General features: G+C 35.5%; 3 protein-coding genes across 4 annotated transcripts; 1 reads left to right on the top strand and 2 right to left on the bottom strand.

Moving 5' to 3' along the window:
- Window positions 1-7,376: 7,376 nt before the first annotated feature.
- Window positions 7,377-21,723, bottom strand: LOC140148552 (uncharacterized). Of its 2 annotated transcripts, none has more exons than XM_072170547.1 (16): window positions 21,588-21,723; window positions 18,698-18,850; window positions 17,502-17,670; window positions 16,846-16,913; window positions 16,022-16,108; window positions 15,699-15,734; window positions 15,167-15,206; window positions 14,767-14,903; window positions 13,349-13,486; window positions 12,956-13,096; window positions 12,155-12,250; window positions 10,760-10,836; window positions 10,161-10,226; window positions 9,626-9,742; window positions 8,553-8,736; window positions 7,377-7,737 (listed from the first exon to the last, which is right to left on the bottom strand). In XM_072170547.1, the coding sequence occupies exons 1-16, from the start codon at window positions 21,648-21,650 to the stop codon at window positions 7,657-7,659; spliced, it is 1,653 nt and encodes a 550-aa protein (XP_072026648.1). In that variant the 5' UTR covers window positions 21,651-21,723; the 3' UTR covers window positions 7,377-7,656. The 2 variants fall into 2 exon arrangements, with proteins under 2 accessions (XP_072026648.1, XP_072026649.1); XM_072170548.1 differs by having other exon boundaries at window positions 18,698-18,847.
- A 1,842-nt stretch (window positions 21,724-23,565) lies between these two features.
- On the top strand, window positions 23,566-89,599 carry LOC140148551 (uncharacterized). Its single transcript, XM_072170546.1, has 48 exons — window positions 23,566-23,731; window positions 26,338-26,920; window positions 27,349-27,437; window positions 34,078-34,250; window positions 34,872-35,165; window positions 36,516-36,756; window positions 37,302-37,485; window positions 37,724-37,932; window positions 38,396-38,519; window positions 38,972-39,129; window positions 40,059-40,230; window positions 40,461-40,596; window positions 41,083-41,332; window positions 42,350-42,474; window positions 42,921-43,124; window positions 44,388-44,581; window positions 46,646-46,771; window positions 47,543-47,699; window positions 48,289-48,432; window positions 48,992-49,268; window positions 49,893-50,034; window positions 50,549-50,723; window positions 50,911-51,101; window positions 51,694-51,888; window positions 52,318-52,555; window positions 53,177-53,295; window positions 54,361-54,542; window positions 54,991-55,234; window positions 56,326-56,487; window positions 58,275-58,442; window positions 59,192-59,374; window positions 60,397-60,559; window positions 72,038-72,231; window positions 72,600-72,820; window positions 73,324-73,562; window positions 74,259-74,398; window positions 75,149-75,341; window positions 76,004-76,149; window positions 76,810-77,035; window positions 78,717-78,731; window positions 81,181-81,263; window positions 81,808-81,993; window positions 82,701-82,919; window positions 83,260-83,406; window positions 83,878-83,982; window positions 84,574-84,706; window positions 85,634-85,731; window positions 89,202-89,599. Exons 2-48 carry the CDS (start codon window positions 26,342-26,344, stop codon window positions 89,451-89,453), a joined length of 8,595 nt encoding a protein of 2,864 aa, XP_072026647.1. The 5' UTR covers window positions 23,566-23,731; window positions 26,338-26,341; the 3' UTR covers window positions 89,454-89,599.
- Window positions 89,600-97,495: 7,896 nt separating this feature from the next.
- On the bottom strand, window positions 97,496-99,758 carry LOC140148550 (protein SPMIP1-like). The gene is given in 3 exon segments (XM_072170545.1): window positions 97,496-98,260; window positions 98,263-98,619; window positions 99,458-99,758. Coding segments are annotated over 3 exon segments (552 nt in total). The 5' UTR covers window positions 99,585-99,758; the 3' UTR covers window positions 97,496-98,192.
- Window positions 99,759-105,192: the final 5,434 nt, after the last annotated feature.

Raw genomic sequence — 105,192 nt, 5'->3', positions numbered from 1 at the left:
GATCAATAACCTGACAAACCCATATGTAATCCAATTCAATGCACAAGCTCATACACCTGTGGTTCTTTGATGATACTGCTTACAATAAAAACATTGATCAATAATGAACGTTGGTCAAAAGACGAGCTTACTGAAGTGAAAAATTATGTACATGCAGAATCATCATTTATGCATATTGCCTTGAAAATCATAAAAAGCGATTACTTGATCAACTCAAATGATTATATTAGCGTTATTTATAAACCATATTTCAATATTTCTAAATGTTTTATATGTCTTTTGACCCAGAAATGTATGAATTTGATGCGAAATCGTGATGAAAAATAATATTTTACCAGTCAGATTCAGAAAGAGAAAATCTCATTACACTCGTTAATTACATCACAATCCAAACATAGATGTTCAAGTGAATAGAAAATGTTACAAACTGTTGTATGTTTTGCTATGTTGTTTTCTCTGTAGGGAATGTGTTTTATCGTTAAAATCGGATATGAAAAACTATCATAAATACAGCACAAACGGGCATCACTATTTGTGTGCATAATACAAATTTATTTAATTATATAGAAGTGACATATGACACTTATAAAAGCTGTATCTTGAAAAGGAGATTACTCTGATGCTAGAATTTCGGCATGGAAACTCATGTGAAATGAAGAAAATATTTCTGGTTGATTTTATGTGTCTTTTGAGCTTTAAATGTTTCAAAATGTCAAAATTAACCAAATTCGAGTAATTATGATGTCATCAGCATGACATTAATATTCATGAGGAATAATTATTGCTCCCTCAATTAAGAAATGATTAAGAAATGATTGGATTTCATCGCACGACCTTCTAGCAACTGTATCTAGAAATTTATGAAAGTTACTTGTCAATTTTTGCCGGAAACAAGCTTTTTCTATGGTTACTGACCAGCTCATTAGCGCGTTCATCACACATTGGGACATTCTTTACCGTGGAATTACCGCCCTCTGTTGATGACAGGGCTTCGAACTCTTATCAAGACGATATAAGAGATGCAGGGCCGTGGGCAAGTCTGATTTTCACAATAAAGCTTGAAATTAGAGGAATCTTCAAGTTGCTGGTTCCTTCTATATATATTAGAAATAATAGAATTCTTGTCAACACGTAAATTTTCCGTCAATTTTTGACAAAATCAGTCATAACTAGCTGGGTATAATTGGGTAATTGAGTTTGAATTTCGCGCTGGGATCAATTCCATGCGCAAATGCTTGCTGCTGCCGTTCATGTCATGGACTCAATAAACATGATCGAATAACAAATTAAATACTTTCATGAAAGTTCATCTGTGTTGGTATAATCATGATTTTGATTTACACTTTTGATCAAACACAAGGAATTAATTCCTACCTCGAATTTTCAGATGGTACTCCATCTTTCATCAGCGAGTGATACAGTCACTCACTGCGCTGATGAAAGATGGAGTACCATCTGAATTCGAGGTAGGAATTAATTCCTTGTGTTTGGATCAAAAGTTTAAATCAAAATCAAAATTAAATACTTGTTTGTGACATTCCCTATTCTTGATTCATTTTAAAATATCTGATTAAAAAAAATATCGTCTTGTAGTAATCAAAAAATTAATAAAAAAAACGCCGATTTCATCAAATCCAGCCCATATAATTATAAACTTGGTTTTCATATTTAGCGCATTGCGGTAATACATTCTTTCCACACAATCACGATTGAAAGAAACAGATATTTTATTATAAAATAAATACAATTTGGGCTTGATAGACCATTATTTGATGGAATTCTGAAATCTGAATAAAATGAAAATATTGTCACTTGTGTCACGATTCTTTAATGATAGTACAATCAGTATACGGTACTGAAAAGTGAACCATTCATGTTTTATGGATTACCGCACATGATGCGTAAATTGCTGCTGAAGAAGGGACCCGACAGGTGGTTCCAGGTTTATGCACAAACACAGCGACTTCGCTTATGCGTGTGTTTCAGCAGATTTGATCAATCGTTATCTTATATTTGGAACATTTACATTTACATTTACAGGAATAAATTTTGCTGATGAAGTAGCAATAAGTTGGAAATATCAGAATGTGAATATAAAATCGGTCATTTTGTCTGCAGGTACAGTACAGTCGCGGATACTGAACACTCGGCGCCGGACTCGGCGACTGAGTCTCGGTCAGTCACGCACTGAGTTCATCCCGTATGTATCTCACGAGTCTATCATACATGACCGGTTGTAAAGCTAAGAAATAATTTAAAAATCCTGTACATGTACCTTATTCTATTCCTTCATTTTCTCATTGTGATAAGTTCATCTCAACTTGGTGTGACGATCTGAACTGGTAGCACTAGCAGTTACTTTTTGCAATCTGTTTTCATTCTGGTTCTTCGGCGAATCTTTGCTCTTCGTGCTTTACTGTAATATTCCCTATGCATATCAGTGATATCGTGGATGGCTTGGCCGGCCTATCCCAAATCACCCCGGCCAGCACTTTTCCCATTTTTAAATCCACACACTTTATTCAGGAACTTCATTCTTGATTTGATCATGATGTTTCCTTCATGTTATTCTTATTTTATTGAAGATATTTTTCATGTAAAGTAAATTGACAATGACTGAATTCGTGCATTGGCCCGTTGCATGCCACAGTAATGCATGGACATTGTGTTTACAATCAAACCCGAAGTAACTGTGTGTCCCGAGCTGACGTCATCAACGAAAAGCGCCCAATTTGAACGATTTCGCTTTTGTAATTTAGGGGGTGCCAATATCCAATCTTTGCATGGAGATTATGTCTAGCCTGGTACGTTAGGCAAATAAAAAATATTCTTTTCTGCTTCCTGACATCATAAGCTTTCCATTGATATATAACTTTATTTTCAATGAGGTTCACCTTTAAAACCCCGGTGTATGCATAACTTATTATATATATATATATGTTATTATATATATAGTCCGTAAAAGAAGTTAGTTTTTGAGCAAAATGTTTGAGAGACAAACCTTTTTATGTGTCTGACTTTAAAGAAAGGGTAATTTTTGCAATTATAATCCTTATGTTCCTCTAAATATGTAGTGGAATTATAACACAAATACAACTCTGTGATATGTAGAACATATGTTTGCTGCCTTTCATATTTGAAGAGGCTGAAAATTTTATCAAATACAAAGTTATTTTCATGCATTTTATCAAAATAAATGTAAATTTATGGAAGTGTCATTTTATATATAAAGCAATGCCAAATTCCAGCTGATAGTAAATATTTGGATTATGCAATTGTGTAACAAAGAAATCATGAGATGTCCATTCAGGAAATCTATTTTATAGCCCCGATTGGTACGAAAAAAAGAAACCATGTTTCAGCAACCTGGCCATACTAGTTGCAACCATTGAGTGGGTTTCTAGGAGGAATGTACCAAGGCTTTATTAAAATTCAACATGCCAGTGACCAATTACAATGCTTAGTTAAGATAAGAGGTGAATATGGTGAGCTATGTGGATGTCATGTACATGCAGAGTATAGTCTCTGTATTCAGTTCATACACAACCGAGTCAAAAGTCCACTCAATCTACTGCAACAGCTTGTGCATAGATGACAGCCACATAGAATTCCACATCCATCTCTTTATTATACATGTTATACCTTGTTTCACATCTCGTGCCTTTACACAGCTAGTTGTAATGCAAGCGAGCAGACAAAACACCCTTGTACACATATGTACATATGTTCTGTGGAATCACATTTGATACTACCATCAGTGAAATACTAGTATGCAGCTACGTCCCTACCAAAGTTGAGGTGAAACAAAGTATAATCTTCATAAATATTTGCCAAACTGGCATCTTAATGCTACTTCCAGTGCCTATGCAAAGATGCACACTGCAAGTTTTGACAAATGTTTCTGATATGTTGAGCTGAAGGGAGTAAGATGTCCCCCTTATTGATAATCTATGGTCTGGAGAGCTGGTATGGAAATCTAGTATGTGACCCATTCCCAAAACCCAGCTGTGAACATCAAACTGAGGTTCACAAAAAAAGGTCAACTGCTTTTTTCAAAAAAAATTTCTGGAGAGGAAACAACTTAATGGGATTGTATTCCATATTTTCCTATCATGCACATCACTGTTTTTAAAAGAACATAACTGGCTTGGTTTCGATATGCAAGGCTAGTTTTGATGTCAAATTAATACTGCATGCTACCAAAAACTTAATGTTCCTGGTTTTAAGGGAATAGATCGTAAAATATATTAAATTGTGCAATCAAAGTATTTGGTAACATTTTTTAACTCTAATAAAATTACAGCACGCATATGAAGAAAGTGTGACTAGTGTTTGAATTATTGTGTATCCAATGTATTGAATTCATTTGAACTCAAGAAAATGTTCTATTGGTATTTACAAGATATCTATTAACACAAAAATCACAAAAAATTTTAAATTTGAAAATAAGTATTTATTCATTTGTCGTAGAATTATTACAAAAATACAAGTCATTTTACAATTTGTTTTAGTTACAAATACTGGTAATGTAAATAGTAAGAACACAGAAACATACAATTCAAGTTGATGATAAAACAAAAAAGAATATTTGTGACGTGTCATGTCAAAAGGAGACGGTTTTGGGTAGGATCGTAAATGGAGAAATATTCAAAAATCTGCCAGGGGTGACTTTTCACAATTTGGGTTTGTTGCGAATTTGTGATGTTATTAATGTTTAAATTATTATCTGATAGTTGGCATCTTGTATTTTTTGAGACATTTTTCAAAATAATTCTTACTCTCAACATTGTCAATAATATTTTGAAAGGCCGATATCTCAATTTCTAATTTCATAATACCATAACTTACGAACTCAATATCTTCGCTTAGGAATGTCCGATTTCATTGAGGAAAACGGCGTTGTGGAGCAAAATATCTCTATATTCAAAATTCTCTCAAAATTGATAACCTGCCCAAAAGTGTCTCCTTTTGACATGACATGTCACATTTGTGCAATTTCCACTCCACACAATCACATACATACATACACTTGTAAGCAAGGTTTGTATGTAACAAGAACATGTAGAATTGGACAGACAAAGATGTAGAAACTGATATATTAATTTTTCTCAATTTTATATCTTGGCAAATGTAACTGGTCAAATATAAAGAAAATACATGCTAATGTTGATCATATTTTACAAAATTCACTTTGCAATTGTGAAAAGTAAGGTGTCAAAGCCAACATAATAAGGCACAAGTTGGTAGCCTGATTTCAAACAGTTTGAAAATGACATTTATTGTGTTTTGCATCTGAACTCTTTGCTTGTTAAATAAATCCAGACACCCCCTCTGGAAGGCCTGACCTTATCTTTCAAACAGGGGTGTGGATTTCAAACGGGGTTACCTAAATGGGCAACTCCATTGAAATCTATACCCCTGTCGGAGATTAAGGTTGTGTATGGATTTCAACTGGAATAGCCCCATACTCACAATCTTTATTTAAGATGCCAAGTGATGTGGCTGCACTATGCAGTTTACTTGTTGTATTCCCCACATTAACTAAAGGTTACAATATTGCATAGAAAAATAGCCTCAATTCTAGAACTTCAGTACTGGTAATTATTTTCAAGATGAAGAAACCAGCTTTAGATGGAAGAGGAAACTGGAATTTCAGGAAAAAACCTACAAGAGCAAGTATGGACTTGAAACCAAATGCACATAAAGTCATCTGGAATGTCCGGGGCTAGAATAAGGAATTACATTGGTGCAGAGGGAGGACTGAACTACTATGCTACAATAACCTGCCCCTCCCCCATGAAACTAACCTACAAGATATTAACTATGGTTACAGGTATTACATAACTTGTCTATAGATTCTAGTTATTTGATTGCAGCAGTTGTCCAAGTAATGACATACAAATCGTCGGCAGAGTGCAACACTATCGTAAGTGCAGTAGAATGTAATAGCTGCCTTTTGTAAAACACCTATTGCTTGCAGCACAATCCCCTCATCATGCTCATTGTAAAGTGTTGATGTGCTGTATACTTTCCTGATGGCCACTAAGCTAACCCCCAACCACCTTAACATGTAGTTGGGTGTTTTTTCTAGTGTTATTGGTTGAAAGTAAGTACATTTATTAAAATGTTGCAAATGGCAGCTATTGCATTCTACTGCACTTACCATAGTGTTGCACTCTGCCGACAAAATATAATCAATGATTATTTTGCTTATGACTTGTAGATGGAAATGGTCCGTCTTTTAATTTGAGATAATCTGGTAATATTTGTATGAGTCAGTTACAAGTATATTTAAGTCTTTTATAAACAATATATAGTATTTCAGCCTTTTAACACACAAACATAGAATAAACAAAATCACACATAAAAATGAATGAATAACATTTGTAGCCCTTAAGAAATGGCTAATACTGGTTAGATAATTTTTCAATAATTAAATTTCTTATATAAACAAAGTGATTATTGATGACACCATCATGGATACCAAATATCTGTACAAATTGGTACAATTTTTGAAAGTCATTTTCAATAACAAGACTAAAGATTCAGATATTGCAGTGACTTGGGAATCACACAGAAGTTCTGGCAGATAGACTTGACCACACTATGCAGAACAAGCTAACACCCAACTCTATGGTGGTGTACTTTTGGTTAAGGGATGGAACTCCTAGTGGGTTCTTGAATTTGAAATGGGTAATGGATGTGTGGCTGCGATTCCAAAACATACACCAAAATTACAAAAAAATTGACGAAAAAGATACCCTAAATTATACAAACTTTCATTTATTCATTTTCAAAATTACAGTAAATTTGCCCAATTCTGGAAAAGTTTCACAAATTTTCCTAAAAAAATGAAGGACTTTTCCTAGATTTTTTGGAGAAAATTTTGAAAAAGGTCCCATTTCTAAACCAGTTTTCTGAAAAATTGACCCAAAGGTATACCAAAAGCCTGAAAAAGAACCTCCCTGAGCGAGATTGGATTATGGTCATGATGGTTAATGATTCCGATAGGGATTGGGATATCCATGATGATGGTTTATTTAATGTATCATCCAGCCAGTGACAGTTTATTTGTTGGAAAATATATCAAGAAAAATTATGTGCAATTTAAAAACACACATTTATAATCTTATATTATATTAATTTGTAATTAATACTTATAGAATATTTTATATAAAATTTTGAAAATATACAAATAACAAGCTAATTAAACTACTAATTGCATTGAAATGACATGATATAGTATATCATATGTTGAATGATATTTTGAATGTTTCATAAGGAAACATTTTTCCTATCAGGAAAATAGAAGGCACACAATCTTTGGTTCATCTTGGCGGAAATATTTTGCACCATTTACAAGCAGTCAATATTTGTTATATAACATATGAAAAAATTTCAGACTCTTACAGTCTAAAAAGTAAGCAATCTGATCGCTGAGTATTAGTGTCAGACTTACCTACTGAAGTAACTTTTTATGGGAACTGTCAAAAGATAACAGGGAAAAAGTTGGAATATTTTATGGCATGGATTCAGTATCCATCAATCAAATGATGAATGCGTTATTTTCATTTTTTTCAGACAGATCAAAGCACTTAATACCTGCTATCTTTTACCTTAGGGCTAATATCTGACACGTCTCTTTGTATTGAAATGTCATGTCTCCGTTGCCATCAATAATGAAATGTATGGGGTCAGGTTTATCCACACCGACACATTCTTAGCCACTTCAATAATCTGTAAACAATAAAAAAGCACTGCGTGTGAGTGGAACTGATCACCTCTGTTAAAAGCAGACATCTTATAATTCAAAGCACAATTTTTAATATTTAAGAGTAATGTCTTATTTGTGAACTATTGCATGATATAGCTCTATGATTGAAAAACATAATGTGTAATTTTTATGAGTTTTATGAAAAACCAAACATTTGTTTTTAATTTGTGGGCATTTTTGTAAGGTGTTTATACCAGGCTTTACATACATGTACAAGTCTATGGCAAGAGTAGTCATTGAGGGCGCTATTACCTCAGTTTTCATTCAGTTTTAGCTGTTGGTTTTCATAAAATTTGCACAAAGTGCTTCATGCAGGGTTCTGTCATGCAATATAGTTCACAAAGATAATCTTGTCCTCGAGAAATAATGTCCTATAATACCTCAATATTTAAGAAACACAGATGTGATAATAACCAGAGTTTGATTCTAAATAATGTTACCATAATTGAAGAGCCTTGTTGCAAAACCACTTGAGCAATTTTAACACATCAAAAAATCATCAAAAAATAACTGATATAAGGGTTTGCAACAAAAGCAGTTTTGGGCAGGAGGCTCATCCTACCAAAGCATCCTTTACTGCTGCTAAAAAAAAAATTACCTGACTCAGCGTAGATCCCCATAGGCAACAAGCCAAAATTCCACGGTATGCACCACCACAACCATAAATCTAATCCTTGCCCCAATTTCTCAGCCATATCCCTAATCCTAACCTCATTTATAGCCCTAACCCTTAATCATCAAACCTGACCTCATCCTTATCAATACTAATATGTCTTACCTTTTGTTGCTGGAAGCCATTGACTGGAAGACCAAATTGAAAGGCATCAGGGCAAGAAGGCTTTGAGTTATATGCACTAGGTGTTTGACTTATTGTCCAATGTTCATTATTAGTTCTATTCACACAGGCTGAAAAAAGCTGTGTTGTACAATTACTGGATACTTTCCAACTATGTATGCTGATACTGAAATAGAAATATTAACGATAAGATACATTAAGTTTACAAAAAGATGATACTGTATAGGGTAAAAGTAGAAATTGTTGCACATTCAATTTTTTTGCACTTCCCTAATTCAAAGTGTTTCACTTGTTTTTAAATTACGCAATTCTAAGCTTGCAAAAAAAAATTGATCTACACACAAAAGGAATATGTTCACATGTTCTTATTTTCATGGTAACTGCTTGGAATGAGAAAAGAGCGGAAATAAATGCAGCACAAAAAAAGTATAGTACAAAAGTGAATGTAATAATGCCACCAGAGAGGTATCATTTTTGTTATTTTGTATATTTCCATTTTGCTTTTTTAAATCACTAAACCACCTGTCCACCCTCTGGCTGACACAAGACTTGAAATGCCGCAAAAGGCAGAGTTGTTGATTTAAAAAAAAAATTAATTGTATTTATTTTTATTAAAATCAGATTTTTTTGATTGAATGCTAGTCATATGTACGATCCTACCAGGTATTTACAAAAATATCAAAACATGTTTTTACATGTGCAAATTTCGAAGAAAAAATTTCGTAAAGTCATGGGAAAAAATCTGTTAAATTCTGCACCTTGAAAATGATTTTTTAGCAATAGATATGAAATGACATCATAGAGGTATTTTAATCGTATCCAAAAGTTGTAGAAACATTAGGAATGAAGTAAAACAGTCAATTTAAAGAAATTAACTTACATTTATCAAAAATGGTAAAAAAAGTTGATTTAAATCAGTGATTTAAAAAAAAATCAAGTGATTTAAATCAATAATTCAAATCGGTGCAATTTAAATCAAACAACCCTGGCAAAAAGTTATTCCCAATCAGAATTAGACTACTGAGTGATAAGTAATAACATTTGATAAGACTTACTCTAAAAAGACACATGATGTGTTAGCAAGTGGTGAGGCTGGTTGCCCTTCTGCCCATGTGAACACACCAGTTTTTAATAGTGATGGATTCACTTGGTCTGCTGCTGGATACTGGATCCTGGATAAATACAAGACATTGTCAGTACTACATGAACTCCCAAATACAGCACTATTTTTTGGATTCAAATTTTTGGCATATTTTCCATCAAATTGCAAAAAGATTAAAAGTTGACTAAATAATTAGGATTTAGCTATGTTCCATTTGGAACTACAAGATAATATTATTTAAATTTTAAAAAAATTAGTGCTGTACTTTTCTGGAACCTAGCGTAATTAATATGTGACATGGTTGGTAGGAGAAATTATTTTTAAGAGATATCAAGGCGTACATGTAAAGGGTGCAATAGTTAAATAATCCCAATATAAAATGTTAAATAGTTAAAGCAAAACAAATCTCAGGTGAAACTTTGGGAATGTGAGCAAGCTTGTCAACAAGCAAACAAAAATAAAAAACACAAGAGAATTAGAAATCTTACCTGCATTTGACAAATTCTGTGAAATTTAGAATAACACCAGTTTCTTTTGGTCCATCCCAAAAAGGCCTGTAAATATGACAAATTAATTGGAAATTTAATTTCTTATCCTTTTGTATACATTCATTTGAATGCAATTAATTACTACATTAACAAAGTAACATGAAAGCTATCACTGCAACAGCCAACTAATTTATGTGTTCCTTGCAGGTTATAATTCAATTTTAAACTATATTTCCATAATCAAAAAACATTATACATTACTACAAAGAAAGATAAAATGAAACAATTATGTAGAGAATGATTGAAAGGCCAGTTAAGGCCAGCATTGTCCACCAACTTTTACAATGTACAAGACAGAATAAAGAAAAACAAAAGACTATCATGGAAGACACATAAAACATGTTCTAAGAATAATCATAAGATGAGATAAGAATTTTACTTGATAACAGCAAAATGCTCATGTGTTAAGTCAAAGCTCTGTACTTACAGAATAGCTCAATTTCATCATACATTGTTTTGAATAAGTCTTCATTATTTTACATTTCATTACTGAGTGTGTTGATTTTATATATGTTCTTTTTATTTGGACCTTTCCTTACCCATAATTTGTGCTGTCACAATAGAATCTGAGAATGTTTGAACTAGTCTTCCCACCACATTTTGGATATGGAGTGAACTGAAAGAAATTACAGAAACAAACATTCTAAATCAGATTAATTTATTAACTTTCGTATATTACTTTAAAAAGACAAGGAATCCAATGATTTAAATCAAACCAAACTGGCGTACTTTTAAAAAGAGCATATTGGCCTTGGAGAACGGGGTCTGACTCATAATCAGGATGTTGCAGGTTCAAGCCCCGGCGACGCCATCGTGTTGTGTCCTTGAGTAAGGCACTTTATCTCAATTACGCCTCTCCACCAGGTGTATAAATGGGTACCGGCATTCTTAAATGCTGGGAAGGTAACAGACTCGCTGTGGAGGAGATGTGGTGATCCCCCTACAACAATATTTCACGATGGAGTCTGGCCTAATCGCTAACGAAAGAAAGATGGGCACTCCTTCCTGTAAAATACAGGTTCAACTCCTTTACCCTTTTGACTTTTTTTTAAACAAACACCATTCCACACTTATGTATTCCATATGACAATGAAAAAATAAATAAATAAACATATAAAACTAAAAGATTAGCATTCACCCTACCAAACTTTTTTCAATAAGATAATATAAAACATCCTCAACTTTTGATCAATATTAAAACAATACAATTCAAAAGAGGCAACCTAGCTACCATGTACTTTGATCATTTTCAAAGAGATGGGAATTGTTAAACTATGCTTGGAAAGTAGACTCAGTGTTTATTGTCCAGTAGCATGCTTTTCTTACTGAAATATTTGAGTACAAAAGAAGAAACTTATGCTCATGGCATTCATCCATTCAAGTGCAATATCACTTTTCTCAATTAATCAAGGCTTTGGTACTAATCTGCAAAATTATGAGGCTCACCTATTTGGGTCTGACCAACATATAATATTTTAGCACATTACATTGATCTGATAATATTGTCTTTCTTTACCGAGTAATTGGTGTAATTTATATCCAATAATGACACCATATGACATGGGGTGTGACTAAACATTGCATTTTACAGATTTGTAATACAATCACCCGCTTTTGAATAATGGTCATTATTTAAGGGGGGTTAGTTACTTTTTTGAGATGTTAATTTGGTTTACATGAAGTTTGGTAGCAACATCAATGCTTTTTTGTGGTTGTGCCGCAAGATCCAAGTGTGCTGCCTAACCGATTTGTATACTCTGATTGCGGTATCGAATGGGATGTGTAATGTTAATTGTACACACACACCCACATATGTGGGGGGGGGGGGGGTGTGTATGTGTACAATTAACATTACGCACCCCATTCGACACCGCAACAAGAGAAACACACACCTTTGTCCCTACCAAACTTGAGGGTAAACCAATTATTGTTACCTCATTGACTATGGTTTCATTCCAGTATCCATCATGTATGTATGCCCCTCCATGTGTGTAAGTACCGCTAGTGGAAATTATGACAGTTTTATTTAGCTATAGAAGGAAAATGCAAATATAATTAGTCAATGTTACAATATAGTGAAAAAGTGAATATAATATACACTACCAGATATGCATCATTTTTGTTATTTTGTATGTTTCCATTTTGCTTTTTAAAAATCACTCAACCACCGTGGCTGTACCATGTACATGAAAAATGACATTCAATTACTGCTATAAACCGAGGATGAAAATTCAACCAAAGAATGAACGATTACCTCATTGACTATGGTTTCATACCAGAATGGGAGAGCGTGGGGCAATGGTTAGGGTACTTGCCTTTAGTGCATGAGGTCCCGGGTTCAATTCCCGGCGGTGGCGATTTACTGGGATATTAAAAAAAAAAAAAAAAGTCAGGAATTAATTGGCAACTTCTGTAGATTAAATTCAGACTTCCGCTCTCACCATGGTTCATTTAGAATTGGGTAAATGAATCATGAAAGTACTCTGTCCTTAGGAGGGGACGTTAAGCCATCGGTCCCTGTACCTGTACATGTATTTCGCGGCCAGTTTAGAAAAGAGTAGGGTGTTAACCCCTGACTGTTCCCAACCTGTCCCGGTGTTCAAATGGACCCCAATGGAAAAAGCTTCAATAGAGGCTTTCTTGGGTTATCCAGGGTTGTCAAAACCTGAACAAATCAAAGTTTGCTAGTCCTATTTGTTACCCAAGTGATTATTTACATCACTGGGCATTCTCACCTTCCTAAGTTGTCTTATAGTTGGCCACTTTCCACCAAAAGTATCATTTTTATCAGATGGAGTGAATACTTTGTTTCTTAAATATTGCTGAATTGGTCCGTTGATAAGCTCATCATGACCCTGAGTGTGATCTTCACCATCCTTAAAACAAAACAAAATAACCAAAAAGTAGATAGATTTTTTTCTTTAATGCTAGAAAATTCATCAATTACACAATGATGTCAAGAGTATTTGTGATGAAGTGTAAGCATAATCACCTGTACCAGGTATGCAAGTTAAAATGAATTAAATTCTTGGTGACTAAGCTGGATTGTACTATTTTATGTAAAACCAAGAGCAAGGACAACAGAAATTCAGCAATAATTTTCATACCAATTAGTGCCCCTATCTTACCTCAAAATACAATCTGATAACTTTTCCTTGATTCTCTGGTTTATGCACCCATTGTCCTATCTCCATGATAGCATCCTCAAAATGTCTGTCAACAGGTGCACAGCCGAGGGCATGGTCTGTTGCATGGCTCAAACGAATCTAAATGAATCAAATATAGAAATACTACATGTTGGTGATTTATGGTCAATTCATCTTATTGTAGCAGTGTTCTTATAGTCTATATATTTACCTTGAGTCACCGGCACTAGCTTTGAAGTTCAGCGTGTGCTGCGTTGGCTTAGCATGGTTTCTTGCGTGTACATATGCGGCACGATGATCACGGGTGTAAAAGTATGTACATGCACCAAGTAAGGCTAAGCTAACGCAGAACACGTTGAACTTCAAAGCTAGTACCGGTAAATCAAGGTAGATAGTAGTCCATACCCTGAAATACACCAGACTATGAACATTATCTCCTACTTGACTTTACTACTAGTTTTCCCACACTTTCTAAGTTTTTGCATTGTCAATACAGCAGTTTTATGTTTCTAAAGAGAACTTTGAACTCTTTTCAATTCGGATTGAGAAAATTCAACATGGTGTGGCCTATGGGAACCTAAATATATAGAAATGCTCATAAAATGTAAACAGAATAACAGATATATATATATTTTGTGGTTCTCTATAGAACCAGGGTAAAAATGAAGATGTTTGGAACCCACATGTAAAAGGTCTCATTTACTCCATTGAAAGGGTTCAAAGACGTACAACCAAGTTCATCATATTTCTCATATGCATTTACACCATATATGAGGAGTGTCTAAAACTCTGAACCTCCTTAGTCTGCAAAATCACTGCAATTTTGAAGATAACATGTTCTTTTTTAAAGGTCTCTTGGGCATTACTGCATTAAATTTCAATGATAAGGTCAGCTCCCGCCATAGTTTGAGATCCGCCGACTCCCCTTCACTTATCCCTATCCCTAATAAATGCCAAACTGCCATTTTCAGACAATCCTTTTTCAATTGTAATGTTACAACATTTGGAATGTCCTCCCAGCTGATCTTAGAAGTATCCAGAACTTTCCTCAAATTAAATTGGGTCTAATTGATATTCTTTGTGCAATAAAGGTAATCAAATAAAATTAATAACAACTAATCTTTAAGTAAAACTCTTCAGCTACCGCTCAAATTCAAAATCTTGCAATTTATATGAGCACCCAAGTCTCAACAATGGCATCAGTCATGTACAAGTGATGAAACAAGATATCACACTATTGTTACACACATGTCAGTGGAAATTATGATGGTGTTTTATGTCTTTTTGTTATTTTAGTAAGCAACATGATTACCAAGATCTGCACCAGTATTAATCTACTGTTTTGTGACAAAATCATCACCAATTTGAGTGAGTTTCATCACATGCCTATCCTCCCTTACCTTATCAAAGCACCACCAAGGGTCAATTTCCAATGCATGATAACCCATGTTTAACATATCAGTAAAGCTGAATTCTTGATTAGCTAATGAAAAACATTCTGGATGATATGGTGGTGGCCATGGACAGTCATCTGCCTCTGATAAGGAATGATATCAAACATATTGGTTAATATGTGGTGGATTTATTAACATTGGAAAAGACATACTCAGTTACTCAAGTAGATTTACTTGCGACGCCATGAACTGACAAATGTATACTTGATCATAATCTGTGCCTATGCTGCAATAAACTTAATGACTTCTCTGAATATCTACCAGAAAGTTTAATCAATTCCATTCCCTAAAACTATTGAAAATTAGCATATCAAATTGTTCGAATTATACTAGAATGAATACATACCTCCATAACCATCTGCTCTATCATTAAATGCATTGTGAGCCTGTAAATGAGTAGACGGATTCAATACTAAAATAAGACTTCAAAGTTTATCCTGGAAAGGTAGCCCACATAATTATTTCCCAGTGGAAAAATTGATCCAGAGGACCACTTCTATTAGATAACATCACAAGAACTGTGCAATAACCAAAATAGTTGCTTCTAACAAATTTCAGTAAATATGAACAGACCTATTCCAAAACCTAACCATGCTAACTGTATTTGGTATTATCTGAAGGTTATAACCAGCATTGCACATAATTTGTTTTTCAAACCAATGAATTAATTTTTTGACAAGACAAGTACCCATAATTTAGCACATGCAATTTGCCCAAGTAGTCATTGATCAATCATGTTTTGCTTGTCTTATGGTGAATAGATACAGTGCTCATGTGTGTGATCATTATTTCATGTTTCATGCTTACTTATGTGATTTCCACATTTCTGATTGGTTGATAATATTGACAGAAATGCTGATTTATGGTAAGATACTTACTGCAAAGTACTGCACTTGAACAAAACTTTGGTCAATCTGAAAGATAAAACAAGTAATATAATTCATTTTTTATCCATATGCACAACACCAATTATAGATAGATCTTACCTACTGACTCAAGGAAGTTAAAATATGTTGAGAAAGTGAGTGAGAGAGAGCACATGAAAACTTAACGGTTAACATATCTTCCCAGTTTAGTATATTTTACAACTACCGTATTCTGAAACAGATACATTACCTGAAATTTACACAGGTTTTATATTTCATTTTATGTAATACATGATCTAAAGCACAACAAATGAACATCAACTGGCACTACTTACTTGTATTTCTCTCTGGGTCTTCATTGCAAATGCTAACCAAGGATCCAGTGGTACTTGTCCTTTTATACAGCGTCCAAGATCATCGCACTGCAAATTGAAAAACTAACCATTTATAAAACCAAGATAGCAGATAAACCAAGATAATGCTTTTATTACAAGGTAAGCTATAATTCTTGAAGTGATCAAAGGTACTGAAACATTAATATTCTTTCCTTTTGCTATACACACACACACCAACTCTTGTGGAGTTTGTGTGAATTTCCAAACATCGAGTTTCACACCCCCACATTCTAACCGTGGAGTTTTCCACACACACACCCCCTCTTGTAAATGCCGCCAAGTGTGGAGGTGTGTGTATATTCCAACTGGGGAGATTCACACACCCACATTCAAACTGGGGAGATTTTTTACACAATCTCACAGCAACCGCCATACTGTGGAGGTTGCTCTAATCAGAAAATGACAGGTGGTATACCCCCCTCTATGGCCCAAAAACCCCATTTTTGAGCTTATCTTCAACTGTGGAGCTCCACGGTTGTGAGCAGACTCCACAGTGTGAATGTGACAAGACACACACACCTCCACAGTTGGAGGCATTTACAAACGCACCCCCACACACATCTGTAAAGAGTTGACTTTCTACAGGGGTGTCCATATCACAAAATGGGAGGTGTTATACCCCTTTATGGCTCAAAGACAACCCCTCCATGGTAGCGATATGGCTCCACACACAATCACACGTGTACAATATGCACACCTCCACAGTTTGAATGCAGATGCAATAAGATATAACTATTATACTGAACATACTGGATAAAACGTACCTTGCTGCAATTGGCTTCTCTACTAATTTTATCACAAGTAGATTTCTTTGGTACTGCTAATGGAACAACTAGGGATCAAATAAGATAAAGATTTGTTAAAATGTTTTTTTCAAACATTGTAAAATAGCTTCTGATAAAAGAATGGAAATCATGTAATTTAAACATTCATAATTCCTGGGTTATGTATCTGTCTAACTGCATAGATAGTGGTTACATTGTGAAATGGGTGTGCCAGGGCCATAGTATCCCCTCAGTAAAGTTTTTGAAATCCATTGAAAATGACTGAAATGGTTGGTGTCTCCAATCTTATCAGTCAAAAATATTAATGCACCAACATGGGATAAATAAATAATACATAAACAAGGGATTTATAAAGTGCCATAATTACCAAAGGATGCAATAGAAGAATATCCTAAGACCAAGTTGTCTGAATTCCAAGTATGCAGCAAATTTGAGGCTAAAGAGACAATTTGTGATAAACAGCCTCATCCACCAACTTATACCAATCACTTTTTGCCCAGTGATGATTCAATTTTCATATTTTTAACAGCAAAATGTTTGTGGTAATTTATATTTAGCATTTAAGTCACAATTCAATCCCAATGCATGATCACATCAGTGACATCACATAATACTAAAATAAGTTGTTTACCTACCAGAAGATAACAAAGTTGTTGTTTGCTTTTCACCGTGTGAAGTCTGATGAACATGAAACAATCCATGAATGACCTCCCCACCACCTCTGGCTTGTACCCTCAAAGTGAAAGTCACAACTGATTTACTGATCTCTTTGTATGATACAATGCCTCGAAGACGATACACCACCTAGTGCGAGGAAAAGCCATATAAACATAACATTAGCATACAACAAAACTGTCACTCAGTAAATAACCTTCCTGTAACCACCTATTGGTATGAATCCATTTTGTTGGTTTACTGGTCCAAAGCTCTATTTAAGTTAGTAGTGAGTGGCTAAAGTATGCCTCAAATAAGTTGATTTTGCAGGGGAAGAGGCTGATTAGCTAAAATATGCCACCATGATTTTGCAGGGTAGGGGACTGATTGGTTAAAAACTTAAAATATGCTCCAAATAGACTGACTTTGCAGGGGTGGGCTCACTGGGCTGATTGGCTAAAATATGCCCAAATAGGTGGATTTTAGGAGAGGGGACTGAGTGGCTAAAATATGCCCCAAATAGGCTGATTTTACAGGGGAGGGGCTGAGTGGCCAAAATATGCCCAAATAGGCAGATTTTAAAAGAGGAACTGAGGGGTTCAAATATGTCCCAAATAGGCTGATTTTAGGAGAGGGGACTGATGGCCAAAATATGCCCCAAATAGGCTGATTTTACAGGGGAGGGGCTGAGTGGCTAAAATATGCCCCATATAGGCTGATTTTAAGAGAGGGGACAGAGGGGCTAAAATATGCCCCAAATAGGCTGATTTTAGGAGAGGCGACCCAAATACTAAAAAAAAATAGGCTGATTTTACAGGGGAGGGGCTGAGTGGCTAAAATATGCCCCAAATATGCTCATTTTAGGAAAGGGGATGGAATGGCCAAAATATGACCCAAGTAGGCTGATTTTACAGGGGAGGGGGCTGAGTGACTAAAATACATGTATGCCCCATGTTTAGTTATTATCAATTGCTAAAAATTAAAATACAGTAAATACAAACGTTAACCCTATGGCTTTTTTACTGTGGCAATCCGTAAAAAACGCTACCCTGGGAAAACCCAGTGACTGCTCCCACAACATGTGGAACAGTCACTTTTAAAGCGGACATTGAGTTTAGCAGTTCTCTGTGTATAGCTATTGATAATAGGACTATATTGCAATGTTGACTAATTTTACCTGATATTTGTTGTTATATTGCTCTACTGCATGTTCGGCTGTTTTTGCATAGGTATACACCTGTGTAGGATTGGAAGCTGCTAGTTCTTGGAAAGGTCCAGGCACTTGACTATAGTAATTCAAATAGTTCTTGATTTCCTGTTCCAAACACTTCTGAAAAAAAAAAGAATTACAGACTAAATGGTTGTTTTCATGCCCGAGTGGCCACCCCATTAATAATAATAATAAACCTGAATTTGATATAGAGCTTGATGCCCAGAGGCCCCTAAGTGCTGTACATTAAAAATATGACATAGCAAAACAAATAATAAACAAGAGCATAATTAATATCAGAATGATATGCAAGCGTAAAAAGTATAAAAAGATCATTAAAAACCAGATGAAACAAAGTTTATAATACACGGTCAAATTCAATGATAAAAATACAACATATAAAAACGGCTCAGATCAATAACAAGGTTAAAAAAGGGCATGTCCCGCAGTGTTCGAAATATGCCTCAAAAAGTTGCAGGCCAGCCGGGCTTGACCTTAAAAAGTTACCGGCCAGCCGGGCCGGCAACTAGATGCCAGTCAGAAAAGTTACCGGCCAGGTCAAAAAGTTACAGGCCAATGGCCGGCTGACCGGCCCTATATCGAACGCTGGGCATGTGATATAATACAATACACAATATAATGCACTATACAGTTGGATATTGAGTCTTCAATAAACGCTTGAACTCGGCAAGATCAGAGAGTTGGCATTCCTAATTTCAATCAAATGTGCTTCTTTTGTCCACTTTGCCATCAAAATTTCGAATAGAAGCAGTTCAGACCCAGAACAGGATCATGTCAGAAATTAATATTTTGTTCTGGGTCTGATTATTCGGACTACTGGGACATCAGCATTTAATAACATTGTTTATTCCCAGCTCTCATCCAATCATGCACATTGTTACATAGCGAGTATGTATGAAAGAAAGAATCAAGGTACTGTGAGGCGTGGAAATAACAATCGTGTACACGATACGCACAGCCCAGACCACAGAAGAAATAAAAAATTAAAGCCATATTGTAACATTTGCTGTTGAATGTGTTGATGGAGGATGCCCTGAATATTTTCACAAATTCTGTTTTTTAAACGATTAGGCTAAAAAAAATGAACCGACCGACCCAAAAAATTACAAATCTTGGTTCCGTTTTTTTTTTGTCGATCACTTTTTTAGAAGAAACCTTAAATTTGGACAGAATCAAGGACTTTTATATAATTTGTCATTCACTCATTTTATTTATTAAATGCATATTTGATTGAAAACAAGAACTATTTCCATTTAAATCCAGTCCCAAAACACACAATTTTTTTACCATTATAATGATCAAGTATTTGTCAATACTAGCCTTTTCAAAATGGAATGGAGTCCATGAAAAAAAAAGGATAGCCTTACCGACCCTCCAAATTTTTGTCTCGGAAGGGCAACCAAACAATTTTTTTTTTTTGCATTATGATGTACGTTATTAAACTAATAATATACCCAGCAAAAATCAAGACTACCGGTATATTGTCTTTACCTTCCCCGAATAATTGTAATGATGAGAAATATTAAAAGTATACATTTTCTGAAAGGAAATGATGCATGCAAGAAATCCAACTAGCATAAACAGATTCCTGCAAAAATTTACATTAACAGTTTTTGAGAAAATCTCAAAATATGATTTTACTTTACTGATTCGAGGATGGTATACAGACTATATCGGTGCTGTACTGTAGTCTAGTCTGAATCCTTGATTTTGAATGCTAGTATAGTACGTAATAACGCAGGTACCGTCGTTTAACACTGTTTAATTTAAGATGGAAATATTAGTTGAATACATACATTGTACGTACATGGTGTTTTTGGGACACATCACAGGACCGTGCCGGGGCGTAGCACGACCGCTTTAGTATAAAAAAACCCAAAAGAATCACATGCCATTGGCATCAATTGACGACATCCGTGCTGGTAGTAAATTCCAATTTTCTTTGCTTAATAGCTCAAAATTAAAAGGGGGCATGACAGTAAAAGCTAACATTTATGGAAAACAAATACTAATCTATTTTTTATGGAAATTACAACATGGCTTTAACTTCATAATTATATAGCCATGTTATAACATTTCCATAAAAAATAGATTAGTATTTCTATTTTCATAAAATGTTAGCTTTTACTGTCAGATATGACCCCTTATAATTTTGAGCCGGACAACTGAGGTAAAGCAAAAAAAACTGCTACCAACGTAGATCAGGGGTAGCGTTAACCCCCGATCAGGGGTGAATGACCCCCTGAATTAAAAAAAATATTAATTTTTCACCCTCCATATAATTGGGAAAATGCAAACTCGGGGGTGAACTCTGACCCTCTACTTTTGGACCTTACTCCTACCCCTGACTACACTGCAAAATATTTTTCACCCCGAGATTTAATTTTCACCCCATGTATTTGGATTTTCTGCAAGCTCGGGAGTGAAAAGCACGGGAAAACAACCCCCGACTTTTGGGCCTTAATGCTACCGTCGCCAATGTATGTCACTCCTTCGGTTGGGCTCCCTGCACGGGCCTTTGATGTGTGATTGTGTGCGTACCATCCAGCATGCCGTGTACGTACTGTGATATGAACATCGTGTACACATTCGACTAATATTTCCATCGTAATAATAAAACAACGGTTCCTGTGTTTTATTCAAAATCGCAAATTTTGACAAAACTACAGCACTAAAAGTCTTGATTTTTGCAGGGCATGTTAGTTTAATAAAGTATATTATAATCGTGTAAGAAAACAGAATTTTGAAAAATATTGTGGGCGTCTTCCTCAGCAAATGTTATAATATGGCTTTAATGAACTTTTCACTTTTTGAGTAAGCTTAAATTTATACAAACCTGAGATGAGACTTCCAGATTTACCGTCGAAAATAACAGAAACAGATATGTGATGTTCTTCATTTTCTCTGATTACAAAAGAGTTGAATCACATGATAAAATGGAAACTGAAACTGAAAACCTGGGAAAGAAACCACAAACCCAGCTGCACAAACCGGTGCCAAACACAAAGTTTTGTCAGGTGGTTTGTTGTTCTGTGATCACATGATCTGATAAATATCGATATATCGAATAATCGGATATCCGAGCTGTCAAATGTCATCGTGTGGGAATCATAGATACACAGAGGAGTAAGATAGATATTAAATAGACTTCAGTGGTGGGAATGCAAACTTTAAATAATTTTTCACAAACTCAAATATTTTTTTACAAACTCAAATAATTTTGTACAAACTCAAATAATTTTGTACAAACTCAAATAATTTTTTACAAACTCAAATAATTTTTTAAAACTTAAATTAATTTCTGCAAACTCAAATAATTTTTGCAAACTCTAATAATTTTTGAGAACTCAAATGATTTTTTACAAACTCAAATAATTTTTTACAGACTCAAATAATTTTTGCAAACTCTAATAATTTTTTACAAACTCAAATATTTTTTTTGCAAACTCAAATAACTTTTGCAAACTCTAATAATTTTTTACAAACTCAAATAATTTTGTCTTCAGTGAGAAGGTTAAAAAAAAGGGGGTCTTTCCGTGAGACTGGAGAATAAAAAAAAAAAAAAGGGGAAAAATTTAGAGACATTTAATATCCCCAGGAGATTATCATAATTTTCCCCAATTTGATACAAAAAGGGGGTCTTATTCTACGGCAAGAGGGAATGGGCATTTTGGAAAAAATATTGACAAACAATTTCGCGTTCCCCCTTGTTTTCACAATTTTCTCCTAAAATTTTTTGTGTTTCCCCCTAAATTTTCCCATTCCCCTGCCATAAATAACGATTGCTCCCCTAGAACAGAAGAAACAATTCACTAAAAACACCCGGGGGGGGGGGGTTCTTCCTGGTTGAAGGTATACAGGGATGTGCCACGGTTTTGGGGTACCTTTTCAGCAATTTTGGTATATCGATGGGTGGGTTTTCAGTGGAGACCAATGTGCCCAATTGGGCGCATTTTGGCAAAAGTGCCCTGAAAAGCGCCCAATTATGGCAAATTTGGGTGCTTTTTCTTGAAAATTGGTATACTGATGGGTAGCAAAAACAGCAAAAAGTAGGTATAGAGAAAGTCAGCATCCGAAAGTCTGCGTGGCACACCCCCGTACAAAAATTTTCGAAGAACCCCCCCGGGAAAAACACTTTTGATATGCCTAAACATTCACTCATTCATTCAACAATTCAATCATTCAACAATTCATTCTTTCTTTCTTTCATTCTTTCTTTCTTTCTTTCTTTCTTTCTTTCTTTCTTTCTTTCTTTCTTTCTTTCTTTCTTTCTTTCTTTCTTTCTTTCTTTCTTTCTTTCTTTCTTTCTTTCTTTCTTTCTTTCTTTCTTTCTTTCTTTCTTTCTTTCTTTCTTTCTTTCTTTCTTTCTTTCTTTCTTTCTTTCTTTCTTTCTTTCTTTCTTTCTTTCTTTCTTTCTTTTCTTTCTTTCTTTTTCTTTCTTTCTTTCTTTCTTTCTTTCTTTTAGTTTCTTTCCATGATTAGATGGGTAGATCCAGAGTGGTAGATCAAGTTCACCCTCCTTTCCTTTTTTGTGTGTTATTTTCCATTTCCTTGCCTCTCTCTCTCTCTCCCTCTCTCTTTCTCCTTTATTTTTAGGCATATTCAGTATTTTTGCTCTTTATTTATATAAATTGTTATCTTACTTTATTTTCTAATTTCCTAATTGTGAATCAACTTTCTGAACTTTGTATTTTATACCAGGCCCTGGATGATAAACGAAGTTCAGAAAGTTATACAGAAATTTAATATGCAAATGAGATCGTTGCCGGGTCCACGGTGACGTCATCATGAAGCTACATTGTAAATATGGCGACCTCCATGCACAAGTTAATTGATTGATTTTTGAGAAATTTATTATGTGCATGATGCTTTATATAATAAATTAAGTTAAATATCACAAAATATGTTGTGATTCAACATTAGGTGGAATGGTGGACTACAATTAAATTCACGACACACGACGTTGGAGGAAGTTTTGGAGTGAGTTGCAGTAAGCTTAAATTTAACTTACTTGATTTCATTTGTCATATAGGCTTATGTACAATGATGTATTAAAATCTAACAACATGAGTAAGCATAACTTACATAACCTCTTTATAAAGTTTATGACTGTATTTTAAATAATTCTTGGCCAAGATGCCCGGCTCGCACTCTGTGCATCCATGGGTATTCAATTTAGGTATCCCCAGGCAAACCGCAGTTAACACATTTGCTAGTCAGCGAAATTCGCCGAGACCGGGACCCAAACACAATGCATTTTTACATAGAAATTTGAATTTTTTTCGAGAATAGGTCGGTGAAGGAAACCTACATAAATATGTTTTCTATACTTCACTTGACCCAAATATATGATTTTTTATGGTGATAATCAAGTCGCATATGGAATTTTAGAGGATTTTGATAGCAGTTCCATTAAAAAAGCTGCTATCGCCATGAGACTAAGATCTAGAAACACATCTAAATGCCGTTTTGGGGAATTTTGCTATCTGAATCTTTTTGATGAAAGTCAATATTTGACAAGATGTAACTTTGTTACGGAAAGTGCTATGACAAAAATGTTTTCAGTTTTGGCTTTCTTTACTCAAGGGCTTTAATTTGATATGTAAAATGGTGCAGTTTGATGGCAAATTTGAATTCACCTAGCATACCTATATTCATGTTTGTCGGTGAACTTAAAAACATGAACACCTCCTTTTGCATCTCATCGCGAAGTTTTCAGAGGAAAAACACCCCTTTTTTAGCGATTTCACAAATTATTTGCCCTTCGACAATACCCCTATTTTCGCTATTAAAAGCGAACAATGTTTCTATTATACCCTTTTCTGGCAGAAACGCGTAGTGTTGTATCAAAGGCCCCATGGCTAAATGTATAAACTTGGCTGGGCGCACACCGGATGCACCAAAATGGACAATTGTGAAACTGCGATATTTTCGTAAAACCACATAAGAATATAAGATATAATAATATAAATTATAATAAAATATTTCCCCTCTGGTAAAAGCAAGAGAAGTAATATTTTGATGAAAATACCTTTTTTTTTCAATTTCGCGAACATGTGGTTTGAAAAAACACCCTTTTTTGTGTTTCGCAAATCGTGTTTCTTCATCTGAAAAACCCCTTATTTCGCAAAATTTTTGACGAGCATGAATACCTGTGGATGCACGGAGTGCGGGGGCACCAGGGCTGGGCCAAGATGGAACACTCCACGATAAACACACGGGTGTATATTAACCAAAGCAGTCCAGACTAGCTGGGATTATGCACTTTCAATTTCCCATGCGTTTGAATGGGAATTAGACTTTGCCCTTTCCCAATGTTTGGTGAGCATATTTTCTCCAATATTTTGACAAGTTGACATCAAATGTTCTATTCCATATTGTTTGGCAATAATGTCTTTTGTCAATAGTATGTATATACATAGGTACGGCGTATATAGGACTGGTAAGCGAGTCTAGTCCAGACATGCCAGATACTAGAAGATTTCATGCCATGGTGCATACAAGCATCTTTACTTCTTGCTCGAGAAACACTATACTAGGAATTTCAATTAAATGAACCCAGCTTTCAACAGCTGTATTTGATCCAACCGCGATCATATTTTGCAATATTTCAAATTACCGTACTGACGCGAGTATAGTCCCACCTTCGAGTAAAGTCCCACCCCAAATTTTTTTTTTAAAGTTATTTATTTTTTCGTTTGGAGTGTCCCAGGACTTAGATTTAATGCTAGGATCATTCATGGTTGACCTAAAAAAAAAAAAAATATGTAAAGATGTTTTTATTTTTAATATGAAAATTGATAATTTGTATTCATGTCATACTCTATTAATGATTTCAAAATGCATTCTAATTCAATGCATTTTGAAATCATTAATAGAGTATGACATGAAAACAAATTATCAATTTTCATATTAAAATACAAAACATCTTGAATTTTTTTTTTTTTTTTAGGTCAACCATGAATGACCCTAGCATTTAGGTCTAGATCCAGGGACACTACAAAACCGAAAAAATAAAAAACTTGGCCCAAATTTTCGCATTTTCATTTCTTTTTAGCCCTTTTTGAGCATTTTTGCCATGTTTTACGCGCTTTTCCTTTTTTTCCTTTTTTTTCAGAATTTTCCTTTTTTTTCATTGAAAATGTATTCTCATGCCTGCATGCAGTGTATGCAAAAATCGTCAAGCTATGTCAGGCTGTTGTTCATTCAATTGGAATTTCCACTATATAGCTACGAATTTGCTCATGAATGCCCTGGTCTCGCCTTAGTTTTGGGTTCAGAATATTTCGAACAACTTGAACTTATATATGTGATTATTTAAATGTTACTTGCTAGATTTAACTGATCACATTCATTGTCCTCTTTTAATTTCGAGCCAAACAAAAGAAATGCACAGATTTGCAGAGTAAACGATGAGAAAATCAGTGTTTCAGTAAAAGTGTCAAGCAAGTTGGTGTTGTTCTAAAATTGTTTTACATCCATTGATTCCATTTCAATATGATTTTTACTAACTTTGCTTTATTTCTTTTATGAATGTAGAACTACCAGGGTATTTAAAACTTCTTGAAATTCAAATGTCATTGCAGGAGTATGGCTTCAACAAAGAAAGCAGAGTATGAAAAAGACATGGAAGATGAATTCTCCGCCATATTTGATCTGCTAGACCCCAATTTTCGAGGTTATATTGACCATGACCAAATCCAAGAATTTCACAGAGCATTTTACTTTGCTCCAATAGCATGGGATCAAATTGAGGCTGCTGTAAATCTGACATGTGGGAAAGAAGCTAAGGGTAAATGCCCTCGTAAGCAATTTCTTCCTCTCCTTTTTGAGCTTGAACGAAGAAAGGCGGTTGAAGAAAGTGCTTGGTGGGATTTCAAAGCTCTGGATACAAGGGACTATGATAGGATCTCTGTCAAGGAAGCATTGCTTCTTTTCAAAGCAATACACCAGGAAAAATTCACTATGGTGACTTGGCAGAAGTTTATGGAGGCTAGGAATGAGTCCAACCAAGATGTGAATTTTGATGAAATCCGTATGTGGTTGTGTAATCTACCATTGCCTGGTGATGTCTGTGAGGATCAAGAAGTGGTGGATGTCTGTGAGAAACTGGAGAGAGAAAAGAGGAAAGCAGACTACCATGACCATAAAGAGTTTATTGTTCTCCAGGTATTATTAATTCCTATTCATATGATAATTTAATTAATCATTTGTGACTTGATCTTGAGTATAGTTAAAAATAAGTTGATTGTCAGATTTTGAATTTGCTGCAGAGGCCTATAGAGTATATAGCATGAGATTTGTTTTGTCTAAAGTGATCAAATTCAGACATAAAATGTAAGGATTTGAAAATATTGAAGTCAAGTAGAATACTGGTATCAAAAGTTGTTACCAGAAATTACTGAAATTACAGCAGATAGTATCATGTGTGTAATTGGGACACAAGTTTCAAAATGAGATTCTAAAATATTGCAGCTGTACAAAATGTTGAGTACTAAATACATAACTTTTCATACACCTGTCATAATGATGTCAAGTAAGAGATTAATTTTTCTTTCTTGAATTTTACATACTCTTTTTTACACACGCACTTGCAGAAGGATGAATTTATCCAAGCCATTGAAGCAAGAGAAAAGCAGCAGTACAGAGACAAGTTCCAGAGAGGAGCCAAGAGAAAACTCAACAGGTACAATGTACAAGAAGAACACAAATTTATCCTCTCGTTCTGTTTTCCTTCTGAATTCAGAATCTTTGCTGGTTCACATACAATATCAGTTCTTCAAATTTATAATTACCGTATTCATTTCATTGACCGCCAATGCCCCTATAAGCGTTCACCCAGCGACTTTACTACACACACGATCCCATCATTATGTGCAGGATCCATGCACACATGTATCAAAAACGTTCATTCAATTGGAATTCCTACTATAGTACACTATTGCAAAGACCTTTCACGCTGTCTGGTTCTGATTGGCTACTTGAATCACATCATCAAATCACCACATGTGGTCAATCTGCATAGCATCGCACGGCACAGGCGTTACCTATAGTTTTTCAGCAACTTTCAACAGTCTGCCGATTTGGTACTGTTTACATGGAAGTGGGGTTGATTCACTATATAGTTCTTTTTTACGCTCTTTAGCCGGCCAGTATGAAAGGTCTGTGCATAAATAGTGTATTCTATAGTTTCAGGGATCGGATATCAACATTATATTTTGTGGGACATGAGTGCATATCAGACATATCAAATTGTATTCTGAATACAAGGAATGTCCTTCTGATAAGGCCAAAAAAAGGTTTGTCTCAAAGCTTGCTGCTTGTAAAATCCACGATTTGACAAAAAACAAATCTGGAATTTTGTTTTTCCAGAAAAATCGGCGAAAATCAGACTTTTTCTCAAAATACCATGAAAAAAGTCGGGAATAAAAAATATAAAAAAATCGCATTTCGCATTTGTTTTTAAATTTTTAAAAATTTTTTGGGGGGGCCTAATAGTGATATCAAGTAATTATGATAATTTGAAATTGGCGATATAAAACACATTTTATGGCAAATTATTAAAAATTGATATTTTTTTATTTTTCATATTAAACAGTTGTTGAAATAACATTTATAAATCTACTGACATGTACTTATGTAGCTGGGAGGAAAAGCCGATGATCATTTTAAAATTTTGACCTTTCGAATTGAAGATACAAATTTTTTCCCCAAAAGACATAAATTTATGTTATTTTGCCCATTTGCAGTTTTGTTACAGATTGGAAGGGAGGGGGTCAGCTATGAATAAAAACTGATTACCATTTTAAATTTTATTTATTTTCATCTTTCTATACTCTACCACTGACAAACTTCATCAGTTTGTGTCTAAAGTGTTTATTGGTCATAGCATACAGCACTGGATTTACGACATTGTTGACGTGATATGTATTTACAATAATCAGTTGCCATGTTTGATTCAGATTGATGGCTTGAGAATAGTTGATGGAATAATTCCAAATAGCAAGTGCAAATGCTGGTATCCAGCAAAGTACAAACACCCCTGTTGACAGAACGAGCATCTTTGTAACATAGCCAATCGGATTGTTTATCTTAGGCATTTGATGCTGTGGTTGAACCTGTTGTGGTGCATTTGCATCAAAGTGGTTACCCTGTGCTCCAAAAGTGATATTTATAGCTCTTCTTTGTCTTCTAATTCTACACACAATTAATATATCTAATAGCGTTATCAGTATCAGTGATATTAAAAAGAGTAGCATGAAGATGTTGAATGAAAGTGTGCATCTTTCGCAGGTACACACAAGAGCCTGTGTTTTGGGTTCTCTGTGCAAACCAAACGCTTGAAGGTTAATTAGGGACAAAGCAATAGCCAGTACTAAGCCTACTGCAATAAGGCGAAGGGTATTCAGTGTATTCCTCACAGGTCCTCGCATTCTGCACGTTACACAGTACCTGTTAATAGCTATAACAGCATTCAGAAATACACTGGCAAATCGGTTAAATCCAGTGAACACACTGAATAATCTGCACAAGATGTCTTGTCCGACTGACTGTTCATCAGTAAACATTGTCGTATTTGGAGAGATATTGAGAACACCCACAAATACCGTGGCAAATCCAATGGTACAGGTATAGAGGTCCAGAACTGCCAGGGTAAGGATGCAAATGATACCACTGGTTTTGGAGAATCTTTTCTGCCCATACACACAGATGATGGCCACATTTCCAATGATACCGAAACATGCCAGTGTGATGAAAAAGGCTAGAAGTGAGATGTGACTCATTGTTCTTACTAATAATGCCTATTTTGATTCTATTGCCGAAGTCTGTAATGAATTGATAATTTCCAGTGCAACATTTCATTGAAATACATCAATGCATGCTTGACAACATAGATTTCCTGATGTTGACATTAGCATGCGATATAAATCCTTGTTTTATCCATCATGAGGCTAGAAGTGTCAGGACATGTTCACTTTGTAGCCAATGCTTGTTGTGGCTCTGTGTTTGAAGTCAGCAAACCAAATTATGTCAGACTACAGGGAATTGAACAGCTTTCATAAAACTATGCTATAAATGGAGCGTTATACAAGATAAGGCATGTAGACTAATGGAGCAAGCATGTATATCTTGTACTGGAAGTTGATTATTTAAAAAATTGTTTGTTGGTCTCACTGATGTAGAATTCAAAATCTTCAAAATCTAAAACAAATTTTCCAAAGTTTATCAATCTACTGGGAAATCTACACATTTGCTCTGTACATTGTATATCAGTTGGGATCTGCGTTAAGTCAGAAATTTATTCTGATATATTTTTACGAGGATTGCAAGGGTATTATGAGTATCCCTAGAAACCCACCTCCTCTGATTTCTTGGTGTCCCCTAATTTTCCCTTTACTGCTGCTTCTTACTGCCTTGCATCATTTGGTAATTATCTCAGTGCCTTGCATCATGTAACATTATTAGATATGGTAATGTGTTCAGGCAACCATGTAAAACCTCTATACTGGGGGTACATTGTTTATCTGGAATGGCCCAGTCTTAAAGGGACCATTGAAAGAAAATATTATTTGGTATCAAAATAAAGCCCATAAAATATAGAATCAATATCTGAAACAACTGAAGAACTAACTATTTTAGAAATAAAAATACAATGAAAACAACGTACTCGATTTACCCCCTTCCGACGCTACATCGCGTGTCAATATCAAAAATAGAAAATTGGGCGCTTTTCCGATGACGTCATTGTGGTTACGCGTTCGTGTTGTGCTGACATTTTTGCCGGGGCAAAAAATGACAACAGCGATCGATCGCGATAGGCCTATATATGCGATATCAGATGCAATAATACAACCACTTATTATTTTAAGGTCAACATGGTCAATTGCAAGTTGATTGTTCACATATTATTAAAAAGAGGAAGTAGAGGGCCGTTTTATTTATTAATTTTTTATCGAAAAAATCGATCATTTATGTAGGCCTACATTATTCCCGGATATCATTAGTTGTGTATGAGGCTCTTATTTGATGGTTGTCTGAGAGGATGATTAAAACAAAGCCTGTAAATTGACATGCTTATTGGACAGAAGCAAATCTAATCAATTGACAATATTATTAACTTCTGAAACATTTTTTTTAAAAGTTTTCCTGTAATAAAGAAAATAGCAAGAAAATTTCAGAATCCCTCAATGACAATGCCCTGCAAAAGGAGGCGGACGGGGACGATCAATTGTTATTTTTTTATATCATCATCAAGCATGGAGCTAAAATATTTTACTTATTTATAAATTCAACTCCCGGTCAACATGACCAAGATATGATTCCGATGACTTTATGTAGGCCCTGGCATGTATAAAACTAATTATGAGTATGATAGCGACGATGACTAGGGATATCGCCGAGATAATTAATAATAGCCGCAACACATATTAAAATTGCAGATGATGTGCCGGCGTGAGCACCTCTCGTGCCTAGTTGGGCCCAGGGGTATATAGGCCTATATATTTTATTTTGCCGTACTTTAATATTTAAGAGATGATTATTTTTCCCAAGAGCTGACATGTTTTTCAATTGATAAAAAAGCCTTTTTATTCCATAAGTTTTAACGTACCGTAACTCAACTTTCAAAAGTGCTTATTTTCATACCCAACATGCCAAAGTAGGCGTAGGCCTACCGATTTTGCACATTTATTCCCCTATGGGACACTTGCCGATATTATTGTTGGAACTAGGGCAGTGGCTCAAACGGCAGATGAAGAACACAACATGCAAGCTGTTCCTGAAAAGCTTCAAAAAGCCTATGCTACAAAAGTACAATAAAAACAAATAGGTAACATACAATTACTTTTAATGCGTGGATGGTTAACGGTTAGGCCCGGGGGTAGGCCTAGGCTTTGCGAAATTAATGTCAGACATTAATAAAAACGGGCGCGCTGTATTTTATAACACTAATACCCAATCAACATAAACTTTGGAACTCAGGCCTACCTTTGATAAAACGCTCGGCGGCTCAGACACTTGGCAAGTTTCAGTGGGAGTTGAGATTGGGATAGGCCTAAGCATTTCCTTGACGCGAACTAAAGGCTGGCAGTAGCCTAAATATTGTTCATTTGATTGTTTGGAGTGGCCTTTATCATGTTTATATGTTCTTCTTGTGGTTCTTTATATCTTCAAATTTGTTTCTCATTTCTCATATAGGCTTATAAAGATAAATAAAAAATAATAAATTTGGGCTTTTATATAGCTCCTTTTCCCTAATCTGGGAGGGTTCAAAGCGCTGTAATTTCGCTGCAGTGTGAATCATTAATCATCACAATCAGATCGCATCGGGGCTTGAAGTTGAACCCGGGACCTCAGTGATCGGCCTACAAGGCGAGGGAACAACCGCTGCGCATCTCGCCAGTCTGGCTTTAGTTTTGAACCTGGTTCCATAATTATTAAGGAAATGTGTCTCTACACGGATCGAGCGACCGTTTAAAGAAACAACAATCAAACTTAATCATTCCCTATTCAGCTTCCAAGCTTTGGAGTCATGCTCGGCTTGCGTTAGGCCTGGCGGTGGTAACCTAAGCCGCACGCCCGGGAGGTAGGCCTAAAGAAATGGGCTAACCCGAAACATCATGGCCTCTCTTTCCTATCATATATCAGAGGAAAATGAAGTAAAGAGTTGCTATACCTGAATGCCTCAAAACAAAAGATACTCTCTTGCAAAAGCCGAGCTGCTAGCACAGCTTTGACTTTGTCAACACGTAGGCCTAATACTTGTATTTCCCCGTTGTTGGCCAATTATTGTAGCTAGACTTATGTAGGCCTATCGATTCATAGTAGGCCTACCAGTATAGTGTCCGTCTCATGGTCGGCATCTTGCAACATTATGCCCGTCATTATAGATTTGTAATTTATATTATAATATCCTTTTTAATATACGTGTTAGGCCTAAAAGGCACAGAAAAGTTCATGCAGTAAACATGTTTATGCGTTGGTTTAGGACCGGGTCTGGCCTATGCAGTGTTGCCATGCAGCGGAAAGGATAACCACTTTGACGTCACAGGGGTTGCCACGTGTCTCTGAACATATGAATTGGGCGGAACAGACGCAATGTTGGGCGCTTTGTCTTTATTGGCTGATTTGGGGGGTAAAATGATGGAAAATTGCAAAATCATTTTAGAAATGGATTCTCTATGTTATTAGCTTTATTTTGATACCAAATATGTTTTTCTTTCAATGGTCCCTTTAAAGCATCATGGGTATTGGGAGGTTCATTGTGTCATGTATTCTTATTTCATATTCATATTTATTTCCATAAAAATCAAAAAATCAAAATCATTGCAACAAAAGACATTAAAAAATATACATATGCGAACATGATACATATGGAGGAAAAGGCCTGAAAGTTAGCCTTTCCCTAAAATCAAATGAAATTAAAAAAATAAAGCAACTTTACATGTACATATCATAACCAAAAGACAAGGGAAAGGGAAGTGCTTGCAGAATTGATTACAGAAATGTTTAACAGATTTTTAAACTTTCAGATTTTTATCTGAAGAATTCCAAAGAATGGTTTGATCATAAAATACTTTCTTATTTTTGGTTAAATTTTAGGTCATTTACATATCTTGCCTTGTAGTCATAGATGTTTTGTTGAACTTTATAATAATTTTTTTTGTTATAAACATAATTTTTTGTCTGTTTGGCCAAATAGCATAGAAAGTGATCTAATAGTGATATGACTGAGAGAAGAAAGTGGCAAAAACCTTGTGTAAAATGGCTAGTAGAGATTACAATCAGAAAGCTACAAGTAGCTTGTCAATATTGTTTTTACTCTAAGCTGAATCAATTAGCAATCCGTATCAGCATAGATAGTCATATTTTTGACAATCTAAAATATCAGAGTAATTTTAGATTTCTAAGCACTTACTGTTCAAGGCGTAAGTGCATCTAGGATAGTGATATTTATCTTCATTTTGATTAAAAGTTGACAATATATATACATACACAGATACTACTTTAGAGATCTTTACCATATCAGGTGATTGTGAGTTAAGGCATTTTGGCTCTCAAGCCTCGAAATAATGAATAAGATTGTGTAAAAGGACATTTGACCCAAAACCGTACCCTCATCATCAATCCTACTTTAATCAGAAATACATCACCATACATGTAGGCCTATATTCATGTTCTGGATGACTGATTGTAGACCTTACCATAGCCATAAAGCTAGAAAAAAACCATAGTGCATTGTGATACACCATTATAATTTGAATATGCATATATTTTGATCATTATGATAAAGTAATGCATTCATTGTGTTTCTTTTTATTCTTTAGATGGGTTAATCTTGGTGTTGAAACATTAATATTTGATGATGGTTTAGACTTAGATGACGTTGAACGCATGTGTCGAAATCGAGTTACTGTGCAGGATCTTCTAGAGGCTCTGGATGAAAAATATGATATACTAAGAGAAAAACTACTATGGGAAGCTGTCAAAACACATATTGGTAAGTTCAGTAATTTACCATTGGGTTATTGTGAAGTATTGTGTATAATGATACTTTGTGTTATACCGAGGATTGTAGGTTAAATGTGTTCAAAAAGGATAGACTGTTTTCATATTCTCTGAAATGCTTTGTAGAAAAGTATGTACAAGAATTGAAACTATGACATCACTGCAGAAATGACAGTGCTGGTGCTCACTGCTACTATACATGATTTAGTTTTGTATTATGTGCAATGGCATGGACCATGCACACTGGCATTTGATAAGATTTAGTTTCAATTTCTTCAGGTTTTGGGTTATTTACACTGACCTCTATAAACTTGCCTACAAAGGATCATGAAAACCCAGTACAAGTTGCCTAAACAGGATTAAACAAAATCAGTAAAATGCCCATTCTAAACTCCCATGACTTTTGAAACTAATACTAGCAAATAGGTCAGTAATTCAATGACTAAAGAGACCTGTATTGCTCAAACTGAGACATTCATGGGTTTAATTGAAATGCAAATAAGCAAGAAGCGACTTAGATTAGAAGCAAAGGCTAAGAATCAATTCGCTGAATTGCAAGAAGTGTAAAAATACTGCTAAAGCAAGTGTTTTTCTCTATTTTGATCAATTTCAGGTGAACCAATCTGGTCATCGCTAAGTGAAAGCGAACAAGAAGAACAGGTGCTACGAGTACAGATGAAAGAACAACAGTTCCGCAAACAAGACCTACTAGATCAAATCCCCCAAATGACTATATCATATCAGCAGTATGAGAGTCGCTTGGTCTCAATGATGGGATTCATCAGATTCCAGCATCTTGATAACCAAGAGGATATGCAAAGTAGAGCAACAATGTTACAAGCTGATGGTAAAAGTGAAGATGAGATATTTGAAATCTTTGCCAAAGAGTATGGTCAAAAGGTGCAAGGTAAGAAAGAATGAAGAAGACTTTTCATTGTAATGTGGTCCAGTGGCATAGCCAGCACTTTTTCAGAGGGGGGGGGGGGCAAGACAAATTCACTGGGGGCACCTTTTGTTACAAATGCAGTCCATGGGAAAAATTTTGCCATATTGAAGCTAAACTGGTGAAATATGGTACTGAAAGTGAATAAATTCGAGCGAAGCGCACAAAAATTGGCACTTTTGAGGTTAAAATGGCAAAATATAATGTAAATTTGGTCAGAAACACAAAAAAGTCTTAAATGTCAGAGCGGTCACCATCCCACAGGGGGGGGCAGCTGCTCCCCCCTTGGCTACGCCACTGATGTGGTCAGGTTCTTGTGGTAAAGGGATGGTGTCAGTGTTTAGGGTATGCACCTCTGGTTTGATGAAATACTATACATAGACTGCTGCCCTCAGTCGCCAACCGTCTGGATTGATGACTGAGAAAACCATGTGGAAAAAAAGTGATGGATTTTGCAACAGGATTCCTGTGGCATAGAGCATGCGCAGTTGTGTCCAAATTGACCTTTTGACCGAGTTTGTTGTTTTTAGAACTTCTGAGCGCGATCTTGTCACAGAGGCGTGGTACAGCTATACGGTACACGGGCACCGCTAGTCAGTCGCACTACGGCACACAACCAAAGAATATGTTTCAGAAGTCCGTCACGATATGGACTTAGAGAATAACGATAGGAATTTTTATTTTGCCTATCCTCTACATGTGATAGAGCGACAGGCAGGTCCAATATTTTGAGTAGTGGATGCCGGCGCAGCCGTATCCACTACGATAAAAATATTGGACCTGCCTGTCGCCTATCATAGGTAGAGGATAGGCAAAATAAAAATTCCTATCGCTTATTCTCATTCTTAGTCAGTTAAATATTATTTTAATAACTGTAAACAATTTTTAAAGCAAAAACTAAGTTACCGTCATAAAAACTCCCTCATTATAAAATGAACGAAACTTGTTTACAACTTCACGTATTCTGTTGCGCGTATTGCTAGCGCGTGCACGCCAGTATTCCGCACTAGTCTCACGCATCCAGCGCGATACATACGCCAAGACCTCTACACGCGTGTTACGATTATCAAGACGCATGATGACGTGGGGTCGCTCTACGGCCTGATAGACGGCACCAAATCATGCGATTGTCCAATCAGAAATGTGTCTACGAACTAGACTACTCCCACTGACTAAGAATGTAAGATAATCAGTCATCACTAAGAAGCATAAAAAAAGTACATGCGAAGTGTAGACGGCTGCGGCTGATTGGAATTAGTCTATCCTATACATTTAGCATCACCCAATGACCTTTCACATGACATCTTTCCACAGGTACCTCTACAACAGGTGAGCTTTTGGTAGACCTTCACAAGAGACACATGGCAGAAAGAGAATTCCTTTTGGCAGCACTCAAAGGAGCTGATGCTAAAGCATTGACATCAATAGAAATGATCACAGAGTATGTGCTAATAGCATCACAGCAGATCACTGTCAATATTGAAAAGTTGCAGTTTGAATATTGTGCTATGGCTACAGGACTTGCTGAAAGGCCTCAAGAATTCAAAAGTGAAAGGTAATCAATATGAACTAACACAACCACAACCATCTTATTTTGCCAAGTAGTGAAATGTATCACTGCTATTGTTTTAAACATATGTTTAAGTGCAGGGGTGTATCAGGGCCACCAAGCCGGGGGGCAATGTTTTTGAATTGTTCCGCTGATCCGCAACTATAATGATCTAACCTGGACAAAAGCGTGCATGGAGTGTGCGAAAATGTGAAAATTTGAAATTGTAACGCCAAAATGGGTCCAAATTAGGACAAGTGTGGCCTAAAACTGTGCCAAAAGGAGATGCACATTACAATTGTTGGTCAATTTTGTGCCGGGGGTAACTTACACCTCTACTCCCCAGGTCAGTACGTCTATGTCTAGTAAGCGCACAACTTTGGCACAGAGTATTTAAAATACAAGTGAAATATGGGTTGTCAGGGTTAAATGTTGTAATATACTTTATTGCATGTGTATACACACCATAAAACAGAAAATTTCTATCTATATTTTGTGTGTTTACATACATAAAATTCTGTACAAATAAATATTTTACTTTCCCCATTCAGGTTTGACAGTGATCGTGACTTACATGAACTTGTAGCTTTGGAGAGACTTTATCATCAGAAAGGCAAGAAACCAAGTAAAGATGAGGAGAAAGATCACATACCAATTAGGAAATCAACAGGTGTTGTGGACTGGCAGGTGGAAATTATTAGACAGGTGCTCAAGAAGCACTGCTATGAAAGACAGGTGCGGTTTATGTGTTGTGTTAATTTTTTAATATTTGGTTTGATGAAGGCATTTTGAAAGCTGCTAAATATACTGCACGCAAAAAGTATCTGTACACAGTATCTTAAAGACATTTTAAAAATCAGGTTTGAAAAAAATGAACCAATTTCATATTATAAGATTGTACATTATTTGTTCATTTGTTTGAAATAACCTGTCCTTTTTCCTTTCAAATAAAAATCCTTTAAATTGATTTCAGGTTCTTATCTACTTGCTACAAGGGAAAGAGAGTGGAAGTTGGCGTGCTAATGCCCGTTGCAAAACGTCAGATGCTCGTGATGAAAGACTTAGAGAACTACGCAGTCAATGTGCTAACTGGCGTCAAAGCTCTGTGGAATACAGGTCTTCAAAAAGGAATGTTTTCATCAAGATGCTACTGGAAGCTGTGGGAATATACCATGAGGACAGGTACATTAAAATAATCAAAGGATTTGATAAATTGATGTTGCAAAGTAGTGATATTTTGGGGTACAGAAGTGTTGAAACCTGTTATGCTTTTTGGGCCATAGCCCGGGAACCCTTGGGATTCCCTACCTGTTCAGAATTTATTGAAAAACTAATCATAGCCTTGTTAACAAAGATCATCAATCATTTTAAAAGGTTTGAGAAGGACCCACAATGTTTAATAAGCATTGATAGGAATTGGTACATATTTACAAGGTTCTTTGTATTCTCTAGATCGTTATGAAAGAAACTTTGTAAAAGTAAATGTTCCTTCAATACAACAGCTATACATTTAAAAAGGTAGCAATAATATAATTGCAGGCATTGTGTACTAGCAAAAGTGATATATCTTAAATTGTGTGGAAATTTATCAGGAATTTGCAAGTCATATTGTAAACAACACCATAATTATATATGTCTGTGATAGGCGACAAGAGATTAAAGGAGGACATAACCTTGATGACACTCAGATAGCTGCATGTGTCTTAGCTGATGTACAACAGAAACAAGCTCAAGAAGTGGAGTCTATACTTATGGAGATGCAGTATAAGGTATGAGACTTATCATTTGATTAGTATGTATAAAGAGTTGGAAATTATATAGTATTTTAGTTCATCTGCACATCAACCCTGCATGGGGAGGGGTATGTGTTCACCAACACGAGAGTGACATGCTACTTTCATGTTGCATGTAACTACGCCCATGTTAAAGTTTGATAACATTAATTCGCAATGGTATGAGATCCACGTATTACTTAATTGATCATGGTATACAATGTAAGTGGGGCAAAAACAATACAGAAACAAATATTGAGTGGTGACAATGAAGCTGAAACTATACTTTAGTTGTTAGTAATGAGCTAGATCACAAGTTGTACCTTACAGTTAATGATATACATATAAGAAGGTAACCATTATAAAGGCAACATTGTTTTGTTTTTTTGGTCAAAACAATAGCCTTTATTGTTTGTTTTAAAACATAATTACTTCTATTTTCTTTTAAGATTGCTGCTGATTTAGCTGATATATGGAGACGTGAACATCGAGCCAGGACAGAGGAGTGGCTGGATAATATCACCAAAGTATGCCTGGCAATGTTTCAACTATCCAAAGAAGAACATGAGATTGTGCAGGCATTGGAATTAAAATATGAGTGTCTCAGGTGGGTGTTACTCGGCTCTGATCATGATAATTTAACTTTCAATTGTCTTGAACTAATAGCTTAAACATCTGACTGATAAAGTACTGTTTTAGGGTTTAAATTTAGCACTTGATTGTTAGTAGTTGAGTGTTGTGATCATGTGTGCAAGTTTTAACACAATTAATATGTACATTTTGTACCTATCACTTGCCCAAGTATCTGTAGTCACCAGGAGATGAACCTGGAATGTTGCGTGTGATGTCACTCGTCTTAATTATTGACGTGAATGGCGTCAGTCGCAACATTCTGAGTTTATCTCTGTCAGCAACTATAGTTGTAAATTTGAACATCCTAATCACAAATTTCTCCTGGTGGCCTTGTTTAGGAAAAACAATATCCTGCATTTGTCAAATATGTTAAAAAATTTCAGGTCAGTTGGGAACTTAAGCAGCTGGTCCAACATGAGTCAATGGGCAAGGTGATAAAATGGTTGAGTTTGAGTTATATACTGCTTACAGGTTGAATTTAAATAATTCTGTAATCTGATTGGTCCTTGATTACATTGTGTGTAATGGGGTCTGAATCATTTCACAATGACACATTATACAATGTAGTCTATTTGGCTTCCTCATAGCAGTGTCGTCAGTGCAGTATTAAATTGTATGGGTCGACTCAAAATAACTGGTGTGTTTACATGCACCATTAAAGGTGGTGCATCTGTACACACACAAAGTACTGATGTCACTGCCTCAAAGAAGCCAAATGGACTATAGCATGATTAATGCTTGTGTCAAGCTCACACAATGGAAAGGAATAAAATTTAGCTGTATTTGACTGTGTGATCATGGTTTAAACATCTATCTAGTAGGTCTAAGTCACAGTTACAGTAAACTACAGTTTTAGTCTTTAAAAGCAAGGATTACTATAATTCTTGTTAATTTTGAACACAGGGATAAACTTCTTATGGAGGCATTGATTAGTGAATGTGGAATGAAAGAATGGTCAGACCTGAGTGAAGAGGAGAGGCAAAGAAGATTGATGCAGAAGAAACTACTAGAGAGACGGTGCAGACAGGAGGGGAGACTAGACCAGCTGGGACGTATTCTGGGACAGGCTTTCAAGGTATTGTGATAAATGTAAAATCACTTACACTTATTTTAGTTTGTGAAACAAAATAAAAATTTTGACTGGTTTTTTAAATGTGAAAAGCAGTCTGCTGCAATGATGTCGGATGATTCTGAGTTAGCTTGCTTGTTGAATGAAGAAATGATACTGCATTGAATCACACAATTTTGCTTACAATGGTTATTGTTTGGCAGGGTATGAGAATGTAATTCACTTTATCTTTTCAGGATCAGAAAAAATTGGAAGCCATAATGGGTAAAAGTAGAGAAGAGTATGAGAAATACATAGAAGAAAGACTGTTGCGTAGAGAAAGAAGAAAAGCACAGGGATTAGATTCTGGATCAGAATCAGAGAGTGACTCAGGTGAGTATCATAAACCGACTTCTAATAATATTCCAGGAAATATATATGTGAAGTTGGTGAACTTGGAAGTACAAATAAGGTGATAAATGATGTACTCCCCATTATTTATTCATCGGTAGCCCTCAGTTTTTATGCAGAAAAAGAAGCTTTTGGTTGTATGGTTTTAAAGAACCAGAAGCCTTTTTGCTGGACCACAAGCTATTTCCTAAATTTAAATTTTTTAATCAAATTCAAGTCAGGATTTAGGACTAACCTTTATTTCAAAATAATATTGTTATGTATAAACAGTCATATGATGTCCACAAGAATATGACTTTTTAACATGTATGCATTATACTTGTACATAATAAGTAAGTCATCTTACACAATTATTGTAGGATTAGATATCAACTTATCTCTACCTCTACAAACCCAGAGGTATAAATTAGTGCTCAACCAAGATTAATTTTTTAACAAAATCCTTATGTGTCAATTCTTTTTATATAGAAGTAACAGCAGAAACCAAGCCCGGCAGTAACATCTTGAAAGATCTTCAATATCGCTTTGATGATGAACTGGAAGCCATTATGGCTATGTTACAGAAGCAACGGGATAGGGAGTTGAGTGAGAGAGAACGACAAGAACTGCTGCTGAGACTCCGCTTAGAAAGAAGACGAGCAGAAAGGGAGAATAAATTTGATGAAGCAGCCTTGTTGATGGGACTGGCTGAAAGGAACAGACTAAGTCTGGAAGAAAGGTAAGTATCTTTGTTATAATATTGCTTATAAGTAGGTAAAGATAGAAATCAGACATCTCTTCTACGGTTTACGTAAAGTCTTGTATCTCAGCTAGCCACCTGCCATTTTGGACAGGGCGTTTTCTCCAGGGATAAATGCTTTTGACAGATGATAAGTCACATTTGTAGCTGTTGTAATTGTGTAGAAAAAGATGTCTGGTAGACATCGAAACATCCACAGTGAGTACTGTTTATTGGACTAGAAATAAGAAAATTCTACTATTAAGCTGTTGTAACAGTTATTCAACTTGGCAGTAACTCAAATTACAAATAGAAGGTCATAATTAAGCTGAATTTACACTAGATAACCGAGCGATTGTGATTAAACGCTTTTGGAAAGTGATGGGCAATTGCCGAATTTTGCGATGCATCGCTTGTTGCTTTTGCATTTATACTTATCACGGCAATAGCGATTGCAGACGACAATTAAAATATTCTAAATGCCACAAAATACATTTTAAAACATCAGTTGCTGTCAATAATTATTGCTTTGAATTAATTCATCACCAAAAGTTAATAATCGAGAAAGGTAAATTAATTAGCAAAATAATAGTTCCAGATGGTTGTATATGATTGGTTGGCGCATTCATGTGTCGAGCAATATCGCTGGGAAGTTGAGATTTCTTCTACTTGCAAAAGCGATGTAGTTTTTGCCTCAGCGATTTGAATCGATTGATCGCCTTGACGCTCTGGAAATGTAAGTAAACACTGAGCATGTGTGAGAATCGCTTTACTGCAAAAGCGATTGAGTATTAATTCAGCTTAACACATTTGAACTCACTAAATCCCTAGTAGACTGCTGAAGCCTGGTTACTGTTTTATAAGGGTCAAATTTGGTTGGGCAATTTTGGGCAAACCACAATTGCTAGCTTTCAAGGACTACCAATTCATAATTTGAACAATGAAACTAAACTATCAAAACCATCACAACTAATCTCTTTTCCTGATGTATTTGTATTGAACAATTTGTCACTTCAGATTGCGTGCAGACCGTGAAAGACAGATGCGATTAGCCAGAGAGCGTATAGCTAATCGTAAAAGACGTAAAGCAGAAGGATTAGAAGAACCCGTAGAACCAGAAGAACAGGCTCTACCTGAAACAGGTAACTACAAAATGAATTCATTATTCTTTAAAATGATACTGGCGTCCAGGATCTGATCTGATCTGGACTCTGTTTTAATGGTTGAACATGTTCCAATTACCCAGAAATAAGTCTGAATGTATGCAGTGAAAACTACACGAACATTAGTACTGACCCAGTAGCTGACATGAAGTAAATATTTGGAAACAGCACAAAATGTAGTATTCTTTTGGTTCACCTCAAGTTTGGTAGTGACATCAAGGCTTTTTTGCGGTTTTGCTGCAAGCATGCCAACAAACTGCCCTTGTATGCATGCTTGTATGCTCTGTACAATTAACTTTGCGCATGCGATTCGATACTGTGACCAGAGAATAATGCACCTCCTTCACTACTTGAGGCGAACCAATTCACGACTTAGTCAAATTAAGGAAACAAATTAAGCCTATCATTTATTTTTAAATTGACAGGTGATCTTATTGGTTGGAAGGATTCTGTGTTGAAAGAACTTGAACGCAAGCATGCAGCAGAGCGTGAGTTACAGCTGGTGATTCTTATGGATGAAGGAAGTGATGATTTAAGAGAAGCTGCTAAAGAAATGACACATGAGGCAAGACAACGAAGATTACAGGATTTGAAGGGCAGTGCAGAGAGTCTTAATCTGGATAAGAGAGGTAAGGAATGAAGCATCAGTTCTGCTACAATAGCAGAATAAAGTCAACTCCCAACTCTTAGTTTTGAGATGCCTTTGATATGCAGGACCATTTGAAACCTGTTCTCACAAAATGAACGGAAAGTCGCCAGGGAAGAAAATGCAAGAAAACAAAAGAATTCTTATATAGAATTGCAGATTCATACGTAGTGGTAATAAAATGAAAGTAAATTAAATTAAACTTCAACACTACTTGTTTATTTTCGCTTTCCGACTTCTGTGACGTCCTCGTCGTCACCCGATGTCGCATGATCAGGTTGGTCTCGAGCCGGTTCCAAGCAATACATCAGAGCCATCAACATCGGCTGACGATGAGGAAGTTCCTCGAAAGCGCTCCCGGTAAGCGAAAATAAACAAGTAGTGTTGAAGTTTAATTTAATTTACTTTCAAAAGAATTCTTCTTTGAATTCTTGACTTTTGAACACCAAGTGAGGGAACAATCCTGGCGAGTTATATATCATTTTAAAGCATATGATCCACAGATTATCAATCTGACATTAACTCAAGTATAAAGATTTGCAACTTTCCTCGTATTTTGTTGGAACAGGTCTCATTTGTTAAATATCCCCTCCAAGGGAGAGAGCACTCAAATGATACAAATGGATCAAGGATTTTGATTTTAATTTAGAGATGTTTAGTTCTACGGTGATAGATCCTTTGTAGTCACTGCAGCAACTCTGTGGAATCACCTGCCCACAGATGTCCGTCAAGCTACATCTCTGTCAATGTTCAAGTCAAGATTAAAGACACATCTTTTTCGCCAATGTTTTCATGCTTGATATGATTTGTTAAACTTATTTTGCTTTATTGCTTATGTCCTCACTTTGAACATTTCACTTAGTTGTTTCTTTGCTGCTTTTGCATGTATTTTTTCCGTGCAATCCCTTTTGTGCAATGTTCATCATGTGCCTATTTTATTATTTCTTAATGATGTATATATTCATATAATTCAATGGGCATTTTGTTATTTACGTACTTATGTTTTTAATTGTAAAGCGCCTTGTGGTCTTTGATGTAATGCGCTATATAAGAATAAATTATTATAATATTATTATTATTCTTTATTTGTTTGTGCATTTTTTTAATCAATATTGTGGGAATTGAGGAGGGAGGGACTATGCTCAAATGAAATACCCCACACTTACTACTATCCACTATGACATGCTTGACATATCTCACAATTTTCAACTTTATTAATCCTATATTTCTTTCCATTAATTTACAGATGCACAAGAAACCAACAGAGACATACTGGAAGAATCCGGTGCTATCAAGAGTGTCTTAAGAAAACTGATGCTGGAAGAAAGATTTGAAGGGCGAGATATCAGTGATGATGAGGTGTTGACTGCGTTGTTAGCTGATCTACAACAAGAACAAGACAAAGAGATTGAAGTTGTCTTGATGAGTCTAGCTAACATGGTAAGATAGAGGACTGAGCTAAAATTGCTTGTTTTCTTACATTTTCATGAGGATTTCATATGTTTCTTTTTGAATTCAAACTTTTAGCTTCAGAAATGGAGGAGATCTAGATTTTGAACTGCTAACTTAATTTTAGTATGTAAAAGTACTAGAGATGCACCGATCATGATCGGCAGTTCTGAATCGGTGCCGATATTTGCCTAACTGGTTCTGAATCGGGACCGGTAAAAAAGTAAACATTACCGATTATTGCTACCGATCACACCAGCAGCTGCACCAGCCTGCTTTTTAAGCTTTCAAGCTCACAAATCAACTTGCGTTGTACAGATGGATATAATTCCTTACTCCTGGTCCATAAAATTTAAGTTATTTAACAAAAACAAAGGTGAATTCCGGGGTGAATTACATGCTTATCACAATGCGCGAGCAGTTCTCACGCTTGTGTTGGTTTGTTGCTGTTTCGGGCGCTGGTTTGCTGACATGACCTTGGGCCCGGACCTAGGGAAACCCCAACCAACTTCGGCACTCCTGTCATAGTACTGTGTGTGGCGATCGCTCCAATTTAATTGAGAATGGCTTACAGCTCAAAAGACCCCGGAAACCAGCACGCCCATGTGGCCTTGACGTTTTGCCATGAATTGAAATTAGGGCTGTACCATTGGGAGGGTAGGGGTGTTTTGAAGAAAAAGATACAAAAGCAGTATTAAATATAATTATTTGAACAGAAATGTGAAAAATAAATAAATAAATGAGATTGAATTATGGGCACAAATGGTCTTCGCTGACGCCAGTATGAATTAATGTGTTCGTATCGACACAAGAACAATACTAAACCAGTCTACCGAAAGGCCGAAGTAACCAACACAGTAGCATGCATGCCTCCGAATTCGGTAGTCATGCACATAATTGTACTGATCTGGTTCTGGTTCTGAATTTAGGGGTTCATTCATATATTTTCATGACTAAACGGTTGTTTATGCCCGAGGGGCCGCTTGCCCCGTTCATACATACCAGAACATTTTTTGATTCTTATTTCATCAAAATAATAACAAAAAGTTACTAAAATGCACGATTTTCCTGCACTTTTCCTACCCGGCGATCTAACATCCGGGACACCGGGCATAAACGCTGTTTATGCCCGGCTCTCGACCAATCACGCGCGCTGTTACATAGCGTGTATGTATGAATGGCCGATCACTTAGCAACATAATCGGTAATCGGTAAAAAGCACAATTACAGACGTATTGTGAATGTGCAATGGTAAAAATTATGCGCTAATTTAAACAAGCAGAGGGGAAATGAAAGTGTACAGTAGGGTTAAGTGAGTCTTAGCCACGAAGATTAGCAAAGATGTAGTCATTTGTGAGTGGATGCGGTGAATCAGCCGTAAACTCGGCAAATTGTATTCTGAGTTAAAGTGTAAAATGTAGGTGAAGGTCGTATTCATAGGTGTATTAATTTGTTGCGACAAGTATCTTATCAAACGATGTTTAAATCAATCAATAATACTACTGCTGAAGAGGATAATAAGCTTCTACCTATTTCTATAGAGTAGTTCTTGTCTTTGTTTGCTTTGGCTAAATCCTGTTCAAGAGGTAGATAACAAAGCATTGTATTTTGTCCAGGTATGTATAATCAACAATGAACAATGAGAGGATATTTCTGAACCTCGTTGACTTGGGGATGATTTGAAATGACCGCCAATTATGACTGTTGGATATTTATTACCAGAAATGTAGAAAAAGAGACACATATAGAACCGATAAAAAATACAATTTTGTCGAAGGAACAGAGTTTAACAAATCATAACCCCGCTTTTGGATATCGTTTGAAGTCAAATGATATACCATTTTAAAGCTTATGGTATATATTTTCTAAACACGAAATAAAACAAAATTGACCGGGGCCGACGTTACGGCTGATTCGCCGCGTCCAGTCACATTTTCAACATTTGATAACATAAAAGTGCACTGTAAAAAATAATAATGGTTTTGTGTTGACTAATTGTGCCAACAATTTTAGAAAATTAATGTGTTATTTGTTAATGTTTTCCTCATGTTATAGAACGAAGAGCAACTGTCAACACTACGTAGACAACAGATTTGGGAACGACAAAAAGAGAAAGGCAGGAATATACTGATAGTGTTTACATTGTATGAAGGAGTTGGCGGTGAGGAAGAGTTACTCAAGGTGAGTCAGTCATATATTTTATGTATCTTAGTGTGCTGCCAGTTGTGACCATTATTAGTAGAATAATACAGTCTACTCTACTTACTTCACACATTTCTGTATCAGTGTCATAAGCTGTTGATGTATGGCATACACTACTTATTATAAGTTATATTGTACAGGTTCAAAAATTGTGCGCAATTTAAAACTTTTCATCCATTGTGCAGAAGACTCTCTCAGTAATGCGCCAATGTAGCCACTACACTTCCTCTGGTGATCCTCCGGAATAACTATAGAATACCCTGCTCAGGGTGCCTAACCCTAACCCTAACCCTGTGTGTTGGGAGGTGAGATGGGTATTCTATAGCTATGCCAATCCTCCTTGCAAGAATATTGCTGATAGACTTTGAACACAATTTTGAGTTTGAGGGCTGAGAGGACTTGGAAGCCTTTCAGAATGAAATCATTGATGCATCAAGCAGAATGGGCTGTTGTATTTTTGAAATTCACACCACCCTGTGGAAGATTTTGGAAATACTCTCTGAGAAAGATTCAACCTGAATCCTCCACAGAGGGAGGGTGAGTGTCAAATAGATTTGGTTTTAATGTGCTAATTCTATTTAAATTCAAATTCATATCCCCCTGTGAAAGATATTTCCAAAATCTTCCATGGGGGTATGTGGACTTTAATAGCCCAATACCTTACTGCTAATATGTTAGCACCAAATCAAATTTCATGCTAAATTATAATAAGTAATTCATTCATGATAAAATAAATGGATTGATTTTCAGGCTTTGGAGAAAAAGTATGACACATTGCGAGATAAATTGCTGATGGAATCACTGAAGAAGCAGCTTGGAGATTCAGAATGGGCTCTACTGAGTGAACAGGAAAGACAGAAAAGACTCCTGGCACTCAAAAGAGAAGAAAGGAGGTTACGAAAAGAAGGTAAGAGGCTGTAAATCACTTGTATATGTAATTGTCAAATTTAGCATGCAAATGAGGTAATTATCATGTTTAGGTCAGAATCTATAACATATTTCAATGCATTTTTTTATTTGATTATCACATGGAACAAACAAAAAGAAGGAAACTTACAAAATGTGTGATCTGAAGCAACTTTAGAATAGTGGATGTCATTCAATCCTAATCTTGACCTAAATTCTAACCCTAATCTTAACATCAAAATCACTCATTTCTGACCCCAATCCATATGCTAATGCTAACCTTAACCCTAATCCTTAAACTTATATGTGTTACTTATTGAAACATTTTTGGGTGAGACTAATCCAAGACTTGTCATTAATTTATAGCATGGGTGGCTAAGGTTTTTAGACCAGTGAGACACCATGTAAATTTGCAGCACAAGCTCCAGGTTTTGCCACTCCTGATTTGTAGTGATTTATGATAGACTATACAAAACCAACATGGCCTCATCTCACTTTACCAGTTTGATGTTATGTTATCTTAATATTCTTATGTCAGAATGCTGAAGAGCTCATTTTACAGAGCTATAACAATTTTAATTGTCTTGTAGGAAAACTTGATGAGCTGGCATTGTTGCTGGGAGATTTCATCAAGACAGATACACAACTCAAGAAATTAATGGGAGATAGCAAGAGTGATTATGAAGAAAAACTGAGAAGACGTCTTGAGGCTCGAAAGAAAAGAATGGCTGAAGGTAAAGTTTGGTAGAAAAAGCAGGGTGTGAAGGATACTTGTTTGGGCTGATGACCTTTATATGGGATCAATGCATCTTTCTGTTCATTGATCATTTAGAAATATCGCTGTTTGGAGTAGTCCCTTATTCAATTGAAAAAAAAAACCCAATGAATTCTAGGATTTCCCCAAGAAGTGGTACCTACAATGCTAGACAAAATAGGTTGGAATGAAAAATAGAATGTGCACCTTGTAATGGCCATATTTTCGTTATTTTTAGAGTGATGAAATGACGCTTTTTTTTAGTGTCAAGTCTAAACATTACCCTAAGCTCCAATACCTCCCCCTGCCCCACCAATCAATGTTGGGTACTACTGAGCGCACATGAACAAAATGTCAGGATTCAACATTGATTGGGGGGAACGGGGGTTCATTTGCAATACCATACTAATTTCATTCCAACCCTTTTGTCCATGGTTGTAGTTTCTTGATTTCTCAAATAAGCCCTGTTGCTTTCAATACAAGATACAAGATAAGACTGAAGTATAATATAACATAATAAATAATTTCCATGTTAATAGGACTTGACCCTGATGATGAAGGCATATCTGAGGATGAAGACACAGGCGAAGAACAGAATTCTTTTGCTGAACTCAACAAACGCTTTGAAGAAGAGCGTGACGCCCTCATGTCACGTCTTCGTAGCTCAGAGGATCAGTATTTGAGTGAGAAAGAGCGTCAAGCAGAACTAGCACGATTGAAGAGAGAGCAGCGTAAAGCAAAGATGGAAGATGATTTTATGGCTGCTGCACTTGTGCTTGGATTGGCAGAAAGGCACCAAGCTGCTGCAGAGGAAAGGTATAAGAATTGTAATCAAATATTTATATGTAATAATCAGAGAATAAGACAGGTGTCCTGTCAAGTTCTGACATTAAAATTTATTGATGCTAAGATTTCTGAAAATATCCACCAGCATCAGAGAAAGATCAAATGTGTTAGTTATTTGAATTACTAAAACTGGGAAGGTGATAAAGTCCCCGAATGAAATGTATTTAATTATGTTTGTACTCACTCAGGTAGCATTGTGTGCATGTGAATTTTACATCCGAAACTAAGTGCTATTCTTTTTTATGGGCATTTTAGTGTCTAAAATGGCCCAAAATGAGGGTTTTTCAATTGCCGTCCATTTCTAATCGTAAACTTTACGTGTAAAATAAAAAGTTTCATAAAAATTTAATAGCACCTAGTTCGGATGTAAAATTCACACAAAATGCTTTTTGAGTGATTACAAAGATAATTAAATACTTTTCATGCAGGAGCTATGTGGATTTTTTTAAAATGTATTCCTTGTACAATGAAATTTCACAATAAAATGTCCATTGGAAACAAAGGTGATTAGAACACATACACCTTTTAAAATTTGTAAAATATCTGTGTGAAAATTTGTTGAGTATAAACATGTCTGCCATTTTAATTTTGAAGGTTAAAGAATGACAGGAGTAGACAAGAACAACTAGCTAGACAAAGAATAGAAGCCATGAGGAATAAGAAGAAACAGAAGCTATCTACAATATCTGAAGAAGATGAACAAGTTGTTGACAATGGAGATAGAGCACAGATGCAGGTAAGCCTACTCCTTCATGTAATGAAAACTTGAAAAACTATACGAGTGTGGGTCATTTCAAGTGGCTATAGCATTTGAAAGGGGTAGACATTGAAAACAGATACTTATAGTTTGATCAGCTCATAATCGACGAGCCTTATAACATCCCGGATTAATATCAATATATTTAATTTCGAGAATTGTCTTGTGAAATCTCGCCGGAAGTATCACCAATTATTAATTCAAGACCTATACTTTGTCTACTTTATAAAGTATAGACCAGAAAGGTCAACTATATCACTCTTAATGAGGATCTACTTTTCAGAGTTGTGGTAATAGCCCACCAATTACGAGCTGATCAAACTATACCAACCATTTTGATATAGTTTGAATAATACAAAGTCACCATTAGTATGTAAAAGAATTTTCAAGTGCAGGAAACAACATTGTAAGTTTGATTAACTAGTAAAATTGTGACACCAATGACTAGACTTGACTAGTGATTTATCAATTTGTAATATATTTTGCAATTCAGGAAGCAGTTATTAAAGCTTTGGAGAAAAAACACCAACAAGAACGAGAAACCCTGCTTGAGCTGTTGCAGTATGAGCTGACAGGAGATGATGCATTGATTGTTGATAATATGACATCTGAGCAGCGACAGGAAAAACTGCTAGAGCTCTGGGGGAAAAGGAAAACACAGCAATTTAGTAAGTGTGTGTAATAATTACATTTTGTTCTCTTTCTTTCATTTGGTCTCATGATAAAATTATCTGATAACCACTAGCATTTCTATTTCTGTTAGAAATATTTCTGTTAGAAATTGGAGTGCTTATAACATCCTATCTTTAAACAGCACATTTGATCATTATATAGATAAATTTAATTTTGTCACAGAAACACAAGAAGAGCACATGGAGATTTTGCAAGAAGCTGCTTCAGTGAAAGCTCCCGGAAGACAAAAGAGACTGGAAAGAGAGACTAAGCAGTCTGCTACCAAAGAAGAAGTGGCAATCAGTATTATGGCTGATTTACAACAGCAACAAGACAAGGAAAGTGAGACTGTGGTACAACAACTCCCTGAAAAGGTATGTAATGTGAAATCACATAGATGCTGCAAATGCCCAAACCTGTTGTAGGTTCTCCAAAATGAAACCACTGTAAAACACAAATGCTGTATTTATTCACTACATTTTGGCAATATACATTAGATTGTTAAAAAATGCAGTAAATGAAAAAAATATATTATAAAGGTCTCATTGTTTAATATACAGGCTGTATCAAAATAATTGTTCTTCATTCATTTGTTGGTTTTTTGAAAAACATGGTTCTTCCAAACCCACCATTGGATCTACTTGAAATGACCATACTCTGTACTTTATACATTATATTTAAATGTAGATCCAATGGTGCATGTGGAAGATGCAGGCATTTCAAACACACCAAAAACAGATGGAGAACATATGAAGAACAATCATTTTGATACAGCCTGTACTCGTAATGTTATTCTATTGATAAGTATAATGTTTTTCATTTATTTTCCATTTCATTTTCAACTTCACTTTGTGGAACCATAAGAATAGTAAATGTAGATGAATTTGTATGACAGGATGTCCAAGAATTACTATATAATATGTATAATCATAACCCTATAAAACCATCTTAACATTTTTGTTACAGGATCTTACAGCACTTGCTAAGCTTCAACAACAAAATATCATGGAAAAGAAGTTTGGTAAGAATGAGAATGTAGCCATTATTGTGACCACGCCAGATGTGAGCACCAAGGCTGGTGATGAGGAACTTGTTGAGGCACTGGAGAATAAGTTTGATGCCCTCAGGGATAAACTGCTGGCAGAAGCTCTCATGAAACAGGTAAAAATCAAATTAATGATGTTGTTGTTGTTGTTTACCCATAAGATGAAGAGCAAAACTAGATGTAATGCGTCCTGTTTAATCTGCAAAGTTATGCACAATTAGCCAAAATTGGGTTACAAACATTCAGTTGCAACCTCTGTCATCTGATAATGCCATAATTTGTCTGTGAAGATACTGGATCTGCCTGTGAAGATAAGCATCATGTTGCCATGTACCACTTTATTCTGTTAAGTGGGTTAATTCAATTATGTAGCTGAAAGCATTTGTGTTGTTACTTTCAATATGATTTGCATTGTATTTGAAATATCTTGTCTCTCTTTGCCAGTCAGTAAAATTCAATAAAACAACACTTATGAGACTAAGATTGCATGGAACAGTACAGCATTAATCATTGACATTTGTTTCATACATGTATATCATTTATAGATGGGTGAAGGTGATTGGGCTAAACTCTCTGAGAAAGAACGTCAAGCAAAACTGATCAAACTAAAACTTCAAGAGAGGAGGCTGCGCCAAGAAGGCAAATACGATGAGGTTGCTCTTCTGCTTGGTGATGTGGCCAAGTCTCAGCAGGCATTGGAGATGTTGCTAGGGGATACCAAGAAAGCTCAAGAAGAAAAGATGAGAGAAAGACTGGCAAGGAGGAAAGAAAGACTTGCTCAAGGTAAGGAGGAAACTATAGTATTCAGCAAATTCCTTCAGCGGTGTCCATCTGCTCTTTCTGATTATCGCGTTAAAAGGACTAGAGTCATGTGGGGATTTGCCATTTGGTCTAATACCATTTTGTCTAATATCCATTTCGTCTATATCCATTTAATCTAAACCCATTAGGTCTACAATGTATATTCAGTACGTCCAATAATCATTTGGTCCTATAACCATTTGGTTTGATTACCATTTTGTCCGATAACCATTTGGCCTAATAACCAATAAGTCTAAAACCATTTAGTCTAACAATCATTTAGTCTAATACCCATTTGGTCTATATTTGGTCATTTTAAAATCTTTATGTAGAGTTAGTCTTGAATTTTAGTTAAAAACTGAACTCAAATGGAATTAGGTATATCATCATGGATCTTTTTCATTTGAAGCCATTTGCCTCTTTTAATACATAGTGATGGAACAAAAACATATGATGTCATACATGTATAGAATGCCAGGAAGTATATGGTATTTGAAAGAGATTAATTCAAACAGGATGTAGGTTGATCCTATGACATACATACAGAAATTTGTTTTGATTAGTATCTTTATAATTAGAGTTATGTTTTTGTACTTTCTTCAGGAATGACTGAGGAAGAAGCTCAAAAGCTTGAAGATGAAGAAATCCAACAGGAGGAAGAAGAACTAAAGAAGAAGAAACCTAAGAATATCTTGGAAGAATTAGATCACAGGCTTGATGAAGTAAGTCTCAGGATATAGGAAAATTGGACTGATGAAACTTATAGTAAGATATAATCATATGACAGTGTCTTCAAGCTCACATGCTTAACAAATAATTAAGAACATGGTAGGTGTTATTTTGCGCTGCAGTCAGATTCAAGACAAGGGGTGCTTTATGATCAAACATATAACATTTAATCTAAGGGAACTTACAACATAAACATAATTTTTCACCACGTTTCGCCGTCGCAAATAATAAAGGAGACAAGTAGAAAAAGTGATCCTGCCTGGGAATTGAACCCAGGACCTCAGGTTTACGAGACTTGCGCCTTAACCACTGGGCCACGGGAGCTTCATGATTAGGCTGGTAGAAATCCGAACCCATAAGCGGTCACTTAAACTTATCTCCTCCCCGCAAATAGCCCATAGTAGCTAGAGCTGTAAATGCGAGAAATAAATTGCCATCCTCCCTGTGAGGAAATATTACATGGAAAAACAGTGGCATGATTGACGGGAATTATATACTAAAACATGATTTTTCACCAGGTTCGCCGTCACAAATAATAAAGGAGTCAGGCGGGATCACTTCTACTTGTCTCCTTTATTATTTGCGACGCGAACTTGGTGAACAATTATGTTTATGTATATAATTCCCGTCGATCATGCCACTGTTTTTCCATGGAACTTACAACATTGCATATTATTAAGGGGCACCTGTTTTAGATGTCATAAATGTAAAGAAAATATCTGTAAAAGACCAAGTCATTAAACATTATGAAAATACAAGTTCACTTTTATTGGACTTCTGCATGGAACCTTTGTTAGAGAAATAAAAATCCAAATTGGTTCTTTTTTTTGAAATTGCAAGAACAAATTTACTTTTAGAATAAGAATGTCTGTATTTTAGTGAAATTTATATTTGTAACCAAACCTTTGTGTATAAGGTTTTCATAAATAATGTGTAATGCATGTAACCTATTTGTAGCCATTGTATAAACAAGACTTGGTGTTCTCTTATAAAATGGCAGAATGAGTATGATGAGCAGGTAAAATTAACAACATATTTTGTCTCATTTCAATTTCCAGGAAAAGGCAGCTTTGCTAGCTGGTCTCAAAGGACAAGAGGATCATTTGGCAAATGAAAAAGCCAGACAAGCAGAACTAGCTCGACTGAGACGGGAGCAACGTAAAGCAAGGAAAGAGGATAAGTTTGATGCGGCTGCACTTGCTATGGGTCTTGTTCAAGATGCACAAAGGACACAAGATGCGTAAGTAATATGACATGAACAATTGTCATTCTTCACCTGGATTTGAACCTGGAACCCCTGGGTCGCTAGACCATTACATTCTTGATGACATTTTCAATAGTTTTTTATGGAAATAAAATATGAAATGTCAGCCAAATAAAATATCCATTCTCACAAAAATAAAAATATTAAAATTGGCATTTTACAACTTCCTCATTATTTTGCTGACGTTATATAAATGTCTGTAGTGATAGTTTTCATCAAAATTTTTCATCAGAAATGGTGATAATAAGAAAAAAAATGGAAAACTGGAAACTCTTTTTATATCCATGATAATGTTTCACCCTGAAATTCAGTGGTTTAATCTGTTCTTGTGGACATCAATAATTTATTTAAAATAGTGTTGAAGTAAATTTAAACTGAGTATATAATGATAATATCAACTCACATGTTTGTCATTCCCATGTAGGCTTCAAAAAGACAGAAAGCGGCAGGAGCAATTAGCACGTGAGCGTCTTGAGCAGCGAAAGAAAGCAGCAAGAGCAAAAAAAGAGGCTAGACAACGAGGTGAACTAGGATCCATGATTGAGGCTCCAACTGTAATGAATGTGATTCCCATGCCAGAGAATGAGAATGATAAGAACGCTATGCAAGAAGTAGTGGTGAAAGAATTGGAAATGAAGCACTCTGAGGAAAGAGATCTTCTGATTGAGGTAGGTTGAGACCATCTGAAAACAGTTTTTGATTGTATGTAAGACCTATAGCCTGAATCATATATTTGTATGTGACTGTAACAAATTACATTTGACTGTCATGGGATCAATCTCCTTGTCTAAACAGCTGAGACATAGAATAGAATAGATACAAATATGAACTGTCTATGAGTGTAATGGTCGAAATATAATCACGAGGTGAAAGATGGATTGTTCCATTCCACGAGCCGGAACGGCGAGTGGAATGGAATTATATTTCGACCATTACACGAATTTAAAACAGTTAATATTTGTTTTATATCACTCATACATAAATTCTATTACTAAAATACTATTTAAGGTAGGAAATACATTTTTTCATCAACATAACACCATGTTTTGCATATACTTTACATTTTGGGATCCACCCCATAACTAAATCGGCGAGTCTAAGAGTCCGCGCACGGCTTGGCGCAGGCGCACAACGGCAGGCACTGTGATGGTAAAGACTATCACACGGAGAGGGTGATAGTAAAAATGATAAATGGTAATCAACCAATGAACTGTCTAGAATTTATGTATGAGTGATATAAAATAGAATAGAATAGAATAGAATATGGCAAGACAGGATAGGACAGGACAGGATAGCCAATCGGATGCCATAGTCAGCTGCCAACTAGTACTAATTCTCAGTATTTTGTACTGATTTTACTTAAGAATACTGAAAAAAGATACTTGAAAATGCTGAAAATGCTAAAGAATACTGCTATAAGTACTAATACTTTTATTCATGAATGTGTGAAAATACTGATTTTGTATAGAAAATACTGATTTTAAGTGTTGAGAATACTGAAAAGTGTTTTAGAAGGTTGGCAGATCTGCATAGTCTTTTACATGAGTAATTTGTTTGTATATGTTCCTTATTCTGTTTATGTTACCATTCCCCCTTCCGTTATTATTCATAGAAGCTCAGATTTATGGTTTGCACTGGAAATTTACTTGCTTTGGCCAGGCATGTTACCAGGGTTCAATATTCAATATTTCAAAACAGTGATATTTGTATTGCAGACCTACTAAAATATAGTAAAACTTGTAATATTTATTGATGACAGCTTATTGCTGAGGAAGAAGACAGCGAGAGACGTACCCAAGCCAAAGCCATGTCAGAAGAGAAACGTCAGAAACGCTTAGCTGAGTTGAAGGATACCAGGCAACAATGGAGGGATAGTGGCAAGACTATGGCTAATGAAGAAGAGCAGATTGAAATATTCCATGTAAGTATAATGAAGACTTGGATGACAGGTTGGTGCAGTGGTTCTTTGACCATCCTTGCCGGTTTACCCACGGGTACTTTGATTTTCCTCCTGCTTTCTACAACGGGATCTCTTTATTTGCATATATCCTGTATCATGCAGTTCCTCATGTTGTGTTATACATATAGCTGCCTTGTGGTGGATGATATGTAGTACATTATAAGTCCCTGTATTTATCATATTTTAAGATTTGTTACTTTTTCAGGTTAATGGTATAATCACAAAATTCTTTCTTGTGAGTCAAGTGAGAATAAATAGTGAGAAACAATAACCAACTTTTTTTCAGGAATTTGGAACCATCTGTTTGTGCCTCTTAATAATTATAATGATGGTTGTGTAACTGGTGGAAAATCTGAATTACAAAACAAAATTTAGACCAGGTCTTTGTCATGGATAGCATGCTTAATGTGAAAAGGTGACAGGATTCAAACACTTCAGACATTGCCATGCATTGCAAATCAAATTGCAGCTATATTTGAAATTTAGGATACCGTACCTAAAATGACCAGGCAACCAAAACACTGATTTACACCTGTCTGTTTGGCCATCTGACATCATAACTTCAACAGTGTACAGATGTAGTTGTCAGCATCTTAAGGCCAGAGTAATGGAAGACACATTCGTTCACGCCCGAATTTGAGATTTCTTGATATTTATCAACACTAAGATGTATTCTTTCACTTGAAACTGATAAAATACAACTTGCTAATATTTACTCGTATTTTTGCTTGATTTGTTTCACTCTTTTCAACTCTAAAAAGTCACATGGCTCAAGACAGCTTCGTAAATTGGCGGGAAATAATGAGTCAGAAATGCGCGAATGTGAAATATTTTGATTACGCGTGCGATTCGCTTAGCGTGATGCGGCGTATGTCCAACACAGTCTAGGCGCATTCGGTTTGTTGTTCACGCCAGCAAATGTGGTGTAAACAAACCAAAACTTTGCAGTCAAAATGCCACTTGGATTTTTTAATTATTTTGAATTTTGGCGCACTGAAAGCAGACATTATAGATTTATTGGTGCAAAAAGATGCATATTTAGACCATGCACCAGATACAGCTTTACAAGCGTGAAAGTCTTACCGTTTTAAAATATAAGGACGTTTTGTGCATAATTTTGACATTTTTTTACTGAAACGTCGATTTCTCAGAGTTCACTTTTGACAATATTGCACGATTTTTGTGACAAGATAACTCGAAAAATATGCAAGCAAAAGGTAAACTTTTTGCACTATCGTTTAGAGTACATCAAAGTCTAGGGAAGGTTTTCTCATTTTTTCAAAATATTTGTTTTAAACAAAAATATACACCATTCTGTGCAATTTTTAGCTTAATAGAGTGACAAAATTGCTTTTTTCACATATTTTTTTCAATATTTTGAAAAAAGAGATGAATTTCAAAAAAAAAAAACCTTCCCTAAGTTCATGTCTCTTCTTTATGAAAAGTTAACTGAATTTTTTTTTACACCGAACGGATTTTTTTCTAAGTTGTCAAAAAAAAACTGGGGTAAAAAAGATTTTTGAACAAATCTGATGTCACCATGGGATTCCTTGACTCATTTCCTTTCAAAAAATTTATAGTTTTATATACTTTTGACATACAATTCAGAAATAATGATGCTCGAAAAGGTCCATGTTCTCTCCCATTACACTGGCCTTAAAGTACACTGAGTAGGTGCATTGAGTTTTGACTAGGATTACAAATTGTTTTCAAATGGTGTCTTTGTGTCTGTTTCATTTGTAATTCAGAAAAGTGCACCACTCCAACTAGAGAGCAAGATTGTTGAACTGCAGACTTCCAAATCAGAAGGGGAGGAGGAGGTTAAAGAAGAAGAAGCACATGTATCTTTGTTGGCAGATCTTCAACAACAACAAGATCAAGAATCTGCTAACCTGTTGAAGGATCTGGATGCTAAGGTATAGTGACTTTGATGGGATGAATCTTACAGCATAAAAAAGGTTACAGGTTTAAGGTTACATAATCAAAATGGGTAGAATTTTAGAACAAATCTCATCTTTGTCAATGTATTAAAGTGCCTCATATAGATATGTGACCCCTCAGCACAACTGAGCCCTGAAGTCGCCAATCATCATTTTTGAGATATTCAACCAAAATATTCTGCTTGAAATTAGCTTTAAAATGATGTAAATCATGTCTATAGTACTTGACATTTAAGTAGTGAAAAATCAATAAAACAGTCAATAAATCCTTTGTTTCCTAATGTTTATTGTTAAGTTCGATGGAGCATATCTCAATAGTGGCACTGGCGACATCCGGGCTCAGTTGTGGAGGATGGTCACATATAGTAAACATGTACAGCCTTCTTGCACTAATATTTGGCGACCAAATTTTAACAGTAACCTGACACTTTCGTATGGCATGGTTGATAAACTTCTTGGAGTGATTGGTATCCCATTATCCTCTCTGTTGATGGTAACACAGCTCCATCTCGTGGTGGTATGGTATATGTGACTTCTGTAAGCTTACCAGAAATTCAAAATTGACTGAACAAAATGGAGAATTTGGTAAACTAAGAAATGCTTTCCCATTATAAGGTAAACCACTGATACATGTAGCTTGGGGTATATTGGGAATTTTATAACATCTTTAAAATGAAAAATACTGTAATTTGGTAATCATAATCGTAATTCATTTTTGTTTGCAGAGTGCAGCTACAATGAAACAGATAAAGCAGGTGCAGTTTATAGCCAGATTACACGGATGGAATGACAATGTCGCCCATGCTGTCCTTCAGGTCAAAGGTCAAGGTGATGAGGTTACAGAACAGCAATTAGTAAAAGCTCTTGAAGACAAGTATGATGCGCTGAAGGATAAATTACTTGCAGAGGTAAGGCAGGGCAGAAATAAGTTGGTTTAAGAATACTTGAAACCCAATATGGTTAGACGAACACTTGGTAGTTCTTGTTACAATGCTTGTCATTTTAAAGCAATAATGTGTGATTTGCATAAAATATAGATTCCTATTTAAATGTTTGTTTTCACTGATCACATTATCCCCTTTTAATTTCGAGCCAAACAAATGAGGTATAACGAAGAAAAACGCGATTTCATTCCACGCCTACAATGCGTGTACTACGCTCGCCGATCGTAACATGTAATACTACACGGAGCATCACGCTCGACGTGTGTAAACATAAGTTGACATCCATGGCAGATGTTAGCAAGCAGTCGATCGATGAACTCTGAATAAAACCGGGTCGACCCGGTTTGAATATAAAAAGTTAAATGTTACTGTTATTACACCACTGGGCATTATAATTATGCAAAATGTAGAAATCTGAGTAAAATTGAGGGCGTCGCTGTGAAGCAAATCACACATTATGGCTTTAAAATGAGGAGAATAATCAAATAAGTGATCAAGCTAAATGAGTCATTTGTTGCCAATATTGATTTTGTGAATCAAATACACAAATAATTTTCAACTTTGTGTGTTTTATTGTACTGAGTAACACTAAAAAAAACACCATATCTCTGGAACCGTAAGTCCAATTGTGATGGAATTTTCATTAAAAAAAGCTCTAAAAATGGTACATATAATGAATTAAAAAACTGAATTTTGATTTTGACAAACTCATTTTGCTTGATCACATCACATTTAGAACAGAAGACAACTTCTAACAACCACGTTAACATGTTTATTCCTAGCTCTTGCACTAAAGGGAGTATAATCAAATCTTGAATATTTTCCCTTTAATATTGTATCAGTTGATTATGGTTTGAAACAATCCTGCTATCATTATTATTTATCTTAATAAATGGACCTGCTTACAATGATAAGTGTTTTTGTTTAAAGGTAACTGAAATTATATTGACTAATGATGACTTTTATATTTCCATCATTTGATATAGTCCCTTATCAATCAAATGGGTGCAGCAGACTGGGCAGCATTGTCAGAGAAGGAAAGACAAGCTAGAATAATGAAACTCAGATTACAGGAAAGAAAGCTGAGACAGGAGGGTAAAATTGATGAAGCAACAGCACTCTTAACACAAGGAATCAAAAACCAAGAAGGTATGTGTGTGCTTATCGGTGTCTTGTGTGTGTGGGGGCATTTGTTTTCACCTACAAACGAGTCCACACTTATGTAGTGAAAATCCACACATAGCGAACCATGGACGTCCACAGTCGTAAGACAGCGGCAGAGGGTGCTCTACAGCATAACTTTGCATATGGTGTAGGGTCCTCTATCGTAGGTGTAATACCAGGTCCATGGTTAGCAGTGAAATATTACAGAAGTCCATGTTTGGATTATGATATGTCTGTGTGTGAGTGGGTCCACGGTTTCACTGTTAACAACTACACAAACTATATGGGTCCACAGTTGTCGGTGAAAACGTGTAGGTGTGGAGCAATGTGTGCATGCACTGCACATCTGGATCAAATGAAACTCAGAAGAGTGTGCAGTTATCAAGTTATACATGTGTTAACTTAAAAGCATTACTGTCAGCGTTTGCTGGGTATGTGGGGGGTGTGTATGCATATGTATGGGGTGTTAAGCATAATGCTAATATCTCTGTCATCTTGGACACAAGTAAGGTATTACCGTAACCACCCGGGTATAAGCCCACCTTCGGCTATAAGCCCACCCCCTATTTTTCAAAATATTCTGGAAACAAGGGTGCACTCAGGTATAAGCCCAGTACTAAATTTTGGCCAAGTTCTTAAATCAAATCAATGCTTTGCTCTCACATTTAAGAACAAATATAAAAAAATATCAGTTGATAATTAACATTCCACACTTATAATTTTAAGAAATTGACATAGAAGATAGAAATTACTGGTACATTGGGCATATACAAATGAGGGTGATTGTTCTTATTTTTAAATTCAAGCACTAGCCCCTCCCCGGTTATAAGCCCACCCCCATTTTGGAAGTGAAATCTGCCATCTAGGGGGGTGGGCTTATACCCGAGTGGTTACGGTATATAAGCTATGATCTTGGTCAGAGGTCACTGATTAATGGTTGTTTGAGGTCAATTTGCTAAATTGTTCAAGATGCCTTCTTTGCTTACTGCATTTGATTTTGATACAACTTCAGTAGAATGATCCTATGGTTAAGGCTCCTCAGAGGTGCTCCAGAATTTTGGATCAAAGGTAATCTAGGGTCATTTGAGGTCATTTTAAAATTTTGGTTAAAGTTTAAAATAGTTCCCATTCCCTAAGTTTAAGACCTCTGTCAATGTAACTCAGATACAAATGTCCATGAGTAAGTAGGCTCTTGTAATCTGTGCTCAAGATCAAAGGTCACATGTCAAAGGTCATTTGAGGTAATTATCCAAAATTGTTCAAAATGTTTCTTTGCCACAGAATCTGATGAATACTTCAGAATTTGAGGTTAAATGTCATTTTGGTCATTGTTAACAAGCAGATAACACTGTTGATCTTCTGATCTATTTATTTAAATAAGTTTTGTATACCTTTTAACAGAATGAGTCAACAAAATCCAATGAGGCAAAGAATTAAGCCATCTTTATTTTGAAATCAAGTTGTTGAAGTTATCAATTTCTGAAACTTTGTCAAAATCAAAATATTGTTTCTGCAAAAGTTGTGGAAAGATAACTGAAATTGACTATTTTAACATCTTTATTTGCTGAGTAGGGATCATGTATACCAATTTTGGTACCATTTAGGGTCGCTACAGTACCCCTTTTATGAGCATGGAGCAAACCTCATTGGGCTATTCCAGTTGAAATCCATACAACCCCTGTGGAGACATGACCTTAATCTCAAACACAGATGGAGTCAGTCATTCAGGTAACCCCTGAAATTCACACTCCCTGTGTGGGAGAGTAAGATCATGTCCTCCATAGGGGTGTAGGATTTCAATTGGAAAAGCCTTATATCAAGTGACTACCCTGGGATTTATCTCAGTTTGCTTGAAAGGATTCTGGTTTCAACAAGTTTAAAACATAGGCAAAATGTTGCCAAATTATGACTTCTTCATAGCCCGGGCTCCATATGCATATCATATGAAACTCAACTTGGCAGCTATTTAGAATCCATATGGACTTGACAAACATTTTTGTGCCAAATATTGCCCTGAATAAAATGAGATAAGATTGGCCTAAACAGGATGCTTGGCAGACAATGAACTTGGCTTGGTTTGATATTCAGAGAATGAGTTTCCTGAAGGGAACTTACTTTGTATTGGCACACATTTATTTCCTTTATTGTTTGTATATCTTACATTACAGTAGCACTAAACAAGCAGCATTCAAGGGACATCACCTATTTGTCACATATACTTATTAATAGTTTGGGTATAATAAACTATAATGGTACCCATGCAGTGTCCCACCATTTTAATGAACGGGCCAGATTTTTGTAAGTAATGATTGCATTCTACCCCTTCAAACTTCAGTAGCGAAATATTTTGAAATAACCCACAGATCACTGAAGAGGGTTACAACAGTCTCCAGATTTATGCAGTCTGCTGCCTAATTACCCCTACTTTTGCAAACATACACTGAATAACCTCCTTTTCTCAAAGAAATCTGTCACTGATAATCACCAAGCTTCATGTCACTTTGATAATGTGAGTACTCCGCAGCTCATTTGTCAACTTGTGGAGAAGTTAGGCATATTATTTCATATCCCCTTTATAATTCCTTTAACATCATGTAGCTATATAGCATTACCAAACAAGGAAGGAAGTAAAACTAACTGGGCTAACACCCTGTTGCCAATAACATTTCACAATTTCAAAAATTTCTGTATGCTCTGTATTTGTTTGGTAAAGACTCCCATCATAGTATCATTCATCTACATATTGTTTTATTTGAAAGAAGCTGTATAAAAAGAATAGTCATACTTACTGGAGCATCCTGCCAGACGAGGAAAGAAGTTCTACATACTTTAGACAATCGGTGCCTACGATGAAGTTTTCAACCACTGTTTAATTTGCTGACAGTAAAGTGTTCATCATGAAGTTTTCTCTGATATGTCTGTTTGCTGTACTCGCTATCACAGAATCATCAAGTAAAGTCACCTATCCAAAGGGATTACCATGTAAGGTATATAATGGCACCAACTTGGACTGCAATAATAGACAGCTTTCAAGTATTCCAGTGCTAAAATACCACAACGTCAAGAGCTTAGATTTGAGCTATAATCAACTCGAAACTGTCACTGCAGTGAACTTCTTTCATCTCACTTCACTTCAAAAATTATATTTGAGCAACAACAACATACTGGATATCACAAATGGTACATTGACAGGACTGGTTAAGTTAGAAACTCTAGATCTAAGCCATCAAAGCCATCTTACATTACACAGAACTCCATTTTTCTCTACTGCATCGTTAAAGAAGCTTAATTTGACTGATAGTGGTTTGTCTAGTCTACCACCATCAGTATTTAGTGGATTACATGTGTTACAAGAGCTTGATATATCCAGGAATCAAATAGAATCATTTCCTGATTCTGTTTTTCAAGGTTTGACCAATCTGACTCATTTAGATGCATCGCATTGTCTGAATAAATCCACAACGTTATCACTACCAGCTGCTCTGTTCAAGGACCTTAGAGAGATAGATAACAATCTTTATTCAGGGTATTTCATTCAGTTTACAAAAACTGGTCTCCCATGAGACCCTGATAATAATTAAATAATATAAGATTTTAACAATTTACATATCAAGAGATAAATTACATAATACAAAAGAAAAGCAAAATTGACAAATGTGTACATATATGTACACATAGGTAATATTTACAAATTCAAGATGATAAAATGCATTTTATAAGACATGAATTTTAACAAACAGGAAGTGAAATTTAATACTAACAGAGGTGAAAAGGTGTGAATTATATGCTTATCTGTGATTTTAACATATTCACATTCATTGATGTAAGATTAATTCGAACATCAGAAGACAGTTTGTTCCACACTGAAGCACCTCTGTAAGAAAAAGTTCGTTTCCCTGAATTATTATTCCAAGATGGCAAGACAAGTGTATTACAAGATTGACTTCTGGTACATTTTGAATGAATTGAAGAAGTAAAAATAAATTGCCATGAGAGGTAAGAAGGAGCATCATGATGAAGACATTTAAAAACAGTTACAAGGAGCTGTTTATCCCATCTTTCATTTAATCTGTCCCAGGAAAGAGTGTGCATCATATCAGAAATGGGTGTTCTAATGTCAGCAGACAAAAGAACACGAGCAAGTTTGTTTTGAAGAATTTGGAGAGAATTACAATGTTCAGAAATGCAGTTTGACCAAACAGGACTGCAATAATCAAAATGTGGGAAGACCAATGCATTGGCAAGTAAATTTAATGTGGCTGGAGGAAGATAGAACTTAACTCTCGAATGACACCAATACGTTTAGAAATAACTGAAGAAATATAATTGATATGTTCATTCCAAGTTAAGATTGGATCAAATATGACCCCAAATACTTAAATTTATCAACCTTTTCGATAGACTCATTACCATAGATAAGTGAAATGTCATCAAAATTTTTCAAAGTATGATTTGTTCCAAAAAGCATGTACTTAGTTTTCTTAATGTTAAGAGTAAGCTTGTTGATTTAGAGCCACCGAGCAATTTTTAACAAGCTATCATTCATCTGAGACTGAAGAGCATATGGGTCTGACGATTTGAAAAGCAAAGTTGTATCATCAGCATACATAACACATTTACAATCAATACATTCAGGAAGAGAATTAACATAAATTATAAACAACAGTGGACCTAAGATCGAACCCTGTGGAATGCCGATGTTTACATTCATGAAATCAGAGAGTGTAGAGTTAACATTGACTGATTGTATTCTACCACTTAAATACGACCTAAACCAATTTAAAGTATTACCAGTGACACCATAGCTATGAAGCTTTTGAAGAAGAATTTTGTGATTTACAGTATCAAAAGCTTTTTTGAGGTCCAGGAACAATGCTCCTGTGACAACACCCTGATTCATGTTATTTAAAATGTAATCGGAAACATCAATAAGAGTAGTAGCAGTAGAGTGATTACGTCTGAAGCCAGACTGACAAGGGTTTAAAATGCTATTTTCAGTGAAGAAATTGTAAAGTTGATCGTGAATAGCTCGCTCAATAATCTTAGAAAGGACAGGAAGCACAGAAATTGGTCTATAATTATTTACATCATACTTATCACCTTCCTTATGAATAGGAGTAATTTTGGCTTGCTTCCAGTCATTTGGAAAACAAGATGTATAAAGCGAAAGATTACAAATATAAGCCAGAGATTTACAAATAACTGGAGCAGCCAATTTTAAAAGCCTTACATCGAAATTACTAATACCAGGTGATTTGCTGTTATTCATCTTACAAATTTCATCAAAGACAAATTCAGGTGTAATATAATCAAAACAAAATTGAGCATTAACACGATTACCCAGAGCACATTCTTTGTCATCATAATCATTACTGTTAAATTTAGTGGCGAGACTGTTTCCAATTGATGCAAAAAACTCATTGAATTTGTCCGCAGTTTCTTTATCATTAGCTGTGATTCCCTCATTAGATTTGACAGCATGAACGGAAGACTTATTGTCAGGAATCAACTTTTTAATAGTAGACCACAACTTTTTAGAATTATTTACATTTTCATTAATAGCATTACAGCAGTAAGTCTTTTTCAAAGACTTATTCATATTATTAACCTTATTTCTTAACACTTTAGCAGTCTTCCAATCTTCAGGATTGTTGGTTTTGTGTGCTTTCTTGAAGTGGTAATCTCTATCTTTAGTTAATTGAATGAAGTCCCTAGTAATCCATTCAGGAAGTGGTGATCCTTTCACAAGCTTTTCTTTTATAGGTGCATGATCATCACAAACATCATTGAATAGTTCTTTCCAAACACTTAATGCATCATTAACATTATTACAATTTAAAACCTTATCCCAATTTTTACCCTTAATAGAGTTAACAAAATCATTATCATTAAATTTTTTCATTGAGCGATACTTAATTGTTTTTGAAGGAGCTTTTGGTTTTTTATTTTTCCGTACCAAGTATATTAAGGAGTGATCGCTGATACCAAAACTATGAACACCGAGTCAGAAACTCGATTAGGATTAGAAACAAAAGCAAGATCTAATTTTGTTTTGGTTGTTTCAGTAATTGTAGTATAATCATCAATAAGTTGCTTCATGTTACAATGAGAAGCAACTTTATTTATTTTACTACTGTTACATTTTTTACATAAATCCAAATTAAAATCACCAACTATTACAACATCATCATAAATAGAAGTACAGTTTTGAAAGACTAAATCTAATTTGTCTAAATAGGCAGCCTTTGAATCAGGAACTCTGTAAACAGTGCCAAGGAGAATTGGCCTAGTGTGAGGAAGATTGATCTCAACCCAGAGAGCTTCAACTTCATTATCATGCAAATCAGATTTCTCTTTGAAAACAATACCATCTTTTACATAACATAATAATCCACCATGCTCCATTGTTGTTCTATCAAGTCTACAAAATTTAAATCCTTCAATTGTAATATTACTATCATTATCATCATTATTCAGCCAAGTTTCTGTCAAGCACAACATATCAATATTATTTTCATCAAGTAAAATTCTGACATGGTCCACTTTGTTTCGTAAACTTTGAATATTAAGATGAGCAATTGTAAACCCCTTAGACATTTTACAATTATAATCAATCTTACTAGTCTGGAATATTTAGATCTATCCTGGAATGCCATATCAAGCTTACCAAAGACAGTGTTTGTGAATCTCATCAGTCTAAAGTTCTTAGACCTATCCTTCAGTGCCATATCATCATTGCCTGAGACATTGTTTGTAAATCTCATCAGTCTGAATCATTTAGATCTCTCCTGGAATATCATATCAAGCTTACCAGAGACATTGTTTGTGAATCTTATCCATCTAACATATTTAGACATTTCCCAAAATTCTCTATCCTCTACTCCATGTAAAGCAATAGAAGGCCTCTTGATGTTATCGACACTAGCTATGTCTGGCAATAATTTTGACTATGTAACCTGTTCTATTGAAAATATGACTAATCTGAAGGAGTTGAGCACATCATATAATTATAATAAAGATAATTATACTGAATATTGGAATGTCACCAAATGGTCAGAACTAATCACAAGATTACCAGCCTCACTATCCACTCTGACCCTGCAAATAAGTGGTAATAGCATATTTCAACCTGTGATGCCCGGATCATTGTTAAATGCTTCTCTGTCATCTTTGATAATTTCGTATTGCAAGTCATTATCTTATTTATCAATTGAAGATGATGCATTTGGTATTTTTCCACACCTCCATATTTTGAGTATCAGTAACCCTTGTTACCGTGATTTAACGCGAAAGTCAATAACTCTAGCCAAAAATGCCTTTCGAGGATTATGGCACTTAAAGTCATTGGATCTCAGTGGTGTTGGTCTCAATAAATTTCCTTACAAAGCAATGGAAATGCTTGCAGACTCACTAGAACACTTGGATTTGAGCAATAATTACATGCAGGGCACATACCATGATGGGATCAGCTTAAGATTGAAATCCCTGGATGTTTCAAGGAATCCCATTATAGATGTTGACATTGGATTATTTCGTAATCTCACTGATGTGTATTTGAAAGATATTAACACAGATATTATTTTTATGCCCATTAACCCTATCCTCAGATCTATTTATATTTCAGCTGAATATGTTGCTACAGTTGTGTATGATTCATCTCTGCCACTGTGTACTTCATCCCTTGCACTTGAGGAAGTTACCTTCAGTAGACTTGACTTTGTTCACATTATTGATCCATTTGTGTGGGGTAACTGCACACATCTCAAGTCACTCGTCATATCAGACTCTGGGGGAAACATGTTTGAAAATGCAGAATTCAATCATTTTCCTCACCTAGAACAGCTGATATTAACAAACTGCAAATTATCATCACTTGACCAATTTCTTCTTGAGAGCCATAGTCTACAATATTTAAGTCTGAGTGGCAATAAAATTGGCAATATTAGTGGAAACAATTTTTCATCACTTATAAACCTAATACAGTTTGATCTCAGTCACAATGAAATAGAACGCTTACCTGAAAATCAATTTCATCACATGACAAATCTTACCTACCTGAATTTGGCTGGAAACAAACTTGCCAATTTGAATTCCTTGAAAGGTCTTTATAGTCTACAAACACTCATTTTATCTGGCAATGTATTGACTACACTGCCTACCTTTCTGATGAAAACACCAAATAACTTGCAGTATGTTCAATTTGGAGATAATTCATTTTCCTGCACATGTGATATAAAGCCGCTGCAAGATTGGATATTAACAGATACAAGAACGTACATATATCCACAGTCCCCATACCTGTGTAAGTCTCCTGCAACCAGAGAGAATCTTGGTATTACAGAATTTACTTTAGACTGCAGGCTGCATCTTGAACGCTACATTGCCCCAAGTTTGTCATGTCTGCTAGTTATGTGTTTAACCATAGCAATCATTTATAAATTTAGATGGCGCATACATTACAAATTATGGATTTTATTTTATGGGCGAAGGTATCAGGGATATGTAGATGGTGATGATGATGATGATATCATTAACAGTGATGATGAGGATGATGTTGATGACCCATATGAAGCACCAATCATGAGGCGCCGATATCATGCTTATGTTGCGTATCATAAAGACAATGAAGCATGGATAAATGATCAACTCATTCCAAACATTGAAGATGGACCGGAACAATTCCGGCTTTGTCTTAAAGAAAGAGGTGACATTCCAGCAGGACATTATATTCTCAATGCCATTTGTCACGGTATTCAGCAAAGCCGCAAAACGATTGCAGTTTTATCAGAGAATTTCATGGATAATGGATGGTGTCATTATCAGCTACATTTTGCAAGAATGCGAATGGTAATAGACAATGTTGATGTACTAATTCTTGTACAGATTGGAGAAATCCCTGATCGTAAAAAGACGTTATTGCTTCGTCAGTTATTATGTTACAAGGAAGTGTTGAAGTGGCCTGAAGATCCTATTGGACAAGAGTTATTCTGGAATCAGTTAAAGATGAAACTACGTAAACCAGCAAGATTGGAAGAAATGTGAAACACTTCCCAACTAACAAATGTGGGCAAGAGGTTGCTGATGAAGCAGCCTGCTCCTTGGAAAAACAATTTGGCAGTAAATTTTGTATGAAAATAATTAACATTTTTCAGGCCTTTCTGGATCTTACGTGCCAGGGGCAAAGTTCTCGAAGACTGGGGTTTTACTAACCAGGCATGGGTTACATGCTTGCTTTTACGAGTCTGGCCACATTGGTTGTATTAACTTCAACAGTTTAATGATTCTATTTTCATGCTATTGTATGGATTAGAGTAAATTTACAATGTATCATTGACTTTAATATTGCTACAGGTTACTGTAAAATACTAAATTTTATTCATTGAAAATTAAACATGTACTTAATCAATTGATTGATTTCTTTGTCTTGTCTGAACTGTGTTCAGGAAGAGACGTAGTAACCATGGTAACCACTTTGCTGTCTGTCTGTCCGGCCATATGGAGTTGTTTCTCGGGATATGTTAGAGCTATGAAGACGCCACATGGTGGGCTGTCTAGCTGTGCTCTGTGCCAGTACATTTTTCAGTTATGCAAATGAAGTAGATAATTTACATGTGTTATTCGAAAATCATTGAAAATTAATATAGCAGAGCCCGTGGACAAATTATTTCTAGATCTGTCAGGAGTATAATGAAGGGTACCATAAGCCACATGCTGATCACCTGATTAGTTTTTTGACAAATAGTACGCAAATATAGTAGGTAATTTGCATACAATTTATGCGACAATCTTCTGCAAAAATTGTTGAAAATGTGATAAATTCAATCTTGTGGACAAATTATCTCCAGATCTAGTTTTTATGGTGTGGTGAGGGTAGAGGTGTTGTAGGGTGGTGTGTTGCAGTGGGTAGGATAGACATTTTGTTATTGGGTAGCCTTACCAGGGGAGACTTTGCAGAAAATTGTAATGGAAATTGTAATGTTCTTTTACCCCGTCAATAAAATGTCTGTTAATTGTGAAAGCAGGCTACCACAAAAGCAGGCAAGACTTGTTGTTCAAGAACCTCCATGTTTAACTAGCTATGACATCTGCACAGCTGGTCAGTGTATTTTTTTCTTTGTTCCTTTTCTTTGTTTGTTTGTTTGTTTGCCTGTTTTTTCCTCAAAATAGCTTTTTATAAATAAAATAGAATACACGCTGGCTGCTGCCTGTGTCTATAGGGTGTTCATTGATCAAAGGTTATTAATGGGGTCATTCTAAGTCTTGAACCAATACCTTCATTATGCTTCTTCCCTCAATAAGTGAATCTCCATCTGATTATCATACTCCCAGGTAACAAGACAATGGGCATTTCTGAAGTGAACATGCATCACTGATTGCATATATGTTTAAATATATTAAAGACAGAAACAGAAACTTCATTATGTGCATGCTTTTGTTTTTATGTGTTTGTCAGTGTGTGGGGTGTGTGTGTGGGGTGTGCGGGCCCCCAGATGTGGACAACTCCACCGTGCTATCCAATCATAAACGCCACAGAGACCCTGTAGCATCCAAGATTCATGACTACTTGCAAATTATACTAATATACATTTAAAAACATCCACTATCAGATGGTAAAAAAATTAGTCCACGGTCAATAATTTAAATGGCATATTTATACACAACATCCAACAGGTGATACACAAAATGTCCCAAGTTAGATAGTTGGAAACAGAATGTATACATCCATGTTTGCATAGTTCTGCACATGGTCCATGTTTGGTAGTGATTAGAAGTAGGGGTGTGTTTACTTAAAACAGCTATATGTTGTGGGAGGAAAAAAAATATATGCAAAGTTAAATAATGGGCATAAGTGCTATTTGCTGGCATACACCCACAGTGCAGCCTCCTGCAAATGATTCTTAACACTTATAGAGGGAGTAAGTGTAGTTTAAAAAAAGATACCCATACGGTTTTTATACAATTACCCTATATATATATCATGCTTTTCTGAATTGTTGCCCTAATTTTTGATCAAATATTCTACCTTGAACTCGATTGGATTTGGTGTATCAATTTAAATCAAATCAACCTTTTCTCCATATTCACTCACAACAATGAAATGGAAGGGGTGAGAAGGCCAACAAACATGGTGGGGTACTCACATATGTAAGGCATACAGGGACCGATATGCCAGTCCAACGAGTAGGTATTTCACCAAAAACAATCTTCAGACCTGGGTCTATGTTTTGAAGAATGGGTCTCTCTTTACATTTTTGTCCTACATGTATGCATGAAAAATACAATTCATTATTTTAAAGCTCAACTCTATAAATATGATAAATATGAGTCCCTATTTTTGAAAAATCCTTGGATAATGGGTCTCTATTTTTGTAAAATTACCCTTTAAAAAATCACCCCCGGGATTTACCCAGGAGTTAAACCTCACCCCTAAGACAATTTAAGGTCCAATATTCTGCATTACAGAATTGGCTAGATTGCTTGGTGATACTAAGGCACAGCAGGAGGACAGAATGAAGAAGAGACTAGAACGTCTCAAGCAGTTGAAAGCTGAGAGAGAAGCAGAAGGATTGGCAGCAGATGATGAAACTCTGGAGGAAATTGTGGATAAAGAAGAATCACGAAAAGATGCTCTGGAAACTAGGAGAGGCAGGAAGAGGGTAGGTATTGGAATTGGGATTTAAAATTGGACAATTAGATAACTATGTGAAATTTTATGTTGAAATGTTTGAACCATAACATAGGCCAAGGCATAGAAAAAAAGGTTGAAAGGGGGAAGCCATAAACATTCAAATGATCAAAGAAGGTGTTGATGATACACTCAAAATTAGATAATACTGAAATCCTTTTGCATTTGGGGTTTGTTTTTGTCAGTGTTAGAAAATAAAATAGCACTGGTAAGGAAGAAGGATCCAAATACAATGAACAGAGAATACAAAGACTACTGTCTCAGTCACATGTTTTTATTTCTTAACTATAACTTAAACATTTCTCCTTCTAAATCAACAATGACTTCTTTAACCTCTAGAACATCCTGGAAGATTTGAACAACCATTTTGATGATGAAAAAGATGCTTTGTTAGCTAGTCTGAGAAACCAAGACGCCAAGCTGCAGAGTGAAAGAGAGCGACAACTGGCGCTAGCCAAGCTCAAACGTGATCAACGTAAGTTACAGGAGGAAGATACCTTGGATACAGCAGCTATGATATTTGGTATGGCACAGACTAATGAGGCCAGTAGACAGGCAAAGTGAGTATATATTAATATGGTAACTTTCTGTTATGGTGATGTTTAAACCAACTTCCAAAATAATTTATATAAATTAAGTCATTGGTAATTGAACCTTTGCACCGTTCCATCATCTTGCTACCAAAATGAGGTTATCCCTGTAGTAGCATGGGCTAAAAGTGCATATTTGTTTGTTTTTTGGCTTTTCTAGCAACGTGTAGAAGGTTTTTATAAAGCGCAGGTGGTAATTAAAGCATGTGCTTGAAAGCGCATGCACACACTTTGTGGGTTGAACCTTATTTTGAGATGGCAGTGTAAAAGGTTGATGTGATATGATCTTTAAGATCATGTATCGTGCGTACACACTTCAGTTCTTTTATTTAAAGTTTTAACTAAAAAATGAGACCGAAATTTCTGTTTTCTTGGCGATAAATGATGTATTTTTTTAAAGCTTTTTATTTTCTACTACTACCACCTTGTGCACTTATTTCCTTTTGCCTCCTTTTTCACATTTTCATTTCCAGCCTTTTTAAGGAGAAAGACAGACAAAAGAAACTTGCTCGAGAACGTCTTTTAGCTCAGAGGCAAAAAAGAGCTGCAGCCAAGGAAAAATCTGAGGAACCAACTGGCGATGATGAAGAAGATAAAATGGGATCGGATGATTTCATGAGTAAAGCATTCATCTTTGGACAGTTGAAGAGGGACCAAGAAGAAAATGTGAATGCAGATGCTATGGAAACCACAAAGGCTATACAGGGTGCTGGTAAGTTATGCAGTATTGTATACTGGCTGAAGGCCTATACTGGTGTTATAAAATCTCTGAACTGAACTGAAGCAACCAATTGTTGTGAATGACAGGTGTAACTTTTATGTTGGTTACAAACTTTCCTACTACTTGCCGTTTTGCTGCTCTGATGAAGATTTTGCTTCACTGCGCAGTCACACCAGAAACGCTATTGGTGATCAGTGGCAAGACGATATAGCGATCACTCCACGCTTTGCCCAAAGCGTCAGATTCCTAGGAGTTAAATACAACGGTCTGACTTATGAGCACAAAACACAATTTTTAGCCAATAAGCACGGAGTGGCAATAATGGCTTTCAGAGTCATGCTGCTGCCTCTCAGTGGTGTACTGATTGGTGACGATTTCTGCTTGCTGAAAAATGTGAGAGGCACTGTGAAGCATTACACCGCATGAAACCAGCATCAGGTCTTTAGTTCTTTAGAAGCTAATGGTTTATGCTGGTTTTATACTGTCTGACGCTTGCCCCTGAGCGGCGTGACGCTTCGTCATGCCGCTTGCACTTGAGCGGCAGCGGCATGACTCTGAAAGGCGCTCTTGCCGCTCAGCACCGCTCCAAAATCGTATTTTGTTCTCGTCAGAGCGGCACCACTCCGAGTTGACTTTAGCTTTAAAATTACATTTGCTCACCTAATGTTATATTATTTTATATTTAAGGTCAAATTCCACTACATAATTCTATCCTGGATGAGGTTGAAAAGAAGCATGCATCAGAACGAGAAGTCTTGGTGCGTCTAATGGACATGATTCAGGTGGATAAGGCTGAGTGGGACAAAGCTAAACAAATAAATGACAAGGTAAGATGGAGGGAGGATAATGCAATGTAAAAGTAAACATTTTTACCTCGAACTGGAATATTTGATTTGAGAAATTTACTTGTTATTGCCACCCAAAAGAAGTTCCTAGCCCTAATCAAAAGTAAAACTTAGTCTCACTCTTCCCACCCTCACCCCATCCCTACTACAGGATTCCCAAAATTAGATGGCAGTCTTTACAAGTGTTTGTGACATGTCACCTGTTACTGCCACCCCATCCAGAAGTGCCATGCCCAAATCAGAAAGGACTAGTGAAGACTTGGCCATTTCCTTCACACCCTCACCCATCACTATCACACAAATCCTTAAATAAGCTTGCAATCTTTGCAAGTGTTTGTGTGACATTTCTTGGATATATGTCTTTGCCTGCACCACTTCTAAATTAAGAAATCTGGCATACTTTGTATCACCTTGAGTTTTGTAGTGATGGAGATGCATATTGCATGGTCTTAAGTATTGAATTATGTGTACTAACCTAATCGCGTACAGAATATACGTACGTGCAAAGGAGGTTTCTATGTATGCTTGCGGTGCAACCGCTGTAAAGCACTGACATTGCTATCAAACCCAAGGTGAAACAAAGTATAGTGTTGAATAGGTGCATGTGTTCTTATTACTTTATAAAAATGATAGTACATACACATGATTGTGCAAATTTTAGTACATTTTCTCCAGTCTTAGAGAGAGGAATGAAGTAAATATTTATAATTTTCCCCCAATAAATATCCACAGAGTCTTGGAGATGATATATCCCATTTGAAAGAAGAACGTGAAGCGTGGAAGAGAGAAGCAGACCAAGAATTTGCCGCCATTGATGCAGAGTTTCTTGCACCAGAGCAGCTAGAGCATCATTTGACTCGAATATCTGATAGAGAAGAAAAGCAACTCTCTATTCTGAAGAAAGCTGTGCTGCTAAGAATGGAAGGTAGGTGGAGAGAATCTTTAAAAAATAGTTGTTATGATATTATATTACCTTTATCTTTTGTTGTGTCACATTTTTGCTGTTTTAAAATTTACCTTTTGTTAGTGTGACATACTTGTATCCATGTGGATTCATCCTTTGGTTCCCTGCTGGTTAGTTGGAATAGAAGATTTTAGTTTTTACACTTTATCTTTAAGTTGAATATATCAAATTGGTGTGTAGTTTTATTACCATATTTTTACTGGAATGAATTTTGAAACATTTACATACAGCTAAAACTCAACAATTCTCTCTCTCTGAGAGACTATCATATTAAACTGATGTTACTGATCTTGATGATCATGTGATGTCATAATGACAGTGTCATGTGACAAAGTGGATCAGTATACTGGTTTAAGTTTGTGGTTATCTTTATTGAGTAAGTTAATTTGGGGTGACACCTGAGATAAACCAGTTAGAATACTAACCCAGAACTTTGACATCCTTCCAGCTGTTGGTGTGCTTGTCGAGAAGGAACTACTGTTTTTAAAAAAGTTCCAACTGCTGTTTCATTCTGTCCTGTCTTTCTGAGCTAGCAGATGAAAATCATGGGTTTGTAATGTGTGCATATACCTTTGAGTTGAAATATTATAATCATATATTTGGCAATTTTTGGTTCATTTTAGATATTCGTCGCAATTTGGTTGCACAAGGCAAGAGGCTCACAGAAGAGCAAATAGAAGATGAAGTGTGTGTTATGCTGCTGGCTGAGTTGCAAGGCAAACAAAGCAAAGAGAACAGCGCCCTCACAAATATGCTGTCAACTGAACAGGTCAGTGTTCCATAAGGGATGCTATAATCAAAGCCAGAATGAAATAGACTAGCTTGCGTCTGACGTCAGGTCAAAGACACAATGTGATTGGTTACTAACCTGCGCAGTACAGTATTTTTGGTCTGGACGTTATATGCAAACTAGTCTGTTTAATATGGTCTTGAATTATAGAAGAAATACTTATGAACATAATTATTATGTTATTTAATCATTATGGGTAACTCATACATTGATTTATTACATGTAGTATTACTTGCAATATTTGGACAAATTAATAAAATTTTCTCAGGATTTTGATGCATACAAAAACTAACAAAGGGCTTCAGATATATATCTCCATTTTACTCTAGGATGAGGACAGTACCCAATGTATAAAGTGTAACTACCTGAAATATCTCACATCTTTTCATCATACTGTAATGAAAGATCCTGAACAATGCAGTGGTTCTCAACTAGTGGGACACAACTCAATTTGAGGTTGGGAGTTCAAAACATGTGGTCACAAGTCTACACAGAACTGAGTTGGGACATGTGACACAATTTCTATACAGGGTCACGAGTAGTGTAACTTTCAAAAAATAGGGTATCATTCCAAAAATGTTTTGGATCCCTCAGAGTAATGCATTATTTGAACTATTGTAAACACTTATTTGAATTTAGGCAGAAGAAGTCCTCACGCAGCTTAAGAAGACTCAGCGACGTCACCGTCGTGAATACTGGCTGGAAAACTTGGTGTTTACAATCTTCAATGCCAGTGCCATGGCAATGGTGGAAGGCGAACGACAATTGTCTGAGGAAGACCAGGTTAAATTGAGGGAGCAAGAATTAGAGATGGAGGAAATGGAAGCTGAGATGGAGAAAGAAAAAGAAGAAATTCTTCGAAGAGGTGAGTAAATAATGAACATTTTTTTGTTCTTGTTGATGGTAGCTAATCACTCTACAGTTTACCGCAAGTGAAACTGGAAATTTTCTTGAAAAACAATGTTATAGTTCAAGAACAGAGAAGCAATGCCCATAGAACAAAATGTTTTTCATGCTATAAATGCTTTGAAAGGGAGCACTTAAAACTGATGCGAATTAGTAAAGTTCAAAGGGGCGCTTATTAGGAGAGGAGCACTAATTTGATTGAATATGGAAAATGGATAACCCACTTTAGTACCTGACAACTTCTTGGTATAATTTTTGCTTTTGATGAATAGTTTTACTTTTGGAACTAAAGCAATTCTGATTTAAAATATCTGATTCAATATGCATGCAATGTCAAATAACTATCAATTGTTTATCTATTACTTTACCAGAAAAATCCATATTGAGTGAGTAGTTTATCATATATTTTGTTTCCTGCACTATTACTCAATTGGTGTAATCTGAAATGTCAGTGCCTGGGCTGATGACAACAACTCTCTTTAAGTCTGAACCCTGCTAAGTGTCATGTATTGCAAGTACACTTTGGTATACAGTCTGTGTGGAAAAACAATTTCAAAGTTGCTGGCTCTGCAGTGCAAAGTTGCTTGGGGTTACTTTCGAAAACGCAGTGCAAAGTTGCTCGAGTTGCCTTCTAAAACTAATCTCAAATGACGATATAATTATCAAGGCCAATGTTGAATTGTTCATGTTCAGGAAACTCAAATGAGCTGGTCTCACAATTAAATATTTAACCAGGGTTATATAAGACCTGTCCTCAAATCTTTTGTGTTCCAGTATGATGCTCTGTATCACAAGCTCTCAATTTATTAACAAGATTGAATTAATTCAGAAGGGACTGTGCTGCATCATACTGCACAAGGGTTATGATCATTATAATAAGCCATTGGCATTGATGAGCATAGGTCTTAAGTCCTTACCGCTAGGGTTGCTATTAGCACCAAATTTGTCACCAGTGCCTACAACTTAAACATATTCAAGCATTGGCTCCCCAATCAAAGAGGATCCGTGGCATGAACCTTAGGTCAGCAAGGGAAGGTTCATGAACATATACAAAAGAAATATATTTAGGAATTGCAAAAGAAATATATTTTGGAATTGCCCAATTCTGTATTTTTCTAGGCTCCTTAATGGAACCACTTAATTTGGCCAAGTTTGAAAGTGTGTTGTATTCTTGTATTTTCTTGGCTTTCTTTATGCAATTTTTTGGCTTTTAAGGAAATATCTTGTGCAATGATGGGGTATCGATTGATTGAGTTAAAAGTGTTTTTAAATTGTAAATTACTTATCAATTTTGCTTTTGAGCTGCCAATTTTGTGATGTTTTTTACTTGAAATAAATAAATAAATAAACAACCAACCAATCAACCAAACAAACGACCTTCCTACCTATCTACTGAACTATACCTGCCTACCGATCTATACCTACCTACCTACCAAACTAACCACCTATCTACCAAACTAATTTAGTGAATTATTTATACCTAATGAACTACACATAGTTTCTGCTTGTTGTGGATGTCTGATCCCTAAGCAATCCTGATTCAAATATAGTAACTTATAGTAATATAGTAATATTAGTAACACTAATTCAATTAGTATGTAATATCAAATAACTTTAAATTGTCTTTCTATTTCTTCCAGAAAAATCCATATTGAGTGAGTAGTTTATCATGTTTCCTGCACTATTTATTTCATAACAAATAACATTTCACACTCTTATTTTCATTGAATAATTGGAAGGTCATAAGAGAATAGTAACTGTAATATTGGGTTGATGATTTACCTGAGTAAATAGCAAAGGAGAGAGCTTTTTGAACAATCAATTACTATTATACTTACTAAAATTTTAGCTACTAGTATTTAAAAATGACTCAATTAACTTTACAATCACCAAGTATCTGATATAGACATATCTTTCCAAACCATTTTGTTGTATTATGCATGTCACGTGGTGGTACTCCATTATGGTACACTATGGAATGCCACATAAATTTAGGCAAAAATCTCAGTGATGTACTTATGACTTTCTTGCAATTCTTGATAATATTATGGAACCTGTCCCAAACATGTTATTGACATTTCTAAAATCTTCTGTCAAACTATTTACAATATGTGAATCAGTATATCTTGCAATGTATCCACACACAATAAACTGTTTACATTCATGTGGTGGCCATAATGATAATGTATGTTTTTTGTTTTTTTTTCATCTTTGCAGTAACATTAATTGCACATATTTAATATACTGATTGTTTTTGTCTTATTATGTACACATGCATAATTCAATATTTTTTACACTGGGCTGAAGTTTTCTTCTTTGTACATATTGTATTTTTTGCTGCATAAATCCCTAGCACCATGTTTGTTTGCATCACAGCCAACTTGATATGTTTTATTTATTGTCCTGTCCTGTGTTCTGTAGCTGTGTTGTCTGTATTTTTGGCACACTTTGCTCTACATTTCATTGCATAAATATGATTGGCAGGATTCTCAAAAAGACAAGTCCAGGATAATATTTTCTTATTTCACATAATATATTTGCCCAGAATACAAAAAAGAGTGCATCAAATGAAATCACTATGTTGCTGTTATTTGAAAATAAAGAAGAGGGTATGCACTTTATGAGCTACTATTTCCTCTTTTTGCTTTCCTACTTTCCTTCCCATTTCTTTCTTTCCCTTCTTGTTTGACATATTTTTCACCTTGCAAGCATATTCTGTTACCCATATATATACCTGGATGTATCATAGAAGGTCCTGTGTCACAAGCTGGGGTACCTTTGTGTTACATAGTAAAAAAATGAAATGTTTCAAACATCTTACCTACACGTCTCATTTGAAGTGGTTCATCCTCCTGAGCATTTTGACCCCTTTTTTATGGAAATCGGTTAAACAATGAGAGAGTGCGGGCAAAAACAATCACAAAGTAGGTGGGATTTAACCCCACCTCTTTTTTCTACATTTACAATCATTCTGAGCAAGTAGTAGTCTTTTAAATGACCTTCTGTATTTATTTACTTGGTTTAGATGTCTGGAAATTCATTTAGACATTTTTTTTTACTAAATTCAAATCTTTAATGGGGGTTTTAGATCAAATTTACGATACGAATCCCTCCTCCTAATCATCCTCCTCCTAATCCTCAACCACCCTTGGCACATTTCATGCCAAACGTCATAAGAAAATAATTAAAAATTATTTTAAAACAGGTTAAAAACATGAGTAATTAGTCTCAATTTAAGACCTAATTGAATCTTCTAAGTGAAGGAATACTCAAGAGACAGTGTTTTGAAATCTAAGCTGTACATCAAAATGTAACAAAACCACCTTTTTGACACAGGATCAGAATCAATCAAAATATTTGTGCTAAATGCTGCAGTCTTTGAAAAAGCCTTTAAATGTTCACAAATCTTAATTGAGTTGTATTCTGTCTGTGGTACCACTAATTCTTATTTCATCATTTCATTCAAGGTTTATTAGAAAAATGTATTTCACAGCCAAAGGCTGAAAATACATACATTGCACAGATAAAAATACATAAGCTAAACAATAAATGACATATAAATATAATTTGACAATAGTTTTAAACAAAGACACTTCAAATGCAAACAACCTTCTTTACTCGCTCATACAAGCCATCACTCACAGGCACACCCCTACACACATTCACACCCACTCACACACCCAAAAAAATAAAGGACATACAGTTACCAAAATTAGTACTACAACAAACAAATGCAAAGAGATCAACTTTCCTCACTTCACACACTACCCCCAACACATCACACAACTATGCACCCCCCCCCCTCCCACTTCCACCAACTCATCATTCACACACCTCTAAACACACCTTGGTGTCTCTTTGAGTTTGGTAGTGATGCCACTGCATGTTTTAGGTTGAGTAGCTTTGAAGCAAGCGCATCATTCTTGGAAGCACAGCATAATTTGCTTGTGTGTAAAGGCAGCACATTCAGAATGCACTCTCTCACATACAGCAACACATTTCGATGTGATACCAAATTCAAAGTGACATGAGGTATAGGTGATTTAAAAAATGAAATGTTGTGTACAAAAGGTCATGCTCTGTTACTCACCTGTTTATCCACAGAAAAAGAGAAGAAGGAAGGAGAATCATTTGATGCTGAAGCAATGCTAAAACAACTTGAAGCAGAGCATGCGAGAAAGAGACAGGTTAGTGTAAATTATAGGCCTTAGCTGGGTACTATAGGAAAAGATCTAATTCTCTATCATGAGAGCCAACTTGGATACTCACAGATATTTGCATTGAGCATACTACGCAAAGACCACAAGCTTAAGGCGCAAACACAGCTTTTGAGAATTGACCAATCAAGTTTTGGAAAATTGTCTTCGCTAGGCAAGGTCAAAGTTTGGTCAAGTAGGTTGTGCGATTGTGTTATTCTACGAAAAGTATGCTGACGCAGAAGGTACATTTGTCCAATATCATCACCTGTAACATAAAGTTAAACAGCTTACAGATGAATTTGTGGGGTTAGAACTATAACATGTAGAGATGCCACCAGGGTACATATGTAGTTCATGAGGTTTAGCCACAGATTTATAGCTCAATAGTCTGCATCAATGGTAGCTCACCCGTAACAAGACACCCAAAAGATAATAGTATGCTAGACCACCTTAGTAAACTTTGATTATCGCCATATTTGTTTGGTTCTATTTCCCCTACACACCTTTTCAATGACTTACTCTTATTCAATAGGCTATGGAAGAACAGTTAAATAGACAGAAACGTCAAGCCATGCAGAAACTTGAAGCCCGTCGACAGAAGCGGCAAGATAAGGATTACGAGGCCATGGCTGCAGTAGCACTGTTACAAAATGCAGAGAAAAACCAAGAAATGCTGGAGGAAAGCACACAGGCACAGAAAGAAAAACAAAGCAGTTTGGTAAGAATAATAATGCAAAGAAGTACATCCTCAGATTTATTTTGTTTCATCACAACACACATTGGTACAAGTAAAAAGTGTAATACAAAGTAGACATAAATGCAGAGAAGTACCAATCTTAAAAACTTGAGAAAGTTCCTGCAATCTTATTGGTTCTTAGTCTTGTGATATGACATGATATATCACGGTTCAGCATTACAACATTCTAAGCCCTAGGTAATTCAATGTAGGATTTAGAGAATAAAGTTATTGTTTTTAGCCACTGTCGTTCATTTGTTGTCTCATATAACACAGGCAACATAATTTTTGACATAAAACAACTTGGTTTTGTCTTGTTGTTCTACTTGCAATAATGATGTCGCCTGTGTGATATGAAACGATAGATGCACGACAGTGGCTAAAACAATACCTTTATTTCATAATGGAAAGTATGTGATAATGTTTAATCCTGATATTTAATTTTGGTCATTTATATTTTTCGGTATTTATAATTTATAAGAATCTGCTTTGTATCTAAAGCAGGTTGAAAAAAGAGCAGCAGATACATGACAGACATATATTTTATATTACTATCAATTGTGTAGCCAGGATTTTTCTGGGGGGAGCGATTTGAAGAAAATTGCTATGGCGGACATTAATGATAAAAATACAGGCTTTAATTGAGGAAAATAATAGCTCAAATTTCAAATATGATTGTTGTAATTTAGATGAAAGATCGCCTTGCTGCCCGGAGAGAAGCCAGAAAGCAAGCAGAAGAAGCTAAGATTGCAGAAGCTAAAAGGCAAGAAGAGGAGGAACGGAAGAAACAAGAAGGAGAGGAAAGAAAGCAGAGAGCTGTCAAGTTCAGAGAAAATGAAGCTGCTGGGATAGATACGGAGGAAATATTATCTGTCCCGTCATCAGCTACATCTAGAAGAAGTGGAATGGTATGTTATGAATAAAGTGAATTGAGGCAAGCCCTATGTGTGCTTTCATACACTGTTAGATAGTGAGAACCAACCAGAAGATTTTTTTCTTGTGTATGAAATATGTTAATAAATGTGTATCACTTGTTGCTCAAAAAATTGTACAAAATAATGCACTTGTACTGAGATATTGATGCCTCTAATGTACTCCCCCTGTGGGGCTATGCATGAGACACATCAATGTCTCAATACTGATTACTGAAGCGTTTTTTGTACAATTTTACTCCGCTCATGTGTAGGTGTCTGCTCAAAATGGGAATTGCTTTGGGTTCTTAACCATTAATAATGCTTTTTATTGCAGGATGGATTTGGTTTACAGCGAGAGAAGACTGTAATTGATGTTGATGTGTCAGAGGACAAAAAGAAAGAGTTATTTAATAAATTGATGCAGGATCATAGTAGAGCACAGATGAGAATAGAGGCTGAGAAGGAAGAAAGACAAAAAATGGTATGTAAATAAAATAAATTTACCCATTACAATATGAAACATGAGAACTTTGCACCGGATCAGATTTTATGACAACCTTTTTCCTTATTTCAAAATTTGGGAAAATCATGTTTAAACAAAGTTCATCCTACTTGATCAAACCAATTTCAAATACCTGTTTAGGAAGAGATATTAAGACATAACACCAACAAGATCATACATTTATTACTTGGGTTTAGTGAAAGGATGTCTCCTTTCTTGGGCAGGTAGATTTGCAGAATTGGTGAAAAGCTTACATTGTTCCTTATGAAATCCGGTGTATCTGTCTTAACAAAGGCTACAGGTCTGCATGAAAAATGGAATATAAAAATAGTCTCATAATTTATTAACTAACCAGTGTTCAGTACCTTACGATTTTGGACAAATAGCGTATTTGCCATATTATTGTTAGCCAGATGGAGTAATGAATAATGAATCTATTTGCTATTACAGCTCAAACTGCGACTCATGGAGCGTAAGACCCGCAACCAAGATGCAGCCGCTATGATTCTTGGCTTAGGAGAGAGACAAAAGACAATTGTTGAGAGATCTAAGAAGGTAATGGAATTTGAAATAAACATTTTACTATCATTGAAGAGTCCTGGGATGAAGATAAGTCATGCAGTAACCCATCTAAGTATTCATTCAATGGAACTTAAGTTGGAAGTTTACTTGTTATATTTGATCAAATAAAACACAAAAGTAGTTTTATAACAAAATTGCATACTACTAAGCATCCAGCAGCACATTAATTTAAATGAAGTCAGATAGCACACATTTGATGTCACACATCCTATGCTGAAAAAACAGCATTTTATTATTATAGTGCCTTACTTTGTTATGTATCTTATTGATGATGGTCACCTGCTGAACACATTTAAAAAGTTCTTCAAACCAGAGAATATTGTCATTCTTAGCAAAGATGGGATGGTGTTTCATGAAAGTTTTCTGGAACAGCTAAACAAAAATTTGATAAGTTGTTAAATGATATGAATATTTGTATTATTCTGTAGAAAATTAATGTTTTACACTTCTGTATGTGTGATAAAGACATAAAAACAGAATATTTATCTCATTTAATGACAGCATCATGAGGTACTTTTATGTAACAGTAATATGCAATGGAAACTATATTGTTGTACTCTATAGGAGGAGCGTGAACGTCAGATCTCTAGTATTAAAGAGAGGATAGAACGAGTTCGATATGAGAGAACACAGACCATGATGATGAAAGCTGAAAAGAACCAGGCTGATTTCAAGACCTTAGCCGAATCGGGAAGATGTAAGTTTTACATAAGGTTGTGTCAATAAAATAGATTCATAACCTCATTAATAAATGATATGCGTGCGATTCAATCACAATTAGTTATTTGTGAAAACGCGAACGCAAATCAAGGTCATTAATATCTCACAATTGACTGTAAAATGCGTAATTGTTCGAAAGTACATATTAGTAACCTCCGCGAGCGCCGTATTGTGCGTCGCACAAACTGCGCGCGCTTGGGCTGCCATATTTGGATTGCGCGCTACAGTGTACCATATTTGCACAGATTGTGATATGCCCTTTTGTTATTGGTCGTCCTGTTTTAACCTGATCGATTTTTGGAAAGGGAAGATGGTAAAAATCATCTATTTTTACAAACTTTTGAGCAACATTTTGTGTTATTTTGTAAAGTGAAGAGATCGAAGTGACGGTTATGAATGAGCTTTGCATCGGTAATATGTCGGGCATTGTGAAAAATCTAAACATTTTGCTTTGGACCTCCGAATATCCCTCTGGGCTACGCCCCGCGGGATATTCCTCGGTTCCAAAGGCAAAATGTTTAGATTTTACACAATGCCCTCCAAATAACCGATGCGCAATTATTAACCTCTAAATAATGTTGTTATATACATGTATCTGTTACAGTTTGCTCTACACCTCAAAGAAATTGGACAATATTTGCTATTTTATAACAAAATATTCATTAAAAATGTCAGAAAATACCAGCAATATTAATCCATCCACCTCCAATGAACATGAATCAATCTTACGTAATACACACATGTTCAAAAGCACTATGCATAGTATATGGTGTGCAGTGCAGTTAGACACTTTTAATACACTACATATATTTTCTAACATTGGCTATTTGGCTCTTAGAGTATATGAATATATTACAAGATCCACATCATGACCTTTCTGTATATTATTTTGATACATCTACAGCTGACTCTAACTTAAATAAAACTATGGCTCAACAGGCAGCACAATTACAAGAGAAATTTGCCAAGGAGCAACAGGAGTATAAATCAGGAGCTAAAACGGTAAGTGGAGGATGGGATTGCTTTCTGCTATTGAAACTTGAAATCAAATCAAAGGGCTATTCCAGTTGAAATCCATACACCCCTCATGGAGGATATGACCTTTATCTTCCACACGAGTGTGCATTTCAAATTAGGTTGTCTGAATGGGTGACTCCATTGAAATCCCCTGCATGGGAGATTAATGACATGTCTTCCATAGAGGGTGTATGGATTTCAACTGGAATAACTCAATGTTTGACTGTATTCGCTCAAATTTTTCATGTTGGAATCAGATAATCACTCTTATTGGACCCAAATAAGTGGAAATTATTTGATCATTGCTCATCTGCAAGTCCTACCTTACACCTGTGTTTATTAACACAAATACATATTAGGCCTATATGCTATCTTTGTCTTTTGTGTTTGATACACCTATTATACTATTTTAATTAAAAAATGATATCAGAAGCAACATCTATAAACAAAAGGGGAAAGGTTGTAATCTTTGTTGGGCAATGTTCGGAACTTCAGTTTTGTTTGTTCAAACAGTTGCTCCATAATAGAGACACACTTGGGTGCTGATGCCCAAGCCAGGCTAAAAAAAAGCCTATATATAAGCATGCTGGCCAATGGAATGAAAAAAGAAACCAAAATGAAGATAAAGAACAAGGAATAGAAGGCCACACCCAACATATCATGTGAACAATTTGACTGTAGTCTTTGGGGTCAAAGAGAGAAAATTCTTCATCTAATCTTAACTGTCACAGAGGCGTAGTGTTCCACAAATGATTTGTAGTACAGTCCAACCTCTGTTATCTGGACCTCTTTTATCCGGATCTCTCTGTTATCCGGCTTTGAAATCTTCACTGGAAAACCCCGGTGGGTTCAGTTTGTATTTAAAGGTAGGACGTATGACCGTTCCAGGATTTGAAAATGACCCCCTATTTCGCGGAGAATCAAGGACATTTGCACAATTTTACCCCTATTTTGCACGCGAAATCAAGGACAATTTGCACTCAAAAACGCACCCTATTTTTTTATCATTTTGAGGAAGCATTTTCATTTCACCCCTTATCACAGGGAATCAAGGACATTTTTTCCTAAAAAATACCCCTATTTTTACCATTTCAAGGACGCTTTTGAATTTTCCCCCTATTTCATGGGGAAATGAGGACAATTTTTTAGGAAAAAATACCCTATCAATTTTGTGTGGAACTACTAAAAAACGGACAGAAAAAATACAAAAAACGAAAACTGTAGCGGTAAAACACGGACGAAAGTCTTAGCAATACACTCTATTTTTCATTTCAAGGACAATTTTGCTCCAAAACACCCCTAATTTGGACAATCGCAAACAATTTTGTCCTCGAAAATTCGGCGGATATTTCTTGAAAAGTACCCCTAATTGGAACCATCATGCATACCCATCATCAGTGAAGACTGAACCCACCGGGCTGGAAAACATGTTTTTGATAATTTGACACCTTAATTCCATGCTCTGAATGTCTAGAATGACTTATATTATGTTGGATAAAGCACCCAAATGCCATCTATTAGTGTTATTACCCCATGTTGAAACAATCTTTTGTTGTCCTAATTTCAATACTTAGGACAGTCAATGCAGAATTATATGTAATTCACTTATCCGGATTTTTCACTTATCCGGACAATGCTTGGTCCCATCATGGCCGGATAAAAGAGGTTGGACTGTACTTTAATTTGTATTGTATGACAGTGATGTTCTCCTTGAAAACCACTTGAGACAGCTGTTAGATTTGGTTGATGTATATACATTATATATGCTCCTTTTTTTAATCAAAAGTTGCAAGATCTTTTGGAGGAGGACTAATATGCAGGCCAGATTTGGCAGGTAAAAGTACCTGATGTCTGTAGTTACTTGAATGATACCCAAACCTGAATCCTGTAGCAGCTGGCAGTCGGAGGCTTTCAACCTGTGGGTCAGAACTTGGCACCAAAGGCAGTTGCCACCAAAAAATCCTTCCTCACCGTTCTCCCTCTTCACCTACCTATGAGTCCATGTCTGAATCCTTCCAGCTTCCAGAGATTATCCTTATATGAATTACTAAAAATACAATTGCCACGTCTCGATTTATATGATTGAAATATTAAATTATAGATGAAGGATCAGTTTCACAAAATTACTGGTACAAGTCTTATTAAATCCCACTTGCAACTTGTTGCGGGCCTTTTGCATGTAATCTATAGTCTATATATAATCTATATATATGTCTACCTCCAGTCACCGGAGCTAGCTTTGAAGTTCAGTGTGTGTTCTGTGTTAACTTAGCGTTACTTGGTGCATGTACATACAAAGTGACGCATATGTACACACAAGAAACAACGCTAAGCCATTGCAGCACACACTGAACTTCAAAGCTAGTGCCCTGACTGGACTTGAGGTAGCTATATAGACTAAAATATCAAAATTTGGTGATGTATCATGAGCACTATATACATTTGGTGTACATGTACTGTCATCCACACTGGCTAGTGACAGTACATGTATTAGCAGCTGAAGGATTCTGATAGTGACTTCATTTGACCATTGCTGTTTGTAAATCAACACCTATGCAGATGATTCTGTGGCTGATGTGTTCTAAAATACTTGATGTGCATAATGTCACTGAAGCTCTTCTTTACATTGCTGGAGCTGTCTGTTTTGGGTTGTTTTTTCCAAAACTTATCTGCCTACCAATCCACCTACCCCCTTAAGGTTCTCTCCCAAAGTTTTAGGTAAAACTAGATTAATTTCATCCATAGTTCTTGCATGTGCTGTTGCAGGTTTTGTATGTGCCTTTCAGAAAGTTGTAGTAGGTATTCCTTGTCTTTGTATGTGTCCCGTTGGCTGATGATACCGCAAAGAAAATGAGTAGGGAAATTTGCTCCATGTTAGAAAGCTATACAGTCTACTGATGCAAATTAATAGTGCTGTGTGTGTAGTTTCAATATCATGTTTATTTATGAGCTATTTGAATATCAAAATTCAATGAATCAGACACGGTTCATATTCATTACTGGTGCAAGTAGAATAAGTTACTGTATTGGCAAGGTTTTTCTTTGTCAATGAATTGTTTTAAACTTTCAGATAATTCACGCTCATCGAGATAATTTTCAAAGGAAAAGACATTCAGTGAATTCAGGATATTAAGTAACGCAACAGGAGTGAGGGATATTGACACTATGATTTTCTAAATTTAAAAAAGGTCAATGTGTAGGTAATTTTGTCACAACTTTGACAGGGAGACACCGTGTGCTATTAGGATGGACAACAAATTGGAATCATTCCCATCTTCCTCGTTTTAATTTTTTAACCAAATAACTAAGTTTGAAGTGAACATGGACGTTACCTCAACTCATTACAAACCTCAACTTTATGAAATAATAATAAGAATGCTGTTTTGCACCGTAACCATTTAATGTATCACTATCAATATTTAGACTCTCCAACTTTGCATCTTAATAATTTCTAGGCGTTCGTTCCCGAGGCTGATGAACCAGAGGAAGGTAGAGAACCAACTCCATTACCTCAAGAAGTCAACATCAAAGTCAGCAAGATCAGCGAATCAGAGAGAAAACGACTCATGAAAGAGAAGAGGCAGAAGAAGAAAGAACAGCAACGTCAAGCTACAAGTGTGGCTGCTGCATCAGATATGGATGCTCTGGCTAAGATGATAGAAGATAAGAAGCATGCTGGTGATGAGGCGGGGGATGATGCTGTTTGATTCAAATATCAAATGTTACCATACCACAGTTGGGTTTTAAGAAGAGGGTTTCATAGCTTTCCAAAATTCCTCATTATTCCAATGGTTCCCCTGAACCTCATGTTATGTCATGAGCAACAGATTTCAAGAAGACTTGCAACCCAGACTGTAACCCATTAGGGTTGGGTGATAGAATTGCAAGCCTGTGTGACAGAGTACTGACTTACTATACTTACAGGCACTGCTAAAATCCTTCATAGATACAAGATAACATTTGCTGTATGCTAAGCCCGGGATGCTAAGGGTGATGTATGTAGTATGTACATAATCTGATGTTGCTTGTATGTGTAGCACTGGTAAGCAATCATAAAAAGACCAGTTATGATGATCAGCATTTTGATGACACCAGAAGGATAGTGACTTTTCCTGTAATTATTGATAGTATCTGTACATAGACTTAGGATCCAATATGCTGGCTTGAACTTTCAGAAAGTGCTATATAATAACGGCCTATTCAGTGATTTGGTCATTCGGAAAATTGTAAAAATGATGAATATTCATTTTTTTGCAACTTTGTTAGTAGCATCTATGTGTTAACATAGCCTGCTAGTGGTTAAGCCAAAAGTCATGAATTAAAGACAAAATAAGGACATTGTACATGAAACTGTAATATATGTACTTAAGTAGAGAAATTAGCTACATGTATTTGAATGTGGCTTCAACTTGTCAATACTGCTGTTTTCCTTGTGTCTTTTATTTTTCAGAAATACCCAATGACAATTTCAATGACTGAATATCCTTTATTTTAAGCAATTTATAACACAATTTTGATTTTTTACACTTTCAATGGGATCACTGAATGGGCCTATATACCCATATATACTTATCAGAGTTTCAGACTTTCAGTTACTCAAGAACATTCCATAAAGCTAAGTTTAAAATGTAATCACTGCAGTTATATAATAGAACTAATAATAAACATATTTAATTTAAAGTGGAGAATGTCATGAATGTAATATATTTTGATTTTATATGTCCTCAGTTTACAAACATGTTTGTTGTGTGTTCAGAATGTATGTGGTGTAATAGTTGTGAAATTATGTGCAAGTGTGTACATGTAGTTAGACATATTAGTTACCACTGAAACATTACCAGGGGTCAATTTCACTAAACTTTACGAAGCTTTGTAAGTCTCAAGATCTTTTGTAACTTACGAAGTTCCATTTTACTAAACTTACTTACAAACAGTACCCTTCATATGTAATAGGGATTTACTACAAGGATCCTTTGTAAAGTTACGTCTAGTATATTGGGTATTCATAGCTTTACGAATGGTTACTTGAGTTAAGAAGGGTTAAAAGTTATTGTGAAATGGACCACTATTTTTTCAGCAAGCAAAGTGGTGAACCATTGTCGGTAACCAAACAACAATCAATCATGATTCCGTTCAACCAATTTTAAAGAATTTTTAATTATACCTGAACTTGAAATTATGACAAGAACAAAATTACAATTCTATTATATTAGGGTCATTCAAAAAGTTTGAAATTTTAATAAGATATTTTCATATATTTGCAACTTTCATATCAATTATGTAAAAAGTAAGACTATAGAACCGTCCATTTTAGAAAAATATTGTGTGTGATTTTATATGCTTACACCTTGACAAAATGTATTATATTTATATGAGGTATATTTTCATAGTTATTTCCAATCCGTCCAGTTTGTACTTTTATGCTTTAAAGCCATAATATATGAGTTTGGTCATTTTTTTTTCATTTTTTTGACATATTTGTAATGTTTACACATGTCCAAACTTATACCTAATTGGATTCATATCAAATTCACAACAGGACAACAGAGCAAGTTTGAAATAAAGCCATATTATGACTTTAAATCCACCATAGAACACTGCAGTTAAGCAGCTAAGATAGTAAGTGAGTTTTCCCCTGCTCATTAGTTTGGCTTAGAATGACCACAAAGCTTTCCTGACATTTGTTATTAATAATATTTTATAATATTTGGCAAAGAATAACCAAATTATAATTCAACCAAAATTGTATATTAAAGCTTTAAAGGATAATAGGTGTATCATTGTAGTGAAACATTGATCTATTATTATGTCATCAACAGGAATGTAGTACTAGTACTAGTAGTAGGTAATGGATACCATTCAAATGTACAAATCTAATTGATTAATCCATATCCTGCTTACTCGTTTATCAAAGAACATTGTGTATCATCATGTTGATAATCAATAAATAATTAAATAGTGATATTTAGATTTGAACCATGGGTTTTCTGATGTGATTATTTGTTTATTTGTTATCTCTCCCAGGATTACGGGTTGTAATCACAAAGAATGATCTGAATTTGACTCAAAACTGTTTTCTTCATACATTTTATGATCTTATGCCAAACAAAAAGGTTTTGTCTCTCAAACATTTTGCAAAACAAGCTGCGCTTATGCAATTTTTTTTAGTGAAACAAACAAGAGGCCAAGTAATGTGGGATTAAAAAAAAATTGTTTTTAGCCCCCTTTTTTCCTTTTTTTTTGAGTTACGAAAATAAAAGCCTCCAGCACATAGGGCTATGTGCTAGGATGGCTTTCACATACTTTTTGCACACATGGTTTTTTTTTTTGCTTTAGTCTTCTTCATTAAGTAAACTAGAATACCCTTGAATAAATGCCACTTGTCCTGTTTATTCTGTTGTGTTTATTATAGGGTTGTCATCACACATGAAGTTCTTTTTTTTTTTTTATTATTCACATTTATAATTAGAGAGGGCGGCCTATCTGCTGTGTCATAGCATGACATCAGTCAATATGAGACATTAAATATTAAATGCGAGGATCCAGAGGATACATGCCTGAGAAAATCTTACTATAAATAGGGAAATGTTGTATCATGGAAGAAAGAAGGAACCACAACGACTTCGATCGGCCAAGTTTTAATCCGCTTATCTATTGACGCATGAAAAGAAAAGCTATCAATGGTACTTACTTTCATGTATGATCCATTTACCGCGATCGATGCTTGGCAAAATCATTACTGGAAAAAAATTATAACAAACCCATCCACGAACAAACAAACGCTACCCAGAAGTAAGATTATGGAATTTCACTGATGCTCTGAACATGTATAGTAGCTTTGTTTTGGGATCTACAGTCAAACTGTTTTCTTGATCGTGTTGTGTAGAAAATGTCCTATAAAACATCGAAAAGGTAATCAAAATCGGCCGTTTTTTTGCTGAGTTTCATCTTTAGCAAATAAGGTAAGATTTTGGTGACTTTTTCGATGAAAAATAGATGTAAAATGTTCTTAAATAATGCACAATGTTCCGGTTGAGTCCGGTACATAAAACCTGTTTAATTTAATAGTTTATATGTGTATAATCGTAACTAGCTAACTCGTTTCAGTGCCAAAGACTGCCAACTCTGAGAAAAAAGTCATCAAAGTTCGGAAAAATTGGGCAAAATGGAAGAAAACGACGTAGGCCATCAATGACCGATGATCACGTCACCAAAGAAAATCCTATAGGGTGCTTGCACGGAAGGTCATTAGTTCAGATCATCCTTCACACACGCTCCAGAAGAGATGCAAGTACATGGAATACAATACCAATCACCTATTTAACGCGGGTATTGATCAAAGTAAATCCTCATGAATAACAATGTCAACTAAATGTCGGTAAAGGGAGTGGACAAAGTGAATGCGTTCGTTGTGGTTCCTTCTTATCTCTTTCTTCCATGGTTGTATGTATCTATCTATCTATCTATGTATCATGGAAAGGCTCCGTCAGTTTCGATCCAAATGTCGCCAAATTCATACGGGAGATCGATGAATATACGGGAACGTGTTTAAACTTTATTTGGTTGAAAACGGTCAAGAATTGGCCTCAAAATCAGTGAAAATGTGGTACGTTGCTATGCTGGGTAAACCAAAAAGGGAGTCAGTTGTCAAGCTAGCCCGCGCGCGTCGTACGGGCGTATCTAATGCCAAGTCATTACAGAAGCGCAGCGATAGCGCGCTGGTAACGCTGATCAACCGCATGCCGCGGAGAAAGAGTAATAAACACGACACAAAGCTGTGTGTAAAAAAGAAAACATAACCTGAAGAGGTAGGCCTACTGTAATTAAAAAAAGAAAACAAAATGAGGACAAACAGGTAGGCCCTACGAGTATGTGGGTTAGCCTATAGTTAGTCACAGTAAGAAAATGAAAACGGAATAAAATAGGCTAAAGAAGGAAAGAATAATAAAATCTAATAAAATTAGATGATTTAAATAAAAAGGCTATTAAACTGAGGACAGAACTAAATAAATAACATGAAAACGGGAAATCACAAGCTAAGCAGCAAATAAAAAATGAAGTCAACAGGGAAATGTAAGAAAGGACAGATTTAGAAAATAATGGGAACGGGATTGAGTAAATAAAAAACATGGTAACGGAAATTTGCAAGCTTAGCAGCAAAATGTTTTTAAAAAATTGGAACAAAATTGGCCCATGTAGAAGAAACTAAAAAGAAAGAAAGAAACTAAAATGGAAACTTAGGCTTAACGAGGGTCAGACTCAGATAAATGAAATTTACCTTTTCAATGATTCTACCTGTTCAGTAATTCCTCCCGCTTTTAGTGAACGCCCCATTTACTCACCTAGCGGGGACTCAGCAGAAGCTGGTGTCCCGCTAGTATATAATAATTAAAGAAATGGAGCTCAGACAAACTGGCATTAAAAATTTGTTCCATTATTCACATTTCTCGGTTTTATTTCTCATTCATGCCCAAATTAAAGGTTTACATGTTTTTGAAGGAAAAGAGTTTAATCTATAAACACACATTTGGTTTTGGTGTATAATTATGACGGAGGGAAAAAAACAATCTTGATATTTATCTAGAGGTTTTAAAAACATTTTCACCAAAAATGGCAAAATGTGTTTCTGTGATTATTTCTAAAATGGCATGGTTTAATACCAAATGTGTTTATATATTTTCTTTTCCAAAAATGTATACTTTCGTATGTTGTGCATGACTATTAAGAAGTTTATGGCACTTTTAATCAAAGCATTGGCAAGAGTTGACAGTCCATAAAGGTCTCTTCATATAGTATTTTTGCATGATAGCAGGAAAATTGTGTGATTGAACTATTGAAGTTAAAATGACTGGACTATTTATTCTACAGTTTCTATAATAATCCATTTGGCTTCCTGGAGAGTGACATCAGTGTGTGCTCCAATACGTGTAGTATTAAATCGGGAGTTGCTCTTGAGGAATCCAAATGGACTATCTCTACTGTATACTGAATTCATGGAAATCTACAGGAAATTTTGCTTGGATCTTCCCTGAACAAATTATAGGGAAATACACATTTTCAGGAAATGTTAAAGCAGTTTCAGGAAATCAGTGTTTGTTTTCATCCCTATGAATTGCATTGAAAATATAAATATTGACCATCATAAAACCCCCCCTTAACACCTGGTTCACAGTAGGGCATAACTAAGGGGGAAGATTGAAGATGAACTCGGGATGGATAAAATCCAAAAATAATGTTTGATCCAGTTTCTTCCTCTACATGTAAATGGAACAAATTTTTCAATGACGGGCATTTGCCCCCTCAGAGTGAGTGACCATGCCTGGGTTACAGTTATTGACCACAAAACCCACATGGTGTATATGCTTCTGAAAAAGAATTTGAAGGCAACAAGAACATTGTTAAATTTGGTGTCATTTATTTTACCATTTATTTTAACCAAGTTACAAACATGGCACAGTTATACATTCAGAATTTGACAGTAAAATCATAATAGGCAAGCATAATTTTTTGAGTCTATAAAAAAAATTAAAAAAGTAAATATTAGATTCAATGATTATTCAGCAGGAAAGAAACATTTGGGGAATGTAAAGTGCTTTTAAAGAATTATATGGGTAAATACAAATAATATTATGGTTGTTTCTTTACAATAAGTTACTTCAGCCAACCAGAAAATGTTTTCACATATGTGTTCATCCATATCCAAAGGAAACACTTGTTGGCTGCTACACATCTCTTTCACATAAAATTAATAACTAGAAATAAATACTAGTACCAGACTCAATTCAAGTGGAGGATTTCAAATCATTTCAAGTCACATGGTTTAGGAATGTTTTCTGCATTCCTAAACCATGTGACTTGGGGATGATTAGAAAGTGATCTCCACTTGAGATGAGTCTGGTACTTATTCCTAGCTAATATGTAAAAAGAGACACATGTAGCAGCTGACAAGTGCTTCCTTTTGATATGGATGCACATGTCCACATAATATACCACAACGAATTTATAAAACTGATCAAATTTGTACCCCCAAAACAAAAAGAGAAGCCTCACTTATAGATACAATTTTGTTATTTAAGAATTATGTTGATTTCTGTCACACTTGAAAATGATACAATTAAGTAACATACTGTTAGTGATGACAAATGCTAGTCATTTGAATGGACGGTATGATGTGGAAGTTCATTTCTTATTGGAAGAATAATTAGAAATGTTTCAGCCAATATCAATTTTAAACTTCAGATACAAATAAAAAAACAGTTAAAATATATAAATATTTAAAAGAATTGATAAACTTTTGCACAAACAGTTTTTGTACAACATTAATTACTTCACCTAAAAACAGCATGATTCTATTGAACAGATTATTGTTTGCAGCAACATCACTTGTTTGCATAATTCAAACTTACGCTTGAACCCTGATCTAAAACATCAAATATTAAGTGCAAGACATTAATGTCATGATAAATTTTATTTATTACTATAAATTGCTGTAAACCTTTTGGCGAGAATGTACTTTGCTATGTACATCGCATGTACGCTGTGTTAAACGTAACTGTTGCTGTACATGTTATTAGTTGATGTGCCTTGCCAACATCGCAGAGAGTACCCTCTCGTCAAAAGTTTACAGCAATTCACTATTGATACTTTGAGGGGATCAGACTTAGATGTACATGATCCACAATATTAAGCACCCAATACCAAAATAAATGTGTTGAGCATAAATTACACAACCTTTAACGTCAATATAATACTGGTTGCTACTGCTTTAAGAAAATGTGTTTCATGTTAAATAGATTGCCGTTTCTTAATTTTGAAAAAAAAAAAAAGAGTTGAAATATAAAATCAGGAACTAAGCACATGCTGCCTTCTCCTGTTTGCAAACACAACTTGTACGACACATACATCCATACAAGTACTAATATTTTCATTTATGCCATATAAAATTATTTTATTGGTTCTCGTCCCCTCCCACCTCAATTTCTGGGATAATAGTCAGATTGTTCTTTTTAATTTTTCACAAAATTCAACACTTTGGAAAGCGTAAAGGAAAACTTTATAGATGAATAAGTTTACAAGAGAATAGGTGGTCACTTTTAAGTCTTTTTTGTGGTAATCTTAGGGGTTTATCCTTCAGAATCTCACATTTGAAGTAAAAACAAGACCTCTCCGTTTTCCTTTTAAAAGCACTTTTGAAAAGAACTACTCAACAATGCTAACTTTACATTGAAAAAACCTCATCAATTTATGAAAAGCCCCTGGACAAGAACCAAAAAAATTATTTTATGTGGCCTTTAAAAAATGTGCATTTTAATACTATAAAATTAGCTGTCCTGCAGTTATTTAAACTCATTGCACCTATAATATTTACAGTAATTTCTTGGCCAAACTGGAACACTATAAACGCTTAGTGGCTCCAGCGATAAACACACGCTAATATAGCGTGATACAGAAGAAAGCATACACGCCTTTACATTAAGCGTACACGCTTAGTACGCTACAAGGACGCAACGCACATGTTCCAGTTTGGCCAAGAAAATACTGTAAATATTATAATTATATATCTAGCAAAATGACAATTTATACAATACAATACTTCATAAATTTTATGTAAATTACATCATGATCAAACCATACCCAGCATGGTGTAAAGGCAAACAAGATCGAGTTGTTATGCCAAGAAAAAAAATAATAAAAAAGGGCTTTTAGTACATAAAATGGTTCATAATACTTATCCATACAGCATTACAGCTGTATCATAACAGGCAGCTCCATGTTTACTTATCACACTTCAAAATGTGCAAAATAAGAATCTTTTTAACAGCCCTATTGCGTAAGTACCATTCTACAAAAATAATGTCAAGATTTAAAATTGCAAAAATCTTATACAACCATGTAATCACTATTCATTGCCTTTCTCATCTCATTCTAATCCCATATGAAATCAGTTAAATTGAAAACTTTCCCCCAATAACCAGCTCCTGAAATTTACTAACACTCTCATTCTACTTCAAATATTCCTCTTAAACTATTGACCATCCTATTCCTTTACCAGTCTTTGGTGGAATATTCCAGCAAAATGTAGTACTATAAGATAAGATTTTAAACTAAGCTGCAAGCACATTGCATACCTAATATTTAAAAAGAGTGTTCTATACTTTTAGAACCTACTGCAAGTATTAGTTTTTGTATGCTAGGTAGTAGGTCAATCACATGGTCCTGCTTTATAAAATTGTGCAACTTCAAGTGGAAAGAAAAATACTACAATCTCAATAGAAAACTCATTTGAAAAAAATACTTTTTTTGTTAACTTTTTTGTGTAAAAAATTATTACAATTTATACAATCTGTTTTGTTGATAATAATAGCATGCATCACTTGTACAGCCACTTCAGATATTTAGCAATCAAAATCAGTCTCAAGTTCATGAGTTCAAGTTTATAATAACCTCTAGAAAATCCCATTGGTCCTGTAGAACGAGTCTTTGACAATACGAGATCTACCAAACTGAGGTGCTCGAACTCCTTCACAACATCGCCTAACCTCCATCCGCACTCCCATGAACTTGTGATTGGAAAGTCATATTTATCTTCTGGCTTTTTAATCTTTCTGACTTGTAGATACGCATAGCGACCAGTCCCTTCCTTACTGAATCCTTTGTATAATTGGGTTCTGATCGCTGGTGTTACTTGACGCATTTCAACTAGAAGAGCATTGGGATCCGCTGCAGCTAATGCAGCATAGTCTTTCGTTTTGTCCTTCTTGATCTTTTCTTTATCGGCTTTTAATTGTGTGTCCGATTTCTTTGGCTTTAATTCTGCCACTGGAGGTAAGTGGACTCTGGGGACCATATCAGGCTTCTTCTTTCTGGCAATTCCTGGTGAGATAATAAACAAAACAAGAAAACTCAGCAATTATGATGTACAACAAACAAAATATGGTACAGACATGACAGAGGTTGTGGTGTCAAACAAATACAGTACGGTACATGATACTATTTAAAAAGTTTGATGATGCTGAAGCTTATTTTTAGAAGGGACAAGAAATCCTAATGTAAACACATAATGTTACCCAGCAAACACAAAAATGTTTTTTAAAATATTGAAAACTTTTTGTCAAAACAATTTAAAAACATAAAATCTTAGGTTATCTTTTATCATGAAAACATTTGAAAAACATTTTATAATTCCATTACAGTTTGCTGGGTACAAGCTGCGGAAAGCAAACAAGACCAAGTACTCTCTGTGGTTGAGCTTTAAACCAAACAAATCTTGATAGTGTTTGTATGTGAAATATTTATTTTGTTATGGTAGCCATTGTTTGGGGCTTAAGACTAGTTACTGACTACAGTGTGATGAAATTAGAAAGAACAATATTTAAAACATTTTACATGTTGATTTTGCTGTGTTTAAATAAATTAATGTTCACAACTGTATTTTAAGAAGTGGGATTAGAATTGACCATCAAACTTTGTAGCAAATTGTTGTTAGAAACAGTGCATCACAAAATCTTAAAATTTAAAACAAATTTTAGAATTTGAATCTTGATCCTTTTCATTGACATAATTTTTCATTGGTTTTAGTAAATTACAGTGAAAATTTACTACCAATTATCCATTGACTACTGCCAACTCTGAACAAGTTTGTGTATTAAAATGCAGTAACAACACAACTGTCGTCAACATAGATGAAGCGTCAACACACAGTGAAGCTTACCTTGTCTCGATTCTCGTGCAAATTCTTTGCTATATTTTTCATGCCATGCTAATCTTGTGTATGCTTCTTTGTGGATGGATTCCGTCCAAAAGTTTTGTCTTTGCACGTCAAATAACTCACGAGGCATTTTCTCACAGTTTTATGCCTTTCCTTGGTGAGAACTGTTAAAACTATGAAGTAATTTTCGCCTTGTTCAATTCACTTTACCGGCGAAACCCCACACGCATTAAACTATACTGCATACAATGATCCGTGAACCGCGATAAACCCTGGGTGATAGATAAACACAACCATGTGTTTACCTTTGCACAGAGTTGGCGGCATGTTGCTATGGTAGCAATCAGCTGTGATGCCTTGGATACTGATGATAGAGGGCAGTATTTCAGCAGCAGACTGGGTCAGCAGGGTGGCGTCAGTACCACCCAGTTGGTTACAAAACACTCAGTTTCAAAAAATGTGTCATAATTTACTCATACATTAATTTTGCACAAATTAAATCATAAATGGTCAAATGCTTTTCTACAGATTAGAAAATCCCAGGCCCATTTCACAAAGATTTTAACTTTGTCTCATAGGCCTATCCCTGGATTGATGAACCACTAGGAATTTTGCCATGACTACAAGTTATGATCTTGAGAACAAACTGCAACGGTATGATAAACTTGGTGATATTTCTTTGATTGTCAAATACAAAAATACTCCCTAATTTTAGACTATGCCATCTTGGCTGATGGCTTCTTCAGAATTCTTCAAGGTTTAATACCGGTATCTAGGCCTAGTACAATCCTACAAATGCATCTCACGGTAAGTTAACTTCGCCAGCGGGGTAACTTCGGGTCGATTAAAAAAAAAACCAGCAATATTGCTTTATAGTCATATTTGGTGTCAATTTGTTAAGAAATATGTTTGGAAGAAATAATAGTCTCTCATGTCCAATTTCCTCGAAATTGACGAAATATTTGGGATTTTTGACCAAAAATTAGCATTTTTTTACATTTTTTTTAGGAAATCGATATTGGTGAACAAGGATGTGTGCTTGATTAATTTTGCAAGGGGTCAAACGTCACAAAAAACTACTTGCCCGTGTACAGCGAAAATCATTTATTTTTAATTTTTCTCAGTTTTCTTCATCAGGGAATGTGTGACCAAAGACTATACTGAGGGGTAACTTTGGTCAGGCTATTTTTAACCTAGGGTGTCCTTAAAAAATATAAAAACATCTTTTTCAACTTCAAGGTGTAGAAGGGAACCCTGATGTCTTAAAAAGAGTTAATTAGAAATATAATTGGTTTTGTTAGGGAAGCAGACATAGGCGTATATCTATACGCCTATGTCTGCTTCCTAACAAGAAGGGGGGGATCCCCCCAATATTTTGCCAGGGGGTTATCCATACAATTGACGCCTGTATGTGGGTTTCTGACCAAATTAACCTCATATTTGCCCATTTTAGTCCCCAAAGTGCATTTTTTTCGCGTTACGCGCGAATTTATTCCACTGTTGCACAATATTTCATCAGTTTAGCTTCAAAAATAAAATGCCAAACATCGTTCTGTGAGATTTCAAGTGCCTATAACATTGTTAACACCTTGTTGAAGAAGAAAAAAAAAACTTTCTTTAACTTCAGACCAATTACTATACTGGACTCGATTGTCAGTTCAAAATCTAAAAAATTGTACGGTTGAAAGAATTGTTTACACAAAGTACAATAATGACTATATAGAAATTTTTTTAGCCATTTTGACCCCAGTTTGGAGCGCCCAAAATGCAACGTCCGACCTTCTTTGCTATATACAATGTATAAATCTTCCGGAGCCGCTGTCATGGTATAGGCCTACTAAAAGGACGCCCAAAATCACCTCCTCGCCTCTAGACAAGTCATATCAAAATAGCCAAATGTCCTTGCACAAAAATAGATGTAGTTTACATATCCCCAAAACAAAGCAAATAATTATATTTAAACTAAACCAGAGAATATTTGAACACAGAAGCAGTATAAAAAGCAGCCTTTATGCACATCATATTTGCTAAGTAAATAGGAACCTTTTAGTCCTTAGCAATGCAAACTTACAAGAGTCCGTGATTTTGCCAAGCGCATTCTTCTTAATATCACGTTTCCAGTTTATTGCAGCAGTGGAACAATTACATTAATTCAAATTACACAGCAGGAGAGAATCTGTGCCATGCGACTTAAATTGATTATTTCATTTTTAATTAATTGCAAATGGCATCATCAAACAGTTACAATGTCATTTATAGGACTGCAAATAAAACGGTTATACATTCAGCTGCATTCAGATGATCTGAGGACTTTGGTTAGACTCAAGAACTGTTTAGCATAACGACCATTAGTTGAATTACCAGCGTCTGTGCAACGAAAGCACCCATCAGTCACCAATAACTTTATCTTTAATGACACGTTGATGAAGATCTTTTATGACAAATAAAAAACCCTCTGAAATTGAAGTCAGGAGGTGCAACCTGCTACATGAGACTGGGACGCTCTTCATAAAGCGATGGAACCAAGTTTTGGAAGCATTTTTCAGAGATTTCAGGACAAAACATAAACTGCAGGAATAAAATGGCACGAATCTCCAGTATGAACACGACGAATGACACCATCTCACCATCGTCAACACCAGGGATAAGTCAGATAACCGATACAGATTTTAAACCGACCATGTCGGAAAATGAGATATCAGGATTGGATGTGACATCACCAATTTCCGAACGAAGTAATGATGGTCATGAACGTGACACAAGTTTACAGTTTGTTTTTGATGATGTCATCCCACATGATGATTTCTTACATCTCTCTCGTCAAAATATTCAGACATCCCAAGAAAGCATGACAAAAGCTCGGCGTAGGCTTGATACACTAACTAGAAAAGAATGCCGCCAAGAGCGACCGGTCGTCGGCAACAGCGATGTCGACAACCCCAATTTAGAAACACACGTGAAACCCTCTCATCAAATGAAAATGGTTAAATTCAACGACATTAATAAGAAAAGTGTTGTTAAACTTAGCATGGTGAACAGAACTAAAAATGATGATGAAAAACTTGGTGAAAAAACTGAAAGTCAGGAGTCAGCTGAAGAAGATTACAAACCAAACAAATCCGGATGGCGGGTAGAAATGTCCAGAGCATATCAACCTCAACCTAAATGGCAGAAACCTGAAAATAGGATCGACTTTAAACAAAGAGCAAGCTCCATGCGTTCAATGGAGTCCCGTTACCATAGAACAATGCTTTCATCAGCAGAAGTCTACAGAACTCCAGATAACCGTCGTCGACGTTATTCTTGCCCTCCTCAGATTGATGAATTCATACTTGCACTTCCGTATATTGGCGACCGCGACCATGGACAAAGATGCAACCGCTTCGCGAGAAATCACAACATATACCTTTTACGAACTTCATATGAAACAGTCGCTCCTACTTTAACCCAAAACGTTTGGCGAAATCCAAATACAGAAAGATGGGTACGGAATGATGATGATAATGGGTTAAGAAGCCAGTCGCTGCCGTCGACGCCATCATTACCTCCACCAACACCATCATCAACACCTGCATCAGCTTTTGATCCAGCAGATTTACACTACGATTCTTTATTTCGTCTTGTGCGGCGATCAATGACCTCATTGAGTATGAAATCTCACGTTTCCTCACCACTTGAAGTCAGCGAGGTAACCGAACAAAAATAATCACTTTGAGTTTTCATCTAAGAGGTAAAATAATGTCATGTCATCGGCAAGGCTAAATTGGACCAAAATGGATCCTTGAGGAACTCCCATTTTATTTTACTGCTAAATATACACACACACAAACCCATGCCGATTAATTGGCCTCTGGGTAATGGTAAGGAAAACACCAACAGATCAATGGAGCTATATAAATGTAACTAGTTGCTTGCATTACTAAGTTTTTAATGAATCTGGAAGTGGGTTAAGGGGGTACTACACCCCTGTGATAAATTTGTGACTATTTTTGCATTTTTCTCAAAAATTAATAACACACTGGTAACAAAAGTTATGTATATTATTGGGGCAAGGAATCCAATTACTACACTGAAATTTCAGTGAATCAAGACAAGCGGTTCAGTAAATATGATAGGAAATGAGTCACATCCTAGCGGTACCTCATTTTCTATCACAAGTATCGAACCGCTTGTCTTGGGTCACTGAAATTCCAGTGTAATAATTGGATTCCTTGCCCCTATAATCTGCATAACTTTTGTTACCATGGTGTTATTAGTTTTTGAGAAAAATGCAAAAATAGGCACAAATTTATTGAGGGGTGTAGTACCCCCTTAACTTCCAGATTACATAACATCAGTGAATGTATGAGAAATGTAATCAACTTATTTATCCCTCCCTCCCCTTCACTGATCTTTTGGTTTGTTCCCTAAAAGGTATGGGTATTGATGCAATAACATTGAAGTATATAACCAGAGAAGATGTAATAAAGAGGAGGTTGATCAAGCTATCCTCAAACAAAATATGTGTGAGACCGTTACACTCAAAGTAAATGATGAATCACCCTATTTAGCTGCTTAACAATAGAATACCACAATAGGGTTTGAACCCAGGATGGGTGTGATACACAAGTTGCAGCTAACTGCTTTTAGGGATAGGTCAGTGTGTGCATGTCATCATGCTATACACAGCATGCATGCAGACCCTGTCATCTAGTCAGATTTCAGATAAAATATGGCAAATTATAATTTTTTTTATTTTTTGCCACTTTCAGACTCTATTATTTAAGATAAAGAATGTTATCAATTATCAGAATATCTTTATTAGGTTGGCAGGAAATGACAGGAAAATATATAAAATAATAAAATAGAAATGATCAACAATCATCACCACTCTAAAAAATCCTAAAAATTTCTTCTTTAGAAATTTATATATTTACAAAAAACGGTGGATTTGGGCGGAAATTTTACAGCACTCGATTTCTTTCTTGTATTACCCACATGTGGTATCCCATCCAAGCAGCAGGTCCTTAACACACACGTTTCATACTTTTTAACAAATTCTTTATAGAAACATGGGAAATATTTTCAATTCTGAAGTGAAAATTGGTCAACCATGGGCGGTCACACACATAACATCATAGGATATTTCAAGTGGATGTCTAACTACTTGAGAATAAAGGACTATGAATAGATGCGACAGGATTACCTACGGGATTATCTCAAGGATATAATTCCGTTGACCCTCCTCTTTATTACATCTTCTCTGATATAACATACGCTGTGCTGTAACGATGTAGATAATTTTCAAATGTTTTTTAAACATAACAGGTTATAAGCATGGTTAGAGTTTGGTTCAAGTTTTGATAATATTGAAAAGTCTGCTTATATAAAGGTGGTGAACACGTTTTTAAAACATTTTATATGAAAAAACAATACATTAAAAAATATTGCAAAATATTTTTGGCAAACATTTTGCAATATAATTTGTCAATACTTATATACCATTATATTAGAATGTTTTGAAGCAAGTTTGCAAAACTGTTTTGTTATTAAAACGTTTTATACCTTTTTATACCGTTTATATAAGCAGATATTTAAATGTTTCTAAAAAAACCTTTTTATGATTGCCACGCTGAGTACTTGGTGTAGCAGGATATATCAATGCCTTTTTTATGACCATAGGAAATGGTTCCGTATTTTATCACCGACACAGTGGTGGTACCACAGTGGTAGCATGAAGGCACCTCTCTTAATCAAAG

The sequence above is a fragment of the Amphiura filiformis genome, chromosome 3 (assembly GCF_039555335.1).
Source record: "Amphiura filiformis chromosome 3, Afil_fr2py, whole genome shotgun sequence".
Taxonomy (NCBI): domain Eukaryota; kingdom Metazoa; phylum Echinodermata; class Ophiuroidea; order Amphilepidida; family Amphiuridae; genus Amphiura; species Amphiura filiformis.
The sequence above is the reverse complement of the archived record's forward strand: the minus strand, read 5'-3'. Positions and strand labels throughout refer to the sequence as shown.

Coding starts and splice junctions, on each gene's coding strand:
- LOC140148552 (XM_072170547.1), bottom strand. CDS start 21,650: ATGAAGAACATCACATATCTGTTTCTGTTATTTTCGACGGTAAATCTG. Junction 16,109..16,845: donor GAGAAGCCAATTGCAGCAAG/GTACGTTTTATC, acceptor TTCAATTTGCAG/TGCGATGATCTTGGACGCTG. Junction 12,251..12,955: donor CTATAAGACAACTTAGGAAG/GTGAGAATGCCC, acceptor TTCCTTCTATAG/CTAAATAAAACTGTCATAAT.
- LOC140148551 (XM_072170546.1), top strand. CDS start 26,342: ATGGCTTCAACAAAGAAAGCAGAGTATGAAAAAGACATGGAAGATGAA. Junction 26,921..27,348: donor AAGAGTTTATTGTTCTCCAG/GTATTATTAATT, acceptor ACGCACTTGCAG/AAGGATGAATTTATCCAAGC. Junction 83,983..84,573: donor TTGTTGAGAGATCTAAGAAG/GTAATGGAATTT, acceptor TGTACTCTATAG/GAGGAGCGTGAACGTCAGAT.